The 113,552-nt window shown below is 35.6% G+C and overlaps 11 protein-coding genes, 1 long non-coding RNA gene, 2 other non-coding genes and 1 pseudogene across 24 annotated transcripts; 5 read left to right on the forward strand and 10 right to left on the reverse strand.

Annotated features, from left to right (window-relative positions):
* The first annotated feature begins 2,485 nt into the window (after window positions 1–2,485).
* Window positions 2,486–11,849, forward strand: LOC132170337 (transducin family protein / WD-40 repeat family protein). Of its 3 annotated transcripts, none has more exons than XM_059581283.2 (10): window positions 2,486–2,603; window positions 3,662–4,186; window positions 4,538–4,657; window positions 7,026–7,103; window positions 8,010–8,183; window positions 8,783–8,860; window positions 9,044–9,219; window positions 10,361–10,516; window positions 10,748–10,808; window positions 11,243–11,849. In XM_059581283.2, exons 2-10 carry the CDS (start codon window positions 3,758–3,760, stop codon window positions 11,426–11,428), a joined length of 1,458 nt encoding a protein of 485 aa, XP_059437266.2. In that variant the 5' UTR covers window positions 2,486–2,603; window positions 3,662–3,757; the 3' UTR covers window positions 11,429–11,849. The 3 variants fall into 3 exon arrangements, with proteins under 3 accessions (XP_059437266.2, XP_059437264.2, XP_059437263.2); XM_059581281.2 differs by having other exon boundaries at window positions 2,489–2,603; window positions 3,606–4,186; window positions 10,358–10,516; XM_059581280.2 differs by having other exon boundaries at window positions 2,489–2,603; window positions 10,358–10,516.
* A 4,480-nt stretch (window positions 11,850–16,329) lies between these two features.
* LOC132170658 (uncharacterized) lies at window positions 16,330–18,515 on the reverse strand. Its single transcript, XM_059581720.2, has one exon. The coding sequence runs from the start codon at window positions 17,718–17,720 to the stop codon at window positions 16,518–16,520; it is 1,203 nt and encodes a 400-aa protein (XP_059437703.2). The 5' UTR covers window positions 17,721–18,515; the 3' UTR covers window positions 16,330–16,517.
* Window positions 18,516–21,543: 3,028 nt separating this feature from the next.
* Window positions 21,544–24,769, reverse strand: LOC148587946 (uncharacterized). Its single transcript, XR_015909777.1, has 3 exons — window positions 24,552–24,769; window positions 23,861–23,919; window positions 21,544–22,667 (listed from the first exon to the last, which is right to left on the reverse strand). It is a non-coding gene; the product is annotated as an uncharacterized LOC148587946 (long non-coding RNA).
* Window positions 24,633–24,735, reverse strand: LOC132173145 (U6 spliceosomal RNA). The gene has a single exon (XR_009439242.1). It is a non-coding gene; the product is annotated as a U6 spliceosomal RNA (small nuclear RNA).
* Window positions 24,770–28,949: 4,180 nt separating the features above from the next.
* On the reverse strand, window positions 28,950–32,092 carry LOC132172344 (histidine-containing phosphotransfer protein 1). Its single transcript, XM_059583827.2, has 6 exons — window positions 31,834–32,092; window positions 31,286–31,416; window positions 31,090–31,158; window positions 30,800–30,871; window positions 29,652–29,724; window positions 28,950–29,253 (listed from the first exon to the last, which is right to left on the reverse strand). The coding sequence occupies exons 1-6, from the start codon at window positions 31,894–31,896 to the stop codon at window positions 29,221–29,223; spliced, it is 441 nt and encodes a 146-aa protein (XP_059439810.1). The 5' UTR covers window positions 31,897–32,092; the 3' UTR covers window positions 28,950–29,220.
* A 1,739-nt stretch (window positions 32,093–33,831) lies between these two features.
* LOC132172341 (autophagy-related protein 18g) lies at window positions 33,832–42,000 on the reverse strand. The gene is made up of 9 exons (XM_059583825.2): window positions 41,445–42,000; window positions 39,401–39,865; window positions 38,535–38,972; window positions 37,438–37,683; window positions 36,482–37,321; window positions 36,235–36,392; window positions 35,218–35,351; window positions 34,421–34,933; window positions 33,832–34,317 (listed from the first exon to the last, which is right to left on the reverse strand). The coding sequence occupies exons 1-9, from the start codon at window positions 41,622–41,624 to the stop codon at window positions 34,313–34,315; spliced, it is 2,979 nt and encodes a 992-aa protein (XP_059439808.1). The 5' UTR covers window positions 41,625–42,000; the 3' UTR covers window positions 33,832–34,312.
* A 4,065-nt stretch (window positions 42,001–46,065) lies between these two features.
* LOC132172343 (Protein kinase family protein) lies at window positions 46,066–50,083 on the reverse strand. The gene is made up of 9 exons (XM_059583826.2): window positions 50,022–50,083; window positions 49,436–49,478; window positions 48,940–49,323; window positions 48,518–48,769; window positions 48,275–48,429; window positions 47,995–48,074; window positions 47,776–47,911; window positions 47,519–47,668; window positions 46,066–46,491 (listed from the first exon to the last, which is right to left on the reverse strand). Exons 3-9 carry the CDS (start codon window positions 49,304–49,306, stop codon window positions 46,339–46,341), a joined length of 1,293 nt encoding a protein of 430 aa, XP_059439809.2. The 5' UTR covers window positions 49,307–49,323; window positions 49,436–49,478; window positions 50,022–50,083; the 3' UTR covers window positions 46,066–46,338.
* Window positions 50,084–53,735: 3,652 nt separating this feature from the next.
* On the forward strand, window positions 53,736–53,808 carry TRNAA-UGC (transfer RNA alanine (anticodon UGC)). The gene has a single exon. It is a non-coding gene; the product is annotated as a tRNA-Ala (tRNA).
* LOC132172011 (uncharacterized) lies at window positions 53,794–60,447 on the forward strand. 2 transcript variants are annotated; one of them, XM_059583433.2, is made up of 12 exons: window positions 53,794–53,961; window positions 54,058–54,157; window positions 54,352–54,460; window positions 55,235–55,323; window positions 56,162–56,218; window positions 56,572–56,680; window positions 56,770–56,871; window positions 57,004–57,068; window positions 57,760–57,863; window positions 57,970–58,034; window positions 58,423–58,477; window positions 59,913–60,447. In XM_059583433.2, the coding sequence occupies exons 1-12, from the start codon at window positions 53,904–53,906 to the stop codon at window positions 60,071–60,073; spliced, it is 1,074 nt and encodes a 357-aa protein (XP_059439416.2). In that variant the 5' UTR covers window positions 53,794–53,903; the 3' UTR covers window positions 60,074–60,447. The 2 variants fall into 2 exon arrangements, with proteins under 2 accessions (XP_059439416.2, XP_088368415.1); XM_088512289.1 differs by lacking the exon at window positions 53,794–53,961 and having other exon boundaries at window positions 54,074–54,157; window positions 56,162–56,222.
* A 3,847-nt stretch (window positions 60,448–64,294) lies between these two features.
* Window positions 64,295–73,844, forward strand: BSL1 (BRI1 suppressor 1 (BSU1)-like 1). Its single transcript, XM_059580018.2, has 21 exons — window positions 64,295–64,885; window positions 64,961–65,021; window positions 65,152–65,230; window positions 65,367–65,446; window positions 65,550–65,644; window positions 66,234–66,333; window positions 66,434–66,503; window positions 67,765–67,866; window positions 68,167–68,248; window positions 68,376–68,546; window positions 69,929–70,118; window positions 70,198–70,408; window positions 70,490–70,657; window positions 70,753–70,991; window positions 71,599–71,683; window positions 71,783–71,881; window positions 71,959–72,158; window positions 72,260–72,335; window positions 72,915–73,050; window positions 73,125–73,264; window positions 73,380–73,844. Exons 1-21 carry the CDS (start codon window positions 64,681–64,683, stop codon window positions 73,461–73,463), a joined length of 2,673 nt encoding a protein of 890 aa, XP_059436001.1. The 5' UTR covers window positions 64,295–64,680; the 3' UTR covers window positions 73,464–73,844.
* Window positions 73,845–74,548: 704 nt separating this feature from the next.
* Window positions 74,549–78,437, reverse strand: LOC132170246 (Nucleic acid-binding, OB-fold-like protein). Of its 2 annotated transcripts, none has more exons than XM_059581149.2 (2): window positions 77,862–78,437; window positions 74,549–75,171 (listed from the first exon to the last, which is right to left on the reverse strand). In XM_059581149.2, the coding sequence occupies exon 2, from the start codon at window positions 75,155–75,157 to the stop codon at window positions 74,744–74,746; it is 414 nt and encodes a 137-aa protein (XP_059437132.1). In that variant the 5' UTR covers window positions 75,158–75,171; window positions 77,862–78,437; the 3' UTR covers window positions 74,549–74,743. The 2 variants fall into 2 exon arrangements, with proteins under 2 accessions (XP_059437132.1, XP_059437131.2); XM_059581148.2 differs by lacking the exon at window positions 77,862–78,437 and adding an exon at window positions 75,407–75,515.
* Window positions 75,536–77,684, forward strand: LOC132169085 (uncharacterized; annotated as a pseudogene). Its single transcript, XR_015913050.1, has 3 exons — window positions 75,536–75,963; window positions 77,122–77,218; window positions 77,357–77,684. The product of XR_015913050.1 is annotated as an uncharacterized LOC132169085 (transcript).
* Window positions 78,438–80,400: 1,963 nt separating the features above from the next.
* Window positions 80,401–88,552, reverse strand: LOC132170245 (sequence-specific DNA binding transcription factor ATNDX). 4 transcript variants are annotated; one of them, XM_059581146.2, is made up of 17 exons: window positions 88,298–88,552; window positions 87,050–87,101; window positions 86,702–86,827; window positions 86,417–86,575; window positions 85,671–85,754; window positions 85,465–85,593; window positions 84,961–85,179; window positions 84,353–84,484; window positions 84,115–84,210; window positions 83,493–83,654; window positions 82,901–83,192; window positions 82,674–82,799; window positions 82,498–82,567; window positions 82,237–82,300; window positions 81,299–81,850; window positions 81,174–81,208; window positions 80,401–81,022 (listed from the first exon to the last, which is right to left on the reverse strand). In XM_059581146.2, the coding sequence occupies exons 2-17, from the start codon at window positions 87,089–87,091 to the stop codon at window positions 80,518–80,520; spliced, it is 2,793 nt and encodes a 930-aa protein (XP_059437129.2). In that variant the 5' UTR covers window positions 87,092–87,101; window positions 88,298–88,552; the 3' UTR covers window positions 80,401–80,517. The 4 variants fall into 4 exon arrangements, with proteins under 4 accessions (XP_059437129.2, XP_059437127.2, XP_059437128.2 ...); XM_059581144.2 differs by having other exon boundaries at window positions 86,702–86,833; window positions 88,298–88,551; XM_059581145.2 differs by lacking the exon at window positions 88,298–88,552 and adding an exon at window positions 88,143–88,268 and having other exon boundaries at window positions 86,702–86,833.
* A 3,189-nt stretch (window positions 88,553–91,741) lies between these two features.
* Window positions 91,742–100,960, reverse strand: SCC3 (sister-chromatid cohesion protein 3). Of its 3 annotated transcripts, XR_009438959.2 has the most exons (23): window positions 100,706–100,960; window positions 100,388–100,610; window positions 98,990–99,102; window positions 98,654–98,746; window positions 98,304–98,467; window positions 97,976–98,212; window positions 97,701–97,845; window positions 97,419–97,597; window positions 97,158–97,303; window positions 96,945–97,072; window positions 95,905–96,078; window positions 95,449–95,610; window positions 95,158–95,358; window positions 94,941–95,078; window positions 94,635–94,838; window positions 94,368–94,512; window positions 94,033–94,139; window positions 93,750–93,887; window positions 92,960–93,225; window positions 92,712–92,836; window positions 92,062–92,358; window positions 91,898–91,962; window positions 91,742–91,809 (listed from the first exon to the last, which is right to left on the reverse strand). XR_009438959.2 is itself a non-coding variant. In XM_059581446.2 (22 exons), exons 1-21 carry the CDS (start codon window positions 100,748–100,750, stop codon window positions 92,108–92,110), a joined length of 3,384 nt encoding a protein of 1,127 aa, XP_059437429.2. In that variant the 5' UTR covers window positions 100,751–100,960; the 3' UTR covers window positions 91,742–91,962; window positions 92,089–92,107. The 3 variants fall into 3 exon arrangements, 2 of the variants coding, with proteins under 2 accessions (XP_059437429.2, XP_059437430.2); XM_059581446.2 differs by having other exon boundaries at window positions 91,742–91,962; window positions 92,089–92,358; XM_059581447.2 differs by having other exon boundaries at window positions 91,742–91,962.
* Window positions 100,961–104,314: 3,354 nt separating this feature from the next.
* On the reverse strand, window positions 104,315–108,815 carry LOC132171471 (NPL4-like protein B). The gene is made up of 2 exons (XM_059582790.2): window positions 107,608–108,815; window positions 104,315–104,784 (listed from the first exon to the last, which is right to left on the reverse strand). The coding sequence occupies exons 1-2, from the start codon at window positions 108,586–108,588 to the stop codon at window positions 104,530–104,532; spliced, it is 1,236 nt and encodes a 411-aa protein (XP_059438773.1). The 5' UTR covers window positions 108,589–108,815; the 3' UTR covers window positions 104,315–104,529.
* Between the last annotated feature and the right edge of the window lie 4,737 nt (window positions 108,816–113,552).

Genomic DNA, 113,552 nt, shown 5'->3' on the forward strand with positions numbered 1-113,552 from the left:
ACATTTGCAAACTTAAAATACACTTCGGAAACCTAATTCACGCATTCGGGATCTATTATATATGAGTGTTCATGGATTAATCCTAGTTGTTGGTTAGAATAGAGATCAATCATGCCTGCGCTGGTATCGATCCTAGTTTGTTCCATCTCATGTTTCAGGTCCTTCCGAGCTCCTAGCATGCAACCCAATCAAAACCAGACATCTTTAGGGGCTCTACAACTCCCATAAAACGTTTACGAATTTATTTAGGTGTCAAGGTTATACTCTTGTTACAAAATCATCAAGAGTTTTCCCTTTGATTACCTTAATGCTTTTCAACACATACACTTCATACCATTATTAGTTTTTGTGTGTGTTAGTGTATGAAACATTGTTTGAACATGTGTTTGAATGATAAAATCACAAACTTTCTCTGACACAATCGTAAATCCTTTTTTGAAAACAACAAACAAGAGAAACACATAAAATAACAATTTATTCATTTGAAAATCATCATCATATAAAATACACTTCTCTTCTAAAACGACTCACTCAACACAAAAACACAATTAATCCACACCATCAAATAACATGTTTAGGAAATGATCAATACAAAAAGAAAACAACGAGATTACAGAGTTTGTAGGTTTTACCTTGAGAAAAATGGTCGAAGGAGCGAGGTTCTACCTGTGGGATTGACAGAATTCATGTTTGGTAAAGCATTTTTCTCATTACTTTGAAAAGAAAAAGAAAAACCGCATTTCTTCACATTAACAAATAATTTTCTTCACTTATTTCTACTTTATAACACATCAATCAATTTCTTCCTCATTTCTCATCTCAAAACTTTTTACCAAACATATTAATCGCTTCTGGCCGGACTCTTATCTCCTTCCCTCTTCACTCTAACACTATTAATGGAGGCTGAAAGTTCCAAGAAACAAGTTTTCTATAGGGTTCTTAAGGTTAAAAAAGGATGAAGGTCAAGTTTTTTTGGAGTTTTGGGTGCTCAAAAATGAGTTCTTGTCGCACCAAAACTGATTCAACAACGAATCTACCATAATGCATCCCTTAAACACGTGTACATTTAATCTCTTTAAACAGTACTAAGTAAACTTCATGAAACTACAAAATATTACATACTTGACAAAATCTATAACCTACCTACACGATAACAAACTCATACGCTAAGCTATGAAAACACAACTTAAACAGTAACTAATCATCATGCCAACATGCTAAATACGAGAATGGAAACGAGATTAGAGCAAGATGTTACATCTCTTGGAGGTAAACTTCAAGAATTCTTCCTCTCTTTCCCTCTCTCTAGGGTTTACTTGACTGAAGGAGGATGAAAAATAAAAATGGATGGATTGGGTTGTCTTTACACTTATATAGCTTTGGCAATCAAGTACAAAATGTTGAGATGTCCAATTTTCGATTGCATGTAGGTGGCATACATTGATAGATCCCACATCAATCAATTTTTAGGGTAAGTCAGTCATCTATTGATCAATGGTCCACATCACAAAAAACGAAGGTTTAAAAATTGAGAAATGCTAGTGGTCACAATCATTAGATTTGTGAAGTGCACTATTGACTTATGTAAAATTTACATAAGTTTACAAATTCAATGATTGATTATAAGGGAATATGAGTAAAATACGGGAAACTTATTGATTCCTAACATTTCTCTTAAAAATTAAAATCTCAGTTTATTACACCTAGGCAATTTAGACCAATCCCAATATATATATATATATATTTAAAAAAAAAAACCAAACCATTTTGCAAGTGTCAAGGGTCCTATTTTGGCCTTTAACACAAATTGACACCTCCCCAACTATTTTTGAAAATTTAGATATTCATTAAGTTCATGGTGGGGGATGAGGATGATATTTATTTCTTTGCCTAATAACTATATTATTAATATTCTAAATTGTTTCGTCACACTCTCTAATAAAATAAAAATATTGTTAAACAAAAATGTTTTAAAGATTTTTAGTAATCCACATTTCACTTGTTGAAAATTTTCTTGTTCTCAATTGTAACAATAACAAATTTTTTTGATAAACTGAGTTGGAAGAAACTTATTAGACTGATCTGTGCACAAAATGAGCGTGATTTTCATATACTCACGGGCATTTGTACACACATTAATTTAATAGATCGGATTAAAAAAAGTTATTATAATCAATTTTTTTTTTAAAAAAATTTATTTATTAAACAATGGTATTTTTTCTCGAGTGTCTTTTTTGTTTTTTTTTTCTTTCTTAATTTAGTACACCTAATGCCAATTTTAACCCTTTTTTTTTTTTTAAAGATTCTTCCAAACGACGTCGTTATTTTCAACCCAACACCACGTGGTGGCCAGGCAAGGCGAGTGGGAACTGCGACAGCACAAGAGCCACGTAGACAACCGTCGGAACCGCATCACTCCAATCCAAAGTTGTCATCACTCAGACCACACTTTTGCTTACCAGAAATGAAAAGATAAAATCAAACGTAAAAATAAATAAATAAATAATAAATATCATCCATCCTTTTCGACATACCTTGTTCAAACGAGCCTCGAACTCGAGCACGAATTCTATCTCAGAGCCTTAAACCTCGCCGACCCAGAGGTCAGATTTCCATAATTATCACATTTCTTTCCTTGTCTGAAACTAAATCTTGCCTGTGTTTTTTTGGGTCTCTGGTTTAAGTTTGGTCCGTTGGACTTTTTTTTTTAAAAAAAAAATTTTAATTTTGGTTTTTCTGATTTATTTTCTGCGATCTGTTTGGTAAATAATTTGTCATGTATTGAGTTGATTATGCATAATTTGGGAGCTGTAAATGATTGGGTTTTTGTGCTTTGGGAATTGTGATGTTTTGAGTAAGTTGAGCAACAGAAATGGTTTCACCTGGCAGTGACTGAGCTGATTATGGTGGTGTCATATGCAGGAAAATGTAACTCTTTAAATTTTTGTTTTCTGTTGAGAAATGATCTGATTAAGTGGTAGGCTAAAGGGAGATAAGAAGATTGTGGGGGCCTTTTCTTTTTTGTTTTTTGTTTTTACTCTTTTCTTTTTACATGAATTAGAAGGTAGAACTGTATATAAAGATCGTTCTTGGTTTGGTGGAAAACGATTTCTTGGAAATTTCGCGAGGAAAAAGAGTTTCACATTTATAGGCTTATATCTTAGTTACGTTGACTTTCTATATGGTGGTTAGTAGGAGAAGAATATGAAAAATGACAATTAGTTTTCTGTGTAGATTGATATCTTTATCCAAAGTAAACGAGCTGAGGTGATAAGATTCAGTCAAGCTCAATAAGGAGCTATAGGATAAAATGGATTGAGAATTTTGAATTCAAAGCAGATAATGTTATAATTTTTGAAGAACTGTATTTATCAAAACAGAAGAAAGCTGGTAGAATTAAGTCATTTTTGTAATAGAACAGAATAAAATGTAAAGTCTGTAGACTATAAGGCCCTAGAATTTGAATGTTATCCAAATTAGGTGAATAAATTTTACTTTGATATATTAGGATTGCTTATTGTCTTGTTCTTTTCCTGCATTATGTGAAAAGTAGGGAATAGCTTAACTAATACAATCTGTATTCTTCTAATTTATCTTCTTTTTAGGTGGGCTGTGGTCTAAAGAGCTCAAACTTTTTTTTTTTTTTTTTTCCTTTCTACAGCAGGACTGACATATAACATATATGGGCGATATAAGCCTTCAACAGTATTCTATATGCATATGCACAACAAATTGTTGGCAGTGGTCTTGAATTAAAATGAATGGTACAGCCAGTGGGGCAGCAGCTGATGAAATGGGTTATGCAATGAGTAGACTGGAGATAGAATCAGACCTTTGTGATGGTGGGAAGAGCATCCATGAAGCCAATAACAATCAAGGATCCAACAAGCCATTGAATTATTTAGACAACGAGATTGCCCAGGTCACAAGGTTAAGATCAGAACCCCATGAACGGTTAAGCCAAGCCGTACCTGGTAGGCGGGAGTTACCTGTTTCCACAGTTAAGATGTTGGCTGGTCGAGAATGTAATTATTCAGGAAGAGGTAGATTCTCATCAGCAGATTGTTGTCATGTTCTAAGTAGATATCTGCCAGTAAATGGTCCTTGGCTTGTTGACCAAATGAATAGCCGAGCCTATGTCTCACAGTTTTCAGCTGATGGTTCTCTTTTTGTTGCTGGATTTCAGGTGAAATGTTTTACTTCCTGAACATAAAACTTAATTTGGAAAATAAAAAATTTGATGACTGCTTTTAGATAGAAATTCACCATGCTGCTGATAAAGCTGACTCCAAGTTGAAAATGCGAAGTTTTCATATTTTTTAAGTGAAATAAAAAGGGTTGTCTCAAATGAACCAGAATGGCATTACTAGCCATGGTTCAAGTTGTTTTCCTAGTTCCCAATTAGTACAAGATGTGAGCTCTGAAGGCTTTAATTTGTTCTTTCCTTCCTGCATGTCCTTAGTTATGAAACGAAGGACAATGATATTTATATATGCTACAATTCTTGATGACAATAACTTTTTAAAATCTAATGCAGGGAGGCCACATTAGAATATACAATGTGGATCAAGGGTGGAAAGTTCAGAAGAACATTCTTGCCAAAAGTTTGCGATGGACAGTTACTGATACATCTCTTTCTCCAGATCAGCGCTATCTTGTGAGTTCCTGTATTTTGTTATCTTAGTTGCTTGTGCATAGGATTCCCTTACCCTTATATTTTGAAACCTGTATTTTTATATATTTATACTTTCTAAACTAATCAAAGTATGATGCAAGGTGTCTGGTATCTGAGTGGGACTACCAACCCAGACCTGCACTTAACAAATATACATGCCTTTTGGGCGTCTTTACTTCTTTTCTGATATGCAGTATGTATAAAAGCCATTCTACTTAACATATGCACACTACTGAGATGAAGGTCCAGAGTGGATATATGAAAAAGGTATGATATTATATTATTATGGAGTAAAAGGTGAAAGGATGTCAATGGGGTGTGCACTGACCCCAGCGGTTGGTTTCCTGTGGTTTCTGATGTTCAAACCAACAGAGTTGGCCAGCAGAAACCATCCACTGAACCAAACTGATAGTTGCACAGCAACCAAACCGCATGGGCACCAATGGCAGTCATTGTATTGATGGTTGGTTGGTAGGTCGTCTATCACATGACATACAAATCAATCAAATTTTTAGCACATTTTCCACACAACTCATTCCACAAGTACTATCATCTCATACCTTCAATTAGGTTTTTGTTTTTTCAAATATCAGCAGTACTTCCAAATCAAATCTTTCTCGACTAGAGATAGAGAGAAATTCATAGATCTAAACATATCTTTTGGTGGAGAGAGGCAGAGATAAAGATGACGAACTTTAGTACATAACATCTGTCAGGGAAGGAGGATTACTAAGACCAAAACTTTACTGGAAAGAGATAGACTCCAAGAGGTCAAAGAAAGCCAATTGACTAAGGCTGAAGGACGAGAAATGAGAGTTGGAGAGAGGTAGAGGCAAAAGAGACAAAGAGGACACTAGGGTTGGCTAGAAAAAAATCATTGGGGATTTATATCACTGTTAATGGGGTCGATTTTTGTTTGGTCATTGACCCAAAAAAATGACAATCGACCTAACAATGGTCAGTACCCAATGCAGTGACTGAACTGTCTGACTGGATCATCAAAAGCTAGTTGGCTTTGGTCACTCTTGGGTTGGTTGGTTTATGTGACACGATGTTCATCCCTAGTCCCCACAATAAACGAATTTTGGGTAGAAACTAGATGAAATCCATGAAACATATCCAATTTACTTCTATTGGTGATTTTGAGAATGCTAAGGCAATATTTATTAAAGTTTTTCTCTTCTGTCTTTTATCTTTTGTTCTCAAAACAAATACATTAACAAGCAACTCAAAACTTAAGACACTCCTCAAAATAGAATACACTTTTTATAAATCTGTATTCTTCCCTTATTGTAGGAATATTTTGACAAAATAAGTGCTTAACTTTTGTAGAAATAAGAGCTAACTTATTATTAAATTTTATTATTATTTTTTTAAAAAAATCAGGGTAGCTAGGAGTGTCCACCGCAATTGACCTTTTTTTCTCTTAATTTTTTTTTTTATAAAAAAAAATACTTTTATAAGTACGGCTCTACATCTACGTGGGGTTTTCAAAATAAGCAGGTTTACTCTATAGAAAATATTTTCTCAAATGTGGACCCCAGCAAAAAAAAATTTATGTCACGTCAGAGCACTTTTTCAAACCAAAAACACTCCCAAAACACATTAACAAAGATGCCCTAAATGATTACCAAATAACCAATGAAATAAAAATGGTTGTTGTGATCAAAGAAGATGAATTGTTGCTATAGAGGCATTATGGTTGAATGAATATTGTACTAAAAAAAAAAAGTAATTGTGGATTTCATGTGGCACAGAAACATTTTGGTATTGAGTTTTTTGTCTCAATGCCAACTTAGTAGTTACTTGGTGAGAGTGGATAATTTTATACACAGAAGGATGGTCCTGCATGGGCCACTTAACAAAGATAGAACTAGAATGACCTCTTATCTTTGTGGTAGCTTCTGGAAAACTTTGAGCTTGGAGCAAAGGTAAGGAAAGATCCAAGGGATGCACGTACTTGCGTGTTTGATATAACCTTTGTTAAGGTTTGTACAGTGAGAGATCTAAGAAGCTGGAGAACTTGCTTAAATCTTTTAAATGTCACATATGGTTTTATGAGATTTTTAAAGGTGGCCTAACCCAGACTACCTAGTTGTCCCCTTGCACACGTATACATTTTATTAAGATGGAAATTGTCTATCAAACGCATCATGACAAATATATTCTAATTGAATGGGACTACCTACTGCCCAGCTGGTCTGATCTGGCAGGGATGGTTGCACGACTGTTAGACAGCTTCCAATTTAGCTAGGCTAAAGTTTAGTTGAACTGGAATGCAATGTTTTGTTATTTTTAACTTAATGTGCATTATGTTATTGGTTAATTAATTTGTATTCTGCTATCGCAGGTTTATGCCAGCATGTCCCCTATTGTCCATATTGTAAATGTTAGGTCCGCTGAAATAGAGTCTCTGGCAAATATTACGGTATGAAGTTATTCGTGTTTCAATTTTAATAGATTTTGCAATTTAATTAAGCTGTTGCATGTTACACAATTGAATATAAGTATATTATGCCTACCTGTCGATTATATCATTGGGAAATTTTCTTAGGCCAATCCAGTTCTCTTATATTATCTTTCCATTAAACTCTTTTGTACGCTTCCATTATCATCTTTCCCTATAGCTTGGAATTTTTGTAATTGAGACCAAAGAATGAAAAATAAATCTAAGCTATTTAGAATCTTGCAGTGAGCCACTAAGAAATTTGTAAGATTAAAGATTCTTAAACAATTTAAATGTGCAGACAGGATATATTGGCAATTTGATTGTGGATGAAATGCATTTGGTTCATGGAGGCATGCACTATCTGACATAATCAATACGGAAATCTACTAGGCTGTATAACCAACTGTTTTGGACAGTTGCTTGCATGTGCATGCCCTATGCAAAATGTCACTATGGATATCTACTATGTATAAAACAATGCTTTAGATGATTGCATGCATTTGTTTGAACATGCACGCACTGTATGACAGTTTCACTTTGGGAATCTCCTGGGCCATGAAACATATTATTTGAATGATTATATCTTGAAATTTCTTCTGTCTGACCATTTATCATTATATTTACATTGAACAAGGAGATGATAAGAAGGATTATATGTTGTTTTCTAGGGTCCTCACCATGGCTTGAAATTTTCCCCTAAAAAGAAAAAAGGATAAAGTTATGCATTAGCAACCTATTGTGCCAAACGTTGGTGACCCTTTCTGTTCATCATTATGCCCTTCTTGACAGGAAAGATGTTATGTATTTGGTATTTCTTTTCAGTACAGGATTCCCCCTCTCCCCCCCATGCATGTTGCTTAACATTTGGAAGCCCATGTTGTGCAGGAGATCCATGAAGGTTTGGATTTTTCTTCTGATGATGACGGAGGATCTTTTGGAATATTCTCTGTGAAATTCTCAACAGATGGACGAGAAGTCGTAGCTGGAAGTAATGATGATTCTATATATGTTTATGATCTTGAAGCAAATAAGCTTTCCCTCCGGATTCCAGCACACACGGTATCATTATCTTTTATATAAATACTTCCACTATGTTTTTCTTGATTTGATTAGCCTAGTTATCTGGTTGATTATTGATTTTTTTTAATCAGCGTCCTCTTGCATAACAGTATAAAGATTATACTCCTTCATAGCCAATTAACTTCATTGACATTGTTTTGATCATCTCTCTTTCTCTCTCTCCAAATTCAAATAGCACTTACCATTTGTTCCTGTATCTAAACTTCATCTGCATGAACTATTGTTATGTTTTACTTGAGTTAGTTAAGAGGTGGTACAGCCTTAAGCCTCACTTCAAGTAACTGTTCTTGCCGTATAATGTATCTATTGTGTTATCCTCAAAGTACTGTTGCTCTTACCAAGTTTTTTACGGCAGAGCATAAGATAATTTGAATAGTTTTAAGAAAGAGTATACCGGGAATTCCACAGAGAGAGTGGAGTATGTGACCTGTTAATGGACCCATAATCCTTGTGTTTTATTTGTTTTTATTTATTTTTCCTTTATGGAAGGACACTTTTATGTAAAAATGATGTCTTCTATTGAATGGGACTATAGATCTTTTAAGTGGCTGAAGTTTGAGGTGTATTTCATGTTGCAGTCTGATGTGAACACTGTATGTTTTGCTGATGAAACTGGCAATCTCATTTATTCTGGGAGTGATGATACTTTCTGTAAGGTAAATCTTACACTCACATATGGTATTGATATTTGGGATCAATAACACTTTTCCACCCTAATCTATGGGATCAGTTACAATTTTCCCCTAAACTACAAAATTCTACCATTGACCCACCAATTTGGCAGCCTGTGGCAAGTAGGTGCTCCCTTATAATGTAGTGTACACAAATCCTGTATGTAGGTGTGGGACAGACGTTGTCTTGCTGCTAAAGATAAGTCCGTAGGGGTCTTGATGGGACACCTTGAAGGCATTACATTTATTGACAGCCGTGGAGATGGTCGTTATTTCATTTCAAATGGCAAAGATCAGACCATAAAACTTTGGGATATCCGGAGAATGTCCCCCAATACTACTTGGTATGATCACTTTTTGACTTCACATGATGCCCTTGAAATTTGTCTTGTACTTATGAAGTTGTAATCTTGATCATATTATTGCTATCTCAGATTTTTTTCTCTTTCTTGATAGTAATGCAGAAATTATTGGTTATCCAAAAAAAAAAAATGATGCTGAAGTTGTTTATGTGAATGGAGATCTTTGGCTTCTTGTGAGACAGGAAGGCTCTTCATGAGTATTAGCGATAAAATAAGTCTATGAAATTCTTTCAGAAATCATTTCATAAGTGTTTTTGCCAGAAACTTTGTATATTAATATATATTTATTGGTTGGTTATATCTTGTCTGCTGGAGTCATTTGTATTATTTCTCCTCCTTTACAATAATATGTTATTTCTTGAGCCATGTTAATTAGATTATTTTGAAACAGTCTGTTGCCCTTGAGAGTTGAGTACTTATTGTACTCACGTATGGAGCTAAAAGCAATTGAATATAACATCAAGGCAAACTAATTAGGTGCATGATATATATTATATAATTTGAGGAGTTTATAGGAAAAGAGATGCATGAATGGGATAGAAAAGAGGCACTGATTCTATTAACTTGGCTTTGGAAGTCTCATGGAAGAAAAGGCTCAGAGTCATCCTCTATTATGAATTTAGTGCACAGCATAAAACCATCACCAAAGATAAGATCATAAATTCAGATATATTTTGATTCCTGAGATATGGTCCTTTTCATGCGCTCATTCCAGTGGACTAGTAGTGTCTGAAATGTGAGAGATTGATATCTTGTTCGTGGGATATACTATACCACTGACAGTCTTGAGAGAAAATTGTTTGCTCCTTATTCCAAAATATGTTAAAATCTAATACATTATATATGTAATGGAAGCAAGTTTATAGAACTTTCATTTGTTTACTAATACCACTGAACAGCGAACTTTATTAGTAATCACTTCTTGATTTGAAGTCCACATGATCATGGAGAGGTTGAGTTATAGATCAATTCTACCAGTCTGTTTGCGTCGAACTAAGGATTCACATTTGCATTTATGATTTAACTAAGGATTCTTGTAATGTCTAAACATATATTTCATATTGATTGCCACTTTGCCAGTGTGCTAACAATATGATTAATCTTTCTTCCTTCATTTCAGCAGTCCAAGCTTTGGGAGTTATGAATGGGACTACAGATGGATGGACTATCCACCACAGGCAAGAGATATGAAACACCCATCTGATCGATCAGTGGCTACATATAGAGGTCATTCCGTCTTGCGAACTCTTATCCGCTGCTACTTCTCTCCTGCATACAGGTAAAATCCTCAACCGTAGTTCCTCTAACACACCTGTTTTTTTAATGCTACTCGGGCCTGTTCAACCTGAATCTATGGGCTTGCCAATTTACCTAGACCTGATTGACACTTCCCAAGGGACCCGAATTTGAATTAGTATACAGCATAGTTTTTAAAACCTTGGTTTTATTTGCAAGAATTCTTTTAATACTTTTTCTTTGAACTTACGAATCAATTTCTTGAAATTTGCAGTACTGGTCAAAAGTACATCTACACTGGATCGCACAATTCGTGCGTTTATATTTATGATTTGGTACGTAACTCACAACTGTTTTTCCATTATCTTTATCTTTTATTTTCTGTTGAATAATTCCAAGACAGTCGGTGATCATTCTGGGAGGACAATGTTGCAAATCCTCTTGAGTCTTGACACCAGTTGGTGGGACTTATGGGGAGCATTGGTTTCTAGATGTAGTATTTGGATAAATAAAAACTTTATGTTGGCTTTTCTAATGTCATCTAGAAGCAACAATAATCATTGAATAGATACTATGGTTGCATGATGTTTTTGACCACCAAATTAAAGATGAAACTAGAAGGTAGCTTGGCAATCTTACATAACTCGCTGAAAAACTGGAACCCTAGTGATTGTGTCCATGTTTGAAGTTATACCATGCACAATTAAAGTCATTGTTATTATTCTCAGTTAGTTCTTTCTGCTGTTGCTGACTTTGTAACTATTTATAGGTGAGTGGAGCCCAAGTTGCAACACTCAAGCATCATAAATCACCTGTAAGAGACTGTAGTTGGCACCCTAACTACCCCATGCTTGTGAGCTCCTCATGGGATGGGGATATTGTCAAGTGGGAGTTTCCTGGGGGCGGTGAGCCGCCCTCCTCGAGCAATAAGAGAGTTCGGAGGAGACATTTTTAATGAAGACCACTTGTTTTGTGGGGCAAGTTATTATGATGAGTAATGTTACTCTTCACGTTTAGATTTTGCACCAGTTTTATACTAGTTAAAGTAGTGTGTTTTAACTGACTTTTCATGCTAGCCTCTTAAAGAAAACAAAAGTGTTAGCCACTTAAAACACACTTCATCGGCCCGTGTGAAGCTGGTGTAAAAAGTAGCATTACTCTATTATGATATAATTTGGTAAATACATGTTTGTATAGCGGTTCGACCTATTTTTCATTATCAAATAAGGTTCAAGCAATGAGATATATGAACTATAAATTCTCATATTCACCATTGTCAGTTGTACATAAATATGATTTCTAGTGAAGATTCTGATCTTCATTCATTGTAAATTCATGAAGGATCGATCAACATATGGGTTATTTCAAATACCTCAGCTAAGTGTGTCAATGTTTTCATTATTTTCACTCTCTTAACAAGTTGTTAGCTGCAACATACGTAGCCCTTTGTTCTAAAAGAAAAGAAACGTGGGGATGGTATGATAGACCATTTTTTTTAACAGTCTTGACGGCATACGTTTATATTTGTGACTGATGTGGCAAGATCATGGCCATCCAATTGAATCTAATCTCAATGATATGGACAAGACTCCACACAAGATTGAATTAGATTTCCAAAAGAGCCAAATTTACTGGGATGATGAGGATCCTGGAGAATTCTCCATTCGAATATTGTGAAATTTGGGTAGGAAATGAGATGGGTGTGGAGCTCGAGTGCTCCGAATAGCTTGGGGTGCATAACCTACCTGTCCAGGGCACCCAAGCTTCGCATCATCTGTCAAGATTGAATAATCTCCAAAATAGCCAAATTTGCCCAAATGATGAGGATTACCTATAATTCTTCATTCGAATATCATAAAATTTGAGTAGGGAATTAGAGTGGTGTGGAGCTCAAGTGCTCCGAATAGCTTGGTGTGTGAAACCTATCTTTTTAGGGCACCCAAGGACTAACAAAATTAGACCCTTTTTTTTTTTTTTTACCAAGTCTAGTATGAATGTATGAGTGACCTAGTAATTAAGCAATTATTAAAGTTAAAGGCTTTGGCATGCCTAACTTGTGGCTGAGTGTACATCCTAATGACAACCCAAGTACTTTCCAGTAAATCATATATGATCAAAATTAGAAAATAAAAAAGTATTCTGTCGCATGCACCTTTCATTCCTTATGAAATAATCCTCATCATACATACCCCCCCCCCCCCCCCCCCCCCCCCCCCCCTTCTCATTATAACATTATATAAAAAATTTTGAAAATGAATTATACTCCACTGGAGACTGGAGTAATGTGTTGTGAGAGGGTTAGCTTGAGTAATGTATAAACATAATTCACTTTTATTAATTGAACCAACAAAAACTTCTTTTTCTAGTGTAATTCACTTTTAATGAACAACCGGAAACTTTGTTTTTAATTTTGTATAGCATGACTTATTTATCACGAGACCTAAAATCGAATATGTAATTGTCAAAATTAGAAACTTATAATATCTTTATTTAAAATAATGCTACTTTCACATTTACACCCATGCTTAGAGGTTTATTTATTATTTATTATTTATTTTTTAACATATTCACAAGGGGAGGGAAAAGAGAAAAAGAGATTCGAATTAGTGACCTTCGCTTTATGAGACATGATTTTCAACTGATTGAACTACCCCTTGGAGACGTAAGAAGCTTGTTTTAAGTATAAGCCAAGACAAATTTTTTTAAATGATTAGCAAGAGATTAATCATTTGTGATTGTTAATATTGTAAGAGGGTCCCTATCATGATAGAAGCCGTGGGGGTGGGGGAGAAGCATGATGACGAGGGAACATGAACAATGAGGACCCTACTTAGATTATGGTCAAATATTTCAGAGAAAGCAATAGAAAGAAATTATGACATAATCAATGAGGATTTTCTATGGGGAAATAAAGGGATGGAGTTGTTACAGAGTAGAGGCTATAAGAATAATGAGGGAACATAAAAGACCAAGGGCCCCCACTTTTTGAAGAGAAGCTTCAACCTTATATATAACAATCACTCAGTGCCCTACTTTTTGTTGATTATTACTTCATTAACTTAACCCATATTGCCTTTCTGCACAAGCTAACTGTGTCTGTCATTTTTAGTACTTAATTTCCAACCAATCATGTCTTCTTTTCTTTTAGATGATAGTGTTAGCAAATGTGTTATGAGTTGGGACGACGGGCCCACACGGTCCACAAAACTTACAAATCAACGCTTGAAATTGGTTCGTTGGCCCGGTCTTGTTGTGCTCACATAGCAGGAGATCCACTCTTTTACTAGTAAAGTCCACTACATACTATACACTCTTGATTTATGAGATGATGGACGCTTAAGCTTAGGCCATTACGGACGGCACTCATACGCAAAGGCGGAAACGTGACAGTAAAGCCAATTACATCAAAATCAATATAAAAAGTAAGTCCAAACAAGGTATCTAGAATTTTTTAAACCCTAAACTTAAGACTCGTACCCGGACCAAAGCATTCATATTTTTAATCTCAAACACTATTGACTTAAGTATCAAAATTATTTTCTATCGACACTTCTGAACAACCTCGATTGCTAACTTTCTTTTAAAAAAACTGTTGTGACAATTAACAACAAACATGAAAGAGACAAAGGAAAAGGAAAGGCTTTGCTAAACAAAGCCCGACCCAAAGGGCAAAAAGCATGAAATATAAAAAATAAATAAAAAATAAAAAAAAGTAAAAGAAATTAGGTGTTGACCATTGGTTCCAAAAGAGGTCATCATTGGCCTCATGGGGAATGTGTTTTTACACCCATGTGGCACGTGCTAAGTTGTACACCCCAACGACTCAACATACCCAAATGAGTTTTAAAAAAACAAACACAAAAGGCTTCTAGATTGACCTTTTGTGCTAACTGCTTCCTAGTAATTTTGCTCTCTTCTCTATGTCCCGATGCCCAAACTTCACCAATCACTATCTAACCCCACCTAATCTCACATCCATGCCTTGTTATTAAAAAAAAAAATGACATAAATTTCTCACCCCAATTGAGTCCATTATTGATAACAAACACATAATTTTATAATAACAAGTGCTTCTTATGACCCGATTGAAAGAATTCTTACGACCCAGTTCGTAGATCCATCCAAAAATATCATCATCATTCATGGATCTCTTCGGGGATTGAGTTAATTTTGAGCAAATATCATCAATCTTCTATAAATGGTGATGAAGGAAGGTTAGTTTTACACTCAGCTAGCTGGCCCCCAATGATGATAATGCATTCACAGAAGCCCGTGCATACAAAAAAGCCGAAAAAGCACAAAGTTTTTCCCCACTACCTTCTTTCTTGTTGCAAAAGCAAATGAAATACAACAACTACAAAACAAAGTATTTTGATCCATTGATCGACACACAATGATTTCAGCTACTGTCGGAGCCCATGTATGAGAATATGAGATAACACTCATTGTCCGTTTTGGGTCTGGTCCACACTATTTTAATATTGAGTTACCTTCATATCATTTAAGAATAGCATATTCCATATAAACATATCATATTTTCCACACCCAGATATCATATGTAATGACCCAGAAAAAAGTGTTAGCCGCATCTGCGCTACCATCTCAAAAAGATTAGTCAATTTGGAGTTTCCTTATAATTCATTATAAAGCTCTGTTCTATCTAGTAACTAGACAATGTGAGACTTAGCACTCATGACTATTTTTATAAACTACCTACCTTATGTGGACTACTTCTCATCTTCCCAATATGAGACTAGGGCGTTACAAAGTTAGAGATAACAACTATTCAATATGAAAAAAATTTAAAATTTTTTTTTTCTCAATATTAATCCATCTAATATGTCTTCTAGCATAGTCGATTATAAATAAAATGTTTCTATACAAGCAATTATTACGAGTATTGTTGATAATATTCCATAAGCAATGTAAGCATTTAAAAATAATATTTTCTTTTATATACTTTGGTATTTTAATTGGAGTATTAGTTTATATTTACATAACTTCTTCAATCATAGTTAAAAAAATAAAAATTAAAAAAAAATTAAAAAAAAAATCTTCAATTATGTTTTTGTCTATTTGATAATTTTTGAATGTATATGTCATAGACAAATGTCTTCTTCTTTTTTTTTTCTTTTTTTTTTGTCCTTATGAAAATTTAGATCATTACCTCTAATTAAACTTTTTTTTTTAAGTGAACTATCATTCTATTAAAAACACAACAATTAATCTTGCTCCGAAAGTATAATACTTTAAATAAAGATGTGACTCTTTTTTAAGCACACTTTGTTAAAAGAGACTTATGGATCGCTGCTTGTTGCTTCGCTCGCCTGAGTCGCCTCCTTCCGAATGTGAACTATTTTCCATTACTGAAGACTATTCAGTCTATCAATAGATCTCTTAATTTTGTATCGATATTCTTCCACTAAGCCGGATCATAAATATTTGTAAAAATAAAATTTGATATTGCTCACTTCCTCTTTTTCTTTTTCTTCATTAGAAATACTTGTATTACATTACACACCTAAATATCATTAAAAATCTGATGATTAATATTTTTTCATTTTATTATTTCAATATTGCCTTCTATTAAAAAATGTGGCTGTCCAATTATTAATTCTTTAGTTGAATTGATGCAATGTTTTATTTATTATCAACAACAAATTTATCACGAGCTCCCTTTTTTACATTGAATTAATTTTTCTCTTTTCTAATTAAGATGAAAAATAATAGAACTTAACTGACAAAAGATGAAACTAATAAAGCAAATCACAATAAATAATAATAAAAAAAAAAACATAAATCAAAAAAGAGGGGAAAAAAGGACTATATAATAATAATAATAATAATAAAGTCCCTTAAATAGCTTACACTTTTTTTGTTTGAGCAAAACATTTCTAGGTATCCACAAATCTCCTTATTCCGAATTTCAGGCACCATATAACAAAAATAATAAATGAATTAACCCGACAAAAATAGACCAATGTGTTTCTGAGCTTCCCATTCTGCCCCCAGAAGGCAGAAAGAAAAGCATCGAATTTCCAGCTCTACCCCTTCCACTCGTTACACTGCGCTGTAGGTCTTGTCTTCTGCTTCCCAGCCTTCAACGGACAGGGTGCCTCAACGGGCGGGACCATACAATTATACTGTAGACACAGCGAACTGCTCACTGGAATATCAGCCGTTGGATTGATCTGGATCCCCGTCAGATAATTGTGCTGCAAATACAGTATCTGTATGCTAGCAGCCAGTAACCGGTCCACGAAGCTTGCCGGTACCTGACCCGTGAACCGGTTGTTATTCAGGTATAGATTCTGTACGGTCGAGAGCATTGGAGAGATCTGTCCCGACAGCCGGTTGTAGCTGAGATCAACGGTCTGAATGCTCACCTGGTCAACTGGTTGGACCGGACCCGAAAAGACGTTGCGCTGTAATTGGAGGCTGGTGATTGGGAACGTGAATACCCGACCCGGGATGGTACCCGAGAATTGGTTCATGCTCAGGTCCAGGTAGTTCAGCCGGTTGAGCCTGGTCAAGAGCCGGTCCAGGGGTCCACTGAGCCGGTTCCAGGAGAGCGAGAGGTACTGGAGAGAGGGAGGCAGAGAGTCCTGTCCGAGCGAACCGGAGAGAGCATTGTGCTTGAGGTCGAGTCGGGTCAGGCTCTGGGAGTGAAACGGAGGTACCGAACCGGAGAGGCGGTTGTGGCAGAGGATGACATTGGATAACTCCGGTAGTGTACTGATGGACCGGGGGATTCCTCCCGCGAACAGGTTGTAGCTGAGGTCGAGGGTCCGGAGGCTCCGGAGACCGCCGAGATTCGACGGAATATTGCCGGAGATGAAGTTCCCGCTGATGGCGAGGAACCTGAGGCTCTTCAGCTGCGAAACCGACTGTGGCAGAGCGCCGTAGATTCGACCCGGAACGACCGTGAGCTCCGCTAGAGCAGAGAGCTTCCCGATCGCAGGGTCGATCCGACCCGTCAAACCCGGAGACCCGGCCCTCTGATCACCCAGATTGAGCGCAATAACCTTATCGGAGCCACAGTAAACCCCGGCGAAATTACATGGGTCAGACGTGAAGTCCCAGGAAGCGAAGAAGTTGGAGCCGGGCAAGTCGTCGAGAGCTTTCCTGATGGATTGCAGAGCCAGAAAATCAACCGGGTTCAGAATCGCCAACACCCACAAATGACCGCATTGCAACAGACACAAAGCAAGCACAAAGCAAAGCCCCAGAGCCCTTATCTTTGCCATAGAAGAAGCGGCTACTGAGTACTGAGTCACTGAATGCGAGTGGGAAATGGGTTTTTATAGGCGAGAGTGATGGTGGAATAGAAATGCTTTTCCGTGAGATGATCAGACCGGTTTCTCGTGGGAAACGGCGTGAAAGCTTTTATTGTTGACGGAACTACAACTACAACAAGCATCAAAAAAAGGGAAGCTTTTTGTGCGTGAGAGAAAAGGAAATGGTTGGCTTGGAAAGCAAGCTAGCATTGAATCTTGAAGAATGAAGAAGTTTCTTCTGCTACTCTCAAAGGCTTTGCCTTTTCATTATTTTGGCTTCTCAGAGAAGACGCAATGACTGCTACTGATATTTTGTTTCCGTGTGTGATTTACTGAGACAAACATTATTTTATTCGCTCGTTTATTAATTTCTTTTATTTCTAATCTGGAGTATTTGTTTCTTTATTGGGAAGAGAGTCGTGCGCAAACGGTTGTCCGAGCCTACGTGGACAGGGGCCGAGCGTGAGGTTCGGGTGACAGGTCGGACGGGGATCACGTGACTACGAGGTTGAGCCATCTGTAACGGGTGAGGGTGATACTTCTGCGGCAAGCAATAATATCTCACCGGCTTCCTGGGGTTGACACGTGAGCAGTCAACGTGGAGGAAGCTGTGTTCGTGGATGCTACTACTGGTTGTCGTTTGGTGGGGGTGAGCTTCTACGCTTTTGGCTCAAACCTCACAAGGTATCTGCAATTTTTGTTAGTACGACAACAAAGTAGACGGTGCCCATGTAGTTTTCTGTTGAATTTAAGTCTCTTAAACAATGTTGGGTCTTCAATTTGGTTTATATAATTGAAATGTTTTTTTTTTAGGTTAATCCACAGCTAGAGGTTGGTTTTTCAATGTTAACGGCAAGATTATCAGCAACTAATGCCTAATGGCCATTTTTACCTCTAAAGAGCCTAAACAAAACCCAAAAAAATAAAATAAAAAAGGAAATTGAACCCACAAACGTAAAACTCGCACTTAAAAACCAATTTACAATGAGAAAACGTCTAAAAATATATATATACATATGATTAAAATTTGACAAGGCAGCCAAAATTTGCATATTATCATGCACATTGGAGATTTGGGTTGTGGCCAAATCTAATCCGCAACCATTATTGTCTATATATTTTCTAAGAATGGATGGAATAAGGTAAGAACAAATATTTCCCACCACAAATCGGCCTTCACCCAATCTATTTATGTCTTCCTCTTATGAAAGATGTGGTTTACCAATATCAGTGCATTTTATTTAAAGAAGCTTCCTCCTTTAACACATTTAAGTCTCTTGGAAAGGGAATACGGCTAGATTGGTCCACAGCTTGCCCACCCTATAATGCTGAAGCATCAATAATGGGAGTAGAAAGAAAGACTTGGTAAAAGATCAGCAATTTGGGATTTTTTATTTATTTATTTATTTTAAGTACATTCCATTGCAAAAAAGAGGAGAACAACTAAACAAAATATCAAAACGGGTGGGCTCTCAACAATAAACTCGAAACAAAATAAACAGTACCGAAATTGTAAATAGAAAATAGGCAATGAGTCCAATAATGATCCCAATGAATCATAAAGGACTCGGACCTCTATATCTTGAGCAAAAGCTAACAAATGGGCCGCATAAAGCGACTAAATTACCAAAACAAAGGATACTAGATGCATATCCTTCACGAGACCCTTCAATCCTGAACAAACCCCAAGAAGGAACATGAATAGATGCACGAGTCAGCACGACCCTTGCAATACCCTTCAACCCTACTGGTACTATTGTTAGGTAACACCAATAACCACTAAGAGGAGAGAATGTTTTAAGTTATTTGTTAATATTTTTTACTCTAAAATAGAAAACAAAAGATAAAAATAAAAAATAAAACAAAAAATATTTGTTAGCATTATGTGGGAATATGGCACAGCCCTTTCGTGGACCCAATGAAAGGAAATAGGCAGTGGAATACAATAAAGTTATACTCTACTGCTTGCCTAGTCCATATCAAATTAACAACCTGATAAAAAGTTAATTTATACTGTACATCCTCCTGATAATCTCTGCTCTTCTTCACCCTTTTTCTTGCTCTCAAATTTCTGAAGTTTGAAAGAGTCAAAAGATACCGCTGAAAACCCTACAGTAATCTTTTCTTCTAGTACACGTTAGGTCTCAAAATGTCAACAAATATGGTAAGAAAGTAGAACTTGAAACATAAGATTGTGGGATGAAAGAAAAATGCAAAGGAAAAAGGAAAAAGGAAAAAGAAAAGAGAGTTTGTGGGATCAAATTCAATGGTTTCTAACCTCCAAATGAGCCTCATCAAAGATGTGGTTGATCAAGTGTACAACATTTCTAGACAAGATAGGCTAGACGGTGACCCATTAATTATTATGAGTTAATAGCTACACATGGAAGTATAGAACTATTTCCTAGCTATATTAAGTATCAATCATCAATATAAAGCAATTTTATAAGGCCCATTTCAACTCTTCATTTTGTTACTCTTATATCTCTTTAAAGACAATTTTTTACATGACCCGCAAACTCTACACGAACCCAACACAAAATTAACAGATTAAGGTTGAGGAGTATAACCCATTTAATTTAATTAAATTGATCTTATACTCATACTTCAACACAATCCACCTAAAGATGACCGGTTCCTTTCCGCTTGAAATCAACCGGAGAAGATCCAAATACCTACGGTAAGACCATATATAGAGAGTTGTTATAAATGCATAAAAGAATATGTTTCCAACAAAGCATAAAGAATCATTAACTCATGCCACCCAGATTTACTTGGCAAGCATGGAGATGGAGGCAGGTAATTGAGATGGGGTTGCCTCATCTAATATGGCCCACCACGTTGAGTTTTGCATGGGGATGCGTGAAGATTGCACCAAACACAACCACCACAAGTACGTCTCATCATATGGTGTTTTCTGGTAAATGGCCTTCCCCCCTTCCTTGATGGGCGTAGGGTTTTTTTGGATTTTACACTCTCTTCTTCTTATGCAACCAGCATCCTCATTTATGTAACTTCGTTGTGCTGTCCTTTTCTTCCAGCCAGGCTACATTCTTTTTATTGTTTGTGAATGTCTTTAAAGGGGTGTTTTTTGTTTTATCTTTTGGTACGGTTCTTCTTGGTGTTTTTCTGATTCGGGTAAATATTGTTTTTTTATGATCAAGTGAATACCAGAATAAATCGTAGCATTCATCTATTTTCTTTTTTAAAAACAAAATGTTGATGTGACATTAAAACGAAAATTGTTTATGTATTTCGAGAAGTGTTTTTGTGTTGTTCGTTAATACATTTGTTTGAGTTGATAGAATCACCTTCAATGTCTCATAAAATTTAAATACGAAATTCTCTTAATCTTATAATTAGTTGTCATTAATCCTCACTACTATTTTTTTTTTTCTTTCAATTTTTATGATATTTAATCTTCATTGTTTTATGTTTATCATGCCATCAGAAAAGAATAGCTTTTTTGATCATATGATAATGTGATAAGCATATGAATTTTAAAGTTAAGATTAACTAAAATTGGAGAAACTTTAATGACAATGAACATTACCACTAACTCATAGTTTAAGTGACTAATACTCAAATTTCAATAGGCTCGTTTATATATATATATATATATATATATATATATATATATATATATATATATCATTATACGTGTATGAAACCAATTTTACACCAATGGCATCAAAGAAGTGATAAAGTCAATAAATGTAAATGAAGGAAACTATGCCCCATTCATCCGCTCAATCATCAAGCATAACAAAAAAACACAGAAAAACAGATCAGCACAGAAAAAACAGATATTTACTTTGATTGCACTTTCCACAGCACTTGTCACCTCAAATTCCACAAAGCCAAAATAAATAAATAAAAGTAGGCTATTTATTCATCTTTTAAGTACACCAGAAAGAACCGAACTACACCACCAATTACCAAACGTTATAGCAACAAAACCCAGAAGAAGAAAAAAAAACATAACCAAATACAAGCAAATCAACAATATAAACAGACAATTAACACTTCGTTGTTCCGGAGGAGGGAGACTTCGAAGGTGAAAGCCGAGCGAAAATGTAGGCAGCGAAGCTGGTGGTTGCAGCCATGATGGAAATGGAAGTTGGCTAATCTCAACCAATGACCCTCAATCAGTAAATCAAATCCAATCAAAACATATTTAAGTGAAGATTCTTACAATCAATGAACTTAAGAGACTAAAAATTAAAGAAGAGAGACCTTTTTCTCACATTTTTTTCAAAATCAAATAATACGAGAGGGAAAGAGAACCTGGAGGATCAAAAGAAGTGACTGACCCTTGAACCCAAAACCTCAAGATTAACCTACACTGTCACCCTTGTCTTTTAAGCAAAAAGCTCCCATCCCATCATTCTTCTTCCCCCACTTTCCCTCAATTCTAAGGGAATCATCAATGAACTTCCAGCATAAGTAGCTTGTTAGAGTATCTGAGCTCCACCCGTATCAAATGGAGTATCAGATAGGTTCATTCCAGACGCCAGTTTGAAAGAGAAGCTCTGCATTGCTAAAAACTTCATGTGGATATTTACGTCAGTAGAATATGGCAACTATCGAGCCATTTTGCCCCTTTACATTGATGCAATCTTCATATGTATAAAACCGTGTGCAAAGCATCGATGCAATCAACAGTCAAACAAACCACTCTCTCTTTCCATGGCTGTTGCAGTGCTTCTCCTGTCATTCCTCTTCATAGCAATGTCATCTGAGGGTAAGTATTTTGAACTTACACATTTCCTCGAATTCCACATGTTAATTCCATCTGAGTTCAGTAAATTTTGCTCCTACTAATCGCAGTTTTTCCATCTCAGACTTGCTCCGAAATTTGCATGGTTGTGGTTTGATGTAGGCTGTAATGGTTGTTGATTACACTGAAGAATCACTCTGTTTACTCAAAAGAAAAATGGAAACAAAAACAGAACGAAAAATTATAAAAGGAAAACACAACCAGCTAACTATCAATGCTGTAAGAAAAATATCAAAAACAGAGATGAGTCATTAAAATCAGGAAAAAAAAAAAAACGCTGGAATTATTGCCTATTTTAGGGAATAGGGAACCAGGAATCTTATTTTCTTTCCCTTTAAAAAGACGATTTAAATCTGAGGAAATAAGGCTCGTCATAACCTCATCTGCGTAGTCAACATAATGAACATTGACAAGCAAATCTACTTCCAATCTTTAACCAAAGAACATCAGAGTAATGCCTAGCTGAATCTTAGTTTCTAGATCTATTTTTTTTTTATAAGTAATCTTAGGTTCTATATCCATTCTTTTTATAAGTAATCTTAGGCTCTATATTTATTCACTTCTTCTTTTCCTTTTTGTTTTTATTTTTCTTTTCTTTTCTTTGTTGTTGACAAAATTTACTGAATTGATGTCCTTATTTCTGCCAATGTTATTTTTCAGCTGCTTCTTAAAATGTTTGCAATAACCCATCTACCAAATTAATTAACTAAAGCAAATTCTTAAAGCATGACAGTCAGAACAAGCACTGGTACCTAAAGAGCTGCTAGCTTATAGAGTCATTTGACCTTAAATCTTGGCAAAAATGGAGTCCACATACTAAAATTACTTGTGCCAGTGGCACCAAGATTTGTCAGGAGCTGAGATTGACAGTCTGAAGTATGAAAAAACTATCAAACTAAACTCAATCACCATATGTTTATATAAACAGAAAAAAAAAAAAAAAAAAAAAAGTAAATAAATAAATGCATAATCTACACTCTTGCCTACTTGGTTCCTGAAGGCAGACCAACAACTGAGAGATCGTCTCCACAGAACATTGGTTCAGCCTATAATCAGTCTATGATGTTCAAGGTGTAAAACCCATCTATCTGGTGAACTTCAATGATAGATAAAGATGCGATCATGTGTTCTAAGGGCCGGTGATCGAACCGATCGATAATGTCATTCTTCACTCTTTCTCAGCGTTAAGGCCAAAACTACAAATCCGGGTCTTATTTTTGCATTTCATTGTCAAAAACATGCAAATAATTGGGTAGATATACGCAATATATTAATAAAAGAATTACATGCTTATGATAATTTAACAACCATAAGCCAGTCTGAAATTTACCTGATGAGGTTGTTATCCAGTTTGAAAGCAATACACAAGTTCCACATGAGAGAGGTCGCCTGCATGGCATAATGTGCACATCCATTAATCCCCAAACACTCTTAAAATAAAGCAATTAGGGTAAGTTAACATTGGACAATGAAAATCTGAAACCATATGATAATCTCAAAGGCAGCTAAGAAGAAGATTCCCACACCCACAAAAATCATTTTTTATGTTCTTCTTCTTCTTTCAAAAAAAAAAAAAAAAAAAAAAAAAAGGTAAATGCAGGCAATGCCTCTCTTGCTGATTAAAGAAAAAGCCATATCATGTTCATAAATGGCTTGACAAATAACCCCTCTTGAGTCTTGGCACATCAAAAAATCTCTAGCAGTTCAAAAACAAAACGTTCCGAGCTTCAAATATCAACTCAGAACTCGAAATTGCACCAAATATCAATCTGTTCTAAAACCAAAATACACGAATAACTATCACCACTGTGAACCGAGCGAAAAAGGGAGGCATCTTTGGCAAAATAAATAAATAAAAAATTAAACCCAATTGCAGAATATATAAAAACTCAATTCAATTTGGGAAGACGAACGAAAAAGGAGGCATCTTTAGAAAAATAAAAAAAATAAATCCAATTGCAGAATATGGAAACTCAATTCAACCGGAATCCAAAAGAAGATGAGCAAAATATCAGCCTTACTGTTTGAGCAAGACCCAGAGACAGAAGAAGCCATAGAATCACAGCTATGCTTTGCAAGATCGACGAGGGAAAAAGGACAAAAAAAATTTGGACCATTTCTCGATTTATGCGTGTCATCCTTGCGCAGGGGCCATGCTAATCTTCTCTGTATCGTTCCAATTTTATCGGATGTCCCCGAAGGGACAAGCTATGCTGCTCTTCTTTTCTATAAGAACTCGTCTACATTCTTGTAACTAAACAATGTGGGACTAGTTGGCTCCTAACTGAACTATACTTAGCTTGCGTCTTGACTAATGGGACAGACCACGCCAAACTATCGTGATTCACTGATTGTAGGCAAATCTGAATCGTTGGTTTGCGCCTTTGAAGCACATCAATCAAATTGTAGCGGTAGATTCCACTTGTGCCAGTGTCGCGGCTATTAATTAATAATTAATCGGGAAAAAAAAAAAAAATTGGCTTTATGTATTTATTTTGAGTATTAAAAGACCCTTTACGTAAACATCAAATAAATTTTACTACTAAACACTCATTAAAAAAAAAAATGAAATAAAACCCACAAAACCAATGGCAATGGGATGTGAGCTAGGCAAAATTATTAGTTGGTTGCAATCGTCCGTATAATTGTTCAATAAAAACTCTGTTTGGTTTTAGAAATTGTTGATGCAGTTTTTTATACCGCTTGACATGCAATATAGTAACAGCGTCAAAATATTTTTGGCCTTGATCGGAGACACTCCGATACTTAAGTTAGCATATTTAAATTGAGTAATGAGCTTGAATTTTTGAGAGACCCAGAGTCCCCTATACTTGATATGTTAGTATTTAAGATATCTGGATATTAATACACTAAACCGAGAAGAGAAATGCTAGAATCTAATAAAAACTTTACATTTTGCCCATAAAAGTCTATGTGGCAAAATGTTACATCATATTTTTTGTAGATAAAAAAAGACAAAACAAAAAGAAGATGATGTGACATCTTACCACATGAATTTTTATAGACAAAATATAAAGTTTTTATTAGATTATAGTATATCACAATTGAGAAACAAAGTCAGCCTTGTTTTCCCATGTAGGATCTGATGGGGAATAACCGACCCAGTGGACAAGAGGTTTGAGGATGAATCTGAGGACTGAAATCTTCGGGCAAAGCTAAAGAAATTAACAGCCGTGTCTTGACCAACATGAGGCTTGCGGACTGAAACGTGGAAGATTGGATGCAGCTTAATTGGATTCCTTAGGGAGATCGAGCAAGGAAATATTTGGCAGCAAGCTTGGAAAGTTGTCTGTAAGACTGCAGTTTCAAATATACCCAGTCACCAACATTGAACTGCCTTTCTTAATTTATGATGCTTATTGTCGACTACTACTTATAAGACGGTGGATTTTCCATTGGAGTTGAGTAAGCCATCAATGAAGTCCATAGAAACGTCGGCCCAAACCTTAGTCGAAATAGAAAGGGGTTGCAAGAGGCCGGTTGGTTGGGTGGTTTCAGTCTTGTGCCGTTGGCATACTTCCCAGTGACGAATGAATGCCTTGACAGATTCCTTCATTTCAAGCCAATAGAAGATAGGCTTCAAACGCTTCGGAGTTTTGAAAAATCCTTCATGATTGCCGTCATGTATCTCAGCAATGATGGGTCTAATTAAGGAAGACCCTGAAGCTAAATAGATATGGCTCTTAAAAAAAATATCAGCCCATCTTTGTATTGTCATGCCCCCACGGCCTCATCTAATTCAATGCGGCGAACCAAGGCTTGTGTTTCAACCTGAATGGGCTCTACCCAATGGGGCACCGGATAAGAAAGAGCCGAAAGACGCCCTGGTGTTTCAACTCTGGACAAGGCATCTGCAATAGAATTTTCTTTGCCTCACTTATACTCAATCTCATAATCATAACCCATCAATTTTACCAACCATCTCTGCTGGGCTGTGGTGGAAATTGTTTGGCTCATGAGGAACTCGAGGCTTCTTTGATCAGTCCGAATGATAAAACTTTGAGCGCAACAGGTAAGGTCTCCATCTCTGAACTACTGAAACTAAGGCGATCATCTCCTTTTCGTAAGTAGAAAATCCCACTTTGCGCCCTGTTATAGCCTTACTGAAGTAGGCTATTGGCCTATTGTTTTGTAACAAGACTGCCCCAATTCCTAAGTCCGAAGCATCACATTCTACAACAAAGGTCTTGGAGAAATCGGGTAAAGCTAGTAATGGCATCATATCCACGGATAAACTTGCAATAGTATCCTGTGAGACCCAAGGAAGCCCTTAAGGCCTTTAGAGACATGGGTTGCTGCCAATCCATGATGGATGCGATTTTTCCTGGGTCCATGACGACCCCATGCTGGGAAATTATGTGGCCTAAGTAGTAGAATTCGGATTTGCCAAAGTGGCACTTATCCCTTCTCAGAAATAATTGGTAGGCTTTCAAGATACTGAGCGCATGGGTGACATGTCTCTAATGATCCGCCCAAGTCTTGCTATAAATTAAAATATCATAAATAATAATAATAATAATAATAAATAAATAAATAAAAACGTGAGAGCTTGACCCAAAGCAGACAACATCATATCATTTAGAGTGGGGTGTTACATATGGTACCAGAGCTAGCTAACATGTCGAGGGATTCGAGGAGACGACCTATGGGCTAAGTTAAAATATTGATAGGTGAGTGAAGCCGCCAAAAGAGAAAAGGCTGTCATGGGGTCAGTGTCGATAGAGTGGGCCATTGTGAACGTCGGCCACAGAAGCGTAGTAGTATGTTACGATCTTAGTGTCCTACATGGGTTAAGTCTAATTTTGACCATGTGTATACAAGCTCTTAGGCACCCTTCCCTTGCAAGCCAGTTTTCAAGGGTGAGTTCTATCCAAGGTTTGTAACATTTTACTCACCTATCAGTATTTTAATTTAGTCCATAAGTTGCTCCCTCCGTAACTCGAATCCCTCGACATGGTGGCTAGCTCTAATACTAAATGTTACAAACCTTGAGTAGAGCTCACCTTTAAAAATTGGCTTGCAAAGGAAAGGTGCCCTAGAGCTTATATACACATAGTCAAGATTAGACGTAATTCATGTGGTACATTAGGATCGTAGCATATTCATTCTTACGTTCAATGTAGCTGAAGAGATCGTACCTCACATTCTCATAAATTTACGTACTTAGGAGTCACGATTGGATGGTTCTAAACCATGTCTCCCTAAATTTAGGACCGAGAAGAATTCTTCCACTCAGTCTTTCAATCCTGCCTATGTGGTTTAGCAGAAAAAGGACCAACATCTCCTCAGTTTGATAATTTTTTTTTTTTTTTCCTGAAATAATTTAGGAAATAATGCCTCTAAATCAGCAAAATGATGGACTATGTCATCTTTCTTCTAGGTCTGTTTAGGTGCATTTCTTTTAAATTCTTTAATTCTGGCCCCAATGATTAACATCACAAATGAATTGAATATCAAAATCATGAGTACATTTGTACATTATCATTTCTGCCTCCTTAATCTTAGTAGTCATTTTGATACAAACATGGGAGGATCTATGTAAGTGATCTGTGGATCAAATAACAATGAGACCTCACAGGTAGCATGAAACCAAAAATTAGAGCTTATAAAATTTTGAATGTTATTATTAAGTTTCTAGTTTGGCAGTTCGCGTGCCATTTATCAAATCAGCCGCTAAACAATTAAAAAAAAATACTTGGCATACTACAATTTTTACAACAAAATCATTTACAAATTGATGTAATAATTCATAATTGATGAAATAATTAAGAGAAATTAATAAGCCAAATTTTTTATTAATTGTTTTACCTATTATGGATTATCACATTAGTTTGTAAATAAGTTTGTCGTAAAAGTTGTAATATCCCTAATATCAGTTCATCACTCAAATTTTGTTCCTTATATTTTTCACCTGTGTCATGCCACATGACACTAACGTAATATCCCAAAAAATTTCCCAATATTCCATAGGATCCTCTGTTCACATTCAATAAAACTACATAAAGATTGATCTAAAGTAGGTGGACTTTAATTCCAATGGTCCACTCTCTACCTCTTACTTTGAAGTGCTTATTCTCTGATGTGGCAATAAAAATCATTATTAATGTAAAAATACATATTAACCCATCCAAAATTTAATTGTAATTTTTACTATCACATCAGGGCGTAAGCACTTCGAAGTATATATAGCATTTCTCTATCCCGGAATCTGAGATAAGTGACACACCCACCTAGCAAGGAACCATGGAAGACATTACTATAGATGAGATGTATGCCCAGATAAACATCCAACATATTTGGGACCATCAAACCTCAATAGCAAGCATAATAACTGAGCAAGCTGCAATTGTTACGACCACTTCAGGACCACAGCAAGGAATTAAGCAGTGAAAACAAAATTAATTTAGTAAGTCTACGAGGATTAATTCATATATTTTCACATCCAAAGTTCAAGACAAACTATATGTTCTGTAGAAAATGGTAGGATTGTTTATTCACATTAGCATTTTTCTCTTGTATGTATAAGCTTTAGACATAAATCTAGAGGAATCCTTCAGTAGTAAGTCTAAGAGGATTAATTTCAATACTGTAAAGCTCATTAAAAATATAATCTCTAACATCAAATCGATCCTTCACTTCTCGTTTCTGCCTGTAGGGATGACACCAAGATTACCCACCAGCAGCTCGGATCTGTTGTTCCACCTACAGTGACCAAACAGAGGGAAATAATAAGATATGATAATAAAACATAATTTACCACAGAAACTGATAAGCTAATGTTTTTGAACATCCACCAGGCTGCTGTTCAAGGATGTTTTTGAACATCCACCAGGAGGGAGCATTGAAAGAGATCTCCCTTCAATGATTCTTTATCATGGGGAGACAAAAAAATTATATGCTCGAACAAAAATGGGGTTTTAAACAGCCAAAAAATGAAATTTCAACGGGGCAGCTGATAGTTTCAATGATGTTTTGAGCATACAAAAGGTTATTTTTCCCAGGAAGCAAGCATCTATTATACAAATGTATTTCCTGGTCCCCTGGATGATCAAAAACATTCCAACAAAAAGGGTCTTCCTTCAATAGAAATTTATACTCACCCTGAATAAATATTCAAGCTGGTTTTTCAGTAACACGTACTCATATTGCAGCTTTTGCATACATCTAAAACACCTGCACCCAAACAATCTTGAGTCATTCAGATTCTGGTGCAACCATTATGGTCACATCCTCCCTTCATAATGTTTAGGATTTCATGTAGTATGATGTCTGTGCATGTCATGACAAGCAAGATCCACACATGTAACATTAAGATTGTTAAGAAAACTCTGAACTTTTAGGTCCATTTGGTTTAGCGGTTTCAAAACGTGTCGTTTGAAAAAATAGCGATTTTAAAAACATAATTAAGTGTTTGGTAAAATCATTATTCGGCATTTAAAATTTTGCGTTTTTGAAAACGTATCACCTTGTATGTGGTTTCAAACCACTATTTTTTTCAAACACACCCCCAAACGGAACACTTTTCACAATTTTATTTAAAAATGCACTCTTGGCCGGCCAGACGGACTCTTAAATGAACTATGAATCCCATAGGTGTCTTGGCCTAGCAATGAGTTAAAATAATCATGGAGCAAATGGTGTCTTCAAATTCTATTGACTGAAAAAACAAAGAAAAGGACATGATGTGAAGTTTTTCAAGGTTTTATTTTAATTTATGAAAAACTTTCAAAGAAGACATAAATAATATTCAAAATATTCAACAGATAGTAACATCTATAAGGTCTAACGAAAATGACCAACTCATGGTTTTGAGTGAAAAGGCATTGCCACTGTCAGCTAAAACTGAATGCACCTCACAAGTCTAGTCCAAATATTGGATGAACCAAAATAAGAGAATCTCCCTATTGGAAGATTTCTGACAATTAGAGCCAGAAGCCCCAAAGAAAGAAAGAAAGAACTATAATATTGAAAATTGGATCATTTTAGTAGTTTTTAAAACAAATCAAGGCCACAAGTGAGTTAGACAATTTTCAAAGATTCATGAATTTCATTAGAAAATTTTGCTGGTCTCATCAAGGACTTACAAATGTTGGACATAATTGAGTTCAATCAACCAATGAATAGACTAGTCCATGGGGTTTCGCGTAGACAAATTATCAAATATAAATTGGATAAACTCAGAAAACTTTATGTTGCGTGGGGAATGGGGAGAAAACAGAACTGCAAGATGAGAATGGAGATAACTCACTCTTCAACGTTCTGGGCTTCACAATAATTTCTGAACTCAATGCACACATTTTTAACTCTCATTGCACCTATGCTGTTAAACGGGAATATAGAAAGCAAAAGTTTAATCAAAGACATCAAAAAATTAAATTAATAAAGTAGACAAAACCATAATTTCTTTAGGATGCAATCTTAATTTCTAAACATAAACAGATCCAGGTTCAGATTCTTCCTGGCACAAACAACCATATCAGGCATTTTAATACACAGACAAGAAACAAAAAGAGAGTAAAGCAGAAAATCGGCAAATACCTGGCACTACTGCCCTTGAACTGATGAACATGGGCATCTACCTGTTTGAAATCCACAATTTTTTGTTCTCTACACAAGCGGAAAAGAATTCAATGATAATTTTCTCCTATAAGTGAAGTACTTTCCTTCTCCCAAAACATACAAAATAAATAACAACGTTTCTCCAAAATCAACCACATAAATAAGAAACACTCACAGAGCTTTGGCCATGTTGTTGAGGAGCTTCTCAGAATCCTCAAAGAAAATCGACACAACCTCAACCACAAAATCTGGGCTGTTCTCATCTTGCAGTTTCTGAAGTTGTTCAAACTGGTCGTCCAAAAATCCCTTTTCACCACCAACAAAAACCCCTTATTTAGAATTCCTCTAACGCCCAAAAACATTGAATGAAAGAAGAAGAGAGATCAGTTTAAATTCCGTCTGCTTCAATGAAAAAAAAGGGCTAATTTTCCGGGAAAACTTCAAAGCCTCCATGTGTTTTTGATCAAGTTTAAGTCTTTCAATATGGAAAATTCATAGCACGTCTTCAATTATCTTCTGGGCAGTATCTAGTATTCACTCTATTCCTCCGGGCAAAACTAATCCAATAAAAAAAATGCCAAAATCCCAGAAAATAATAATAATAATAATAATAATAATAATAATAATAATCCTAAGAAACAAACAGAGGCTTCACAGAACAAACCCACCTAGAGATCCACTTCACCCAATCATATTTTGAACAATCTCTAAAAAAAGACTGACCTCTTTACGCAGAAAAGCAGTGTGTTCAAGCAACTGCCTCCGCAACTGGCTCATAACGTCCATGGTCGCTTTCTGCTCCGACTGTGACTTTTATCAGTCGCCAAGAATGACCACAAAACGATGCGTGGCACTGAACCAAACCTCAATCTCACTGAGTCGGAGGGTTTTGGCTAAATAGTGTGGTAATCAGAGATAAGGACGGGTCTGTCTCTTCACTGTGCAAAACGCTCAAAGGGTTAAGGCCTTGTTTGGGAAAGAGTGCAAAAGACTTGCCAAGATTGGGATAGGACAAAAGTCATTCACGACTTTACTGGTTTTGGTCATGAACTTATGTCACCAAATAACATTAAAGTCTGCTTGCTTTTTTTATTTTTGGTGGGCCATTTATTTTAAATGGCTTAAATGGCTCACAAAATAAACGGCCACCAAACAGCCATCCAAAAAGTCATTTTTTGTTTAATTTTTAATCTTTTTCATTTAAAATAAACTACAGTAAAAAAAAGATCTTGCATGAAATCTCAGTCTTCTTAAGAGAATCACATTCCACTATTTGGGACCCTTGGCTCTTTATGCCCCAACCCAGAGTGCATTTCCTTTGTACCAAATTTTTTTTTTTTTTTTTTATTAAATATAAGAGTAATGTCAAATGTCATCTACGTGTCTTTTTTGTTTAACTATCGTAGCTTTTTAAAATTATTATTGAATTTTGATTCAATAGTAATTTATCATAAATACAATGATAATTTTAAGAGTTACATCAAGTTTAAAAGAACACAAAATAAAGGCATGGATATTTCTTTTAGCATTACTCTAAATATAAACTTAGTTTTCCTTCTATCTTTGTGGGAAGAATTAAATTTTACATGAAAATTGTCTTTATTAGCAAATTTTTGCCCATATTAATCTTCAACTAAGCTAATGGGAGCACCGTAAGGATTGGTTGATGCCTTAAAATGCTAATTAAATTTTAAAGAGAGAATATTACAATTTACGTATTTATAGTTCGTGATAAGAGGATATACATGCGGCATATATCAACCGCATGCATCCATTATCTGCTATCCACATATGCGGATACAAACTGCATTCGTATACCATTTATATATAATTATATTTTTTATATTATATTCCAAACGACGTGTTGGATAATTATATGTTTACATTGTTTTCAAAAAGTAATGTAAAATCAATATATTTTCAAAAAAATTAAAATCAAACATTTTCAAAAATATTAAATCAAAACACTAAAAACTAGTTCAAATTATTTTCGAAATCGTTTAAAATAGGCTTTAATAAAGACCCAAAGAAGGCCAAAAAGAATAAAATAAGTACAAAAAACTCATTATCTAATCTGTGAATAAAGGATAATAAACGCATTTAATCGGCACAATAACCACGCAAATGCAATTAGTAAAAGCATTATGCAAATATCTAAAAGGGATATCCGTATTTTGCGAATGCGGATACTACAAATAACCATAGCCACACCCACATCCACATGTACACCCTTAGCTCGTACTACATCCGAAGGATTAACCAATGATTTGAAAGTTTCCTTCATATCAAAGTGCATCTGTTTTTGATTGGATAGTATAATTCGAGTTGCAATGAGGTTACCTATTTATTATTTGTGTTTTCTAAACGTTCTTCTTGAGATAGAAGATAACACAAACTTGAATAATTTTTTGATAAGTAATGTTATATATATCAAAAAACACAAACTTAAATAATTAGATTAAAAAACATTAAAGGACGCAAAATTAAGCGAATAAAATGCACTTCTTAAACCCCACATTAACACTTAAACTCAAAGCAACCTAGAGAGAAATAAATTGTAACTAATCCAACCCCACCTCATTCCCACCATTGTAATTTAAAGATTTTTTTTTTTTTTTTTTTTTTTTTTTTTTCAAAACCACAAATTCAAATATCCAATGTCTTCCATCATATATGCGGTTTCCACCAGCCGCAGCTTAAGAGAAAGAAAGCATCTGTGAATACAATGTCAACTCGTCTTTTTCTTTTTCTTTTTCCTTGTTCACTTTTTCGCCCCCAGAGGGAAATAAAAAAACGTTATACAGCTGGAGAATACTTGCTCACACCACCAATTCATATGTACAGACCGTCTTGACTGGAACTTCAAGACCGGAAATGTAAACTCATTTCATACTTTCTACCAAGAGTTTTTTAAACTTACCTCCTTGCCCAAAGCCAGCACCCTGCACAAATTTAAGAATTTCCATCTACAGAATGTACATGAGACACAGAACAACCACATACTCTGGCAACACGTCGGCTTAATTAGTTGCCAACACGTCAGTCTTTATTTACACTGCTTTTCGCTTTGATTGTGCGAAAATTCTACACCATCGATCCCTAGTCTTGAAGGCCTAAAGCGGAACTTTCTCCCTTCTCCCCCCATTTTCAATGAGATGACTCTGTAATTGCACAAACCCAGAAGCTTTTCTTAATTTATGCATCAACCTGCGAAAAGGAGAAAAAGATGGGACCAAAACAGAGTAATCAGAAGCAATCAGAGACATTATTAGTCAAGCAATTGTTGCGTCTATGGTTTCAGGTCTCTTACCTTCTTCAGAAAAGGAAAACATGCCACCAAGCATTTCATCGTCCTCCCCATCCTCCCCTGGTTTTTCCCTCTCACAGTTGCCGCTGTCAACATCAACAGTACCAACTTCAGTTAATCCATGGCAATTGTGCTGCATTATCTCAAAGTGCCCCGCCTTAAACAACGGCCCAAAATCAACTGGATTGTGCACAGTTGCAGGCGCCTCATCAAGGCCATTCATATTATAAGCATATTGGTCAGATCTAAAATTTGAGACCTCAGTTATCCCATCAGTGTTTAAACATGGGGCTTCGCTTGTGACACAATTGTCAACTTGAGAATCGACATTTTTTGGATGCTCGGATGGAATAGATACAATGTTTGAGGAGTTCTGCTTCAATACAGACGGCTCAACATTAGCATTCCCTCTTCTTTCCAGGTAAATCTCATTCAAAGTTTGGCAACCAGATGCATAAGACTTCTCACTATTTATTTGATCCAAGTCAAACAAATTCTCGATTCTTCTTGATGAACCTGAGACGAGTTTTGAACATAAATAAATTAATAGGAATTCATGTGGACTCCATTTTTAAGTATAACACTCCTAAACCAGAACTGCATGTTGGCTAGTAGCTACACTAAGGAAGAACTAGCACATCCTGGAGTGGAAGGATTATATCTTTAGACTCTTTCCTCCAGTAAGTTAATGCAAAAACAAGAGAGCACTTTCAGCAGTTTGACATTAATTGTTTTCAATCAAGCATAATATTGACAGATGATGTCCAAATACCATTTAATTCTGAAAACTCATTTCTTACCCCCATCAGAGCTTTCAGTTGAACTAAGTGATGCTGGCTTTGAGTGACAAATAACAGTCTCTTCGTTGATCTTGCCTTCACCTGGATGAGGCTCTGAAGATGATGAATAAGGATATCTTCCACCAGAAAGCTCTCTGAATCCAACAACAACAAGCAAGTACTCCATAAATAGCAGAAATAATCAGCACAATAAAACAGGACTCATGGACACAGACAGTTTCTTCAGAACAATGAACTTATATGACGTCAGACAAATTCTGGGATCATGTCTGACAGATTGAAATTCTCAGTTTCTTCAAAGTGAACAGAAGATTTGCTTTAACTTTATAAATCTCAGAGCAATCAGACAACACCCCAAGTTGTCTGGGCAACACTCCAAAATTGACAAATGGCAAAAGTAGAAGATAATGTGAGAAATTCTTGGCAGATGCAACTAGACCTAAGATTGCACATTTATGTCACCAGATAACTGTAAACTGTAGCAGCCAAGGAATATACATTTATGATCAAATATTGAAAGGAAAATTATTGTTGTAGGCACCAAAATCTATTGAAAGTATATGATACAAAATTAACCCTAGCAGTAACAAACCTCAAGGCTATGGTAAGAAACCTATAAGCCATCTTTAAATACTTCGAGAAAATCCATCATGAACTTGGAAAGAAAAAAGATAAGAACCATCTAAGTGCTTTGGTAACAACGAAAATATGGACTAATGAAGTGACACCTAGGCATAAAAAATAAAGGTAAAAGTATAATTTATCCCGCTTATCAACAACAACAACATCGGCAATAATAACAGTTAATAGAAGTCGTTGAAAGGTTACTTTGACATGTCCTTTTCAATTAACACGCAAATAGACCACCATCCTTGTCCAACAATAGACAAGTTCAAAGCCATCTTAACCACAATCATTTATCAAGATACAAACATGAAAATATCATGACAAGAATCAATAACCAATTAATATAGAGATACCAAAACCAGAAACAAACGTATAATATATGGGCATTACCTGTCACTCCAGTCTGATTTGATGCTAAGGAAATGGTCAAAAACAGGCAATAATTCCTTCCGCCTTATTTCAACTTCATTGATGGGGACTTTTTCAACTTCAAACTCTCCATGATCAAGAGTATCAACTCTTGGAGAATCCATCATATAAAAACAGATCTACAATAATAACAATAAAAAAATAAAAATAAAAATCACAACCAAAATAGCAGAAGATAATGGTCTCACAACTTTAACACAAGAAATACCTTAGATTTTTGCCATATTGGTAACCTTCCAGAGCTTATCTGCACCTCTGCATTAGATATGTACCAGTGAGATCTTTCATGAGACTTTTCAGAAGTTGTCACCATGTCTTTACCCTGGATACCATCATTTATGTACAGAAAATCCATTCCATAGTTATCTCCAGAACCTGATTTATTATGAATCACCTCAGTAGCATCTTTTCCATGAAAATTGGTACCAGAAAAACAGTCCTCTCTCTCTGGCCAATCTGACCTTCTGCATGCATCCCACCACTGAATGGGTTCAACTTTCACTCTTAACTCATCCTCCTGCATATGTACAAATGAAGCTGACTGGTTCCTTGAACCACTGTCACATCTTTCGATCCCAACTAATGGCAGAAGTTCATGTTGAACTACATAACCTGATGGAGTATAAACTAGCAGATGCTCCAAAGTATTGGCCTTCGAGTTAGCATGCTGAAGACTTTGAGATAAAGAATTATGAAAAACAGCAGCAACAGCACCAGATGGCACAAAAACCTTTCCCGTTGCAGAGGCAGTAGTATTGCTAACTGTATTAAGCCATCCGAAACTACTATATTTTATTCTGCTCACAACAGAGAGGGCAACAGGTGGTGGTGGTGGTGGAAAAGATTGCTGATTACTGATGCAAGACGAAGTAGACCACCAAGGTGCAGACAAAGCCGGAAACAGGGAGGGCTCTTCACCTTGGGAACTAAGCATTCTAAACCCTGCATCGCCACCAAAAGGGGACAAAACAAAAACATGGCAAGTCCCCTTGGATGAAACAACTGCAATCCACTGACTGTAATGACTAAAGCAAATGTCTTGAATTATCTGTCAGATAGATAAACAGAGAAAAGGGAATTAATAAAACTTATATGAATCTAGGTCTTACAAGAAAATCAATCTGTAGAAACCAATAATCATCTTTAAATTGAATGTATACTAACAGCTGATGTTATCCCACGATGCAGCTGGTAAAGATGCACATGAGAAGAGCTCCAGTCATAACTTTGAGCCCCCGATCCACTGCGTATGCAAGATGGCATTATCCGGAAGACATTTATGTTTTTCCCATACACCGAGGCAGTAACCAGAAGGGTCCCACTAGGGTCAAAACTTAGTGCAGATATCGGACTGGTATGAGCTTTAAATTGCGATATGACAGCTCGGGAGACAAAATCCTTGACAACAACCTGCAGTCAGCCATTACTACTGAGAGTCACCAACTACATCTCACTTCTTCTTTCCTTTTCAGCATTGTCATGTTCATAGACTAAATAAAACATTAACGTTTTATTTATTCGGTAAGAAAGAAGTTAGGGCCGAGCAGTCATTATATGCTGGTAGCTTTTACTCCAGATAAAGAATTTAATGATGGTCAACTATATCATGAAAACTTTGCAGAATATGACAAGAAAGCATCAATAAGTTTAGCCACCAAAAAGTTTTTTTTTTTGATAAGTAATAATCAAGTTTTATTAAAAGCATAAGGCACCCCTACGTACACTGGAAGTATACAAGCGGGAACACCTAACTAGAGAAAGAAAAAGAAAGAGCAGAACCCGAAACTCACCCACGAAAGAACCCCAACAGACCCACCCAAAATCCCTCAAAGCAAACACCCAACAGACCCATTCAAAAACCTTCAAGAACAAACACCCAGAGAATCCCAAAAGCCTTCAAAACCCACACAAATCGTTAGAACACAAAAGCCCTAAGATACAAGCCCTCCCACCCGAAACCCAAGACCCATATAGAGGCTCAGCGTTAGCCACCAAAAAGTTATGCTCCAAAAGTAAAAGAGAGAGTTCATTTCCAGCATTTGAGTGAAGTTTTACATCATTATGTAACATATCAAAGGCATTATGATTCAAGCATAATAATAGCAGGGTCGGCTGACACCATTTCCAGGACAAACAACAAACAAAACTTACGTTTCACAAGAGATTTTTAACTTTCACATCAGATAGGCCCAATATTAAGATCAATGGTCTCCATATAATAGTTAGAATACGCAAATATCCAGAGGGAATTAAAGACAAACCATCCCCGCATTATCCATATCTGATCCTGCATGCCTGCCAACTTTCGCGCCTGAATTTGGTGATACTGGAGAGTTCGATCCATCAGGGAGCCGTTCTTGACAATATTTAGATAAAGTTTTGCATCCCATGTCCCCCAGGTTGATTAGTCCAGCAGCCAACTGTTTACTAGACTCCATTGCATAGCGAGCCACCAAACTCCCACTGCCCGGTGATGTTGATGGGCTAACTCCAGGAGAAGGAGAGAGGTTTTGTGGGCTTAAGCGACCCATGTTAGACACCAGCGGGTTGTTGGAAGCATAAGCTAACCACCTTGGACCCACAGCCATCGGACCAAAACCAACGTTAACCCCACCGGTTCCCTGTCCTGCCAACCGAGGAACAGGATGGGTGAGAACACTGAACTTATTCTCGAGAGTGAGAGCGTCAAAGCAGTAAATCTGCCACCAAATATCAAAAAGATTTAGTCAATTAGGTGGTACATAACCCTTATATTATAAATGCCACTGCTTTCAATAGATTGATATCACGATAGTGCATCACACCTTCAGAGTACGAATCTACTTCTTAAGTCCTGACTACCAAAAAGGACTTCAAAAATTAAGACCAATTACTGACAGAAATACACCATCCCATTAACAGCCCAAATCTATACCCTAAGCAGCAGATTCATTGAACAAGTTAATTGCAGACTCATGATAACATATAGGTGCTCACGTTAGGAATTAGGAGTTAAAGGCAGATGAATACAGAGTACAGAAAATCCGAAAAATATACTGGATGGTTAAATATCATTCAACCTACATATCTGTACTTCTAAACTTAACGTGGTTCTAACTAAATAAATGCCATAGATAAGCCATCTTACTTGTGTTGCAAGACCCACAGCTACTATACGAGGACTGCATCTAACCATACAGACAGCAGACCGGAATCTCAGGACATGCACAAAGCAATGAGACCTAAGGGAGTAAAATCGAACAGCTGTAGGAGAATTGGCACAGTTTCCTGATCGGCACTCCATGTTACCATCTCTGCCTAACCCACCCAAATTGCTACGGTTTTGACCAAGGCTTGAACTATTGGTTTCATCCCCTGCAACAACCAGCAACAAAGGATGTGACATTTTGAATCCTTCATTACCATCAGTCAATGCAGGGAAGGGCTGAATCTGTAAGAATGAAACTGGGCCATCACGCTTCGAAACGAGTTCACTGAAATTAGAGGCATCCTCAACAACAAGGACTTGAAAGCCATTCTGATAACCAAGCAAGAGAACATGTTTGAAGACAGATGGAACAAGCTCTAGCCTGTCAAAGCCAGCCCAGGTTACCTGTTCACCAACCAAAGTTCAGAAGCACAATCTGGTAAATACAGCTCTACAAAAAGGGGAGCAGATGCATAAAGCAAAGAAATAGGGAATCCAACACTACGCATTGCAAAAAGAAAAAAAAAAATGTCTTCAGAATCAAAATATTGTATAATTTTAACCCCAATCCACATATGCTGGAAGAAATATACATCATGACAACACCATGGAATATTATCTATAAGGTGCAAGCTAAAAGAAAGCACCAAACACCATTGTATAAAATTAAAAGCCAAAAGAATTGCATGAATGGCATATAGATTAACTCTAGTAGAATACATATGTAACCATACCTTTTACAAACAGTCTTGTTTTTCCAAAGCAAGGTCATATTTAAAATACAGTTCAAACACTTAACAAAGTGTCATTCAAACACAATCATTTCCCACATAGTCAGTATCATGCCCCTTTAACTTAATTTCCAAACTAAATTTCACCAATCTCCCAGTAAACTATCACAAACTATGGGAAGAACCAAATGCGACAGATTTGGTAAGATTATATGTTCTTCACTCACATATGAGAAAGGCAACTTGAGGTCTAAATTTTTTTACTATACTAGCACCATATAACTTGCTCAAACAGCTAAAGCACTATTAAGAAGCTGTGTATTAACTTCAACATAGGGGTGATCACGGATGACCAGTTGGTAAAAGCCCATAAGCACGGACAGAGCCAGGTGGGGATGCCAATCCCCTCCCCAAAAAAGAAAAACAGAATTTCGTAGTTTCATTACATTAGACCTATTTTTAAGACTAAAAATGTGGTGTTCATTTTTTTAAAAGAAAAAAAATAAAATAAAATATACAATGAGAATAAATAGTTTTTTAAGTGCAAAATCGAATACACTGTATCACACACTTAATTTTTCATTGTCAATACGCGATATTATATGTTGAAATTTTCCTGAAACATCCAAACATTTAGTGGATAATTTTTCTTTTAAAATTACAATATAAAACTAGGTTTTGAGTTTTGTAATTCTAGAGATACTTTCAAAGTTGTAAATGTTCTCTCTTTGTCTCCCCCCTCACCAACTTTGGCTTTCTTCCCCTGTTTTTCTAGTTACCACTAAATCTATCTTTCATCCTATTATATTAACAGAAACATTCTTAAGCCAATCCCCCCACTACATTTAAGCTGAAGTTGAATAATATATGTAGTCTCACTCACAATGTAACTTATTCCTCCGTATTTAAACATATTGCACGTACACGTGTGTTAAAATCTTATTGCAGCATACAGTCTGCAGACAATTTGCATATACTCAAACTGCTCCTGGCTTCGCCACTATCCATGAGGCCTATGGCGTTTTTGAGTTCAATTGAGATACTCAACAGGCTAGCCACGTAATGAAAGTTTCAGCTCTGAACTAACATAAATTTTGACAGGCATAAAAATCAAAGAGATTTTACAATTAAATCTCCCATGCGAAGCAAACAACGATGAACAGTATTAGGCAGAAATTTGAAGCATATATCAAAGCAAGTCTGGAATTTACGAAATAGGAGAGAAATGAAAAGTCAAAGTCTGAAAGATGTACCTGATCCTTGTGATCCTCGGAGGAAGCAGAGGAAATCGAAGCGGCGACCGACGCGCCGGCAGAGCGTACCGTGGAAGCGACGGTGCTGGCATTCGTGGAAAAGGTCTTGAGGCACGAAGATATGGCCCTCAGAGAGTTGGGCAACAAGCCGTTGTTCTTTCCCTTTCCCTTCTTCATCATCCACCACTACCTCTCTCAACTGCCACAGACTCGCCGGAGCTACTCCCTCCGCCACCTCCTCCCTCTTCCTCCACCGCCTCCGACGACGAACATCTCCGATCGCCGCCGACGATCGGGCATGTCATCCGATTACTTCAACACGATCGCAATCGACCACACAATCCCAAAAGATAAACACTCGCACAAATCTCTTCTCCGTTTCCTTTCTGTTTGACTTTCACACCTCCACGAAGCCTCTCTCTCTGTCTCTCTCTCTCTCTCTCTCTCTGTGTTTTCTGCTCCTATTTCACATTCTCTCTCTCTCTCTGTAGTTTCAATCTAAGTTCACTCTGCTTTCTTTCGCTTTCTCTCTCTCATCCACTAGAGTTATAAACACACCGCTTTGGGCTGTATAAGTTGAATTTCACTTCTTCTTCTTCTCCTTTTTTTTTTTCCTTTTTCTTCTTTTTTTCTTATTTTTCTTATTTTGGTTAATTTTGTTTTTTTCTAAATTTTAAGGAAAATAATGTAAATAAAATAAAATATTTCTAAAATATGATACACCTATACTTTCACCTACTGGGCCCAGGCCAGGAAGTCCATTCCAAGCAACGATAGGCCGAAATCGAAATTAGTCCATCGGTTCAACCGCATTTCCGCAGTGGTAGAAAGATTGCAATAGACTGCTTTGCACTCGATCCCACCTCTTATTTAAAAAGGGGTAACACAGCCATTTTCATTTCAAATGAATTGAATAATATCCTGTTTAATTATAGTGGAGGGGCATTTTTGTTTTTTCACTTTTTAAGGAAACAAAAATATCACTCCACTAAAACTAACTAGATATTATCCAGTTCATTTGAAATGGAAAAAATCCTAATTCACGACGGAGAAGGTATGGGAACACCACTCTCCTCGAAGGAATAGTTGGTATTAAATGTTGCTTACCCACGGTGTGACAACTCAATCGAAAGACACTGCGTGGCAAAATCGTATGAGGAAGACACCTTCATCGGTCGTTCCACGTCCCACTGCTCACCTCCGCGCCTTCATCAAACTCTCATGTGCCGTGGCCTTGACCTTCCAAATCCTACTCCCCCTTGTCCTTTTCAATCTTCAACAGAACTTTCCTCTCAACAACCACTTCACGGCGGTCATTACTATTACCTCATGAGGCTCCTTATCTAGCCTCCTTGCCATTTGTTATCGGCTTGTGCAACTCTTAAACATGCTCATATCGTTTATAGTTCCTTTGAGACCATCAATAGATTCACTGTCTATTGTTTGTGCTTGTATTTGTTTCAGTATTGCTTTTATTGTTGAGTGCCTACTCATTTATGGTTGCCATAAGTTCACTCATTCATTTGACACACTTATCCCAAACTTTCTTCCCTTCAAAGAACAAGAGGTTTTTTAAGTCTCTTGATAATTTAGGCATCATAGATTCATAGATATTCTCACCGGCTCACCCCCATCAGCCTCTAGAAGCCATTCTTTACTGTTTATAAGTTCCCCTCATCAAGGAAGTGGCATGCAATTTTCAACATTATCATAATAAAATTCTTAAAATGTCAATATTTGTAATTAAATTATTTAAGATGACTTTTATCATCTCAATATTTATCATAATTATTAATTTATTATAACTAGTAACATTATATTATATGAAATTAAATAATTATTTTTTCAAAATTATTAACAATTTATTCAAGACATTAAAAAAATTGAAATATAAAGTATTTTTAAAATGTAAATTTCCCAAAAATATTTATATTATATCACATCATTTTTTTATTAAATAATAAATTATCAAAATCATTATTAAACATGCTTAAGTTTGCTTAATGGACCGAAGATGTAAGAATTATAAATTAAATAATCGATCCTAATCCGGATAAATAAAAAAATGGTGGAAACCGCCGATATTGAATTATTGATAGCTTGAGAAAGAAAGAATATCTTATTAGTGATGCCCAAGTTATCCCCTGACACACGCCGTTTTGGTTTTGCTTGTTTTCATCGTTTTGGCATTGGGATTCGATAGTTGATTTTATTACTCTAATCAATGTCCCGTCATTGACAAAGCTAACTCGTCTTTTTCATTTATTGTGATGGGAAATTGCAGTTTCAGTGCGAGTATACTATTTGAGTTAAGTGTAAAATTAGTTGACGCGGTTGCTCTAAATCATAAATTACGTCCCGTCATATTAAAAGAAATTTAAAAGTTTCTCAAATTATAATTTCCTTTATTTTATTTGAATTAAAAAATATTTAATTAGATATAATATAAAAATATTTATTTGAGTTCATTTTGATAGGACAATGATCGATTTGTAATTTAAGCCAATCATATGAACTAATTTGCATTTATCCCTTAATATTTTTTTTTTTTTATGAGAGTGACCAATAGTTTTTATTACGAGTTTTTAATTATCAATAATTAATAAAATAATAAAGTGAATATCAATTTAATTAGTTTGTTGCTCACTCGAATTAGAATCATCTCCAATTCATTTGAACCGGAGAGCATTCAATCAGTTATATTTGAGAGGCATTTTCGTCACATCAAAAAATGAAAGGACAAAAATTCCTCTCAAACTTAACTAAGTAACTAACGAGATGTTCTCCACTTCATGCTCACTTATTACTTAGAATATAGTTGTGTAAAACGAAGAGAATCAATTTTAAGTGAATATTTTATTTTGTTTGGAGTTAACTATGTACGTGGTATTACGTCATTTAACAATTTTTTTTTTTCAAAGAATATATAGATTATTAGACCTATAAAATCTAATTTAACCATAACCGAGAAATGTTAGTGGTTTTGAGACAGGATTGGCTACAATATTTTGGAACCCATTAGTGTAACATGCCTCGTGTTAAAATGCTGACTAAATTTAGAGATATGTTATAGGTTATTCTCTCAACCATCTTGTAATTATATCTTTTTGCAAATTTAATAGATTCACCATTAAATTTACGGACTTATGTAAATCCCATACAAATTTAATAGTGGATTCACTCAACGATAGAGATAAAAACCAGTATATGCAAGGGCCAAAGGCCAACAAAATTTGTTGCTAGGGATCAGTATGCTATTTTTTTTATTTTTTTTTTTACCTTAATTTTTTTTTTCCTTATGAATTATGGGGGTATGGCCTCTACCCCTCTTTCGTCCCGGGATTTACCCATCTTCTTAAAATAGAAAATAATTTTTATAATTATTCTTAAATTTACATCCATTCAACTATTTTAACTTTTAAAATAAATAATAAAATGACATAATTTCCTTCCCATTTGGTCGGATTATGTTCAAGATGACACCATTTGGGCTTGGAAATTACCTAGAGACTCAGGACATTTTTGAAATCTAGAGGATTTTGTAATTAGAATCTTGACTTTAGTATTTTATGTATATAGAATGAGTTCATAATAACGCTTTTGTGATAACATCCTAGAGGATACTAAAATGATGTCATTTGCGGAACATGGCTATTTGGTTAAACTAAGGGACAAATATGGCGTCACTTCAAATTCAATGCACTAGTTGTTGTTATTTGCAAAACAATAATAAAAGTTTCATCCGGTTTGATAACATTATTTTTTTTTTAAAAAAAAAAAGAAGCTTTTTATGTTTTAATAAAAAAAAATTACAAATAACTCTAAATATAAATACTTAAAACTATTTTTATTTTATTTTTATGTCACATCAAAATATTTTTTTAAAAAAAAAACTCTCTAAATTTTTTTTATCAAACAAACAATTTTTTTTGTCAACTCAGTTTATTAAATTGTCATCAATTAAATCGTTTCGACAATTTTCTTAACTATATATATATATATATATATATATATATATATATATAAAAGGACTAAGTTTAAAAGAATTTTAATGGAGATTTGATTTAGGTGTTGTTTTAAAGGTTAAATTGAATTTTACTTTTATCTCTCATTCTCATAAAACACTTAAAATTCAATAAAAAAAAAAATTACCGCATCTATATTGTAATTTTATTTAAAGTACCTAAGCCTAATCTGTTGGTGGGAGTGCGTAGCCTTGACAAGATTGGGGGTTTATGTGGTGTTGGATATTAGCGTGAAAGATTCATTGTAGCTGATTTTTGGTAGGTTCCTGTATAAAGTAAGTCTAACCTAACTCATCCACTCATCTACACAATCATTCACCCTACTATACTTTATTTTTTATTATTATTTTTTAAGCTTACCCTATTATACTATTTTATAGATGACATTAACTTCCGGTGAAAAAATTATTTTATATTTATTTTCAAATCTTTTTGTATATCTAAAAAATTAAACCCTTTCAGTACCCCTTCTTTACCTTTGTTCTAATAATATGTCTTATGAATTTTATTAAAAATGCATCTAAAAATCATACGTTTTAAGGACAAATCGAATTTACTTATTTCAATGAAATTCAGGCGGTTTATAAAAAGATAGCGGCATGGCCCATCTTCTCCAAATAGCTTAGGGTATAAGGCCCCGCAACCCCCTCATTCTCTATGGACGGATTCCTTCCCACCCGATTTCGAGGGAAACTTTTGTTCGTAATATAAAACTTGCTCCAACTAAAACTGTACAGAGGATTCTCTACAATGCAAGTTAATTGAACATTTCAAGCTTCCACCAATGTCACTCTTTGAGGTTGTTCTTTAACATCCTTCTAAGTAGACCGGCTAGAAACCATAATCCTTCGTTTCTTGTGGCTAAAATGCTAATGATCATCAACATCATGTAATTTTTGGTTGAATCGGTCGCACTCTTCTGCACTGATGAGCTCGCGGCGGAGAGCTTTTTTGAAGAATGCCGTTCGACATTGTTTCATGCTTTTTAAGCAGCTGAAGTCACCATTTAGAAGCTGCAGAACCTGCTTCCCATGTTCAAATGAAAATTGTTAAACATGGTTTCTTTGCGGCTGCAATATGCAAAGTCATCACATTTTACTCTACACTGACTCAAAACTTCTGTTTACATCATATTAAATAACCGATTATCCCAAAAATTTAAGAATATGAACGTGACATATGTAGCGATTAAGGGGAAATTTTTTCAAAACTTGTCTTTGTTAAAATAATGATTAAGTGATTAAATTTACATCTTCCTATTAGCTTAAGCTTATGAGACAACTGGTAATTTAACATGGTATTATCCTCCCAAAATGATATTTTTGTCCCCCCAAAATAATATTTGTGTCTCCTTTACCCCCTCTTCCTGTATAAAAAAAAAATTAAAAAAAAAAAACTTAAAATACCCATATTTATTTAGGTTTCCCGCATATTTTAGTTCGCCAAGAAACTCAATTGAATTTGGGACTCTGAGGGGTTATTTTGCAGTCATTTGGGTCACAATATTTATTTTGACATCACAAGTTAAATGATTTAATCATTTATGATATCACCATTATTTGATTTGATTCTTAACATTGTTGTTGTTTGGAGCTTTAATAGATTGTTATTAGAAAGAGTTCATCCTTAAAGGTACCTTTTTTCTTGGACCTTATATATCGTATTTAGTCTATTTTACTAGTTGTTTATACTATTGTATATTTGTGATACCATGAGATTAAATTTAAGACTTCTATACTTTTATTTTATATAAACACGCACAAACACACATATAAAGATATCATATGTATGCTTTTGTATTTATATAAGTTTGTCTCTCCAACTTACATAAAAATAAAATAAAAAAACTAAAAAGTCACGTCTCCCACACTAAAAATTTTGGTTTCGCTATCACTTTAAAATGACTAGTCAATTTGAAGTTTAATTCCTTATAAATTATAATTATTTATAAAGTCTAGTTTTAGCACCCATGAATGTTTTCATAAACCACCCACTCTACATGAATTAGTACTCATCTTTTCAATATGAAACCGGGATGTTACAACATACCTGACTCATACAAGGGCGTCGAATTGAGGACTCTTGTATGCATAAAGAAGCAGCCAAGAGCACAAGATTCATCTGTCGAGAGTTGTAGGTATGAGCCAGAGAGGGATCAGTGAGCTCCATAATGGCATTCTTCTTCAGCAAAGGTTTTGCCTTGACACAGTGACAAGAAAAAGAAAACATCAATAGCTTCCAATTGAGTTGTGCATTTAACATACAACTCCAGCACCTGAATAGGCATGTATAAGGAAGAAACATACCCACAAAACAAGGCTTTGCTTCGAGTAATCTAGGGCTCGGCGCCCTGTGACCAGCTCCAATAGCAGCACACCAAAGGCAAAAACATCAGTTTTTTCATCTACTATGCCATGCAGCAAGTACTCTGGAGCAAGATACCTGCACTCTAAGAGTTAAAGGGATGAGTCCATATGAGTAAAATGTTTGATGGATAATCTGACAAAAGAAAGTGGTTTACAAACCCAAATGTGCCTTCAAATTTTGATACTGTATGGTGAGTCCACTGCTCTGGTAGCCATTTTGCAAGCCCAAAATCACAAATCTGAAATCGGATATGATTTAAGTCCAGTCTACACAAATATCATGCATAAGGGATCGGGATCGGGAACGGGAACGGGAACGGGATCGGGATCCCCGTTTGCAATTGTGAAAGCTCTTGATGGGGCCTATCTGCCCGAACACTTTGCAATCTCAATTGCAGAGGATCCCGGTTCGTTAAGCGGCTATTGACTAGAAAAATACCTGAGGCTCAAAGTCATTTTTAAGCAAAATGTTTGCAGCCTTAATGTCTCTGTGGATTATTCTTCTCTGACAACCCTCATGAAGATATAGTAAACCCTTGGCTGTCCCTAATGCAATCTTATACCTAACACCCCATTCCAGAATCCCCTTTGAACCTATAAAAACATATTTTCAAACAAGGAAATACAATTAAACAAGTCTGTAAAATTTTTAAAAAATAGTAACCCAAAAATGAAAACTAACCATAAAGCATAGAAGCTAAGCTCCCATGTAGAGATAGTTCAAGAACAAGGTGCATTCCTCCTTCAACCCCATAACCAATTAACTTAGCAGTATTTGGATGGTTCACATGGGCCATAATTCCAAGCTCTGATAAGAAGTCCCCTATAATCTCATCGGTTGTTCCTTTTGTTAGACGTTTGATTGCTACTAGCTGCCCATTTTCCAAACACCCCTTGTAAACTTCAGCATAACCACCCTTTCCAATCATATTCTCTGCAACAAGCAAAGCTTTATCCAAATGGGCATGCTGAAAATAAATTGAGATGATTTGACAGCATTTAAATCGGCATGGGCTTATAAAAGGGAAGAATTAATAGCTGATTCTCACTGTACGTTATCTCAATTGTATACTATTATAAAAACTACTGAATCGCACTACAAACCATGGCTGAAGTAGTTGGTTGCCCTCTGTAGCTCATGCAAGGTAAAGTTCTTCCAAGCTAACTTGGTGTAGTTCAAATCAATATCTACACGAAAATTTGTCACCAAAGCTGTGGCCTCCCTCATACTACTGCTCATTCTTCTTGAAAGCTTCATGACACTGAGAGGATGCAAAGTGGCTAATGACTGCTTGGATCTAATTCTCAATAGTTGGACAAATCCATGCCAATGCCAGCGAGAATTGGATTTTGAGTTTTGTTTTGCTTTAGAGTCTACATTGTGTTCTTTCGAAGAACATGTTTCAGATTCTGAGCTCTTAAAATAGTCCTCAAGAATTCCAACAGGAGACAAATCTACCTTCTTTTTCATAGTTAAAGATCAGAAACCTGACAAGAAACAAAGACATTACAACATGATAATGCAAAGAATGGTACCTGAGAAATCTAGAATTCAGAGTAAATAAGTGAAAGAAAACAGGATTTTTTTATTTTTTTTTACCTTGAGCAGAAGCAGAGGCAACAGAAGTAGCATCTGGTTTTCTCTGCAAATATGACCCCCATATATGGATTAGAAGCCAACCCATGACAAAAAGAGCCAATTACAAGTTACCCATTAAAAAAAGAAACTTAAATCTGAGAGAAAATTCAGGTACACTGCATAGTTGAACTATATAAGAAGATATGAAATAAAAACACTAGAGTAGGTACAAAGAAATTTAACTGATGGCACAGGGGAGAAAAGAATGGTATCTTAGAAAACACATGGAAACAAAAACCAATAGCCTACAAATTAGAAAACCACAAAAATCTGGAGACTTTTGTTATACCAATCCAAAAAGAACCTTTCAAACTTGCAAGATAAACGAGATATGAAGAAGATGTTGGAATAATCTTCTTAATGGCATGTTTGTTGTGGAATTTACTGAAGAAGCATAACCCAAAATGAGAAACAAAAACTGAAGGCTTCCAGAACAGAAAACAAGCAACAAAATCAAAAAATCGATAAACCCACTAAATGAAACTGCATAATATGAAAATAGAAATTCAAGTTACAAGAGGTGGTGGAAACTCGGATTTGGACATACCATGGACAAGAAACCGAAGGTTGTCATGTCAGAGATCTTCCATGGACACACAGAAGAAAGAAACATAGGAGAGTGACACCAGAAGATAAGAGAAAAGAGAGAGAGAGAGAGAGAGAGAGAGAGATAAAAGACGAAGAAGAAGAAGAAGTGGGATTTGATTCAAGTTTACTCTTAATCACTTCAACAATGACTGCCTTTTCTACCTTTCCCGGGTCACTGTTTCATAGTTTCTTCTTCTTCTTTTTTGAAAAATATAAAAAAAAAAAAAAAAAAATTGCAAATACTAAATGAACAAATTGTTGACGACGGGGTCGTGAGGATTTCTCATGATAATCTGAGCTTATCAGTACACGGTGGCTTCATTGGTCAGAGGCGGCTCTCTGAATTTCTCCCTGGTTCCTTTGGGATATGGCACGTGGGTTTTAAGGCACGTGAAATTTGATCGGTCAAAATGTGTCCTATAAAAAAGACCATGCATTGCATAAGTTCGCCCGTATAATCGCAAGGAGGAAGAAAATAACAATTTAAGTTAGAGTGGGTTACATTAATTATCCATTTTATACCAATAATTATAGCTTGCCGTGTTTGTTAATTTACTTGTTTCTTTTCTGTTCATCCGTTTAACAGATTAATAAGCAATTCAAAATATAATTCCGTACACTTGGAGAACAATTCAAAGTATAATTCACCTTTATATTTAATTCTAATACTTTTTCAAACTAAAAATAAAAAATATCCATACATACCCAACAAGAAGTCATCAACATTACAAATTCAATTACTTCAATTAAATTTAGATATACGACTTGAGTGCTATTAGATAGGAGTGGCAATTAGTATTAGCATGTTGGGTTCGGATCGTATCGAGATCTGGGTATAAGATTATATAGGTCAACTCTAATTTAACTTATTTAATTAAACGAGTCAAACCCCTCAACCCTAACTTGATAAATTTTGTTTCAGGTTCGTGAGTCGTGTCAAAAATCGTCAGTCATAGTGTCTTGTATCAAGATCTGGGTATAAGACTATCTTCTATATAAGTCAACCCTAACTCAACATATTTAATTAAACAAGTCAAACCCTTCAACCATAATCTGATAATTTTGTGTTGGGTCCGTATCAAGTTTGTGGGTCCGGGTCGTATCAAAAATTGCCAGTCCTAGTGTCCTGTATCGAGTTCAAGTTGTATCAAGGCAATGATATAATTTAACGGGTTAGACCCCTCAACCCTAATCCCCTAATTTCGCATTTATAAACAACCTTCGATTAATTATCAGATGTTTGTTAACTAATTAGTTTGTTTTGGATTCGCGGACTGTGACAAAAATTGTCAACCTTACTATTAGGGGTATTATAACTTTTATTATGAGTCCATTATAAATTGACGTGACAATTGTGTAGCACTTATCACGTCAATCAATGCGGATTTAAAATATCTCCATGAGTAATATCTACTTAATTATCATTGTTACTTTGTTAATCAACAAGTATTATCATGACCTTAGGTAAGGTATATAATAATTCTAAGAGTTTCCACAGACATACGACAGACATTAGCAATTATAAATACTTGCTCCATAATCATTCCAACATAATTAACAGAACCAAGCCCACAAGCAAGGGATTGTGATGCATGGACATGATGATTACGACCATTCTTCGCCCACAATTCAAGATGCTGACAACTATTATACCAATTGAAATTTCTGTTGCTTCTTAAAGAGGATTTGAATTGAATGTGTTTGATTTGTTTTCTGGTTTGGTGGCTCATTTCTATCTTACCTTAAACCACATCTACATTTGTTAAGATAGGTATGTTGTGTCAACAACCTTCGATTATTTACTACTTTGGGTGAAATTCATCACCAACTTATTTGTTCTTCCTGACATAAGCCTTTAAGTTCATATCAATGCTTTAAATTTAACTAACTAGTAATACTTGCCCTTAACATATGAATTTAATTAATATTATAATTTCTAATGAGACCTGATATGTAAAATTACTATATTAAATTGAGAAATGCTACGGTTCTTCTTTGTATTCTCATGATTTTAGATGGATATTATTTTCTAAAAAAAAATTAGAGATCAATGTGGTAAGTTTTTTTAGAAAGCAATATCTACGTAGGATCAAGAAAATACCAAGAGGAACCGTAACATTTCTTTATTAAATTATCACCTATCCCAAAAGTATAAGCTTATAAAATGATAAATTTAATTATTTAATTAGTATTCTAACACCTTCAATCTCGAAAAACATATGTATATTCATTTGATCGCATCAAGTCTAACTTTTTTTTTTTTGTCAATTTGGTCTTTTAGCTCCATTTGAACGTACAATTTCGTTTCTAAAGTTTTGTATTACGGTTTAATACACTTAAGCCCCCTTAATTTACCAAACATTTTCAAAAAAGCTCCACAAAACATGTAGGACACTTGGATATATCAAATTACAATTTTGTAGCAAACAATCCACTCCATTAGCCTCAGCTGATAGGTTGAATGGAAAAGTGGTCATGTGCGTCGCATGTGACTATATGATCTATTGTTTTAGTAAATAGTGTTACCAACACATGAAATAGTAATGCATCATTTTGAAACCAAATATTTAAGAAAAGAATTTGGGGAAGCTAGCATTTCTTTTAACTTGAGCTACTCTTGTTAAGGATATCACTATGATTTCAAACTTTGTTGAGGATCGTTATCATTTAGGGCTGGCAATTTTGACACGATCCGCGAACCTGACACGAAGTTACCGGGTTTGAGTTTACCCTTAACTGGTTTGGGTCAAAAATGGGTCAACCCGTTTATTTTGTTCCTAGAGGGTCAACTCGTGGGTGACCGGCCACACTCGTTTAAATTATTAAAAAAAATAATAATAAAAAAGAAAAAGCCTACATGTGCTGCCTTTAGATTAAATGCCGATTTTAACCCAAGCTTACTAAGCAGCCCATAAAAGCTTCCTCCTTATTCTTGTACTCCCAAAACTGCACGTTCTGTACCTTGATACAACTATTAAGCATTATATCAATAATGCTTGCTAGCTGATTTTACCCCAATGCAATGTGCTTCATGTGTCCAACTTTATTGAATAAGCTGCAAATCTATTTTCACTTCATTGAGAATGTTCCTGCCTTTCTCTTTTTGCAAACCAACCCTAGCTGTCTCCTTCTTCCTTTCTTCTCACCCTAATTCCATCTCTTAAGTTTAACTCCTTAGATTAAACGCTAACACACTACCACTCGCTAGCTTTGCCTCTCTCTCTCTCGCCGTTGCCGCATCCATCTCTCTCAGCTCACGTCTCTTTCTCCCTCTCCCTCTCACTCTGTCTCCGATATCTCTCTTTCTCTCTTATTCTGATTTTGTCTCTAGATTAACACGGTAACCCATTAATTTTGGTGTGTCGTGTCCAAGTTGAAAATTTTCACCCATTTAGCTAAACGAATCGTGTCAAGTGAAAGCTAATAGGGTGGTGGGTCATTACGGATCATAAATGAGTTAACTCATCAACCTGTTTTGTCGGCCCTTATCATCATGTGCTTTAATAGAGCTAACCTCTAAACCCTCGAATTGGAATCTGATCTTAAATGACCCATTAGGCCCAGTCGGCTATTGTTATTTTTACAGCCCATTCTCAGTTAGTCATCAAATTGGGATATTGTTTTTATTAAAACGAAAATAAATAATTAAATCTGTGATTGTATCTCAACAATCGGGGATGTAGCTCAAATGGTAGAGCGCTCGCTTTGCATGCGAGAGGTACAGGGTTCGATCCCCTGCATCTCCAATTCATTCGTTTTTGTCCCTCTTCAAGAACCTTCTCGTATATCCTTATCCCATTTTTGATTGCCCGCCCACTGCCCCCACAGATTCCGGGACACAATGTCCGTACCTCTCTTCAACCTCGCTCCCAATCTCGCAGTTTCAAGGCTCTGTTTCGGTTTCGCTGCTTGCTCTCTCTTTTCTCTTTTTGTGTTGGTTGCTGCTACTTACTACTCCTTCAACCGAGCTTAAAACCCTTCTCTTTTTTCCTCAGGAACCATGACTTTTGGTGAACAGAACACCTTGCCCGAGTCCTTTCGCCTCCTTGACGTGGCTTTCAGAGCCGGAGTCAACTTCTTCGACTCTGCAGAAATGTACACATCCTTAACCCCTGCGATTCTTTTTCTCGGTTTTTTTTTTTTTTTTTTTTGGCGTGCTTATGAAATTTAGCTTCTGCATATTTTCTGTACTGTACACCGTTTTTCTTTGCAGTCTCTTTATGGGTTTTGTATTCTTTCGAGATATCAGCTTCTGTGTATGCGGTAACATTGTATGTTGGGAACTGCAGGTATCCAGTGCCTCAGCGTGCTGAGACTCAGGGTAGGAGCGAGGAGTACCTGGGCCGTTGGATTAATGATAGGAAGATCTCTCGGGACCGTGTCGTCTTGGCCACCAAGGTCTTAACTCAGCTCTAGAGCTTTTTGCTTTTAAAGTTACATAGTTTATCTCTAATTGGTTAATTACCATATGATCATGGTTAGTCCAGCAAGAGGTCACCTTTGAATGAAATTTAGTTGTCAAAAATATTTGTTTTACTGCATTGCTCGAAAGTCTTTTTTGCCTTTATCATTTGGAACTCTGAGTCCTACGCTCTGGCTTCAGTGATGGGTAGGTAGGCCAACCAGAAATCCCTGACCATGCTGTTGATTAGGACGATGAATTTGCTTTTAGTGCTTGTTTTCAGTTCCTTGCAATGATTAAATTTTCAAGACTATTACATGGAAACTTTTTAAGGATTTTGATAGTTGTCCCTTTTGAGAAATTTGGCTTAATATGTGTTTACTATTGGTTAGAAGTGCACTTAAGACCGATTAAACTTTATTATGACAGACATACAATTTTGTGATATTCTTTTAGGGGAATAGGAAGGCATTTCAATCTGAAGTTGAGTTTGTCGAATCTGGTTTTGGCTCCATAATGATTGTTTGGGTTGGTGTGTAAAACACTGAACTACATTTTCTGGATTAAGTTAGTCACTCCAGATTTTCCAGATTAAGTTGAGAGATCGTATATGCATATGAAGGCACCTTCTTTGTGGCCTCTGTATTGTCTTATATTATTGTTATTGTTGTTGTTATAGTTCAATATTTGTATATGTTATAGCCTCTTTGACTGTTCTGATCCTAGTGTTGTATCAAAATAATGGTTTATTGTGTATTGTTTTAATCTAGGTTACTGGACCATCTGGGCAAATGTCTTGGATTCGAGGTGGGCCAAAGTGTTTGGATGCCAGGAATATTACTGACGCCATTGACAACAGGTTGGTTTTTACACGTATTTATGTGTAGTTGCAGCGGGATTGAATATTTTGTATTCACCATGTCATCAATTGGACTAAATTTTTGGGACTAATTATTATTACCAATGGTTATATGCACACTATATGTTTGCTAGCATGCTATATATTTTGAGGAATCTCTTAGTCCTCTCTCTCTCTCTGTTTTTTTTTTTTTTTTTTTGGGATAAGTAGCTACATTTTAGTTCTCCACTTTTATAAAGAAGGTAAGCTCACATGATTTCTTGTCTTGTCTTTGCATTTTTGCTCAGACATTGTAGACTTGGTCTTTGCAGTAGATTTAAGTTTGGACATTAACATTTTTGAAACAGGCTCAGGAAAAAAAAAACATTTTTGAAACAGGATGGTCCTCTGTAGGAATGCCTATGCCCTAGGTATATGTAAATGCCACTGCATAGTGATTGAAGAAGCCACTTTTACAAAGGAAATATTATTATGAATCCATCTCAGCGTAGGTTGCATAGAATATCCATACCAGCTGGGCTAGAGAGTGTGAGATGATATTTTCGAAAAGATAGATGTAAATAGTGTCAGTACTACCTGGTATGGGTCTCCATGAGAACAACCATCAAGAAAAAACTATAGAATGTTATATCTGGTGTTACCCTGATTTTTTCCTAAGAGTTATAGTGCATGGTTTCTTATAATGGGAAATTGTTATAGCATTACGGGGATGTTTTCTGTTTAGAAACATTATTGTATTTTTAAACTGAGGAAACCAAAGGATGAGATGTATGGTTCTTCAGTTATTCTCAAGCAATTTATATTATGCTCTGATGAGTTATTGTTTGTAATGGTGCAGCTTGCTGCGAATGCGAACCGACTACATCGATCTTTATCAAATTCATTGGCCAGATCGGTTTGTATGTGGATCATATGTCTAGTGTTTTCAGATATTGTAGATGTATATATATTTTTTGATAACGAGGAACCCCTTTAAGGCAAGGCCACTTCCTGTACCCATCCCTGTTAGGTAAACCTCGGACCTGTGTAAAGCGCCCCCTCACATGAATTGGGTAATACTCCGGTTTCGTTGGCGGGCTGGCCCCAAGGAATTGTTTGCACCCAAGGGGATACAGCAGATATTAAAGTAGCTACATGGCTAAGCACAATTTTGGGGATATATGAAAAGAAAATTGCTTATTTTCAGTTTTGTTTCTTTTGCACCAACCAATATTGTACTCCTGAAGTAACTCATGGCTGATTTTGCAGCTATGTTCCCATGTTTGGAGAAACCGAATATGATCCAATCCGACAGTTCAGCTCGGTTGGTGTAGAGGAACAACTTGGTGCTCTTGGTGGAGCTGTTGATGCTGGTAAGGTGAGTAATGATAATCATCAGTTTTACCTCTATGTTCAATCACTTGATAACGTTGCCTTAACAATTATAATGGAAAATTTTCTTTGTAGATCAGATACGTTGGTCTCAGTAATGAAACACCATATGGCGTCATGAAGTTCATTCAGGTGGCTGAAAGGGTTCTTGGCCATCCTAGGATAGTATCAGTCCAGGTTGTGTGAGTCATCTGGTTCATAAGCGTGAGGCTTCCTGTTCTTCTTTTGTCTTTCTATTCCTCCGTCTCTCTGTCTCTCTCTAGTTTGGTGATGACAATGCTTATGCACATCTCATTTTCTGTGTGATAGAACTCGTATAGCTTGCTTTGTCGAACTTTTGATTCTGGAATGGCGGAGTGCTGTCATCATGAGAGGTAGTTCATGTGTTTACATCAATATATTGATTATTAATGTGGAATTTAAATTGAGCTTGTCATGTAAAAGGATGGTTAAAATTTGCCCAACTTACACAAGCCAATTTCGGAATAAAATTGTAGTAATAGAAAGAACTTAGCATTTAGAGAGTGTTACATAGTGTTTTCTATGTTTTTAGCTATTAATTAAACATGCTAAACTGCAGGCATCATTGGGATCATGAAATTAATGTTTAGGATGTTTGATTTTTTAACCTGATTAAGAGAAGCTGCTTTTGGCTTCCTTAGAAGTTTAATTATTTGATTTCATATTCACTCTGTCAGCGTGGCGCTCCTTGTATATGAAATTAGTTGCTAACATTATAGAATTTGGTTTTGAATATAACTTTGTTTTCCCTGAGCAGTTCTGGAAGGATTTAATTAAGAGAGTGATTAGTATAAATGGTTCACATTAATGTGAACAAGAAAATTGGCAAATGAATTTTACTTGTTAGGAAGGGAAATGCGCATAGGGTAAGGATTCTTCTTTAGATGGAAAGACCCAATATAGGTTTCTCAAATGGATTTTGCTGCATTCATGAAGTTGTAATCTGATAAATTGAAATACTCTGTTGAAAGTGGTTGTCTTATGTTTTACCTCTTTCTTCTTCTTCTTTTTTTTTTTTTTTTTTTTGTTTGTTAAATTCATCAGGATTAGCTTATTGGCCTACAGCCCCCTGGCAATGGGCATTCTCTCTGGGAAGTATTTTTGGCCTGATGGGGGTCCATCAGATGCTCGGTTGAATCTCTTCAAAGGTCAATAATCAAATTATGTATTTGATATTTTAATATGTAGGAGTTATCTCTAAAACTAGAAGTGAACTTGTCTCATTTGGAACTATTGTGTTGTTTATCCTTTTAGGGAGGTATTCAGAAGGGGAATCCAGATACAACCTGTCCAATAACATCATAAAAGCAGCTACCATGGTAAGCAGATTCTTCGCAGTTTCAAATTTTAATAATCTTGTGAGAGGCTCACTAAAAGATTACAAGAAATCTACATTTTTTAAACTTTTTTTTTTCTTTCTAAAAATGAAATGTTTACTCACAGTTAATGGTTGACTAGCGGCAGAAATAAAAGATGTGATGTAAAATTTTGATTGGGGAAATGGTGACTGTTTCAGCCGATTTTCTATTAAATTGGTTTAAATTACTTGGTATAAAAATGGCTTAGTGGCTTGCATTGCCTTTTCAAAACAATGAAGAAAGACACACATTATTGGTATGTATGGCAGTTTTATTGTTGAGTTTAGCAATATTAGGGCCTGCCCTTTGCACACTGCTCTGGCTGACCTCTCTGTATCTCTCTTTGCAGGAATATCTTGATATTGCCAAAAAATATGGTCTTCATCCCGTCTCCATAGCAATTGGTTTGATACTACTCCTTTCTCATTCTGTATCTGTAGATATGTTCTTATATGTAGTGACTCATTTTTATAGCTCTTCCGATTCTTGCAAATCTCTCATTGAAAATTTTGGAGCTGTATAAGTCAGTTTTGGATATAATGGAAGTTGTAGTTGCTCAGAATGTGACTAATCATCATATGAATGAGCATTATAAATTCAATTCACCTGAAGATCTGCACTCATGGATCTAACTTTATGAATCCCAATAATGAGAGGAAACCATTGCCCATGGCCATAAGGGACAAGGTTTCTCGCCTAGACTCTAGACTAATTTGGGAAAATATGAAGTCATGAAGATTTGGGGAATCTATTGATCACCTCCTTCTTCATCGTGAGATTGAGATTGCAAGGGAATTATGGAGTTCGCTTTTCCAGTTGTTATGGTGTTGCATCGGTTATGCCTTGAAGGATAGTTGGAGAGGACAACTGGGACATTGTACTGCTTTGGAAGAGTGGAGGTTGGATCCCTTGTGTTTAATATGATATATTTGGAGAAAACGGAAAGCAAAGAGTTTTGAAGATCGTGAGACTATGATGTTAGATTTGAAGAAGATGTTATTTCGATTCCTTTACACATGGATAATAGCGTTCAATAGCTTGTCTGGTTTTATTTTTTCTGAGGTTTTGGAGTTTTGTTCTCTTTTTTCTCTACATTAGGGGTTCTCTTGTATCCTTCTTGTGTATTAGGTTGCACCCCTCTGCTTTTAATGAATTTGAATTACTTATTAAAAAACAAAAGATTTTTCCCATTTTTCCTCCTGCTCTTGTTATGTTAATTAGACGATGGCATTTCTTACGGCTCCTTTCCTTGTCCTTCGGTTGTTTACGTATTATGGTTTCTGTATGTACTTATCCATTGGGTACCACTAGAATGCGGTTTGGAATGTAGAAAGTGTATGTGATAAAATCATAAAAGCATCCTCTTAGAAATATATTCCAATTGTGCTGGTAAAATTGAGTTTTCTCTCCTGTGCTTCAATATTTGAAGTTATCAATTTCTTTAGATGGTATTTGAAACCCTACTCGGTTTTCTAAAATGAATGGGGTTTCTCAAAAAAGTTATTTCATTTATAGAATTCATTCTACACGCATATATAAATGTGGGAATATAATCCTCTCTATTTCAAGGTCAAGATTTAAAGTTGGTGCATATATCTTTATAAAAAATTTAAATGATGTGGAATCTCATGTGCACCGTTAGATACACATTTTAAATCATGACCATGAAATGGAGAGGATCATTGTCTATACATGTGACAGATTAGTCATATCCTCCATTTATTGTTGCCCTTGAACATTTAGGGGGAGGATGATCAATTTAATATGCTATACCTGATCCATATCTTAGTCTAATTCTTCGTTCTTTATTTACTGAATCATCTACTGTTCTTTTGGCAGCCTTTGTTTTGAGACATCCTCTTGTTGCAAGTGCTGTTTTTGGGGCTACTAATTTGCAGCAGCTTCAGGAGGTTCTCAATGCATTCAAAGTTGAGCTCACATCTGAAATTATTGTTGAAATCAACAAGATTCATGGAAGGTTTCCCAATCCATGTCCCTGATCAATAGTTTGTGCTGTTCAATTTCTTTGTCATCGGGAAGATTTGACGGATTGGCGTAAATGGATTGCTTGTACGTCCTACACTTGCTTTTGTAATATTAAATTTATTAGGTATTATTGATGACCATGATGCTGGAAAAGATCCTGCTTTCTGGAAAGAGAATTCAAAAGTTTCAATGCGAAAGAAGGCTGTCACTTTTGTTAGTGCTTTGCTAGTGAGAAAGTCATATGACAAAAGCTTGCAAATTCTTCAATTGTTCATGTGGGTACACATGTGCACCAACCTTAGTTTTGTATACTTGGGGCTCATGTGGACCCAGATTTGAAACAAACATATACATTTCAAGATGGCAAAAGTTGAAAGTCTTTTTTGAATTTTGGCTCCTATCAGGTATCAGGTCTCAGTTGTGTGGGCATTAATTGGCATGCTGCTACCTTTTATTGATCAAATGCTCGGGCTGTTGGTTGTTGGTCCCCTCTAGCACTACCCAGAAATGATGATACAGTTGGAGTCCTCTTTTGGTTTCTTTATTGTTAAATTATGGTGTACATGGTGTTTACTCATTAGGTGCTGGAAAATCTAATATGGATTATAAAATGATTTTTCTCCATTTCACATAAAATGACGAGTTTTTGTTCCCGCAGAGTGGATCTACAATCAACGAATAAACGGGCATAATTTTTTACTTTTTATTTTTATAAGAAATGGATTTACTAGAAAATATAACACAATTTTCATACAAGAGGATCTTCAAAAGTCATAAAAGTAATCATCAAATCATACAAAAATCTTAAAAACATGGAAATAAGGGAATTTAGATGGGGTTTAACACTATTGAGTATATGGGTTTTTCATTATTTTTCATCCACAAAACTTTTTTTTTTTTTTTTTTTTACTCCATTTAAATATTTTTCTTTATTCTTTCTTTACAAAACCACTTCAAATCCATTTTAGAGGAAAGGGAATGACGAATTATTAAAAAAAGCACTCAACAAAAAAAAGGTTTCTCTAATTTTGCTACAAAGCTAGCCAAATTAACTAGCTGAATGTGAATGTGCAAACACTTTACAACTACCAAGTAACTCTACAATGAATTAATTAAAGATCCACTGTTGTTTTTCCTCTGGATTGCACATATAAAACCAATCAACAATCATCTTTACCAATAATGCTTTGATTAAATGTGGTCTACTTTCTAAGTCCCAGCCACCTGATTTAACCAAAAAAAAAAAAAAAAAAAAACATTTCAGTCCCATCAAATCATATCTAAACTCGTCACCATCCCCCACTCCATAAAACATCCCTCTGCAACATTTCAAATCAATTATTGAATAAAAAAATAATAATAATAATAAAAAAAAGAGTAGGTGAAGTTGGCATGCTTTCATATAAGTGAGGACTCTGATGAAGTCTCTCTATTCAAGCAAATGCTTAAACTCGATCTAGACCATTTTTCAATTGCCTCAAAGACTTGTCTAGCATGTGAATTTCATTGGGACCCGCTCTCAATTGTCTACCCGAATTAACTGTAATTTAAATAAGCAATTACTGGAATATAGTCCGAAAGAAATATTGTGTTGCGAAGTGGTACATTATTTGTGTCTTATCAAAACTTCAAAGCAATGGAGAGAAGAAATATAATATATGGAATCTACTAAGCATTTCTCTCATAAGCAAATAATAAACTGTAAAATCTCCATCATCCTTTCGTTGTCACCTCCAACCTTAAAACCATAAAGCCTCCTCCCTCTCCCTCAGTCCTTGAAATCAACCGACTATGAATTTTTATAATCGAATATAAATAAAAAAAAAAAGAAAAGAAAAAGAAAAACAGGGTCAACTTTTCCCAACAGCAGAAATATTTAAAAAAGCAATAGGATTTCCATTAACACCAAAAGAATCTATATAATGTATTGTAATCAATTGGATATGCAATGCCCCCTTTGGATTTTATAATGAGCATCTCCTACAGTTGATGTGTTCGAATTTCACTGTAAAATTTGGACAGCCCACATAAAAAAAGAAAAAAGAAAAGGATGTTGTATGGGTGTGTTTGGCAACCCATTTATTCATTTTTTTACCATTCACACCACTTTTTCCCAAAAAAATAAACATAAAAACTTTTTTTTTTTTTTTTTTTTTTTTAACTTTTTATATCATATTATTTACTTTTAACTACTATTTAAATAAATAAAAAATAATATAAAACAAAATTTTTTCACTTTTCACTTTTTTATACAAAACATTTTTACTTTTTTTAATGTCAATTCACATCAACTACAATATATAAGGAAAAAAGTGTTTACCAGATACACCCTTAGAATGCGGGACTTACCTGCCTCAAACCGCCTATAAAGAAGGCACTATAAGATTTACAAGCCTTGAACAGTTTACGTTATAAAATTTACCCATACCAATCACATAATCTCCTTTTTGTGCTAGAATTTCAATGAATTCGAACACCCCAATAATAGAAAGGAGACTAAAGGATTCACATGCCCTAAATAGCTTTAGGTGCAAAACTTGCCCGACATAAATCTCATAAAAGTTACCCAAATTTTAATAAAATTCAAACACCTCAATAATAGAGAGGAGACTATATGGCTCACATGTCTCAAATAACTTAAGACAAAGAAAATCTCATAGTCCCCATTTTGTGAACTATCGGAATTTTAATAAAATTCAAACATCAAACACCCCAATAATAGAAAGGAGACTATAGTCTAATGGGGGCTCACATTCCCCGAATAGCTTAATGCGCAAAACTTTTACCTATCTAACTCTCATAGTCCCATTTTTGTGAGCTGTCCGAATTTTGATAAAATTGGAACATCCTAATAATAGAGAGGAGATTAGGGGCACCAACTTAAAAGCTGCCTGAATTTCAATAAAATTAGATCACCGGATAATAGAGAATGCCCATGGAGCTCCTGGGTTATGTATCCTCGTGAATGACCAGTGTCATAATAGCTGTGGTGGCTTTACGATGACAGCGAAATGAAGCTGCCACTTGTGTTACATGAACATATATGGTCCTGGTTGTACACCTCGTGCCTGCCCTTTTTATGGGTCTTGATGGTTGCACGTCTACGCAATTAATAGGTTGAAATCGTCACCATTATCCTCATTAAGGTTGGTTTGGAATTGTAATTTTAATAAGTGTAATTTTTAAAGTTATGTTTTTGAAATTGTTAGTTTTTAAAATTGTAAAGGCGTTTGGTAAAAGATGTTAAATTTTTTTTTTTTAATCAAATATTTTTTATACGAAATTGTGATTTTAATTTAAATTCGAGTATTTTTAAATAATCACCATGTAGATTTTTTTCTTCTTCTTATTTTAGATTAAGAGCCTATTTGGGTGGTCGAGGGGGTTAAAAGTGTGCTTAACACTCAAAAAGTTCGTTCGAAGAAAAAAGTATCCGTTTGATAAAAAAAATTGAAAACATTTTTAAGGGTCAAAAAATGACTAAAACGCACTTTTGACAAAACTTAATTTTTAAGCTTTTGCAAAAAAAAAAAAAAAAAAGAAGTTTTTTGGACTTAAAAACTCTATTTCTCAAACACAATCCCAAACAGGCTCTAAGTGCTTTTTAAATCTCAATGTCAAATGCTTTACGTTTTGTGATTTTTTAAAAAATGCAGATTATTCTTATAAAATCGTAATTCCAAACGAGCCCTAAAAAAATGAAAAACGTTTTAACGCCTTAACCATCATTTACTTCTTTTTTCCTTTCTTTTTCCGCGGACTAAGTTTAAGGTGTTCCTGTTTTTGGAATAGTCTAAAATAAGACTAACAATTTTTAACAGAAAATGTAAATTCAATATGAATACAACACGAAATTAATTGATTAGGATTGTGAGAGTTTAATTAAATGAGTCAAGTTATGGTTGACGTATATAATCTTATATCAATGTATCGACATGACATATACTCGACATTTGACATAAGAATTGTATATTTTTTACACAACTTACGAATTCGATATAAACTCAGTACACAATGAACGAATTAAGATTAAAAGACTTAACTAGTTTAATTAAAAAGTCAAATTAAAATTATTTTATATAACTTTATATTCTCAACTCAACACGCAAAGACAAATTTCCTCCTAAAAGTTTAGAGTCTAAACTAGTATAAACATACTAAAAAAAAATAAAAAAAGGCAAATAAATAGGGTAAATTCAACCTTGTGGTCTTTATCTTAACCTTGACCTATCTTTTGACAGAAAGGTTGTAGAAAAAGGCAGCGGAATCCGAGGGCCTGAGGCTGGCTTTGGCGTACTTTTGACATAGTTTTGCCTTCTCCCAAAAGACGAAGCCGTTGACCCGTTACCATTCTCCTCTTCATGTTCCCAGCTCTCTCAAATAAAACTTAGAAAAATAAACCAAAACGGCAGAGCCCTCTGACAAAAGTCTCAAACGCCAAAACCCGAACCCGAACAATTGAAACGAAGCTGAGAAAGTTATTCAACAAAGCGGGTCCGGAGCCTAGTCCGGGCCCCACATCCAGCTACACCAGCATTTTTGCCCTGATCTCATTCTTCTTAGATTCAGTAAGTGGTGGCGGTGGTGTTGTGATTTTTTGGTGATCTTAGTCTGGGGATTCATGGGTTCGAAACAATGGCTGTCGCCGGCTCCGACCTATCGTAGCTTGGAGACCTACTGGGACAAGGACGATGACGCGCCTGGTCCCCGATGCGGTCACACCCTCACCGCCGTGGCCCCCACTAAATCCCAGGGCCCCCGGCTCATCCTCTTCGGAGGCGCTACTGCCATCGAAGGCGGCGCCTCCTCCTCCGCCCCTGGCATCAGTATGTTCCATATGTGTCTATTTGATTTCGAATTCAAAATGGATGTTGTTTTGATTGTTTGTGAATTGTGTGCAGGGTTAGCGGGTGTCACCAATTCGGTTCATTCTTATGATGTTCTTACCAGGAAGTGGATCAGGTGGGTGCTGGTTTTTGAAAATTTGCTTCTTTTTTTTTTTTTTTTTTTTTTTTTTTTTTTTTAAGTTTGGATTCGGTTAAATTGGATTTTGAGTGACAATTTTGGAGATTTGGGTGTTTGAATTTTGCAGAATTAAGCCCGCCGGTGACCCGCCGTCGCCCCGGGCTGCGCATGCCGCGGCTGCAGTTGGAACTATGGTTGTTTTCCAGGTGATTCGAGCCAAAATTTGTGTGAAAAGATTCGAATTTTAGAGCTTTTCGTTACTGGGTTTTTGAATTTAGACGGTTTTGGTGTTGGGATTTTGATAGTATGTTTAATAGTAATTGATTGGTGCTATATGGCTAGGGTGGGATAGGTCCTGCTGGACATTCCACGGATGATCTATACGTGCTGGACATGTCAAATGATAAGTTCAAGTGGCACAGGTGAGCCTTGGTGGCTACAATTAATAACCATTTCTCTCTCTGGGTTTTGTTAAATTTTGATTACATTCTGCCATCGATCTTTCTAATTTTTACATGAACATAGGGTGGTTGTACAAGGACAAGGACCTGGACCTCGCTATGGCCATGTAATGGACTTGGTTGCTCAAAGATATCTTGTCACTGTCAGTGGCAATGATGGTGAGGGCAATTCACTGTTCGGTTCTTTGTTTTTGCTTTTATTTAAATCAATTGTATTGTGTGTTATTGGAAGAGAAGCATGTCTAAATCGTGAAGTAAACTCAATTTTTGTTTAGCAGACATGTATCATGATTAATTGATTTTGCTTATGTATACCCTCTAACGACCTTTTCCTCCCAAAAATTTATATATGCACAATGTTTGGAGAGCATTGTAGGCCATTGGTTGGACCTACTCATTGAATGCTTGACTTCTCTCATATATGTAATCAGAGATTATACCATATGGAACATAATTAGGATAATAGTGCTCTCACTTTCTCTCACTCCAACTTTTTTTTTTGTAACTTGCTATTTATTTTTTACTTTATCCAAAAAAAAAAAAAAAACTTGCTATTTATTTTTTACTGCTTAAATTGAGCCTCATTGTGAGTAATTTCAAAAAAGAAATTTTGTGCTGGTTCCGATGCGACTGTCTTTGACAGTATGGTTTGTGTGTGGATACTGCACACTTATATGTCACTGCAACGATAATGTATGTTGTCATATATCAAAAACCATGTAACAGTAACATTTTTTTTCTTTGTTAGGGAAAAGAGTTCTATCTGATGCTTGGGCTTTGGATACGGCCCAGAAACCTTATGTATGGCAGAGGCTGGACCCTGAAGGTGATAGACCTTCTGCTAGAATGTGAGTGTCTTTAGTTTATTGGAAATCATGAAATAATTAACATCTATATTCGTTGAAGAGTCCATGTTTAGAATATTCATGATTAAACATTATTTTGTAGGTACGCAACAGCTAGTGCCCGCTCAGATGGTATGTTTTTGCTGTGTGGTGGAAGAGACACTTCTGGCGCGGTATAGATATACTTTCACATGGATATATAAAGCAGACAATTGATTCAATCGATCATGAATATTTTCTACATGTTCATTGTTGTGGTTTACTGTGCTCTACTGTTTCTTTGCTTGGATTTGGGCATCCGGCTCAATTTCAATTCTGAATTGGGATGTGGGATTGTGATATGCTTAAATGTTTTAATGGATATGAAAGATGTCAAGAAGGCAAGACAATTAAACTAATGAAGATTTTGATTGGCCAAATTTTGTCCGCTAAATTGTAGCAATTCTACATGGGTAGCATATACTTTGCAACTCAACTCAACTTGCTTTCAAAAATATCACACTTCATAAAAATAGTCCACAGAGAAACAGTTTTTTCTGTTGTTTGGGGGAAAGAAAAAATATTTGTCATTTGAGCATTCTTTGATATTCTCTGCATGCTAAATGTATTACCTTTTGGAAGATTTCTAACTTCACTTTTTATGGCCTCTTTGTGTCTTATTTCATTTGTTTACGAAACTAATTTTGGTAGCTGTTTGTTCTGTTGCATTCTTTTAAGTCCAACTAGGCAAGACATTCTCCCATTGAAAAATGCAGTTTGGACAAAGTGTGTTTAAACATCATAATTAACTACCATCCCTAACGACTACAATGGTAAGTGGAAGCAACTCAAAATTTGGGACCACAAGCAATAATTAATTCCAAATCATATGGGAAGCATGAAGGAAGAACTGACTTGGCATGAATAGGAAACTTGGAGAGATTTAATTAGGAGCTTGACTAAAACAGGGGGAACTTATGATGAAGTTGAATGATAAAGAAATTGAGAACCTAATACAAGTTTATTTATAATGTTTGTGAAATTTTAAGGGAAAGGTTTTGAAAAATCAGAAAAAGAAGGAAAAGTATCGTAAGTATAACAAAAACAATAATATTATTTGAGTTTTGCTTAGAAAAATGTGGTGAACTTTTGTCTTCTTGCTTTTTGCTAGCATGACTTGGAAACTTCCCCACAGTGCGCAGCTGTTTGAATTTTTTTTCCCAATTTTTTGTCAAAATAATTGCTGGTGTTTACCTTGTGCTTCAAAAACCTGGGCAGAAGCTTTGTCTTAAATAGCCTTCCATGTAACTATGAATCTAATTCTATTACTTCACCTTTATATAACTTTCTGAAGTTAGTGATTGGCTTATTTGGTTATTGTGTAATGAATTTATAACTCGGGGCCTTTTTGGTGAAGCATTATGATCTAAATCTCTAATGCAAATGCTTCCACAGCCACTTGCGGATGCTTATGGGCTGCTCATGCATAGGAATGGTCAGTGGGAGTGGACTCTAGCACCAGGTGTGTCTCCTTCACAAAGGTATCAGCATGCTGCGGTAAGTAATGAGATATACATCAGGAGTTAATATCTAGCAATTCGTTAGTTATTAAATTTGATATGTATATCTGTATACATAGCGCTTTACGTAAAGATATTGAAGTGTGTTACTTGTGCATATCTTTAGATATATTCTTTGTAATGAAATATATATATATATGGAGGGCCTGTGCATTGTTCATTGAAACAAGTCAGTGTAGGATTATAGGTTTTGATACTGGTACACTCTTTTTGATGAATAACCTCTCTCATCTTGAGCCTTATTATTATGACTGAACTTGAGACTTCTTGCTATCAGGTTTTTGTTGGTGCACGGTTGCATGTTACAGGAGGCGCCCTTAGAGGAGGACGTGCAGTAGAAGGTGAAGCAGCTATTGCAGGTAATCTGTTGGTTTTCAATCTCATTACCATAATTAATAGATAGATAGATAGACAGATGATATTATGCGCGTGTGTATGTGTTATATACTTCTTTTAGAAAGTCTTATATGTCTTTTGTTTTGATAGTATTGGACACTGCTGCCGGAGTTTGGTTAGATAGAAGTGGGCTGGTCACCTCTTCGCGCACAAACAAGGGACACTCTGAATATGATCCTCCTTTGGAGCTTATGCGTCGATGTCGCCATGCAGCTGCATCTGTTGGTGTTCGTATATATATTTATGGTGGTCTCAAGGGAGGTAAAACTTCAACTAGATTATTCAGACTATAAAGAATGTAACTATGGAAGTGAATCTATTCCTATATTGATTTTGTGGAGCAGATGTACTGATTATAGGTTAGGAAGGAAGCAGCAATTGCAATTGCAAGAGTGGACTACCATTTATTCATTATTTTGAATAGAAATGCTAGTGGTACTAAATCTTTTACTAACATAGGTTCACTAAACTGATGTGTAGCTCATTCATTGGAGAAAAACAAAACAATTAATTAAGAGAAATGTAACAAGTACCAATCAATGAGCTACACATCAGTTTAGTAAGTATCTGTTAGTAAAAGATTTAGTACCTCTAGCATTTCTCTATTTTGAAATTGTAGCTTTCCACCCTCTTTTGCAAGATTTCAGGCTACAACTTCAGTTAGACTTCTGTTTTAAGTGACATTATATTTATGATTTTTATGAAATTCTAGGAGAAATTTATTAGAGCTACAAGTCTAAAATTTTGGAACTTTGGTATCGCTTATCAAAAAAGAGAATTCTGATACTTTGACTTCGATGAAAATTTTTGTCAGTCTGATTGAAGCTTATCAAAGTATTCATAAATATTTAATGATCCATTAAGGCCTATATAAATGTATTATTATTATTATTATTATTTACATTAGAAAATATTTTCTGATGCAGTTATCCAATTAACAAAGGAAAAAAAAAAAAAAAAAAGGAAGCTTTTCTGATGCTGTATTGATATTTGACTCATTCAATTATGGAATAGCATGTCTTTATTCGAAAACTGATGTTCTATTTATGATGTTTGACTTCAGTGAAGCTTTGGCTTGTTCGATTATAGCATGGCTTTTTTAAATAAAAATGTGGTTTGTTTAGATATTGTGATGTTGTCCATGCAGACCAAAGAATCTTTTAGCGCTCTTGTAGATTTGTATCAGTACACTTTTTTATTAATATTATTTTCTAACTTATATTCCTGGGGAAGCAATCGTTCCTTTCTTCATTGATCAACCTCTTTTTTACATCCTCGGGGTTTATGCCTCAATACCAAAGATTGATCAATTTCCATTTTGGCAAAGTAACAAGCTGAAATGCATATTCCATTGAATCAATGTTTTTCAACCCCACTGAGGTTCACGAGCTTGAATTCATAGAAAACAGGAAGTCGAGTGCATATTCCAACTCTTCATTGCAGTACATGGATTACCAAAATGAACTGCTAATGGAATATTATCTTCACCTACCATAATTGCACATTTGCCTATAATCTTTTTGTTCTTTTAATTATATTTACTAGTCTTGCAATTTGTTTTTCCTTGTATCTTTGTTCCTTTTTTCTTTTCTTTTAGAATTATCATTGCTGCAAAACATAATCAACTATGTTATTCTGTGCAGATATTCTGTTGGATGATTTTCTGGTGGCAGAAAATTCGCCATATCAGCCTGACATGAACTCTCCTGTAATAACCTCTGAGAGAGCCTCACCGATTACAAGTTCCAGAGTGAACCAATCTAATGTAAACCCTTATGTGACAACCCCGTCTTTGGATGGTGGAGAAGAGATTCTTTCATCTGGTGGCTTGAGGTATTAGTCCATAGCCTCTTCTCTCTCCCTTGCAGACTTTTTTGTTTAGTCTTATGAGAATCTAATAATGCATGTTCAGCTTTAGCCACATGGACAAAAATTCTATGGAGAAACTGAGGGAGGCTTCTGCTGCTGAAGCTGAGGCAGCAGCTGCTGTCTGGCAAGCTGCGCAGGCTGCATCTGCCACTCCTGCTGAAGAGACATCTGTATCAGATGACAATTCCCAAGCAGCAGAAACAACTTCAGATGGTAGTGATACTGAAGCAGATGTTCGTCTTCACCCGAGAGCTGTATGTCTTTCGCATCAATGTCCTATATCTAGGTCTTTATTTATCTTCAAGCTGCAAAATCATACTATTCTGTGCTTACAGGTGGTAGTTGCTAAAGAGACTGTAGGTAACCTGGGTGGGATGGTAAGACAGTTATCTTTGGATCAATTTGAGAATGAGAGCAGACGAATGATTCCAATGAACAATGATTTGTCCTATCCTACTAAAAAGTTCACCAGGCAGAAGTCTCCTCAGGGCTTACATAAGAAGGCAAGCATTGATCAGCCTTAACGTTCTTTTTGCCTTTTTTTTTTCTTTTTCTGGCTTACTTCAAGGTAGTCCATTGTCATTTGTATCCTTTCCAGATTATTACTACATTGCTCAAGCCTCGGAACTGGAAACCTCCTGCCAATAGGAAGTTTTTCCTGGATTCTTATGAAGTGGGTGAGCTCTGTTATGCCGCTGAACAGATCTTTATGCATGAGCAGACAGTCCTTCAACTGAAAGCACCTGTTAAAGTATTCGGTGATCTCCATGGACAGTTTGGTGATTTGATGCGGCTATTTGATGAATATGGATTTCCCTCCACTGCAGGAGACATAACGTGAGTTTGTGAATCTTGTGTCCTTACTGTAGAACTCCCTGTTCTATATTGTGATTCTACTGTAGAGTAAGACACTGTTAAAAGTATGATGAGATTTTCCATGGATGTTATGCTCCTCATTCAGGTTTAGGGTAACACTTCCTGTAAAATGAACCAACTACATGCATCTGTAAAGCACAAATTGTTTCCTCGTTTTAGGGGTATACATGTAATGACAGGGAAAAAGGTAGCAGATACTTGGCATATGGATGATCTTGCCTATGATTGAGGTTGGGGTCAGGGTTGTAACTAGACACCGTAATTTGAAGTTAGTTGGATATACGTTTTATTGACAAGCAGAATGTAACTCATACTGGTTTATGCATTACAGTGTCTGGGGTTTTCAGCTTTTGATTTGACATTTTTTTGGATGGTTTGTTGTACTTGTAGCTCTGCGCTTTGTCCTAAAATGTTTACTATTTGGATGTTTTCTATGATTCTCGGTAGGACATTTATTCTAATTAATGGTCAAGTGAAACTTGATACAGGGCTTTTTGTGGTGATTGGTTTAATTCTCTATGTTAATTAAGAATCTTAAAGACATGTTGCATCTCTGCTTATGTTTCAGGTATATTGACTACTTGTTTTTGGGTGACTATGTTGATCGAGGACAGCATAGCTTGGAGACCATAACTTTGCTCCTAGCTCTTAAGGCAAGCATCTATTTTTAGTAATCCAACTTTTATATGTTGTTCTGTTGTGTCATATTTATTCATCCTTGACACCATTGTGCCCTGGTTATCATTTTGCAGATTGAATATCCTGAGAATGTTCACTTAATACGTGGAAACCATGAGGCCGCTGACATAAATGCACTCTTTGGTTTTCGTCTTGAATGCATTGAGAGAATGGTATAGATGAATTTGCATATTTGATACATCTATATTCTTTGAGCATATGAATGTTCTAATGACTTGTGAACTTGTAGGGAGAGAATGACGGAATATGGGCATGGACACGATTTAATCAACTATTCAACTATCTCCCACTTTCTGCACTTATTGAGAAGAAAATTATCTGTATGCATGGTGGCATAGGGAGGTCTATACATTCAGTAGAACAGATAGAGAAGCTTGAAAGGCCAATAACAATGGATGCTGGATCTATAATTTTGATGGATCTTTTGTGGTATGCTCTCATCCAATTCATCTGTCTATTTCTTTTTTTCTTTTTTATTTTTATTTTTAATCATGCATGTTTATTTGTTCTAATAACATCTACATATACAGGTCTGATCCTACAGAAAATGATAGTGTGGAGGGTTTGAGACCGAATGCTAGAGGGCCTGGTCTTGTCACTTTTGGGGTATGCATGTAATTGTCATTGCGAAAGTGTTTAATTGAATCTTGAATATATTGTCATTTATAGTTCATGCATTTGTGTATGTAGGATGTATTCTTCAACTTCTATATCTAAGTTGCTATTCATATGCTTAATCCTCCCCCAACCCCTCCTCTCCTTTTTCCTGCTGCTGTGGTCACAGCTTGGAGGCACTAAATATAGCATACACATGGTATTTTATACAGCATCTGACATGTAGTTTATTACAAGGAAGCTGGAAAGGGACAACCAACAGTATAGGGGACCAAAACAGAGGATATTGTTAGCCTGAACCCATTTAAACTGCATTCCTTCTATGGCTATTGATACTTGATAGACTCTTTTAATAAGCATCAACAGTTTAATGTGGATAGTCCATGTGCTATTGTAGATACCTTGGTTCAATTTGTTTGATCATATATAATGCGTTCTAGTCCAATATCTATTCCATTAGTATACATGTTTCAAGTACAAGCCTATTAACAGGGATGTTGTTTTCTAATCATCTGCATGTATTTGTTATTTGCGAACGACTCAAACCATTTTTGTTCTTGCTACTTGCAGCCTGATCGCGTCACTGAATTCTGTAAGAAAAACAAATTACAGCTCATTATAAGGGCCCATGAATGTGTCATGGATGGGTTTGAACGATTTGCTCAGGGACAGTTGATCACTCTTTTTTCTGCTACTAACTATTGCGGTAAGTAAAATTACTTTGGGGTTTCTCCTTTTCATGTGCATGTATACGTAGTCTCATGTGGCATATAAATGTAGGGACGGCAAACAATGCTGGAGCTATACTAGTAGTTGGCAGGGGGTTGGTCGTGGTTCCAAAATTAATTCATCCCTTGCCACCTCCTCTTCAGTCTCCAGAGACATCTCCTGAGCGTGTCATAGAGGACACGTGGATGCAGGTAGCTAGGCTTGCGTTTATAAAATCATGTTTTAATTGAGCATTTGTATTGGATGTAAAATCAATGTCTTTTTGACTGGCTCGTGTGATACTCTACATTTCTGGTGCTCTTGCAGGAACTTAACATTCAAAGACCGCCAACTCCTACTCGTGGTCGACCACAGCCTGACCTCGACCGGAGCTCACTTGCATATATATAGTGTTACCTCACAAACAGGTGTAATTTACAACATGTCAAGAGTGGCAATTCTGCATTTCTTTGACAGGCTTGAGCCATCTTGGATCGGATCAGTTTTCCAGCTGTAACCAGTATGCCGTGTTCCTGATGTATTTTGAAAGATATGAGTTGCAGAAGATGAAGCCTTGTCTATTTGTACACAGCTCGAGGATGGTAGGTGTAGCTGTTAGCCCAATTGCTCATAGTCTCCAGGTTTGTATTATATGTACAATTTAGAATGTGAAGAGGCTGCTGCCACCATACGGATAACTTATAGAGGGAGAAGTTGTTTGTTTAGCTTGTGTATTGTAAAATAAATTATATTTGCAATTAATTCCTTTATATAGTGTTTAATTAGTTTTCATGGCGCAATTTTTGGAGCAAGTTCTTATAAACTAAACAATTTTTTGTAAGGGTGTCAATTAATTGTGATCATTTGAGAGGCTTTTTTGGCGAATTAGGATCCTTTCCATTTCAAATAAATTGGATAATATTCAATTAGTTATAGTGGAAGGGTATTTTTGTCCCCTAAAAAAGTAAAAGGACAAAAATACTTATTCACTATAACTAATTAAATGCTATTCAGTTCATTTGAAATAGAGAATATCCTATTCCCTTTTTGGCAGTGTTCAAGGATGTAATCATTTATGGGATTAAAACTGCTATTGCTTGCAATCTTATGCAATTTTCTCCCTCTCCAAAAAGAACCTACATTGTGCTTTACAATTTATTATGGTTAATTACTCATAAACGACTACCAATAACTTGTTTCATTGATGCATCTGAGGCATGCAAGTTCTTCCCCAATTTGCATGTTAGTTCACCAGGATTAAGAAACCATAAAAGCACCTTTTGAATGATTGCTCATCCTTTCCAACAACTTATGGCAATGACAGGCTATCCTTTCTAAAACCTCATTAATTTTCTCTACCTGCCATGTCAAATGCAATCCCAAATGTTGCATGCTTAGATCATCCCAGCAAGGTTAACAATTTTAGCTACTCAAAAAGTACAATTCTCTAATTTAGCTAATTGGAAATATAAGATGGCAATGCATACCATTGATGATGGTTGGAAGCATTTCTTCATTTGCATAAACTGATATGACAATCACATCATCTTTGATTAACTAAATTTAGAGCATAAGAACAAGGAACACGAGCGGGTCGAATTCTACAATACATCATAGATATATTGCTCAAATGGATGAGAAGTCTGAGCTTTTTGGTGGACTATTACATGAAAGCAAAAGGCACAACGGTTTTAAGGTATTGGAGGAAAAATGCGTGAATGAGGAGAAATGACAGCCTTCTTCACAAACTTGGACTTACTTGGGTCATGAATCCAGTCGATCTCACTCATGTTGGGTGTCTCAACATAGGCCATTGTGAATTCTCCGACCTTCTCTACCTTCCCTCTCTTGCCTGCCCTCAGCAACCAATTTTTCCGGTTGCAAGAAAATATTCCGCCGGTCAGACGGATAATATCACCCGGCTCAAAGGCCTCACACTCATCTCCCCAGAGCTGAAAGTGAACTGCAGCTGTCTCGTCAGCAACAAGTGCCAAACATGTCTTATTTTGGCCCTCTAATGTTTTCTTGCCTTTGTTCAAAACTATGAACTGTGTATTTATGTTGTTCCCGGCTGCAGGCACAATATCTTGAAGAAGAGAGAGCATATCTTGCTTAGTAGCTGCAAAAAACCCAAACACGCAATTGTGAACCCCTGGTTTCATAAACTTATTTCATACCCAAAATTTTCTTGAGCAAGTAAGCTTTAGGTTTAAGATAATATATATATATCACCCGGAGAATCCAAATTCCAGAGAGAAAATTGGGTATCTCACACCCAAACCCAATAAAATTTGAGGACCAAAACAAACAAAACCCCCCCACAAAAAAATTCACATATTAGAGAGGGGACCAACCAGTATCGGCTTTGAGAGAGATCTTAACGCTGGACCCAAACCAGAGATGGAGAGTGCTCAGAGAGGGATAGATTGAGCGAGCGTCTGAGAGAGAGAGAGAGAGAGAGAGAGAGAGCGTTTGAGAGGGAGAGAGAGAGAGAGAGAGAGAGCGTTTGAGAGGGAGAGCGAGGGCGAGAGGGAGAAAGGGAGAGAACTGTGTGCACCGACGGTGTGTTGCGGAGGGAAAAAGAAAAAAAATTGGGTGATGTGGCCTCATGACACGAGGGCTTTTTATGGGCAAAATATAGTCTTTTTATTGCACTATACCATATCTCGCTCCCTTCTCTGCTTTGCTCTAATCCTTCAATCTCTGCGCTTTTCACAAAATTCCTTTGCCACAATGAAGAATCGGAAACTCAAAGGTAAGGAAAACGGAGAGAAACTCAACGGTTCAGAATTGATCAAAATGAAGAATAATAAGATGAAGAACATGAAGAGGTTGGGTGGGCGTGGCCTTTCTCTCGAGGCCTTCATCAATGCCAAATCAAAGAGCGATTTCTACAACCCAGCTCTGATAAGTATGTATATTTTCTTTATTTTGCTAAAGCATTCATTTTTATTTTTAATTTTTTGGTTGGGTGGACAATTGTGCTTTCTGATCATTGGGTTATTTATTTGATTTACAATTTGTTGTATTTTTATTTTTTTATTTATTTTTGCTTTTTTTGTTTGATTGGTATGAGGTAGGTAGTGGGGCTTGAAACCACTGTTTATGAGCTAAATTTCCGCTTGTTTGATGAGAAATTTTGGAAGAAAAAAGTGAGAAGAAAATTTGCTTTTCATTTTGAGCTTCATGTCCTTTTTGTCAAATGGGTTTTTACAGGTTTGATTGTGGAAGATACTAAGACCCAGAAATATACAGAATTTCATAGGATGCCAGTAATTTGAAAACAAAATGTGTAGTAATTTAATATTGTATAACTATTTTTGAAATTGGAAACTCTGACGTGATATTGTTCTAGTCTGGTCCTCGTGTAGATTATTGGGGTTTTAAGCTCTACATTGTATGCCCGATGCTGGGATCATATGCTATTTTGAATAGATGACTTTTTTAAAGGAGCAATTTTGGTTTAAAGCAACCTATACGTTATTGGCGTGATATTCATCAATCATCGTTTCAGTATTCAGTATTGGTGAGCGAGTTGTTGGAGGGACAATTGGGACACTGTATTGTTTTAAAAATATGGAGGTTGGCTCTTTCATTATTAATGTGAGGTCTTTAGAGAGAGTGGAACGCAAAGAGCTTTGAAGTTCGTGAGATTGTGATGTTAGAGATGAAGAAGATGATGTTTCAATCCCTGTATACTTGGTTAGTAGTATGGAATAGTTTGCCTGTTTCTATTTTTTCCGAGTTTCTGGAGTTTTGCTCTTCTTTTCTTACACTTTAGGGGTCATTTGTGTATACTTTGTGTGTGCTAGGGTTCGTCTTCCTCTCCGCTTTGAATGAATTTGCATTATGTATCAAAATAAATAAATTTGGGGAGGGGGGCTACTAAACTTGGATATAAAAAATGACAATGATTAAGCTGTTTTTCTTCCTATTCTTTTCAAGTATAGAATGTTGTATGAATATTCTGTTATGAAAGAGAATGGGAGAGATGTCAGGAAATTTTAAGTTTTGTCTGGCATATTGTACCCATTTAACTGACAGGTTCCTGTTGTTATATTTCTTTCAGAGAAGCAAAAGGAGTTCTATAAAAATGCAAAGAATGTGAAGAAGTACAAGAACTTGCTGAAGCAACAAAGTCAACAGTAGCTATAAGCCCCCTTGAGGTTTGTTATGATATCTATTTCATCTGAATTTTAGATTGTTTTGTTGGTTTCTCATATATCGGAAGGTCTCAAATACCACAGTTTTTGCACATGGAGCTTAGAGGCTTAAGTCGCATTCCATTCTGATGGTTATTGCAGGATGAGAATGAAACTGAGGATGGAAGCATAATGAGCATGAACAACAAGAACAGCAAGAATCGAGGTATACCCAGTTTGAAAAAAATGTATGAGCAGAAGCGTGAAAAGAAAGAGAGCACAAGGATTGAGATGGAAGCTCTTAATCAGGCAAAGAAGGAAGAGAGAGAAAAATCAGAAGCTCGGAGGAAGTCTGTGAGGGAGAAGATGTTCAAGAAGACGCATGCAGGCCAGCCTGTTATGAAGTACAGAATTGAGCATCTTTTGGAGACTATTGAAAATTCAGCCAAAAATTAAGTTGGTTGTAGTTTTTGCTTTGCCCTTCATCCCCCGCCATGATTAGGGAAATATTAGGAAAATAATTATGATGATTATCGAAAAAGATAAACAGAGAGATTCCAGAATAGAAACTAAATCAAATTAGGATATCCTAGTCTCACAATAGGACATCCCAACACGTGCAGCCAAACAGAAACTTTGCTAAACTAGAAAAAGAAAAGAGATTCACCTATAGCAGACAACTTTCTTCTTTCCTCAATGCTTGCCCAAAAAAAAAAAAAAATCTTCCGTATGGAGAAGAAATCCAAGAAAATCAAGCAGGTACAAATATTCTTTTGGGGTGGGTTTTATTGTATCTCACACTTTCTGCATGTCTCTTGATTTTCTGACAAGTTTGTTGAGATCCGGCTTGCATGCGGTTAAAAGGATCACAGTACAAATTGGCTCTCTCACACCCAAATTAACCCTTCACATATTAGAGAAGGGACCAACCAGTATCGGCTTTGAGAGAGATCTTAACGGCGAACTTGCCGATGCTCGTGACGATCCGGCTAATCTTGTCTTGGTGGTGAGGGTCGGTCACATGCCATCTCTGTCAATTCTAACGCCCGCTTTATTACATAGATAGATGCTTTCTTCCTTTTGTTCAGCGGGTTTGGGAATGGGCGGTTTTGGGAAAAGAGGTAATATTTTTGGGAAAGAGGTAATATTTCTGGGTTTGTTCGCTGCATAGAGATGGATAAGGTAGTGGAGAGAAAGGAGGAGAAGAAGAAAGGACGGTCAGGACTTGTTCACCACTTGAAGAAGTTCTTCCACAGTTAAATGCTCAACGTTATGAAATGAAAATGGCATGTCTTAAAATACACAAAACTAAATAACTCCCAAGTAAATTAATTATCGAACTTGAGTAACATTGCTCGACAATTTATTTAATTCAAAGTGACATCCAGCTGCAGATGTGGTAATTTATTCACTTTTGGCTTATATTTTATTTGGATAGGGAGAAAATTGTAAACTATGCCGTAGGTTCTGTTTGGAGAGGGAGAAAATTGGTTGGGGGAGGATTAAGCATATGAATAGCAACTTAGATATACGTTAAATCTGAAATTCTCTTGCTAAAAAAGTCCACCTATTTTTATAACTTACAAAATCACCATTCTTGGTTCCCTTCAACCATAAATGACACATTTATCTCATTACCAACTTTTGTCTCCTTTGTTTTTTTGTTTTGTTTTTAGTTTAATACTATTACCATAGAGTAATTCTAGCCGGCTTACCAGTGTCCAACTCGGCTGATTTGGCGTGGTCTAGTCAGCCACGCCACATCATAACTTCAAAAAAAAATAAAGTTTTACCCGAACTAAACCTTCGTTCTCCAAAAGCCACCCAAACTTTTTGCTCGTCTCTCCATCTCCCTCTCCCAACCAGCTGCCGCCCACAAGCCACCCACAAGCGGCGTTGACAACCAGTTACCACGTCAGCCGAGTTGGACGCTGGTAGGCCGGATAGGATAATAAATCTTCAAATCTCAAATTAAATCCTCTAACACCATTGAAAAAAATAACTCCTTAATAGCAAAAATCTAAATCTTATAAACTAAAATCACCAATTACAATATTAATTTATTCATAAAATATCTCTAAAATAATTATTTCCTTCAATATATATATATATATATATATATATATATAGGGGTGGACGGGCCACCCCAAGGCCTTTAAGTTTTTTTATTTTTTTTTTATTTTTTTTAGGGCAAATGATATATGTCATGTTTTGATTGAGTTGACGTGGCGATCCGTTAGTTTTTTGGATGAAATATAGACAAAGGTACTAACTACATATTTACCTATAAGAAATGTACCATCTATAATACAAAATGAAACCCAAGTAAAAAATAAAAAATAAAGACATTAAATCCCAAGTGCTAAAAAGGTATTTAACCTTTTCTTGTTACATTTTTTCTATGCGTAGAGAAGGGAATGAATTATAACAAAACTGTTATGAACGTTATACGTTTCTCTGTTTGGGTTTCTCCTTTTTTTTGGTTTTGTTTTTTTTGACATTCTCTTGTATACTTCTTATGTCCATGACAAAATAAAATAAAAAATAAAAATTACCAGGATGTGTTTGGCAACACTTTCTCCCTAAAAAGTCAAAACATTAGCGAACAATTTAGACCCATTACTTTGCATTTCTCCTAAAAAAAGTGAAAATCCTTTACTAACAATAACTTTTTTCTCAACAAAAAATTCAAAATTCATTTCATATATATATATATATATATATATATATACAATTCTTATTACTATTCTAGGAAAAAATAAATGGCAAAAAGCTTTGCCAATCTGCATAATGCAAAGTAGAAATTCATCACCTGTCATAAGTAGCGTGTTGTGCTTGGTAGTTTTCTACCCAAGTCATAGACTTATCCCAAAAGTATCAAATTATAAACAAAGTGATCATTTGTGGTAAAAGTTTAAACTACTCTTATAGGCAACTGTACTAACACTTGGGCACACTTAAAGGTCCGTTTGGTAACAAACTTTATAAAAACATTTATAATAATAATAATAATAAAAAATAAAAAAAATAAAAAATAAAAAGACAAAAACTGTGTTTTTTGAGAAGCTTGGAAATGTGGCTTTTCTACAGAACAAAACAAGTCATCCCTTGTTATTTGATTGAAGGCTGAAGCAGTAGCATAGCCTACGGGTGTAAACATATGTGTACTGGACCTATCTGAAAAATACTGAACAAAAGAATAAGAATTTGAAATGAACCTATTCTTGATTTCTTATTTGCTAGACTCTAAAAGATGTACAATTTACAGCTTGCTTGTAACAAGAAGAAACTCTTTTAAGCATATATATATATATTGGGTACATTTATTGAGGCCGAAGAGTGAATATTCTGTTTAAACCCCACATCACTCTCATTACCCCAATATTTGTTTCTGCCTCTTCAAATGAGATGCCTGCAGCCTCAGAATGGTAAGGAAGAATCGTCTCTTTTCCAACCTTAAGCTCATAAACATCCAGAACACATGTTTTTAGTTCCTTCAAGTTCCATCCAAACCATTCACCCTGTACCTGATAAACCTTTCCCCTACCAATCTCCTGTGCTCGCGCATCTACAAACATTACATACTGACCTGGATTGCACTCCACAACATCTGCACGCCCAACAACAACTGAAGTTCTCAGGGAGCTTTCAGGATCTGGACTGGCCTTTCTTGGGACAAGAGAATCTTCACCAGGACTCTCAGGTGAGTCATTGGGCGCTGGTGGTGCCTCACATTGCTGGTCTGGAATAGCATTTTCAACCTCTAGTGCTGTACGAACAGCCTTAGCTGCACGGGCACGGGCTAGCCTGACTTTCCGATTGTTCAGCCTGTTTGTTGACAATACATAAAATTATATTTAATGGTTTTAAATGACAGAAAATATATACCTAAAGTGCTAGGATATAGATACTGAAGTCATATGTGGGCGGGTGTGTGCATGCACGCGTATATGTGCTGATATGAAGGCTTCCTCCTCACCAGTTTTTTAGCTGTGCAGGTGTAACCTTTGAACCCTGGAAAACACAATTCATGTGTTATTGCCGCAAATGGAAAACAAAACTAAAATTACATCATTTATATATAATGAGGTGCATGTGACATACATGAAGACTTAATTTATTAGCCCATGACTGTATCAAAGCTGCATTTCTCTGCATATGAGGTTCATCTAAGAGAGCCCTCTCAATCATAGTCGTCTGTTTATCATTCATCAAAGTTCGCTTCCGTTTTCTTGGCTGCTTTTCTTCGCACTGAATGGTTTCAACCTCTCTGTCCTCTGTATCTCCTTCAAGTCCACTTTCTTTTATCTGCTCATACTTTCTCAGGAACCCACCATTGTCCATTTGATCAACAGCATTCTTTCCTCTAGTGGAACATGCATCTGAACAACTTGTTTCAACATTCTGAACATCTCTATCGATTTCTCTCAAACCTCCAAATGCTCTCGTACCAGATATACCTTTACCTTCCCCCCTATTTTGCATCATCACATCCTCACCATGATCCATACGTCTGCTTTTGACATGAAACTGGTCCATTTCTCGAAAACTGTAATCCTCACAGATTTCCTCCTTTAAGTTACCATGTCTGTCATTAAGATTTGGAGGTTCTTCTCTCAGTAGAAGTGATGAGCATCCCTCCGGACTCTGAGCTTCCTATCAGAAATCAAACTTTACATCCTTAGTTCACTATGTTGAGAACACGTTATATCATCGAACTCAATATGCCAATGTGAGAATTGGCTAATTTATGTTATTCTGAAATTGTAGGACATATGTACGTTGTTCAATTCTAGATTCAAGTTTTATAATCAATAAAAATGCATAAACTAGCATTCCCATGATGATGTTTGCTGATGTTGAGTAAAGAACTTATCCCAAGATAACCCCTCAAATTGGTTTCCTGGATTTGCTCCAGTGACATGGTTTTAACATGTTCAAATATTGATAAAGAAAAAAAAAAAAAAAGAAAAGGGATTTTCATAATGAAAAAAATAGAATGAAACAAAGTGAAAATAAGGACTAAAGGACAAAACTTTTACTTGCACTCGGTTTTCTTCATATTCAGCAGAAGGAGTTAGTGATTGTAATTGGTTAAAGAACATCCTGCAACACAAATTAGAATAACAAAATTAACTATGAATTTAGTTAGTAAACTCAAACAGAAGATGTTACAATGTAAATGATAGATGCATGTTAAGCATACGTGCACCCAGATACATAAACAGAACTAATAACATGAAATCTTGCTAATCTAACAAAAAAGTCGAGAGAAAAGAAAACTTTGGTTATGGTTGAATAACCTTAAGAGCTGTACATCGTCCTCGATCAAAAAGTTAGGAATTAAAGATTCTGCATGACTTAACAACGAACCTACACCAACAAGTCATCCATAAGAAATAAAGTAACACTTGCAATTACATCCACACGAAAAAAAAAAAAAAAAAAAAAAGGAAGAAGAAGGGAGAGCAATAATTACGCAGGTTCCTGCAAACATTGGCAGCTTTTGGAGCATCAGAAGTAAAGGAAACCCCAGGCAATGATTTAGATAAATTCATTTGCAAGTTCTCCAGAAACTTGTGAAGGAAGAGGTTCCTCTCCTGCTCTGTGGTTAAAGATAAAGTTTGATTAATGTAATCAAGAAACAACTGACACATACTGCTAAAATTTGTCATGAAATTTTGTGAAGTCATAGGTACAGAATACCTTCACAAATAGTGGGATTAAAACAATGAAGATTTGCAATTATTTTGACAAATAATGATGTTCTCTGATGTGCATAAGAAGCCCGAGGTAAGGCATTGGGAATTAAATTAAATTCCAAATTTGTTTCATTTGGTTGGTCCAATGATGCAACACTATCCAAAACCCATCCAGCTGCTGCAAATGAATCATACTCAAGAGTAGAATCATCTTCTCTGACTGGGGGATCAGAAGAACACCAACTGGATATAAAATCTTCACGAGGAAGTGACAATATTGCAGTCAGAACTTCGGTCTGGAGGGACATAGAAAAGATATAGTCATAAAACCATTAGAACAGAAATGCTCTCAAGGAAAATACACACATGTGCACTCTATGCCTTTCACACAATCTCTTCACAACTTTCAAGAAAAAAAAAAATCTTGTAAAATATGTGATCTTTTATGAATCAAGCAATTGTATAGCATCTATGATCTCCAAACAAATCAAAGCACAAAGGTACCATCAAAGGCTACAGCAGTAACACATCAAAAGTATAATAATGGTACTACAGTAAGTATCTTGAGACTATGGAGATTGATAACAATAGCTTACAAAGTATATTGTAATGTAACATTGAAAGTTTGAATCATCTGAGAAGATGTCAGCCAGACGCATCGCATTTAGTTGCAAAAACCCGATGGGATAACTTCTGTGAGAGAATGCAGCAAGATGTTTGGGATCTTTACCAAGCTCAATCTTCAACAACTCAAAAATCTACATCATGAAAACCATATTAAAAGAAAGCACTCAAAAGTTAAAAACAGGCTTTACTCTAAGAAAAGAGTATCTAGAATAACAGTGGACTGATCTAGAATAAAAAGTGGACTGGTGTCACTTGCATAAACGCAGTTTGCAGACTACCATTAAATGAGAGCACTGAGGGTTGAGCACATAAAAATTGGTCGCTACTCAAATTACGATCTTTTGGTTGGCACTCAAAAAACTGATCTCAGATATGCTCCGTACCCAGAGATAATTATGAAAGAAAATGATAAATCATGTTATCAGAATAATTTTGTTGTAGTGCATTCTTCAGCAAAAAAAAAAAAAACAGTTAAAAAAAGGTTGGTTCCATTGGTTAGCCACTGCAGACTAAGCCAACGAGCCCCTTTACAAGCAGTTTTGATGGTCCATGAGAAAAATAACCCACTTTCATAATGTGACAGAAACTAACCTCTGAAGCTACAGACTTTGCCAAATTGAGACTTCCTGGTGATCTAGCAACTTCATCCAGGTAAGAGACGCTTTCCGCTTCACATAGATTCAACAGCTGCAAAAAGGAAGTCAGTGACTAGTTCAATAAATGAGGTTTGTTTAGAGAGGTATCATGCAACAGGAAGCTGCAGTAGAATCTAAACAAGCTCAAGCCTCGGAGTAGAAGTTAACAGAATCTTTTCATTCCGAGGACTCACAATTGATAGGAATTTAGCTTTCAGCCTAGATACAGCGGCCACAACTCTGGAGGACTCTACAAAAGGTGGTGTGACATTTAACTTCAAGATGGCTCGAGCCAGAAACAGAACACCACCCTTTTCACATAGTACCTGAAATAATACAAAAACAAGACTTTTGATAGAATAAGGAGAACTGTGAATAATCTTACAGAGTCTTCCAAATCAACAAAAATAGAATAGGCCTATAACTTCATGAGGATCCATCAAGATAATCTTCCATGCAAACATCTATGTCTTATACGATCTTCAATTTTATTTTATTTTCATAATTGCTACATTCTCAACCATGATTTTGTCAGCCAAATCAAAATATTTGCATTTTAAATCTCCCTGTTTTGCCCACTGCCTGCCTACCTACCCTTTTTTGTAAACCATAATATTGCAGTTAAGAGATAGTGATATCTACAAGGCTATCTACCAAGCCACTTATGCTTCTGCTTTGAGAACAATAAAAACTAATCCCCATCTTTTTCCCCTTTCAGTGACTGATATAACATATAAGAGACGCCTCCTAACAAATCGCTTCAATGCAAACATACAGAATAAGAGAGTTCTGGCTTGGAAACCTTATTCCTGAGTAGGCGCTCCAGAAACATTTTTTGTTGGCACAATGACTGAAGAAACTGTAACGAAGCCTCACATTGCTGGCAGAGATAGTTAATTATTTGTTCAGCAGACAGACTTGGTTTCATGCATAAATCAGGATGTTGAGCTGACAGCTTGATGTCAAGATACCTAATGGCTACGTGAACTGCTCCAAAAGCAGCGTCCATAAACATGTCTACCTGTCACAGAAAGCTTCATGATCACTGACCGCAAATATGTGTATGCCTGCAGAACTTAATAACTGAGAAGGAGAAAAAGAAATCTAGAAAGAGTACAGATTATTGTCTGAAAAATAGTAAAAACGTAGCTTATCTAAAAAAAAAAAGAAATTAATTAATTAATTAATTAAAAATAAAAATAAAAATCCATGAACATGAAAAGACTAACTTTGAAGAGAGACTGCTTAAACTGAACCCTATTACCATGAATAGCAGCTCAATCAAACAATGTGGGCTAATTTGTACCTTAGGGTGTGCAAGCAATACATGAACAAGATCTGGCCACTGTGAAGATATACATCCTGTCAATAGATATAGACTGCATGCTACCAATGCTGAATGCATAAGGGACAAGGTGCCAAACTTTTGGGTTTCCTGCATCATGAGGGTAAGTCTAAATAAAAAATAAAAAGCGCAGTAGATAAAACCCAGAAGTGAGGATTTTGGGAAACCTGCTTATAACCACTGAGAACAATTAGCAAATAAAACACCAAGTCAAGCAGCTGCTCTGACACTTTTACATCATCTAGCAAAATCTGAAACCATAATTCAAATATAAGAATCAGGAAATAATATTATGTTGTGCTCCCAGTCCCACATATTATAATGTTTATATTCTTTAGAATAGCATCTGGTCTAGTGGCATGGCAAAATACTCAAACTATTGGAGAGAAAGAGATGAAAGCCCCATAGTTCCCAAAGAGTCCATGAATAACTAAAGTGAATAACAGATTAAAGAACAATTTATGCAATTGACCAGAATGAAAAAGGCATTCACGTTTGTCCCCTATTAAAACAATCATTTGGCCAGAACAGTAAAATATCCAATCAAATAACTGTTTTCAAACACCTTGAAAGTGTAAAATGAAGACATTCAGTTAGGAGCATGAAAATAGGATTGTGCATGACCAAGACACCAGAATCCGGTCCACGAAATTAGGAAAAAAAGAAGGCTACTTTTCACTAATTAAAGTTAAAATAGTGGCAAGTCCTCCTCTACACCTGGACACGTGGCCTATTTTGTTTCCTCCACCCCCCCCCCCCCCCCCCCCCAATTCAATTTTCCTTGGTTTAAAGTACCACAAGAACTATCACAGAATAGCAAAAGGAGTGAAGTCCTCAATGTATAAGAAAACAAACACAATTAATATAACAGAAACAGAATAAGACAAAATTTGGCAGGAATTTTTATACAAACCTGCTCAAGTTTAACGTGTCTAGGTGCTAAATCACACAATGAATGCAAGAGACGAATGCCGGATAACAAGTATCTGAATAGGGCCTCATCTCTGTCAGATGACATAAGTACTGCAATAAGGTGTAAGGGAAGAAATCCTGCAAGCTTTTCCATATCAATCTGAAACAAAACGTAATTTAAAATCTGACACATTAATAAAAAGGTAAGAACAGGATTACATATTGATGACAAATGCAACAATGATGCTGATACTGATGCATTTATGATGATGATGCATCATCTGACCTTAGTCATTGACTTCTTTTCTTTAAGGTAGTGAATAGTGAAGTTTTCAGAGTCCCTCAACAACTTGTGAAGTTCCTGAGAGCTGAGCCCATGCAACCCCTTTACTGCTGAAACTAAGTCAATGACCTGTTCCTACATATGAATTGAACTATGTTCAGGTGGAGGCAGGGGATAACAGATTCCAATTTTTTTTTTTTTTTTTTAAGTAAAATACTTCTCTAAATCAAATAGATGATTGCAGAAAGAAATAAGAAATTGGAGAAAATAATAATAATAATAATAATAATAATAAAATAAAAAATAAAAAAAACTATGCTGCCAAGTTCGAGTTGAGTTGAGATTACATACCTGTGCATAACTACATGATGGTTCTTCCATAGCAAGCCTCATTCTTGAAAATCTAAAGCCAAGGAAAAAAGAAAAAAAGAAATTACATAAAAAGAGAGGCAGAGCAAATGATTACCAATGTGAGGTAAGGGGCGTACAATGTTTACTAATGTGTTCTTCAGGAAGGCTTAGAGTTTTAACATGTTGAAGCCAGTCCAAGGGATAAAGGTGCAGAGAATTGAACCAAGTACAAGCTAATATTTATGGAAATTTCAACCGCAAAAAATAATAATAATAATGTGTAGGAGAAGCATTTCACACTCCTTCCGATTATCAAACGATGTATGTCAACCATTATAGAACTTTGATTATATTATATAGAAGACATCAGATTTTTACTATATGTAAGCAGAGTCCACAATGGCTGTCCAACCTCAATCTTCAACACTTAAAAAATAGTGATATTGCAGTTTTGCATCCCATACTGATACTTTGCAGCAAGTGGCATATTAGATAAAGCAATATCATAAACTAAAGATCACCAAGTTGTTCCACAATTGATTATATTCCCAAGTTCCTTGATTTCCAACAATTCACCCCGTAACCCAAGGATTTCTGACATGCATATGGGCAGTCAAACACAAAAACTCCACAAAATCCATCCACCGGGCACCCAGCCATAGATTGCATCTCATGTCAAACAACCATGTCGAAATGCAAGTAGCTCTATCGCTCATATGCACATAGAGACGCATATATATATATATATATATTGGAATTGAAATGGTTTACGCGAAACAAAGAAAACCAAACACTCGGAAGGTCCTAAATCACTCATTTATTTCCAAGAAAGCATTGCCCAATAAAAGATTTCAAAATATTTCCTTTATACAAAGTTCCAGGAAACCATTAATCAATAAAGAACAATCTTTAAGCTCTTGCCAATATAGATTAGTTACTCAAGAATTCTGAAATGCAACACATAAGTTTGACTCAATTTGGAGCAGAATGCAAAACTTAACTCAGCAAAATACATTTGAACTCAGAAATACAGAAAATATCACATTGCATAACCAAAAAGAAATACAAGGCAGAAAAACCATCAAAAACCCACATCAGAAAACCCTAGTTCTTGAGAAAGCCACGTGAATTGAACGTTAAAACCCTATAAATGCAAAGGCTTTCAGACACCACTGTATTAACCGCACAGTAACAAATGGAAGAGCACAAGCTTGAATAGCTATATATATTCAAACACAGAAAGCTGACCTGAGAACTGTATCGATGAGCGTCAAGGAAGAGATTTATAAAACACCCCAAAAAAATAAAGACAAAAAATAGGAAAAAAACGATAAATTCGCGGGTGTTTTTGAGCTTGTATTCACCACCGAGGACCGGGTCTCCAAAATGGTCTAGATTAAGGCCGCGTTTGTTTATAATAAATAAATAAATGTGTTGCGTCTAATTCTTTTCTTTTCACCTAATTACATTATGCACGCAATTATTCGCATAATGGTGATTTACCCAATGTTCATCAAGATTGTATATTTCAATACGTATAAAATAAGTCAATAGGGTAACAGAGTTATGACTTATGATTCTATAACATCATGCTGTATATCCTACTTTTAGATTGAAAAAATAAATCTAAATGAATTTTTTTTTTCTAGATTATTGAATTTTGTCCATAAATTAATAGTAAAAGTAATTAGAGATTAAGGGGAGTTGCTCTCATCGTTATCCATATTGAGTCATGGGTCCATGGATCTCACTCTGTTGGCGCTGCATGTAGAAATTAGAATCCCACCTAGGTCAAACCATAACACCATACAGACGTCATCTATCCACATGCAAGTGCTTTATGAATTTAAGCCCCCCCAACAAAGAAAAAAAAAAAAAAAAAGCTTTATGGAGATAAACTCTGCAAAGTACAACTAGGCACTTGCAATTGTACCTGGTTCTGACTTTCATTGAAAAAAATATTGGGGATATTTTGCAAAATAATAGATTGGAGAGATGCTTTCGAGGGAAAAAAAAAATAATTAAAATTGAGATGACGTGACTGTAAAAATTATTTTATTTTTTTTTATATATGAGTGTGATCTAATAAGTGATTTTTTGAGGAATGTCCTAGTGTTATTTTGGTGTTCTTTTGATTCTAGGTGAATATTGTTTCTTAAAAAGAAGAAAAAAACTTACCTTATTGATCTCTTTTTTTTTTTTTTTTTTTAGAAAACAATATTCACGTAAGATCAGGAGAACACTAGGAGAAACAGTAGTATTTCTTCTGATTTTTACTATCACATTATGTAATTGTATAACAGTCGTATAACAGTTTACTAAATAGCTTTTTCCCGCCAATATGTTGCCATCTATTTTTTCCTATTTGAAATTTTCATTAATGTTTTTCACTCAAAGCAAGTAAAACTCCTTTGTCCTAATCACCACAATCATTATTTAAACAGGAATATATTGGTTAGAATTGCCCCCACACACACTCACTACAAAATGGGTGTAAGAAATCATTAAGATAAGATATTATAAATAATAATAATAATAATAAAAAATAATAAAAATAAAACATAATATATGTTGTTTCATTTGTGCAAGCTTGCATGCGAGACATTTTCGTCGCAGTTTGAAGGGGGTGTTGAAGAAGAAACTTTTATTCAATTAATCTGATTTTATTCCCAAATTTATTTCTTATTGATTAGATTTTATTTAAACAAATGTAGCAGTATCAATGAATCATCAAATAAAATAAGACCATATTTTCCTATTTTCTCTCAAAACAAAAGGGGTGTAAGAAATCATATATATATATATAATAAATTAAAAAAAATTTTAAAAAAAAATCATCCAAAAAATATTAAACTCATAAACAACTAAATTAATTATGCAAATGATCATGATACTCCACCTTGGAATTGCTTTGGAAGTTTTTTGCCAAATTTCTCTCCCTTCTTGATTTGTAGGATAGTTTGGCAAATTTGATGGATGTTTTCTGAACTTCATGGTGATATTTGAACTAATTTCCCATATTAAATCTCTTCTCTCTTTTAGGTCTACAGCTAGATCACTGGCTTCGAAATTCAATTTGGGATTTTCTAAAAAGCTTCATACAACTCTTCAATTATGAGACTGGCATGAAAGAAAAATTATAAAAAATATATATATATCATTTAATGGTGCCCAATCTTACCGCGTGTCAGAGATTTTATGTATGTCGTACTAACGTGTCATGAGTTACAAAATATAACTTACCAAAATATGAGTTTTGAAAATCAAATTCCAGCATGTCTTCCACGTATACTTTAATTACATCATTTATGGCATCTAGTGTCGTTTCTTGTTTATCCTTTAATAATATTGAGTTAAGAATTAATAATGCCTTTTATTGGAGAATATTATTATTCAATTTCTTTTGTATGAATTAATATTTGGGGTAAAAATGTGTACGCCTTGTTTGATTTATTTATTTATTTTTGATGGACCTTGTTTGATTTATTAATCATGCTAATTCCATACAAATAAAAAAATAAAATTAAAAAAAAATAGAAAAACATGTTTTTACCATTGTCTAAATCATCCTATGAATGGAAACATTCACTTGCATATAAGGAAGATTTAATTTACGTGACACCATATAAATCTTCACGTGACACCATATATATATATATATATATATATATATATATGAAAAAATGAAAAAAGAAAAAAGAGAGAGAAATCATCAAAATCAAAAGTTTGTTTTATTATATCTAACAATATATATATATATGGTGTTATGTAAATTAAATTTGTTTTATTATATCTAACAATATATATAGTGTTACGTAAATTGAATTTTTTTAAAGGATGTACCAATATATTTGTCATGTGACAACCTATATATACTTTTAGATGACGATATAGAAGAAAATTAAAAAATATATATAATTTATGAAGCCCTATCTCACCACATGTTGTGAATTCTATGTATATCTTACCACCGTGTCATGAGTTACAAAGTATAACTTACCAAAATATGAGTTATGAATATCAAATCCTAGCATGTCTTTCCCATATACTTTGATTACGTCATTTGTGGAATATAATGTTGTTTCTTGTTTATCCTTCAATAATACTTCAATGAGAAATGTCATTTTGCATTCTTCTAACATATTCAGCTAACGTGACATGCTTAATTCACCCTTATATCGATCTTAATTAAGAAAGGAAAAAAAAACCCAGGAGTGAATTAAACATGCCACGTCAACTAAAAGCAAAATAACATTTATCTACTTTAAAAATATCAAGTCAAGAAAATCATCGTATGAATGGAGACATTCCCTTGGACAAAATTTTGCTTTATTGCAATTAACAATAAATATGATGTCAAATAATTTAAAATTTTTTAAAGGACATAGCACTATATTTATCCAGTGGCAACTAATATATACTTTTAGATGACGATATAGAAGAAAATTACTGTATATCATTTATGAAGCCCTATCTCACTGCGTGTCATGGATTTTAATTTATATCATACCAACATGTCATGAATTACAAAATATAAGTCAACTTATCAAACTATGAGTTTTGAAAATCAAATCCTAGCATGTCTTCTTCAATTACGTAATTTGTGGCATATAATATCGTTTCTTTTTATCCTTCAATAATACTTCAAAGAGAAATGCTAACAAAAAAAACAAACAAACAAACAAACAAAAATGCGGCAACGAGGCAATGATCTTTGAATTGTTAACAATTTTTTTTCACTTGGTACATGACCGCCCAACCTGAGCACCCAAAAACAAGAAAATAAATCACCAAAACCTAGGAGAGAAAATATGGTAATGCTCCAAAACTATTTTCTACAACTTATACCTACAGTGCTATGCCCTTTATATACAAGGTGCAATCTTGAGTTTTTAGTCACTAGATGGAGGCCCCTGCACAATGAAAAGATCAAGTAGTCAAACAGAATAATTATTTAGAGAAAATATGGTAATGCTCCAAAACACTTGGCGGCGAATAAATTTATTTTGTACCTGATGTTCTAGATGTGGCTAAATTACCTGTAGCTCTTCCGGAATCTCATGTCCTTGTCTGGCCTTTATTTTCCTCTCTTGAGAGTCTCAATGATCTCAACTTGGATGAAGGCCTAATCGAACGAATCAAAGGAGCGTCTTCCTCTTCATCTTCATCTTGAGCTTCTTCTCGGTCCGATGCACTAATTGAATCCTCTTCGTCACTGGAACCGTGCCCATCAAATAGTCTCTTTCCCTCTATGTTACGCCGCTTACGAGGACGACCCCTGCGTCTTACGACTGCTCCTTCTTTCTCATCTGCTAATAACTGACTATATTAGTCCTCATGTTATAGTCAGAAGTCCCATATTCAATTTTAGGATGGTAATGTATGTGAAAAGCGATATTTAAATGATTTTGTGATTGAGTGAACACGCTAGTAAAAAATAATTTGAAAATAAATAAGCCTCACAAGAATTTGACCACGCGTGGCACAAGCTTCAAATGCTTAAGCCTTAACAGGCTGTTAAACAAGAAAATTGTGTAACAAGTTCCTTATATTTTACCAAAAAGGAAAGCATTTGAAACTAAGAACAGATATTGAGTATGAAGCAAAAAATGCTCGATACAAGTTTCCCACTTTAAATCGTGAAAGTAGATTACAGAGGTACCTTGAAAACCTTCATTCTTTGCATACTTCTCACGCAACGTGTCGACAAACATGTGATAGGGGCGCCAGCCACTGGGATCTTCATCTGTATTTACATTCTCTGTACGTTTTTGGACATCCTTTATACTGCATAGCAATTAGTGTTAAAGTGTGCCACATTGGAAGTGCAGGTTGCAATTAAGTGTGCCATATTTGAAAGTTTGCATTGAAATTAATGTAGACGCCAACATTCAAAAAAAACACTCTTACATGTCAAGCACATCGGATGTAGGAAGTTTGGATACAAAATGGAGCACAGCACCTTCCAAAAATGACAACTGCCTTGGAGCATCTACAAAAGCATAATCAAGACCATCCTTGACAATTTTTAAGATGTCCGATCTGTGCTTGTTCCGAGCAGCACCCATGAAAGTTCCAGAAAGCCTAGTACCAAGATCTTTACATTCGAGGAAAGACTTGCTAGTCAAGGGGTCAACGTCACTTGTGGAAAGTTCCACCATATGTCGATGGTAGGCCTGTACATATCCAGAATATGACACTTTATATAGTACGTAAATTAAATGAAAACAAAAATAGACTAAGAGGAACACTGTGCCTTCTTCAAGCCAACAAACTCCCCAAGACAGTTATCCATACGTCAAGGCATGAAGTCCAGAGGGACTTGTGACACTAGGTAAAGTTTCCTCGTGATTTTACTTAAATCGCAATACAAACATATAGTGAAAAACTGAAAATTACAATTAAAAAAATTGAAAAATAAAAACTTCAAAGCTAAAGTATCCGAAAGGCAAGTTCAATCAATAAAAACAAGGTAAAATTAGAAATATCATACGAAACATTAAATTTCTTTTTTTTTTCTTTTCTCAATGCATATCATTAAATTTAGGCATCAACATGTGAAGAAACGCAAGAAAATAACCAAAAAAAAAAAAAAATTCCTTTATTCACCAAGTACATTAAGACCATCTGTAAATTAGCATATAACTGTCAGCATCTTTGACTAGATAAAATTCATCAATCCCACAGTCATGAGTCTCACCCTTTTCAGAGCTTCAAGGAAGATATTGGAAAGATCATCATCTTTTTTCTTTAGAACAGTGATTAAATTCTTAACAATCTCTGCCACACCTGCTCCATGCATCACGAAATGAGAAATAATCTCAGGACCAAGATACTCCTGCATTAATAATTGGCAATTTCTGATCAAACAGATAACAATCATACTAATAGATCATAAATGCTCAGAAGGATCCTCAACAGGTTTTTACCAGAAAAAGTGACAAATAATCAGAATTAAAATACACAAATAGAACTATGTTCACCTTAGGAACTGCATCACTAGCAACCAACTTTGCAGCAGCAATCATGACTGCATCTCTATTTGTCTCCTCAATATACTCTTTGTTCACATCTTCATCTTCTGTCTCATCTGTGACAAACATGGAGAAAGATGAATTTAGATTTCTAATGGAAATCCGAAAAAATTATTGCAAGAAAAGTGGCAATCATGTCTTCAAGTATCAACCCCAATCAAAATATGAAGTTCATAACCAAAGTTAAGTCAAGAACTCAAACATGAATAAGAGATAGTAGTCAATGAGTATCAAATTCTAATACCATACTTCAAGCAGGACAGGAAGTAAAAATGTTGAATCACCTGAAATATGGAGCTGTTGTTCACAAAGTTTCCAGAACTTCTCAAGAATAGATTTCTCCGGACAATATCCTAATCTTTCCAATTTCGTTGAAGAATAATTTGTCCTTCTGAACAAAAACCATGCTTCGGCAAGTATAGTACAAACCTTGCGCACAGCATATAATTTATTAGACCAGAATTGGGGTTTCACAAAAGATCCTGTGTAAAATATTTCAACTGTGTGCTTGTGATTGAAGTTTAATAAAATCAAGGCAAAAAAATGCTCACCCTACAAGCTAGCTGATTTCCACGTTTACCCACTTCCTCCACATCAGTCAAGGTGTTGAGAAAGTACTCAAGTTGCTCAAAAAAGGTATTGCGTTTAGATAGTAGAGAAGATAAAGATGCTTCAGAGACGGTTTCACTATTTACGATGGAGTGCAGACACCACGCCAAATGCAAATACATGTTCAGAAGAAGAAAACTGACAACCTGAACCAGCATGATCAGCAAATGAATATATATATAAATGCAACAAAATAAGTAGGAGAAACAAATGTCTGACTTTTATGCAAGCTACTTCATTTGACACACCTCATCTTCCAAATTTCTAAATCTACTGAGAACCATGACTATGTCTCCATATGAGCTCTCCATAGGCACAGCCCTTGACAATTGAAGCTCATACAACCTTTTCAAATTCACAAGGAGAGAATATTCATCATCACCATCCTGCAGGGCTAAAACATGTCAGACTTTATCCATGTGACCCACAAGCAAAGAAAAAAGCAAGGTTATTATTGAAATATACCACTACGTCTTTGATTGCAGCTTTAAGTTTAGCAGTAAGTTCATCCTCAAGTTCCTTTAATTTATTACGGGCAAAATCCTGCAGCTCCCCTTGGCTCTCAGTTGAACAAAAGTTTATAGCCCTGACACAGGATCTCAGTGCCTCCTTCTCACCATGCTTAAAAAATGCCTCTTTCATAAGCAGTAGGACATTTTTAAAATTCTGAAAGGTAGAGGAGGTAAGCATTCACGTTGAGTTTAAGTTGCAAACAATATTAAATGACCTGCAGGGACAAGAAATTCTGTGACCCACCTGCTCCTGCCTCTTCAAGGAATAAAGCTCAAGGTTGGTATACAAAATAATCTCAACTAGTAATGGCACTTTCGCTTTATCTGCCATGAATTTGCGTAATAGCAATGGATAGTTCTTCATCATGGCAACAGTTATATCTCGTCTGTTGTTTTCAAATATTTCCTGACATTTGGAACAGAAGGAATTGAGAACTAGGCCCAAATATATAACGAGTTGTATCAACTGGATAATCATTCTCTTGAATCAAATTTCTGAAAGAAAATCAATGTAGTTTACTTAATAACAACTAATCATACAAAAAAATTGATATTTTACACCAAACACTCTAGATTCTACTATAGACCAGAAAACATTTAAGAACTGACAATATGATTAAAAAAAAAAAAAAAACTACATGGCAGCTTAAAGTTATTTGAGCAAAGCATGAAGAAAAAGCATAAGCAAGGAATTACACACTTTTTGAGCTTTAGCGTAATATTGCTTGCGATTGTCAGTGGCAGGAACAATCCTCTCTCCAACAGCCTTTTTGACAGATGCACAAAGAAGCCGTACCAAGTTTGTCGCATCCTCATCAGTAAGCTCAATCAATGGATTCTCATCCAAGAGCATGGAGATAATACACTTCCAATCCTACAAGTGAAATATGAAATACAATCTTAAAGTAGCAAACTAGAATTACTCCACAGAAAGTTTATATTAGTAGAATATTTCATTATAATGCTAATCTTGTTTCTTATATATCACATCACAATAGTATTTTCTCGAAGTACAAAAAATTTCAACTCTTCAGAAATTTATTGTAGCTTCAAGAGGGACAATACTATAGCAAGTATGTTCAGCTTGAAGGTGAACCCAACCCCAGTTTAGCACATTGCCCATAACCCAAAACCCAAACCCAATAAAAATAAAAGTTGACCAGGTCAAGTTGCTCCAGATCCAGTTGGACCAGCTGGTTGGGCTAGAGGTTATACCTTCCTGCATATCCAGTTTACTTTGTGTTTCCTAATGATTCAATCACAAATATAGAAATTTAAACTTGATATAACTCATCCACGGATAAATGACTTTTTAACCAATATAAAGTTACAGCATCAAAAGAGAATTTAAAAAAAATGACAAAGCAAAAGAAAATAAAAACAAAATATATTAGAGCTATTTACACTTTTGCCTCAAATTGTCATCATGCAATATTATTCTCCATCGCATGGTTGTACATGAAAAAAAATAAACAGAAGCTTGGTTTTTTTGTTTACAAGTAAAAAGAAGCTTGGTTTTAATCTTCACAATAAAATTTTAATCCAACTTCATTATATTAATGCGATGTATAATTAGTTTGGGATCAAAGTGCAACCATGACAGAATAGAAATATCAATGCCCACCCAACTGCATGTCAAGAAGTCAGCCAATCCTCCCCCTCATTCAAGTTGTCCAATCATCGTCTCTACCACCTAGTCCTCCTATGTAGCCTACAATTCAGAATGTCATAACAACGTACCTTCATAGCCTTCATGTACTCCCAAACATCATCAATGACATAGACACTTAATATTGGATCCGTTGAAAACTCTCTCAATATTTGCAACATTCTGCCAAGATGGACCTCTGAAGAACTGCTTTCATCGCCTAGAAAGAATATTGCAATGATCATGAGTACTTTGGCAGAGAGAATCACAACATGCACATAGCACTATAGAGTCAAGAGTAAAACCTTTTGTGCCAGACTGGGAGGTATTGAACTTTTGAGCAATCAGGTGATCATAAACTAATGCTCCTATGGCATGCCTAATTTCTGGTGGATCATCAATCAGTAAATCATATAAAGGACCCAAGTCATCATCAGGTATAAGTTGGTGTCTGCAGCAGACCACAGCCAATTTTCAGTGCACAATTCTTGCATAAACAGTCACTAAGGAAAATGTAGCTTATTGGTAACATTGAATTCTCCAAAAGGTAATCAATTAGCATTCACCTTAGTAGTTGTTTTACAAGTCCTATGGCACAGACAGCCACAGAAACATCAATGTCATCAGCAAGCTCGATCATCCGGTTTGAAAATCTTTCAGTAAATAAACCAAGAGTAGGCACATTATCATCCACTTCATAAAGAGTTTGCAATGCAATGATAGAAGCTCTTCTTACACCAGCATTCTTCAGATGAAATAAGATAAAAGAGAGCTAAGTTAGATTTATCTGGCACATGAGGAGCAATAAAAAAAATTACTTTGTAATCAATCTACAACTTTTAACTTACTTTGTCATTTAGTGTCCACCCAAGATACTTTAAATACAAATCCTGCAAGAACAGAGAAGGGTATGACAAAACCCATGCACCAAGTGACTGTATGCATGATGTTCGAATGTTTGGGTCAATGTCTCTGTAACGATGGACAAATAACCTAGCAAAAGCAACACAATAAATATGTTAGGAAGTCTTTTACAATATCTAGAATTTTGTGGATAAAACAGATTTTATAGATTCAAATCCTTTTTATTTCTTATGAATCGATTATATTGAGTATATCCTACCCTGTAAATATCTTGCGCATCATCTCCTCTAACACTGTAATTTTTTCATGAGTCGTTGAGAATCTTTTATTTAGTGACTCCACACGAGGGCCCTCAGTTCGTTTCTTCTTTTCAGCATCCAACTGTCTACGAGTAGTTTCACGCTGTGCACCAAGCATTTTAGCAACAGTTATGAAGGATGTGACAAGTTGGAGGCCCATCAATGAAGCAACTTGACGGTAAACTCTTGGAGGAGTGCTACGTAGAATGGGAACCAGGAAAACACTAGAGTGAGCTACTTCAACAATTTAACCACAAACTCAAAACTTTGAAGTTGTTGAGAACTAACCAAGATAGTGCAATTATATAGTCCATGCACTTGTCAAACAAAACCTGATCAAATAACGGCCCATGTTGACACTCACGAACCAAAGTGTCCCAGAATGATTCAAGATTATCTTTGAAGTTCTTAAAATCCTTCTTTTTTGAATTTTGATAATCTTCAACTTCTCCCTAAATTCCAATCAGTCAAGCCAAAACAATGGGCAAAAGATCTCGATGCATGAACATTAGATAATTATACCATTTGCTTATCACATTAAAATTCTAGGAACAGTGGTTGAAAGATATAAAAAAATGGAAAAAAAAGTATAAAATGGAAACTAGAAACAATAGTAATAATGCAGTAGGTTAGGATACTCTTCTAGCAAGATTGACAAGAGCAACCACAACATCATCAACATCTGTCTCATCAAGGAAGTCTCCTTTGATATAATACTTAGCTCCACATGCCTGTAAAAGTTAAATTTCATCAGTCACAAGACCAAAATTTGTTAGTCAACAATCAAGTAGTAAGTTAGCATTAAAAAGTTAAAGATCCTCCCTAATGAATTAGAAAGTTCCAACACACTTCACTGTTTTAAATTTCGCTGAAGATCTTCTTTCAGCCTTTGATTCTCATATGGTTTGAAAATATAACACTCAAATTATTTCTCCTTTCACTCACAAAGTTTCTTAAAGAAAGCTTCAGATTACCTCAAACAGAATCGTCAAGAGTTCAACCATTGCAGGTTTTCGATCCTTTTCATATCGCTCAACCCAAAGTTTGACCACTTGAGGAATAAGTTTCCCATTACTTTTGATGACCTCTGCATAAAACCATACACCAAATTAACTAACCTTGTAAACATGCATAAACCAGGTCCCAAAAGAAGAAGCTCTTAGTAAAATACATAACAGAAACTGATTATAAAACAAGAACCAAAATCAAGTTTAGAAAGGGTTTGAGAGAAACAGATACAAGAGCCGAATATACATGAACACAAGATGGTGCCTTTGTGCCTTTTGTCGTGTCTTTGGGGGAAAAATAATGATAGATGTTTCGAGAACCGCAAGAGGACGTGGAGTTGAAATCTTTTTTCTTCAACACTTTGTATTTCTGGACAGCTGCTTATATTTCTCCTTTAGTGATTAGTTATTAGTTATCTTGAATTTCTTGTTCTTTTTGCTTCTAATTACTAGATGGCTTCTCTTGTATACTCTCTGTGTACATGGTGGCGCCTTACGCTTTTAATAATATTTCGATTATTTATCAAAAAATTGAAAGTTGAAGCACACATCAGTTCAATAAAACAAGCAATGGCCCCTGATGATATACAATTTTGATATAAAGCAATAAATAAAGTTTAATGCATGGGACTGGTAAAGGTATGATGGAATCACGCATACATTTCAAATGCTATAATCAACAAAGACGGATATCTAGGGATTACATAATTTGTATGTATCCAAATCGGAGCACAGTTATCATTATAAACCCATAGAATCAAGCTTTTCATTAGAAGTTCATCCACATTTTCACCATATAGGTTACCATGTCAAAACAAATCTCAGACTGTGAAGCACAGGCGTTCAACTTCAAGTCTTGAGAGCGGCCACTTCAAGCAAAAAAAAAATGCAAAAGGGTAGGACTCTATCCAGACCACCCCACTCAAGACCCACTTAAGTGGGACTAGCACTGAGTAATGACCCTACTGATAAAATGTCACAATTATTGCAGAAAATATAATTCCAAATTATTCCTCTTCAATGATCTTCCATGGTCTATTAATGCACGTCTATCTGACTAACTGGAGTCTCAATAACACTATACTTAACAAAAAACAACTTGCAACTTGAACCATTTTCATTTAAATTAGTTCTAATGACTACACGTAAATTCCTATACACTAAAAGCTGGCATTGCATAGGAACCAAAAATAAAAATTGCAATAACTGAATTGCAATAATTCAAGATGATAATTCTACTGTTTCTACATAAGTATCTCTAATCCGAACCGTACATCATTTCCAGCAGCAGCAATATAGATAAACCAAAACTATGAGCGTACGTATCTATAAATTCTCAAAATTACAATTTCGTATGACTTTTACCAATCAAGCTCTGGTCGGTGGCTTTGTGAGCCGAGCCCGAAGTTCCTTCATAGGCACGATTTCGCTTAGCCCCAGGACGGGCCTCTTCGAAATCGTCCGGCGAACTCTCCCGGCCCGTCTGGTCACTTGCTTCGCTGGTCCGCTCACGGTTCTCGGCACCAGCACCATTCGCCTTACTAGCTTGGTTCTCGCTAGTCTGAGCCTGAACCCTAGTCCTCTTCTGCTTCACTCAAAAAAAAAAAGGGGGGGGGGGGGGGGGGGTGAAATTAGGCCAAATTGCATAACATAGAGAGGGAGATAAGTGGAAATGAAACTCACGGGGCGCGGCGCGGAGGTTTCGGAAGGTGGAGGAAGGTCCTCCATGACTGTTTTTGAAGCGTTCGTGTGAGCAGAAGATTAGCCCTAGAAATTTACACACAAACAAAACAGAGAGAGAGAGAGAGAGAAAGGGTTGGGGCTGAGCGTGGATTTAGCCCTAGATGTGAAATTAGAAAGAGTCTGAAGGGGAAATCTCCCGCCAAATGGAAAGCTTGGGATCCATGGCCACGAGATCTATCAGCTAACTGATGGATCGGTATTGTGTACTTGAGCGCTGCACTGAATTAATTCTCTCGTTTTCCGTTATTGCAAATTGCTGCTTGCGTGGAAAGATTCAAATACATAGTCTTAACGACTTTTTTTTTTTCTTTTTTAAAATTTCTTATTTTGTCCAACATATTAATATATAAATTAAAAAAATTTGATTCAGTTTTCATTTTTTTTTAAAGGTCCACAAGGGAATAAGTATTCAAATTAGTAAATTCCGCTTCACGATATCTGACAACGCGTATTACTATTTTTGTCTCTACTACTCTTTTCAGTAGCAAAATTTAATGTAAAGGTTGACACATGAACTTTTATTTTAATTTAGCTTTATTAATATTTAATTTTAAGAAATTAAGGGTGTTTTTATAATTCAATAAGTTGGTGTTGCCCTATATTATTTTGGGTAATTTAATAATCCAATTTTTTTTTTTTGGAAGAAAATTTGAGACTTTCATAAATTAATAGTGAGATAGAGTAATTTTCTAAATCTCAATAATATCACAGATATAGTCCGAGGTTTCCCCCTTCCATTCCCTATCCAGGACAAGTTTTGTTGCCCCTTTAGCTAATCCATGAGCCGCAGTATTTGCATTCCAGAGTTACAAAAGCACAGCGCCACCTTGGGAACGTTTTTAGAAATTGGCGAATATCCTCTACAATGTGACCAAGTCTACTTCCATTGTTAACTTCGGAATTAATCGCGTCCACTACCTGCTTCGTGTCCCCTTCTAAGATAATAGCTTGTCTCCCTAATTCTTGGCACCAACGTATTGCATGAAGAGATGCCAAAGCTTCCCCAGTCATAGGATCTAAATTACCTGCACGGGAGAGACACTTGGCTGCTATAACTGTTCCCGTATGGTCCCTTACTAGCATCCCCATCCCTGTTCGACATTGGGCCTTATCGATAGCAAAATCCCAGTTGATTTTCCACCACCCCAGGGGCGGTCTCGTCTAGGTTACTTCTGATGGGAGAGTGTTGCCAGCCATGCGTGAATGGGCAGCTTCAAAAAGTCGTTTAAACTCCTCTGTAAGGCTCTCCACTTCCAAAATAATTCTGTTTGGATGTGAAAATTCGTCTCTATGGACAACACTGTTCCGTCTAAACCATATCTTTGCATCCATCTCCTTGGCCAAATGGTAGGCACTCTTTACAGTGAAGCTCCCTGTATTGGTGCACCTCCATATTTGAGTGTCTTGTTGTGTGGTTGCACTGATTGGTATAGAATTAATGGCCAACAATTCTTCCTGTGTAAAGAGTTCCCGAAGCAGATTTTGTTTCCACCAGCCCGTGCTTGGGTCAATCAATTCCCTGACCATAGCACATGGATCAAGTTTCTTAGGTGGAGATTGAATCGTGTATGTAATTGGGTTTGGAATCCACCTATCCCCCCAAATTCTGACATGGTGCCATTGCCAATTCTTCAAATCAAACCTTCTTGGAGCAGATCCCTCGCTTCAAAGATGCTTCGCCAAGCAAAAGTTGGTTTTGACCCTAGACTTGCCTCCATAAAATTTGACCCAGGGTAGTATTTAGCTTTAATTATTTGGGCTGTCAAGCAATTCGGGAATTGCAATAATCTCCAACTTTGCTTCGCTAGTAGTGCTTTGTTGAAGCTTGGTAGATCACGAAAACCCATACCACCTCTCTGTTTTGACACTCCCATGCGGGCCCAACTCATCCAATGGATCATTTTTTCGCTTTCCTTTTGACCCCCACCAAAATTTTTGCGTAAGTGTATTAATCTCCTTACACAACCCTTTTGGCAAAAGAAAAACACTCATACTATATGTGGGGATAGCCTGGATAACCACCTTCAATAAAATCTCTTTCCCTGCTTGGGACAGGAAATTCAGTTTTCAATCCTGCAATCTTTTCCAAACCTTATCTTTAATATTATGAAAAGCGATAGTTCTGGATTTGCCCACCAAGGCTCCTAAGTACTTGTCATACCTCTGGGAGGCTGGAATCCCCGCCTCTTCAACTATCTCTTTTTTGGCCTCATTTGTAGTGTTCCGGCTGAAAAAAAAAAAAAAAAAAAAAAAAAAAAAAAAAAAAAAAAAAATTGAAGTCTTCTCTTTGTTTAATTTCTGCCCAGATGCCGCGTCATATATGCTCAGAATCTCAGTCATCCGATGCCAATATTGTATCGGTGCCCTACAAAAAAGTAGGCTATCATCTGCAAAGAAAATATGGTTAATTCTAGGGCCCTTTTTGGAAGTGGGGACCCCTGTTAAGACTCCTCGTTGTTAATAATCCGATATTGTTCTAAAGTTTCGGTGAGTCTTCATTTTGGTAGTAAGAATAGGACCAATGAGACTGTAGTTAAAAAAAGCTACCCTTTCTTGTTCTTTATTTGTTTTGGTATCCATCCAACCAACCAACCAACATCACACTCATTCCAAAAACAATAGTTGCTTTTAAGTGCAACCACGCCAAAGGTTGCTCCAAAGAGTTGTGGCAAGTTCAATTTTTGTTTTTTTATCCGGGAATCTTTGCTATTTCATTGATAAAAGGATCAACAGCATAATGCTCTTACATCACAGAGCATTAAACTCTGAAAAATTATAGCCCAAAACTATGAGGTTATAATGTCATAAATACAATACAGATCTTACAATTACGTACTATCTTATGACCTCAACTTTTCTGCTTACCCATGTACAATTAGGGGCAAAACTACCCTTTGGCTTGGGGGACCCAAGCCATAGGGTGGTCTCCAAAAAAAAAAAATTTTTTTTTTTAAAAAAATAAACCTTTAAAAATTAAATTTTGCCCCCTCCAAGAATATATATATATGTTTTTACTTTTGCGCCCCCCCCAAAACTAAAAGTTCTAATTCCGCCTTTGTAGAACTGCAGTTAAGGAACATATTTGCTCTTGGGTAGACTAGATCTAAAACATAAGTAGCCATATTCCCAACCTTAATTTTTCGACGATGAGAGAAAATTCCTCACACCGATCTAATTATCCTCAATCTAACGGTCAGGAGACTAAATCCTTCACCCCATAGATCGCTTATGAGAGCAGATTTAGAGAGAAAAAAAAAACACAAACAAACAACCAGCAAGCAGGGGCTAGGGCCGAGGCGAAGGAGACAATGCACACTGGCCGGCGTGTGGTGGAGCGAAAACTAGTTGAAGAGAGTAGACCTAACTTTGAAAAAATTAGATCTAAAACCCAACCGATTTCGATGAGGAGATGAACAGCACATCACGGTGGAGAGCGGACGGACGCATAGTGGGAGAGGCCAAAGTTACTAGTCTGGTCGGAGAACACCTTAAAAAAAAAAAGGAAAGGGGAGGGGGTGGAGTGACAAGTTCAATTGCGACTAGAAAGAGTTGATAATATAAATTTTATGATAATATGATTTTGATACAAACTTAATCTGCCAGTGCATGATAAAGCCATTTCATACTCAAGACAGCAGGCTAAAAACCACCTTTTGGAGCAATCCAATGCACTAGAAAACCAGATCAATTCAAGCATAAATACATTGCCATAAACATCCTAAATGAAAAAGATGTATCAGATCTCAAAGAACACAGAACTAACATTACGAACTGGCCGCCAAGGACTCGATTAGGAGCTGGTAACCTTCTGGTACAGTTGACTGTCTCTGCGCACACTCTGCCAGTGCAGGAACATCAGAGCTGAGGTCTAAAAATCTGGCCAGTAAAAGCAGCAAATGAAAATCTGAAATACGCTTCACAAAAGAAAGACTTCTTGTCCTGTCAAGATGATTCTTCAGCGCCCTCAGGGTCACAGGGATATTCCGGTTTTCAATGGGAAATGCTGTTGAAAGTGGACCCTGCATTGAAACATAAGTTCATATTACTTCTACAGAAGTAGCCTCAGAGTATAGAAACGAATGAACCAAGGTTTATAGAATTTCTTTCTGCACAGCATGTAGAACAAAGAAAGCAATGGATCTGTACGTAATAAAGAAAAATATCCACTCAGTAAATACCTCTCATCGACATATACGATTATGCAGTAAATGATCAGAGAAAAACGCTGTTCGAAGTGCAAATGTCAAGACTATGGATGCTTTCCATGGACCAAAAGTATATAGTATGCTTCCAACATCATAAGTAGCTCATAAATAAGTTCCAACACCTAAGAATGATGGAAATTGCAGGTGATAAAAACGAGCATGCATAGAACACCCTACCATTACATGCTTACAAATAAAATTCTATAATTGAGAACAGCCAACAAAGATTATCCAGCACCAAACAAAACAAGCTACAACTATATTTTGTCACTGAATGAAAGAAAAATTAGCAAAATTAGCAACAATGGTAAAAAAGAAAATTCATGAACCAGCATTTAGGCACAGATGGCCTTTCCAATTCGTTGCACTCTATGAAGCAAATATGGAATTTGTGGTAGATGGCATGACCAAGGAGAATGTGAACAGTATCCAGGACAACCGGACAAGGCTATCCCAGATCAATGCCCAAGGCCATAAGGGTTGAGAACTTTAGAGCATCTTAATACTTTGGGACATTGCAAGTCAAAGGGCTCATCTTGTTAGGATTGAGGATCATAAGACCAGACCTATTATTAAAAAATGCAAGTCAAGGTACTCTTAAAAAATAACCTAATTTTTTTACAAAATATGCCTAAAAATAAAATAAAAATAATAATTACAAAAAATAAAAATAAAAGATTATGACTAGCAATGTCATCACTTAAACCTTTACCCATAAACAGCACAACAGTGCATTACAACTAGATCATAAGCTAGCTGAAAGAAGAAGCTGTAGAAAATTAAAAAACCGAAGTAACACAAACAAGAAAAACAAAGCTATCCTAATTTGAAGTTTAACCAGCAAATAAAGCCCAAGGCAGGGCCAATAATGGGAATTTGACGCATGAAATTAAAAGTTTCTGCCATGTTGGTAAACAGAGAAAAAGGACAAAAAAATTGAACAGTGTAGAATGAGAATGAGAGTTTAGGGATTGAGAATTGAAACAAGAATAAAAGGGTTTTCTTTTCTTCTTTTTTTCTTTTTTTTTTCTTGGTAAAGATGAATCCCAACAAGGGGAGTGCAGGAACTAAATGCATTTGTTTGGGGATGACAATTGTAGATATCCAAAAATCACGATTGTGAATTTAACAAAACTGATTATAGGCATGATTGACCATTTTGTCCTATTTATTGGTACTGACAACTGATACTAGAAAAATTGGTTCTTTTCTTTTGTCCCAGTCCATGCTCTGAATGAGTCACACATACACCCTAGTACATGTTCCTCATCGCCGAGGGCATTCCCCAAGAGCGGAGGATTTCATGACATTTCTGATTGGCTGTCTTGTCTTTCTACTAAGTTGTTTAATACTTAGCATGTTGACCGGTATACATAATGAGTTAGTTTAGATCGATCCTAACCGGATGATTAGGCATTACTTCTATATTAATAATTCTTTAACTTGCAATCCCTGATGCTATATTTGCTAGTCATGGCCTAGTCTAGTTGTTAGCGGTGCTACAAGCCTATTGATTAGCCATGGGTCAGCAAATCAATCACTAACTCCTTACTATCACAGAAATCACATGCACCACATGCACCAGAATCTCTTATGCCAATAATAATTATGCTCAAGCTTTATTTTTTGTTTGAACAAATGAGAGAATAGATGGTAGGAAAGATCATCCTACTTTCCCCTTTACTACAGGCTAAGGTCTCCACACCCCCACACACCCCCCCCAAAAAAAAAAATTCTCACAGCAAAACAACACGCAGACACACAAATATGTTTTTTGATAAGTGCATTTGAAAGAACTGACGTAGAAATAAAATATTTTTAAAATAATGCCAAGCTTTTTCATACTTTATGTTCGGTGTTTAGTTTGGTTTCTCGAACAGAAAAAGGTTATAGAGTATATATGCACAAAAAAAATTGTAACTAAAGATCCATAACCTATATGTTTTTCAAAAATATATTAAGCGACAAATGCATCAATGATGCACGATGAGAAAAGAATAGATGAGAAAAGAATATTTGGTCGTCAATCAACCTCAACAATAAATTACCTAAGTAAGCATTACACCCTGCTGGAAATGAAGGCAACCTTCATCGTGTGGTTCTTAATTTTAACCTCAAAATCCTCAAGGTCAAATTTTTCCCTATTAATTCTTTTTCACTTCCTCTGTGGGAAAGTGATAAATTTTTCTTCTACAAGTACTCCCACCTAAGGAAAAGGCATAAGTTCTCCATGTCAAAAAGTGACTTTTGCTTTGTTTGTTAATGTGTCATGGGGTGTTTTTTGTTTGAAAAAGATGTGATTAGGAGTGTTTTATTTTGAGAACAAAAAAACAAAAAATTTAACCATCGGGTCCTTTACCTTTACTAAGATAAAGTACTTATCAAAAACTTTACTAAAATAACATGAACCCCAACAAGCAATCCGTTGCATTAATAAATGATGCTAAGCGCCCTATCAAAGCCTTAAAAGCTCACAATTTGCATACTTGCTATAAATAACCAAAAAAGACTAAAAAAAAATATTATAGGAAAAACGTAACAACAATTCAATAAAGATAAAGAGACCCCAATAACATGAATTGAACACTGCTATTGTGCAAGTAAAAGATTTGAGTAATGTAGTCGATCTAGACATACCTGGTGATCGAAAATCTTAACCACCACCAAGAAAAAATCATTGTCAACCTCCCTAGTATCCTTCACCCCAACCATCACATCCTTCTTCATCATCGACAGCTTGGGATCGGCGTCCTCAGCAATCTCTGTCACGAACCACCCTTCCTTGAACAACCTAACACACACATCGCTCATCTGAAACGCCTCGAAGTGCACATCAGCCCCACCGTCCTCGTTCACCTCCAGCTTCACCACGGCCGTAACCCACTCCTTCAAGCCGCTCTCCGCGTGAAACTCCGCCGCCTGAAGCACCTCTCGGTTCGACAAAGTGTAGTCCTTCTTGTCCTGACTGATCGTCTGCGTGAATATGAACCCGACCCTCCTCATCCCCAACCCCATCGCGATCGCTTCCACGAGCTTTTCCTCATCTGGGTCTCTCAGCATCACCAAATTCTCTTCAGTCCCTTGCTGTGGCGGCTCGTAGATGAAGTCCACCTCGACCTTGCCCACCTCCGAAACGGTGCCGAACATGAACCCGGCCCTCTTCACGGCGAACGCGAGCGTCTCGTTCACGTAGTTCTGGAACGCGTTGGCGCAGTCGCGGTCGAACGAGACGAGCTCGCAATGCGGGTTCTCCTGGCGTGTGACGCGCATCTGCTTGGCGATGAGGTCGTCCATGGTCATCTTGCGACCGAACGATCCGGCGGGGTTGAAGACCGGTCCGGAGACGGTGCGCTCGCCCTCGTAGGCGAGGAAGACGATGGAGCCATGGGATAGATTGAGCGCGGAGAGAGGCGTGCTAGGGCTCGCCATGTCGGTGAATTTGAGAAGATCGGCCGGGGTTTTGGCCAAGAGGAGGTTTTGGTTGGTTGAGAGGGTTTGATTGTCAATGGGAATTCGAAGCTGAGATTGGATTATGGTTTTGAGTTGCGAGACAGTGATCTGTGGGCTCTCGATTGAGACTCGCTCCAAGCCGTCGCGGCTTCGGACTCTGAGCATCATCTTGAAGAACTAAAGCGTGCTCTCTGAAGGCGAATTCCGAGTAATAAAAAACCCTTTGAAGACGCTGGCTGCTGCAGCGACTTTAGGGCGGAAATTGATTCTTATAAGTGGATGGATGGAGTACCTGGAGTGGAATTGAAGTGAGGAAAAAAGTTCCTCGAATTTGCTTTCTTGTTGAAGGGGAAAGAGGAAAAGAATACCGGAGGTGGAGCAGAAAGAATTACAAGGAAGCAGGAGTTTCGTTAGGGTTATATACCGTTAGATTTCCTAATCCGTCGGGTTGTGGGAGCCCCACGTGTACCTGTAAAATAAAATCCTCTTTCAATCCAGTATTTTTTTTTTAAAAAAAAAACACATAAGCTGAAGCTGTCACGTGTCTCATATGGATCCTATAATGTGAATATAGATGTGATAAACTGGGCCTGGCCGAAGCCCAGCTCATAGACAGACCTTATACAGGTTTTTCTTCAATTGGGCTGGGCTTACTTATCCCAAAAAGAAAGACTGGGTTATCAGTAACAGACAACCTCGTATCTGCCCTTTTTCAGCCCACAAAGAGAGCCACGGGTGCCGGACGGAATATGATTTTTGTTATTTCAAGTGAAATGGATATAAATTATTTTATAATTAAGGTTATATTTTACATAATTAAAGTGTATATATTGCATATCATGAAATGGCTCTCTCTCCATTTCACTCAAAGTGAAGATATTTTGATCATGTTCTAAAAGATTCAACCAATTAAATATTGCACCATACTTGTAAACAAATAAATCTCGAGTTAGTCGAAGTACCTCATGAGACCTTTCAATCTTGACATTCCATATTATTGTTATTTTTTATTTTTAAGGTTCTAAGAAATTAAAAAAAAAAAAATGCTCTTAATAACCATTTTCAAATATGGATACAAAATAATATTTACAAAAGACAAACTAATAAATATATGTAGTGTTTGTTACAATACAATAAAATAAAAAGGTGGTTCATATAATTACATAACAAATAAAAATAACTAAGTAAATAAATACACAATTATCACTCGCAAACATGGAATGTCTCCCTAGTCATCATATATATATGCGCCAATTTTTTACTTAGAGAGTGTGTAGAATTGCGACACGTGTTCTCAACGGGTCCTACTAGAAAGTACTTAGAATTGTGACACATGTTGTTTTAGATGTTAGCTTTTTAGAGACACAATTAAAACATAAGGGTTTTATTTGTAATGCATTGAATTGTCTAAATGAAGAAAACAAAAGGTTTTAAAATTCTCTCTTTCTCTCTCTCTATCTAATTTTATTTTCATCTTCTTTTGCTTTATGTTTATATCTCAATATGAGACATAATTGTCTTAAAAATAAAAGGTTCACAAATTCTCTTGCCTAGAATTGCGACACGTGGCGTTTTAGACGTTAGCCTTTTAGTGAGACAATTCAAACATAAGGGTTTTATTTGTAATGCATTGAATTGTCTAAATGAAGAAAATAAAAGCTTTTCAGATTCTCTATTTTCATCTTTTCTTGCTTTAAGTTTATATCTCAATGTGAGACAATTAAAACGTATGAGTTTTATTTGTAATATATTTAATTGTCTTAATGAAGAAAACAAAATATTTACAAATTCTCTCTCTCTCTCTCTCTCCCTCTCTCTCTCTCTCTTTTTATTTTTCATTTTATCTTCTCTTGCTTTCTCTTTATATCTCAATGTGAGATAATTAAAAGTATGGGTTTTATTTGGAATGCATTTAATTGATATCTTAAGCTCCGTTTACTTCGACGTAAAATGGTTTGTGTCGGAAAATATTTTCAGGGAAGTCATTTTTCCTGAAAATGTTTTCCACCGAAAGCATTTTACGGTGTTTACCACGTGCACGGAAAATTAATTTTTTTAAAAAATATTTCCAAAAACAATTTTTAATTTTTTTAATTTTTTAAAATATTTTTAAAAAACTATTAATTTTAATATTAGCTATTCAACTGTACTGAAAATCAATTTTTTTTTATTTTTTTAAATATTTTATATTTACCTATAAAATATAATTTTTATTCAAAATATAAAAATATTAATATAAAATCATTTATATTAATAATGTGTAAAAATATCAATACTTGTTCCTTAATAGACATGTGAATGGTCTCACGTACAAGGTTATTCTCAGCAAAAATTTTGCATAATTCAAAGAAAGATATAGGACTCATTCTTATTTGGTCAATAAAATCTTCTCTGCTTCCATAAAGAATACTATCCATATAAATTTCTCTTTCATACTTTCGATTAACATGAGGTTCCCTACGTAATACTCTCATAGATTTAATATCTTTTAATATTATAAGCCCAATAGCAAGAACAGATGCAACTGTGGTCGTAACTGTCGAAAAAATTGTTTCATCCATCTACAAACAACATAAAAATAAGTAATAAGTAATAAATCATATATGCATTGTTTCTCTGTGACAAATGATTAATAAATTCCAAAAAATTTAAGTCTCACATGGTGCAATAAGCAATGCAATAATATGATATGTGGAAAAATGATAGAGCCCTTGCGCTTATGTCTTTCAAGCCCTAGGACATCAATGGTAACCTTGGTCATATTTTAAGAAAAAAGCAGGGCATGAATTTTCAGCTAAATACTTTGCAAGAAATAGAGGCATTTACTTTGCAGAAAGAAGCTTAACTAGTAATGGGTTTTAGTTATTACATGCAATGGAAGTCAAGCAAGCAGAGCAAAAATCAGGAAGTCCTCAAAACGCAAAGAATATAGACAAGTCCTCAAAACACTTGCAGCACCCAACAACCAACCTAACAACATCCAAAAAAAAAAAAAAAAAAAATCCCAGATTCTCAATCTTCTGAGAATTGGACAGAAACCCTCCTATAAAAATCAAAACATCTACAAACAAACAAAAACTAACCTAAACAGCTCAACTCTACAACACAACACAACACAACACCTGCTAAGAACAAAAAACTATTCCTCTCTCACTAGCTTCAGTAGCCGATGCTGGAGAAATAGCACAACCTCCACCCAGCCTCATAACAGCAGCCAAAGCAGCAGCAAATCAACAGGACATTCAACCACAGTTTGAAAAATACAACAAAGCCATGTCAGAATTCTGATGACAGTAAAACGAAAATCCAAGACTACATGAATGCTGATGACAGTAAAACGAAAATCCAACCAAGACCTCATATAGCAAAACATCAAGCAAAAAGCCAAGAGCCACCGAAAATCCCCCCAAATCTGCCATCACACAACCAGAAAATCAAAAGAAAACAAAAACCCATTCGGTTGAGGTTCATCTCAAAGTCAGAACTTTCAAGAATCAACAACCAAAACAGCCCATAACAACAAAGATCGCAGAAGTTCTCATTTTCCAAAATCCACACCCTAGACCCAAAACCTAAATCACAAATTTGATACATTAATAGGGAAAGAAACCAAAATCAAAATCGCTCCATGATTTCCAGTTGTCCAAAAGAGAAACAAACCAAAATCAAACGAAAATTACCAAGAGAAATTCGTAGATTTCAATCGCTTCATACATATGGTTCAACAAAGAAAGAGAAAGATGAGAGTACTTGCGCCGGGGTTGAAGAGTGAAGCTCGGCCGAGAGAGAGATGAGTTGTGCAGGTGAAGGAGAATCAGCAGCTGCCGCTGTGCGTGAAGGTGAAGGTGAAGGAGAAGCTGTGCGTGAAGGTGAGGAGTCGAGGGTTTTTTTGGTTTTTTTTCTAATCAAAAGAGTGTCGGGTTTTTTTTGGGCCGAGCAGAGAAAATGGTTTATGAAATTAAAAAGTGTAAACCATTTTCCCCAAAAATGTAAAGGATTTTTGGTCAAATCGAAATCATTTTCGGTTTGACCACTATTTTACGTCGTAGTAAACACCGTAAAATGTGAAAAATATTTTCTCGAAATCATTTTACGTCGAAGTAAACGGAGCCTTAATGGAGAAAACAAAAAGTTCTCAAATTCTATCTTTCTCTCTGTTTATTTTTCTCTTTTCTTCTCTTGCTTTCTATTTATATCTCAATATCCTTTGTAAATTTTACACTCAATTCAGGAAAGAGACAAGAGGGAGGGAGAGTGAGAGTTTCCAATAGTTGTTTTTCAATGAAAAATTATACTACAGTTCTTTTATTTCTTTTCTTTTCTTTTCTTTCCCTTTTTTTTTTTTTTTGTTAGAACATTTATTTTCCTTTATATTAGTATTGTCATTTTATATGTTTATTTTCAGTGCTTATGTTCTTCCATTTTTTGTTTTTGACCCTTTTTTTTCTTCTAATTTATATATTATTTTTTATTCAAATGATTACTTTTCTTTTGTAACTTTTACATTGAATTCAGAAAATATTAATAGTGAGAGAGTTTCTTTTAGTAGAAACTCAATTTTTCCAATATATTTCACATTCAATTTTCCAATCGTTGATTTTTTTTTTTTTTTTTTTATTTTTGGGTCTTTGGTTTCCTATATGTCTTAAAATTAGTTTCTTTTACTTTTATATATGTGAAGGATGGTTGAAAATATATATATTTCATTATATTAGTATTTTCATTTTATATATATTTTTATCTTTATTTTCATGCTTATGTTCTTCCATTTTTGTTTTTGTCCCTTATATATATATATATATATATATATATATATATATATATATATATATTCTATTTTTTCTTTTTTTTACTTTCTATTTATATCAATTAATTCCGGAAAAAGAAGAGAAAAAGAGAGAGAGATTCTATGAGAGTTTCTATTCGTTATTTCTCAATGAAAAATTATACGACAAATTTTTTTTTTTTTACCCTTGTTTTTTTCTTTCTAATTTATATATTAGTTTTTATTCAAATGATTATGTTTCTTTTGTAAATTTTACATTGAATTCATGAAATAATAGTGGGAGAATTTCTTTTCGTAAAAATTCAATTTTTAAAATATATTTCATACTCAATTTTCCAATCGTAGA

The sequence above is a fragment of the Corylus avellana genome, chromosome 1 (assembly GCF_965113065.1).
Source record: "Corylus avellana chromosome 1, dhCorAvel1.hap1.2, whole genome shotgun sequence".
Taxonomy (NCBI): domain Eukaryota; kingdom Viridiplantae; phylum Streptophyta; class Magnoliopsida; order Fagales; family Betulaceae; genus Corylus; species Corylus avellana.

Coding starts and splice junctions, on each gene's coding strand:
- LOC132170246 (XM_059581149.2), bottom strand. CDS start 75,157: ATGCTCTCTCTTCTTCAAGATATTGTGCCTGCAGCCGGGAACAACATA.
- LOC132172341 (XM_059583825.2), bottom strand. CDS start 41,624: ATGATGAAGAAGGGAAAGGGAAAGAACAACGGCTTGTTGCCCAACTCT. Junction 37,684..38,534: donor ATATGGATAATGCGGGGATG/GTTTGTCTTTAA, acceptor GGCTGACTGCAG/GTTGTTGTCAAGGATTTTGT. Junction 35,352..36,234: donor AAATCAGACTGGAGTGACAG/GTAATGCCCATA, acceptor TGTTGGATTCAG/AGAGCTTTCTGGTGGAAGAT.
- LOC132170245 (XM_059581144.2), bottom strand. CDS start 87,091: ATGAGGCTTGCTATGGAAGAACCATCATGTAGTTATGCACAG. Junction 84,211..84,352: donor AAGCTAAATTCCTATCAATT/GTGAGTCCTCGG, acceptor TCCTTTTTGCAG/CTGTTGAATCTATGTGAAGC. Junction 82,800..82,900: donor TAATCCCACTATTTGTGAAG/GTATTCTGTACC, acceptor CTTTAACCACAG/AGCAGGAGAGGAACCTCTTC.
- LOC132170337 (XM_059581281.2), top strand. CDS start 3,758: ATGAATGGTACAGCCAGTGGGGCAGCAGCTGATGAAATGGGTTATGCA. Junction 4,658..7,025: donor CTCCAGATCAGCGCTATCTT/GTGAGTTCCTGT, acceptor CTGCTATCGCAG/GTTTATGCCAGCATGTCCCC. Junction 10,517..10,747: donor TACTTCTCTCCTGCATACAG/GTAAAATCCTCA, acceptor TGAAATTTGCAG/TACTGGTCAAAAGTACATCT.
- BSL1 (XM_059580018.2), top strand. CDS start 64,681: ATGGGTTCGAAACAATGGCTGTCGCCGGCTCCGACCTATCGTAGCTTG. Junction 65,447..65,549: donor GATAAGTTCAAGTGGCACAG/GTGAGCCTTGGT, acceptor ACATGAACATAG/GGTGGTTGTACAAGGACAAG. Junction 71,882..71,958: donor TTGAATGCATTGAGAGAATG/GTATAGATGAAT, acceptor GTGAACTTGTAG/GGAGAGAATGACGGAATATG.
- LOC132171471 (XM_059582790.2), bottom strand. CDS start 108,588: ATGATGCTCAGAGTCCGAAGCCGCGACGGCTTGGAGCGAGTCTCAATC. Junction 104,785..107,607: donor TTAAGATTTTCGATCACCAG/GTATGTCTAGAT, acceptor GTTTCAATGCAG/GGTCCACTTTCAACAGCATT.
- LOC132170658 (XM_059581720.2), bottom strand. CDS start 17,720: ATGGCAAAGATAAGGGCTCTGGGGCTTTGCTTTGTGCTTGCTTTGTGT.
- LOC132172343 (XM_059583826.2), bottom strand. CDS start 49,306: ATGAAAAAGAAGGTAGATTTGTCTCCTGTTGGAATTCTTGAGGACTAT. Junction 48,430..48,517: donor CTTAGCTTCTATGCTTTATG/GTTAGTTTTCAT, acceptor ATGTTTTTATAG/GTTCAAAGGGGATTCTGGAA. Junction 47,669..47,775: donor AGCAAAGCCTTGTTTTGTGG/GTATGTTTCTTC, acceptor CACTGTGTCAAG/GCAAAACCTTTGCTGAAGAA.
- LOC132172011 (XM_059583433.2), top strand. CDS start 53,904: ATGTCCGTACCTCTCTTCAACCTCGCTCCCAATCTCGCAGTTTCAAGG. Junction 56,872..57,003: donor CTAGGATAGTATCAGTCCAG/GTTGTGTGAGTC, acceptor TCTGTGTGATAG/AACTCGTATAGCTTGCTTTG. Junction 58,478..59,912: donor TCCCGTCTCCATAGCAATTG/GTTTGATACTAC, acceptor TTCTTTTGGCAG/CCTTTGTTTTGAGACATCCT.
- LOC132172344 (XM_059583827.2), bottom strand. CDS start 31,896: ATGGACGTTATGAGCCAGTTGCGGAGGCAGTTGCTTGAACACACTGCT. Junction 30,872..31,089: donor TTCAAGGGCAGTAGTGCCAG/GTATTTGCCGAT, acceptor CCCGTTTAACAG/CATAGGTGCAATGAGAGTTA. Junction 29,254..29,651: donor AGCTTGAATATTTATTCAGG/GTGAGTATAAAT, acceptor TGGTCACTGTAG/GTGGAACAACAGATCCGAGC.
- SCC3 (XM_059581446.2), bottom strand. CDS start 100,750: ATGGAGGACCTTCCTCCACCTTCCGAAACCTCCGCGCCGCGCCCC. Junction 98,213..98,303: donor TATATAATTGCACTATCTTG/GTTAGTTCTCAA, acceptor CATTCTACGTAG/CACTCCTCCAAGAGTTTACC. Junction 93,888..94,032: donor CTAGTGATGCAGTTCCTAAG/GTGAACATAGTT, acceptor TTATTAATGCAG/GAGTATCTTGGTCCTGAGAT.